Genomic DNA, 144,179 nt, shown 5'->3' on the forward strand with positions numbered 1-144,179 from the left:
TATCAGTGGTGACATCAAGAAGATTTAAGTTCCCGGGCAGCCCCGGTGGCCCAGCGGTTTAGTGCCACCTTCCTCCCGGGGCGTGATCCTGGGGACCCCGGATCGAGTCCCACGTCGGGCTCCCTGCATGGAGCCTGCTTCTCTTTCTGCCTGTGCCTCTGTCCCCCTCTCTCTCTGTGTGTCTCTATGAATAAATAAATAAAATCTTAAAAAAAAAAAAAAAGCTTTAAGTTCCCTAATCAGTTTTCTACAAAGACTGACTATAAGAACTCTCAGTGGCAACCCACTCTGGACACCTCTCACTCTAGAGAGCCTTCTTTCTGTTCTCACCCTCACTTAATAAACTATCACTTCATCCTTGTGTGTCCCTGAGATTCATTCTTGACTCCATGAGACAAGAACCCTGCAACCCTATAACAACATCAAAAGAATCCTTATGAAGTTGTTGACAGGCATGCTCTAGGACTTACACATTAATTCATTCAGGTCTGTTGCCCTATTATGTTCTTTTCTCTTACCATGCTCTGTTTTCTCATGAAACTTAGCACTTGCTACTTGATTTAAAAAAAAAAAAAATAACATTTTTAGTGGCACCTGGGTGGCTCAGTGGTTGAGTGTCTACCTCTGGCTCAGGTTGTGAGTGATCCCAGGGTCCTGGAATCAATAAAGTCCCGCATCAGGCTCCGGGCAGGGAGCCTGTTTCTTCCTCTGCCAATGTCTCTGCCTCTCTCTGTGTCTCTCATGAATAAATAAATAATTTTTTTTAAAAAATAACATTTTTATGGAGATATAATTCATGTATTATACAAATCATCTATTTAAAGGGTATAATACATTGGTTTTTAGTATGTTCAGAGTTGTGCAACCATTACCACAATTCAATTTTAGAACATTTTAATCACCCCAAAAAGAACTCCTGTACCCATTAGCAATTACTCCCCATTCCCCCATCTCCCTAGATTGGCAATGACCATCCGTTTTCTGTCTTTATGAATCTTTGTATTCTAGACATTTCAGAAAAATGGAATCACACAGCATGTGGTCATTTATGACTTTCTTATTTCCTGTGATGTTTTCAAGGTTAATTCAAGTACCTAAGCATCTATCAGTAATTCTTTTGTTGCCAAATAATATTTCATTGTATAAATACACTCATCATTGCATGGGCATTTTGCTACCCGAATTAGTGTTTATTTTCTGTTTCCCTCACTAAAGAACATTTTTATTGTTTACCACTTTATGCTTAGAATCTTGCCTGTGATAATCTGATATGTAATAAGAGATCAATAACTTTGTTGAATGATTTAATCATTCATTCAGCTAGCCAACATTTGTTAAGCGCCCCCCTACACACATTTCACACTGGGATCTGTCTTCAAGAATCTCATAATCTGGGGCACCTGGGGGGCTCAGTGGTTGAGCATCTGCCTTTGGTTTAGGTAGTGATCCTGATGTCCTGGAATCCGGTCCCCCATCGGGTTCCCCAGGGGGAGTCTGCTTCTCCCCTTCCTATGTCTCTGCCTCTATTTCTCATGAATAAATAAATAAAATTTTTTTTTTTTTTTTAAAGAATCTCACGGGGATCCCTGGGTGGCTCAGCGATTTAGTGCCTGCCTTTGGCTCAGGGCGCGATCCTGGAGTCCTGGAGTCCAGGGATCGAGTCCCGTGTAGGGCTCCCGGCAAGAAGCCTGCTTCTCCCTCTGCCTGTGTTTCTACCTCTCTCTCTCTCTCTATCATGAATAAATAAATAAAATCTTCAAAAAAATAAAAAAAGAATCTCATAATCTCATGAAGTGCCATCTGTGCAAATAATGCAAAGAGAATGGATTTTTAAACAGGGTAAGGACAAAGCACACCCATACACAAAAGGCTCAGGTTTGCTTGAGAGACTCAGTGAGACCTTCCTAGAGAAGACTTCATCTGAGATGAACAAAAACAGGAGGGTCCCAGAGGGGGTGATCAAGCAGGAGGGCATTTAAGCAAAAGTTCAGGTGCCTGACCTGATCATCTGGTCTGGAAAAGTAACAGCGCTGGAGCTCTTGTGAAACGGGGAGGCATCCCACAGAGGATGAGCCGGGCTAGCAAGCAATGTTCAAATCAGAATTCTATATGCTCAAGGCAAAGGATTAAGGTTTTTTTTTTTTTTTTTTTTTTTTTTTTTCAGATCTAGAAGAAACTGGCAAAAAACGGTGGCATGTGACGGTGGGCTGTGGCACTGAAACAAAGGGTGGGAGAAACAGATTGGCAAACGCAAAAGCCAGACACACGTCCTCTACGTTTAAACTTTTCTGCTTTTGATGATGGGAATCCACTGTCTGATTTTGAACAGGACGTGCGGGAAGGTTCCTCCGGGGGAGTGGGAAGTGAGGCGGGCTGGCGGCCAGCGGGGGAGGGAGTGGCGACGGTGATGGGTTCCCTCCTTCTCCTTGGCATCGCCAGGCTCGCCGTCGGGAACTAGGGCGGAGCACGTGGAAACGCGCTGGAAACACCGGCACCCCCTGGAGCGCGGCGCCGGGGGAGACTCGACCCTGCGGGGCGCGCTGGGGAAACCCCGCCGCGGGGCTCTTCCTGCTGATGCAATCTGCCAGCCGGCCCGCGACCTCCGCCGCCGCCGCCGCCGCCCAGGCTGCAGGCCCGCCCGCCCGCCACGTGGAGCAGCAGCCGCGGGCGCCCCCCGCCGCCGCCGCCGCCGCCGCCGCCTCCGCCGCGCGCTCCGGGCTCCGGGCTCCGGGCCCCGCACCGCCGCCGGGGACGCACCGCGCTGCCCGCCGCGCGCCCCCCGCCACCATGAAGGTAACAAAGACGCGCCTGCGATGCCGCGGAGACACGGGGGCAGCGCTGTGTGTTATCGAGACCTTCCATTCCTTCCTTTTTTTTTTTTTTTTTTAAGATTTTATGTATTTATTCACGAGAAAGAGAGACACGGAGGGAGAAGCCAGGCTCCTTGCTGGGACTCGATCCGGGGTCCCCGGGATCCCGCCCTGGGCCGAAGGGAGGCGCTAAACCGCTGAGCCACGCGGGCTGCCCCTGCAATCATCATCATCTTCTTCTTTTTTTTTAAGATTTATTTATTTATTTATTCACGATAGACAGAGAGAGAGAGAGAGAGAGAGAGGCAGAGACACAGGCAGAGGGAGGAGCAGGCTCCATGCGGGGACCCCGACGGGGGACTCGACCCCGGGACTCCGGGATCACGCCCTGGGCCGAAGGCAGGCGCTAAACCGCTGAGCCACTTGGGCTGCCCAGTGACATTCTTTTTTTATTTAAGATTATATTTATTTATTCATAAGAGACACAGAGAGAGAGGCAGAGACGCAGGCACAGGGAGAAGCAGGCTCCACGCAGGGAGCCCGACGCGGGTCTCGATCCCGGGTCCCCAGGATCCCGCCCGGGGCCGAAGGCGGCGCTAAACCGCCGGGGCCAGCCGGGCTGCCCTCCTTTGCAAACTTGCTCACAGGATGTGCCCTCCTCGGGCTTTTTCACAGCTGCGTTTGTAAACGGGAGATGAAAGGCTGCTCGCAGCCCCCCTCCCTCCCCCCTACCTGTTTTGAAGTTTGGAAAGGAAGAGGAAGGTTTTTTTTTTTTTTTTTTTTTTTCCAATTGCTACGATGCACGGGAGGTGGGGGGACCAGGTCTTGGGAGGGGGGGGGCGGCGTTCCTGGCTGTAAACAGGGCTTTCCTGGCGGGTGTGCGAAACGAGGGAGGGATGTCGGTAATGCAGAACCGGGATGACGGTGGGAGAGGGAGGGGAGACTGCCTCTGCGCTCCTAAAAGCAGAAGGCTGGTCTTTGGCTTGTGGAAATGCAAAGCTTCTATGAGTTACAAATCATATTAGCCTAAGGGCATTCTCTTATTAAACTGTGGGAGCCGCCTTAATGGTTTTCATTCTTATGCTAATCGATGATAATTAGCCTAGCTGCCTATTACTTCTGATGATTTAGGTGTAGGGAAAAAACCGTCTTCCTGCTCTTAACTCATTGGAAGACTTCAATTACGTTAAAAACTGAAGAGCAGCTTTTTTTTTTTTTTTAAAGGAAAGTAAAGGATGTGCAGGTAGGCCTGCCACCTAAATATCTTGGGAGGAAGAGCTATGCAAACTGAACTTTTAGGAGACATAAACCCACGTTTCAGCATTCTGAAGGAGGAAGATTGAAGTAAGGTTCCAACTTCACTTACCCGCAACCCATCCCAATCCACGATTTCAGTTACCAGAAATAATATGTAAACGGTGCCAAACAAAAATTTCTACTAAGATTAGTCAGGAATTGAGTGGAAACCCTCTTTTGTGTTAAAACGAGATCACGCTGCTGCAGTGAAAAATTTAGCACCCCCTATTTCCATAGTCAGATATTCTATTTCTGCCCTGCTCATTGCTAATTTCAAGGGAAATATACACTTCCATCGAGTATAGGGTTAGTGAGTAAAAAGAGAATTATGAGATTAAACACTTTTGCCTTTCCAGCTTTTCCCTATCCTATGTGGAGTTGTTGATTATGCATTTTTGTTAATTCATGGATGCTTTAACGTAAGTCCAAAAACCCCAATCCCTTTGGCAAAGTACTTTTATAACCCGGTGATCTAGAAGATATCTTCAGGTAGTCTCATATCTCTTTTCTGATATTTTGCTGAGATTAGGAAAGAAAAGGTTGATTTCTAGGCATGAACTAAGAAGTACACGGAGTTCCTTTAAGTTTGTTGTTTTTATTTCAAAAAGATCTGTACCTTCCTTTCACCTAGGTATTGCTGCTCTGATTATTATTATTTTTTGAATGTTCTTTGCACATGGCATCATGAGAGGCTCTGTCCTTGGCATGTTTTCCAGGCATGGCTCTTTTCCCCAGGACCTTATATTTTTAGATGGACACATACAGCATAGGCAACCGAATAAGAAAACTAGCATATACAATGAATAGAATGTGTATAAGAATAGTAAGTACATATTATGATTTGCTAAATTAAGGTGGAGATTTAAAAGAGCTGCATATCTAAAGGGGTAGAGACAGGAGAAGTCATTGTCAGTGATGTGAAGGAAGTGAGAGGGTTTGACTGACAGCAGGGGTGGAAAGGGCCATTTGTCTGTGTGCAGGGGGTAGGACCTGGGGCCTAGCAGGGAGAGAGGTTTATTTTTCAGACACAGAATGGGGCCCCTCAGGCAAGGCTCAGGGATGCATAGCTAGTGCAGCAGGCCTAACAAAAGGATATGGGTAGAAACTGGTGGTGAGAAAAAAAGGAAAAGGGAGGAAAAAAAGACACGAATTTAATTTGGGCTCATATTTCATTTAATTAGTTTCCATAATAAATCATTTCATTTGATTTTAGAACTACAGAGAGACGGGCGCCTGGGTGGCTCAGTTGGTTAAGCTCTGCCTTTGGCTCAAGTCATGATCCCAGGATTCTGGGATCCAGCCCTGCATCAGGCTCTGCTCAGTGGGGAATCTTGCTTCCCCCTCTCCCCACCTCTTACTACTCTCTCTTGCTGTCTCTCTCTTGAATAAATAAATAAAAATCTTAAAAAGAAAAAAAAAAACTACAGAGAGAAAGGAAGGAAAATTTTCCATTTGTATGCAAGAATTTCTCTTGCCCAATCAGCTCATTGAACCCTGAGAAGGTCTAATGATTTGAAACGGTTTAAAATCTTATAAAAGAAAGTTGAAAACAGTCATTTGATTATTATAGAGATTTACACTAAGAATGAAAAAGAAGCTGTGATTTCCTTGAGTAGCTGCGTATTTCTCCATTGTTTTCATAATTTTGTTTTTTCAGAGATTGTCCTGTGTCTGACACCTCTCAACAATAACCAGTCCAAATAATTATTATGCCAAAGAGCCATAATTTTGGCATGGCATATTCAACTTCCCTCAGGGTCCTTATTTCAAATGTCAAGATATAAACCAGCAAAGTGAACAGCCTAGTAGTACTGTTATTAACATGAGAGGTCTGGGCTTATGAGTAAACTATTTCTGTCCGTCAATGAAAACTTATTTCTAAACTGGCTGTCTTGAGTGTTTGGGTTGGTTATATCTTTTGGGATTTTGTGTTGTCTGCTTCTTTGAAGGACCTCCTCTCAGTGGGTGGAGGAAGATGGAAATTAAGAGCTTTCTCCTGTTCCCTTTAGGCTTGGCAACCACAATTCCTATAAATAACAGATCCCCTTATGCCTAAGGGGATTTGGTTACCATCTAATGGAGAGAATCTAGGACCTTGCATGATACTTTATCCCAGGCTGGGATGGGTATGGTACTGTCATTCTTTCTGAGTACAAGGGGAAACTGGTCTGCTCACTTTACAGTTGTAAATGTGGGCAGTCTTTGTGTTGCAACTTCATTCCCTCAACAGCTGTACAACTGCTCCAAACATTTAACATAACATATGGTAGACATTCCTACTGATTGGTTTCCTGAACTTCTGTAGCCCATTTGTAATACATGTCAGTGCCCATTCTAACACCTCTGTCATTAGATTCTGCATAAATCAACTGAGATATAAATGTGAGGTGCAACTCAGGTTTTGAAAATATTTCAAAAGTAAGCATTTGAGGGGGGTGGGGAGGAATCCCCGGGAGGCTCAGGGGTTTAGCACCTGCCTTTGGCCCCGGGGCGCGATCCTGGAGTCTTGGGATCGAGTCCCGCATTGGGCTCCTGGCATGGAGCCTGCTTCTCCCTCTGCCTGTGTCTCTGCTTCTCTCTCGCTTTCTCTGTGTCTATCATGAATAAAAAAAAAAAAAAAAAAAAAAAAAAAAATCTTAAAAAGAAAGTAAACATTCGAGATGCTCTGATTTACAAATATTACTTTGCAAATATTTGTGGACATTTTAATCATAAGATCTGGTCTGATTCACAATGGCAGTGGTGAATGCAAAGTCAAAAGCAGAGTGCTAATTGCACCAATGCTTCTAATTAGTCCTCTCAAATCCACAAGCTAAATAATATTACGTCTATAAATTGAGGGTTTTTATTTTAAAAAGAAGTTAGAAATTACATCACCATTTTAATGCAGCACAGCCCATCACATAAACATTTTCCCTTGTCATATTGGCTGTGCCTTTTTTGTGAGAAAAGTTACTTTGCAAAAACATTTCTCTTGTGTTCAGTGATTAATGGGTGAGAGTAAAAGATATTCATGTTTCAAAAATAAGATAAAAAGTCAAGAGAGGGAAAAGGGAAGACAAGTTAAAAAAAATAGAGGAAATTATATTGCTACAAGCAATAATCCAGAGAAGTTGTACTGAAAAACACATGATTCTTTGTAATTGAAAAACTGTCGAATACTTAAAAAATCCAGCTGGTTCCCTTCATACTTGTCATATAGTTCATCTAAAAAGAACCAATTTATTCATTATTTTGATATGTAGATCTGAATATTTGATCAATTGTATTTATAGTCTATCCTAGTCTGAGAAATGTTTTTACTATTTTAATTATAGGTGGTCAGTGGCCTTAGGAAATGCTAAGAAGCCTAGGATGTAATTAGAACGTTCAAATTCTATCTGACTCCTTTTAAGTCTAGACAGAAGGAGCACCTGTTGGGATGTTCAAGGCCAAACATGCCACAGATATCTCTTACATGACCTACAAAGATCTCAACACAGTTTGGGCATGAGGCCAAGGATGGATTTGCACCGGGTGATCACTCAGCAGTTGTTAGCATTCCACCAATACATTAAAGGGTGATTTTGTCTAGTATATTTTATTTTAGCTGATTCAGGTTCAAAGATACATTGTTTTGATCTTAGTGCTAGATGGTAGCTCAGGAATCTGAAATTACAATAAATGTTCATTTGAATTTTGAAGATAAAAAGTAGAGTTAAAATGGAGCTATAAAGTTTATGGTGGAAACAATGCATTCCTTAGGGATTCCACAGTTTTCTTTTTCTTTTTCTCTTTTTTTAAAGATTTTATTTATTTACTTGAGAGAGAGAGTGAAGTGCAAGCAGGGAGAGCGGCAGAGGGAGAGGGAGTAGCAGGCTCTCCACTGGTCAGGGAGGCTGACATGGGTCTGGATCCTGGACCCTGGAATCGTGACCTGAGCTGAAGGCAGACGCTTAACCGACCGAGCCACCGAGGCGCCCTGATTGTATGGTTTTCAATGTTGTGAATGTTTCATATACTTGCAGGGTTAGTGCTGGTGTTTATAGAAGAAATACATTGAAGTTTGAAGAAGGACTTCTTTGCTTACCTAAGATAATGATGCTTTACATTTCTAAACGCCATATAAATTACATATTGAATTGTAACCTCAAAACATTTGTATGAAGAAAGCATTACAGCTATTATTAACCCCATTTTACAGATAAGGAAAATAAAGATCAGAATACTAGAATCGTTTAAGATCACAAATAACAGAGCATAATAGAAACTAGATATTTTGAGTCCTAGTCCAACATGGTATCCCCTTTACCAGGGTTCTGGAATCACTTGTGTCCAATATCACGTTGTAAATCTTATGAAAAGTATAAACAAGGGCACCTGGGTGGTTCAGTGGTTGAGCATCTGCCTTTGGCTCAAGTCATGGTGCCGGGGTCGTGGGATTGAGTCCCGTATCGGGATCTCGCAGGGAGCCTGCTTCTCCCTCTGCCTATGTCTCTGCCTCTGTGTGTGTCTCTCATGAATAAATAAATAAAATCTTTTAAAAAATTAAGTATAAACAATCTCCAGCAAAATGTTCAAACATACATAGGTATAACATTTTGCATCTCAGTTATTTGTTATTAAAACCTGGACAGGGATCCCTGGGTGGCGCAGCGGTTTGGCGCCTGCCTTTGGCCCAGGGCGCGATCCTGGAGACCCGGGATCGAATCCCACATCGGGCTCCCGGTGCATGGAGCCTGCTTCTCCCTCTGCCTGTGTCTCTGCCTCTCTCTCTCTTTCTCTCTGTGACTATCATAAATAAATAAATAAATAAAAATTAAAAAAAAATAAAACCTGGACAGTAGAGTTCGTATAGCATGGGAGACTAATGGAAGATACAGAAATGATCTACTTATTTAGAGCAGTAGAGAGCTATTGGCTCTTACCTCTGTAATCAACTGAAGTATAAAAATATATAAAGGATCCACCCTGTCCTTTGAATATTGAAAAACCCCAAATAATTGCCTGGCTTTAGCTCAAACAGAAAGGCAGTTTCCTTGTTTTTTTTTTTTTGTTTGTTTGTTTTTTTGTTTTGTTTTTTGTTTTTTTTTTTAGCAGCATGTGAATTATCAGGTTTTTTCTTTATGTTTTATCTCATAAAGATTTAATGTATACAGTGTAGGAGAGGAATAAAAACTTATCCCCCATATCCTCTTATGTTCTGTACCTGGAGTCATGCAAATTAGACTGATACAAGATAGATTAATGAGAGAAGAACCAGTTTATTAGCTCATGCAGTATACATGCACATGAGAAATATGGTGAGGAGTCACTCAAAGGGTGACCAGGACTTGTGCTGATCAGATTTAGTAACTGAACAAAGAATGATAACCTGGTAGAAAAGTAACAAGGATAAGGGCACAGGTTTTAGGCTTCCAAGTGAATCAGACCGTGCGCAGAGAACGGAAGCGCCAGGAAGGTTTCTTTCCACATCTCTTGTCTCCATTCTTGTTAGCTCAAAGTAATCCTTATGCCAAAGTGGCATAGTTTGGGGTGGCATATTTTGATCCTATACTATTCACAGAATAGAACTGGATTTATAGAATCTTCACCCTGATAATCTTTGATCTCAGTCTAGTTTTGAAGTGTGTGCATGGTTATTTGGGGTTAATACATAATTTTTTTAAAAGATTTTATTTATTTATGAGAGAGAGAGAGAGAGAGGCAGAGACACAGGCAGAGGGAGAAGCAGGCTCCATGCAGGGAGCCCGACATGGGACTCGATCCTGGGTCTCCAGGATCACACCCCGGGCCGAAAGTGGCGCTAAACCGCTGGGCCACCTGGGCTGCCCGATACACAATTTTTTAGTGGAATTTAATAGTTTTGGATGCCTCATTTTCCCATTTCTTAGATTTAATTCTCTACGGGTAGTGCCTGTCAAAGAGGCAGGCCTACAAGGCCATGTTCCTACCAGGTGACCCTACCTTAGCCACAGCTGATTGTAGCAAAGGTGGATATTTGATCCAATGTCAACCATCTTTTACTTCTTTCTTATTCTCTTGTCCCCCATATTCGATGAGATATCATATCCTGTGGATTCTATTTTCTCCATATCTATATGTTTTCTCTTTCCCATTGCTAATGGACTGATTTATGCTCTCATTGCTTCTTGCTTGAATTATTTCAGGTTTCTCAGCTGGTCTCAAGCTCAATTTCCTAAGGTACTATTTTAATAATGTCATTCCCTCCCTCAAAATATGTCTATGCCTTCCCTATTGTCTACTGAATGTAGCTTTAGTGCATGAGGTCTTTTTCTAATCTTCTCCCATAACCTTTCCGTCTGTGCATTCCTCTAGTCATAAGCTGTACCTTGGAACGAGCTCTTACATTTCCACATATTTGTTCCTAACCTCCTTTGCCCCATTTATACCTCTCCCCTTATGGTTCACTCCCTAAGCATGTTTTGGGAACAGTGACTATTTTCACAGTGAAATGAATTTAGGTACAAGGTGGAAAGGTACAAATAGAGTTATATTTTGAAGTTAGGATATAAGATACTGATTATGTCCTGCAATCTCTCTGCACTCACCTTTCCTTTCCTCTGGCCTGAACCATGTACCATCATTGGTGCTTTAGAGATATTAGCTAAGTTAAATCATCTACTATTTCTAGGCTTCATAGGTCAGATTGGTTTAATACCTCTTCCTTTTCAAACAGCAGCTACATCTTTCCATATCTGGATTTATTTAGGGTCAATGCTTTGGCTGACCTCCAAAAGATAAAGGTTTATAAAAACATAGAAAACAGTAAGTATTTTCATGTTTTAATGCCTATTGCCAAAGTCATTTTATATAGAGCTATTTACCGATAGATTTTTTACAGAATGTAAAAAAGACTATAAGCATAAACAGATAATAAATATTTCTGAAAAAATGCATAGCATTATGAACTGAAAACCACAAAGTTCCTAACAAACCCAGCAGTGCCACTCTGCTAAATCACTACTGTTTTCATATTTAGGCAGTTTATAATGGGAAACTCCGGTCATATCTCAAGGAACTGACTTAGAATATAGAACAAAGTCATGTGTCTGGGAATGTTAACCAATTCCAATACTGTTTAACATGTTTTTTTTCTGTTGTTGCGAACAATGCAGTTTTTAAGCAATCTAATTAATGCATAAACTGACAGACAAATCCAACAAAAGAGGCACTTAGAGGCAGTGTTCATTGAATACTGGAATTTTGAAAGAAAAAATCTATTAGGTCATTTTCGGCATTTACTTCTGCTAAAGAAGGATTGTTCTTTCGAGTTTATTTTTCTAGCATTCAATTCTGTTTCACTTTAATACCTCAACAACCAAGACTTTTCAAATCTTCTGTGGAAGGTCTGCCACTTAGTATATTTGCTGTTTAAAGTTTCCTGATAATCAACTTATTTCTTTTTCCTTTCAGTTATATACATCAACCATTTATGCTTGGCTATGCTGACTCATTAGTCACAAGTCTTTATGCTTTCTAAAAAAATATCATATAACATTATGAGCATTTTCATTACTTGGTCTTAAAGTACAATGTTATTTTTTTAAAAAAATATTTATTTATGTATTTGAGAGAGAGAGTGAGAGAGTACGTGAATGCCTCTGCATACACCAAGGTAGAAGGGGTGGGTTGAGCCCAGCATAGGGCTCCATTCACAAGACCCTGAGATCATGACCTGAGCAGAATAGGACACTCAACTGACTAAGCAGCCCAGGTGCCCCATAATGTACAATTTGTTATTAACTAAACTGACATTTTGTTTTCCAGTAACATTTGAGCAAATTTTCTATCAGTAATGTCAGTAATTCCATGAATATGTAGCTAAAGGACGTCAATGACATCCTTTCATGCATACCTTTCCTGCATGCCTCTTAACATTAACGTCATTCCTGCTGTCAACCAGGCACCTTATTTCCTCTTGACCAATGTTCTGAGAACATTATTTACAGTAGCCCATCAGTCTACCACTTACTGTAAAGGACAGTACTTCGAAGCTGGGAATGAGGGGTCTTTTGCAACCATATGAACTTAATTACACGAGATAGGAGTGTTTTTTTAGGGTGATATTATCAGTTATTATGACTAACCCATTTATTTTTAATATCAGTTTAAAATATTATTTCTAATATTTAGTATTTGAAATAATACAGCTCAGAGATCAATAATTCTCTTTTAAAGATTTTATTTATTTATTCATGAGAGAGACACACACACACAGAGAAGTAGAGACACAGGCGGAGAGACAAGCAGGCTCCATGCAAGGAGCCCAACATGGGACTTGATCCTGGGACTCCAGGATCATGCCCTGGGCCAAAGGCAGGCACTAAACTGCTGAGCCACCCAGGGATCCCTGAGATCAATCATTCTTTGTTTATAAGATCACACTATCGGTATCTTAAATTCAAGTTAAATTTATTACACACCATAACTGATATATAATGTTACATTTATTTCTTATTCACTTATTTAGTTGACAACAAATATGAACAATGACAACAAAATAAAAAAAAAGACTAATATCCTTTTCAACCCTAAGTCAGTTTAATTTAGCTTAAGTTGTCTAAGCTAATTATAGAAATTAAATATTTAATTTAGCTTAAATTACTTATTTAAATTATTTAAGCTAAATTAAATAGTATAATTAAGTTGTTTAGGATTGAAATATTTGGTTATATGTTAATATATTTATATGATATGTTTTAGGACTTACGTGATTCACTAGCCTAACTGAGAGTCTTAAGTAATTTTGGTATAACAAGGAAAATAAGAACTCCATCCTTTCTATTAAGGAAAAAATTTTCAGCAAATACAGAGGAAAAATATGTTCTTACTTTTAAAATAATTTAATGACCCATCCTTTGGAGTAAGTATAATCAAAAATATTTTACTAAAGGAGAGATCATTAAATTAAAAGTAAGATCAGGAGTGCTGGGTGGCTCAGTCAATAGGTGTCTGACTCTTGATTTCAGCTCGGGCCATGATCTCAGTGTTGTGGGATTGAACCCTGCAAAACGCTTCATGCTTAGTGCAGTCTGCCCAAGATTTTCTCCCTCTCCCTCCCCACCTGCCCTCCCCACTGCATACATGCTTCCTCCTTCCCTCTCTCTCTCTCAGGAAAAAAAAAAAAAAAAGAAAGGAAAAGAAAAGTAAGATCATATTTTTTCTCTATATTTGCTGGAAAAGTTATTCTATTTACATTCAATTAGTTAACATATAGTGTATTATTAGTTTCAGAGGTAGAGTTCAGTAATTCAGCAGTTGTATATAACACCCAGCACTCATTACATCATGTGCCCACATGAGATAGATTTAATAGTTTGACATCATTGTTGTTAATACTTAGTTTAATTGGAAGTGCCTTGTATTTACTTATAAATGTGTGAAATGATGTATAAACAAGAGTATTTATTGCAGCACTGTTTGTAACAACAAAAGATTAGAACTCACCCACATATTCATCAGGTGTGAAAAAGAAGGAGGTAAAAAAACAGTGGAGAGAATAATCAGTAGGCTCTCTAAATATACTAGGAAAATCTCCATCAGACTTTTTGCTATACATTTTTATGTATTGTTTGATTTTTGACACATAAATTTATTATATTCAAATTTTAAAGAAAAAAAAGAAATGGAACTGCCTTATAGTGAGTGAACTTAGCTTGACTCTAAAGCCATTGTCTAGAAAATCTGAAATTTTGGGAAATTCAGAAATACCAGAAATACTGGGTAATTCAGCACAATTTGTATAAGACCAAGGATATATATCATGACAAAATTTCTAAACTATTGTATTTAATTTTAACTAACTGAAAATGATCTATTGAGAAGGCAGGTTAAACATAATGTGTAAACCAAACTGCAGTAACTATTATATTAAGAGTATACAAACCCTTCTTCAAATCTAAAATTTATATATTATAATAGTGACTAGCAAACAATGATTGATTGGAGTTTCATTTGATTAGCTCTTACTAAGACCATCAGGCTTTGTACTAGGCAAATGGAAATAATTCAAGCATTATTTTTACTCTTGAGAAGTAACTATTCAGGGAGAGAAATGTATAAAGAGCAAATGCAATAAAGTATAATAGTTGCCACAGTAGGAGTCTGCACAAGTTACTATGGTGCATAACAAAGATTAGAGAAATCAGGAAAGGCTTTATAGTGGAGATGAAGTTTGAGCAGAATCATGGAAGAAGGCCAGATGAATATAGGTAAGAGCATTGTAGGTACCAGTTTTATCCAACCTCAGACTTTTGAACATAGATTCAACCGCCCATGGCCTTACCGTAGAAGACCATGAGGAAGCATATGCCTGGCCTCCCTTCCAGACCACTGGTAAACATAGACAGCCCTGAATATCCAACATCCTCTAGGGAATGAATTGTTGGAACTCACAACATTGGCAACCTCGCAACCAGTTAAATGCATCTGGTTACACCTTTTTCACAGTGCCTTCATTCACCTTCTCTCTCCATGCTCTGTGGTTTCTGTCTTGACTCAACACGCACTGGAACTTCCCACCCAAATTTGTCCACAATACCTTTTGCAACTCAATATTAGCACATTTCTCGTCACCCTCCCTAAATATGTCCTGCTCCTCCTGGCCTTAGATGAGGTCACTTCCTTACCTTTCTCTACTGGATATTGCTCATTTTCTCCACCTTCCTTTCTCAGAATTAGAGGTATGTTGATCTCCTTTTCTGTGCCCAATGCTGTTTCCATATCAGGCTCCTTCTGTAAAACCCCTCTCTGCTACTAATACCATCACTCTGTGATACCCCATCTCTTCGTAACTATCATTGAAAGACAGCCTGGTCACTTTGCCTCCATTATCCATTGAAGATTTTAGCACCTGGTTCCTGCTTCTCTCTTCCAACCAAGTCTTATTTTCCTATATTATTTCAAGGTGCATGGATGGCTCATTTTCCTTTCTGGTATCTCAGTCCCTTTAATTTTTCATCTCCCTTAACTGCCTACATTTCCCAGATGCTACCCCACACCTATGGCCATACCCTGGACTTTTGAGTCACACTAAATTATAAGTCCTGTAGGTTATTTTTTGGTTCAAGATATATCTGACATTTGTACAATTATCTCCATCTTAGCTGCTGTGTGCCCAGTTCAAGTGACTGTCTTCTCTTCACTGAGTATAAATGTTTCTTGCTCATCTCCATCTCCCACTCTTAATCTGTTCTCCATGGAACAAAGTAATGACATCATTCATCTGCTTAAAAGAATTCCTGAACCCCTAACTGTTATGCTTTGGATAAAACCCAAAGTCTCTTCTATGCTCTAGAAGTCCCAGACAGATCTAGCTCCTTCCTCTTTGCAGCCTTACCTTGTTACTACTGTGTCCACCTCCCTTCATCCCGCAAACTTTTTCTTCAGAGCCTTTGCACTTGCTGATCCCTCTACTCAGACAGTCTTCTTAATCCTCATCTACCTAGCATCTTATCACCCTACCAGCCTCAGATTGAATGTTGCTACCTCAAAGAGACCCTCACTAACCCCCTTGTGATTCCCAGTCTTTCAGAGCACTAACTGCAATCTACAGTTATTCACTGGTGTGATTATCATTGTGGTTTTGGGATTTATGTTGGACTCTCCCACTAGATCATACATTTCTTTTTTTTTTTTAAGGTTTTTTTTTTAAAGATTTTATTATTTATTCATGAGATACATACAGAGAGAGAGAGGCAGGGGGAGAAGCAGCCTCCATGCAGAGAGCCCGATGTGGGACATGATCCTGGATCTCCAGGATCATGTTCTGGGCTGAAGACGGCGCTAAACCACTGAGCCACCCATGCTGCCCAGATCATACATTTCTTGAGGGCAGGGAGCATATTGCTTTTTACTACAATGCAACTGTCTGTCTTCCAGTGCCTGGCCCATTATACGTGGTTGGTGAGTGTGATAGGCTGCATACTGGCCCCTCAAAGATGTTCATGTCCTAATCCCCAGAAACTTCTTATTATGAAAGAGATTTTGCAGTTATGATTAAGTTATGGATCTTGAGCTGGGGAGATTATCCTTGATCATCTGGGTGGGCCCAGTGTGATCACAAGGGTCTCTATAAGAGGAAGCGGGATGGTCATGGTCAGGAGATGTGATGATAAAAGCAGAGGAGAGCAGCCGGGGTGACTCAGTGGTTTAGCGCCGCCTTCAGTCCAGGCTGTGGTCCTGGCCACCCAAGATCAAGTCCCACGTTGGGCTCCCTGCATGGAGCCTGCTTCTCCCTCTGCCTGTCTCTGCGTCTCTCTCTCTCTCTCTCTCTGTGGCTCTCATGAATAAATAAATAAAATCTTAAAAAAAAAAAAAGCAGAGGAGTGTGTGTGTATATGTAAGAGAGACAGAGAGAGAGTGAGATTTGCATATTCTTCACTGTTTGCTTTGAAGATGGAGGAGGAAGGAATGTAAGTGGCTTCTGTGGCTTCCAGAAGCTGGAAAAGCCCAGGAAATAAGTTCTAACCCTACAGCTTTCAGAAGGAATGCAGCCCTGCTAACACCTTGACTTAGCACTTGTGACCTCTGAAACCATAATAAATTTCTGTTCTTTGAAGCCACAGAATTTGCAGTAATTTGTTATAGCAGCAATAGGACATGAATACAGATTTTGGTACTTGGAAATGGGGTGCTGCTGTAACAAGTACCTAAAAATGTAGAAGAGGTTTTGAATTGAGCATTGGGCAGAGAACTGGAGAACTCTGAGGAGCAGGATAGAAAAAGCCTTGCTTGCTTTGAAATGGACTGCTGGTAAAAATGTGGAAATTAAAGGTGCTGCTGGTGAGGACTTAGAAGGAGGTGAGGGATGTAGTAGAGAAAAGGTATAGGCCTGAGAGAATATCTAAAAAGTCACAGACTGTTGGTAGAAACATGGATGTTAAAAGCACTGCTGATAAGAGCTCAGAAAACATGGAAGAACATGTTCTTGGAAACCAGAGGAAAGGGGATCCTCATTATACAGTGGAGAAAAGCTTAGTGGAACTGTGTATTACAGTTACGTGGAAAGCAGAACTTGTACGTGATAGACATTGGATATGTAGTTGAGATTTTGCAAGCAAAATACTGGCTTTCAAGCAAAATATTTACCTCCTTCTTTCCGTTTCCCTCATACTGATGACCTCAATAGTATAATGCAGTTATTGAACAGATATATGAAGAGTGCGCATTTATGTAAACATCAGGCATGGCTGAAGATCTTGAAGCCATGAAGATGAAGAGCTGGCAAAGTCATGGCCCTCATGGCCCTTGAAGAGAAAGGTCGTGTAGAGTGGTAGGTACAAGCACAGACTGGGGCCACACTGCAGGTGTGTGAGTCCTGGCTCTGCTCTTGAGTGACCTCTAGCAAGTTATTTGTACCTCAGTTTCCCCATTTAAAAAATGGTGGTAGTAATAGTTCCTACCTCATAGAGATGCTGTGAGGATTACATAAGATAGCGGGTATAAAGCACTTATAACAGTGCATGATCCAAAGTAAGTTCTACATAAATAGTAACTAATATCATGATTTACTCTCATATAGTACCACATATTTCAATTAGTGGTGTAATAGGAAGAAAATGAAATGAAATGATATTTAAGTGACAGAGTTGAAGCTTGGACTAATTCATACTGGCTGGTCAGGGAAATCGTCACAGAGAAGATGAGCTCTGAGCCAAGACCTGAGGACTACATACACGTATAAAAAAACTATAGGATGATCTGGAGGTAGAGTGTCCCATGTATAGGAGGTAACAACTAAGACTTACTGGGGTCTTAGACTTCTATTAGTTTGATATTAGACCTCTATGACCAATACTCTAATTTAAAAATTTTTTGGGTCAGGGGATGATTTCATCAATGTTATATTCCAATCTTTATTTCTAAAATTTTAGCCTTCATGTTTCAAAAAGCTTTTAAGATTCTCTAATTATTCCTTTTTAAATTTTTAAAAAAGATTTATTAATTTTAGGGACTCAGTTGGTTAAGCGTTTGCTTTCAGCTCAGGTCATGATCCCAAGCTCATGGGATCCAGCCCCACATCGGACTCCCTGCTCAGCCAGGAGTCTGCTTCTCCCTCTCCCTCTGCCTTTCCCTCCAGCTTGTGCTTTCTCTCTCTCAATCTCTCTGAATAAAAATCTTTAAAAAGAAAAGATTTACTTATTTTAGAGAGAGAGAGAGTGTGTGTGTGTGCACACACAGGGAAGAGGGGCAGAGGGAGAGTCTTAAGCAGACTCTGAGCTGACTGTGAAGTCTGATGTGGGGCTTGATCTCATGACTCTGAAATCATGACCTGAGCTGAAACCAAGACTCAGATTCTTTTTTTTTTTTTTTAAGACTCAGATTCTTAACTGACTGTGCCACCCTGCCCTTTTAACTATTCCTTTTTAGTTTTAAAAAAATATTTTATTTATTTATTCATGAGAGACACAGAGAGAGGCAGAGGCACAGGCAGAGAGAGGAGCAGGCTCCATGCAGGGAGTCCAATGTGGGACTTGATCCTGGGACTCCAGGATCATGCCCTGGGCTGAAGGCAGGCACTCAACCACTGAGCCACCAGGCGACCCTTAATTATTCCTTTTAAAAACTAACATCATATTCTTGTTTAATGGTTGAAGTATCTTTCTTATATTTCTGAGAAAATTAATTAAGATATTTTCTTCTGTTCTCTACATTGCCCGTCCCCCACCCCCACTTTTGTTTTTGTTTTTGTTTTGTTTTGTTTTTGGTGGAGGTTGGTGGGGAGGTTGCCTTTCATGTTAGTAGAATATCCTCAAAAACCTGGTGACTTGTAGCCATCTATATTTAAGAATGAGGCATTAAAAGTCCTATAGGAAGCTCTGTGGCACACTTGGTATCTTCTCTGGCACCAACAACATGGACGTGATTAGGCCATTTCACTGGAGCACTCCCAAATAATCTTAAATCTAGGTATTTTCTCAGGGTGTTATGTAGTATTTGCAAGACGAATCATCCAATCTCTTAGGACTTCCTGCCAGTGTTCTACAGGCCCACCAGGGGTAGGAGACTAGAGGTTTCATTGTTTTCATCATGAAGTGGGTTTTTCACTTAATCCCCTGATAACAGTGTTTAGATTCCCTCAGATCTGGCTCTTCTGTGCTCATGTCTCCAGTGAATATACTTACCATTTCTTGCTGGAATCTGGAAGGGGTAGTTACCCTGTGGTGCTGGGTGTAGAGACCAAGAGCTAGGTGTGTGTGAACCTCCTGTGAGTCGCACAGGATGTCAAAGGAGACAGTGACCTCCACTGAGGCTTCAGTGTTGAGCACAGAGCAACAAATACCTCCACATTCCAAACTGACATGTTTGATATACCCAAAGAATTTTCTGAACAATAGCAAAACCAATTCAGCAACCCTTAACTCCTTACTTACCTCTAATTTATATTTAAGAGAAGGCTGCAGATTGAGCAGGCAAGGGAGAAGAAGATTATTTGGGAAAAAAAATGTTGGCCAAACAAGTGTGCTTGCCATTTCCCCTTCTTGACTCCAGAGGAAGGAAGGAGTGACTTTTCCATCTCTCTAACACAATAATCACCACACACTTTGTGAGGAAATTTGTGGGTTCCTTTGCCTTAAGGCTCTGAAGTGGAGCCTGGAGACTCTTGAGAGAACTGGGCTTGTGTTCCCTGGCCTATTGGTGTGGGGGAAAATACTAGGATCTGACTGTCCCCTAGGACAGTAGAAGCTGGTTGATGCTGCCTATGATGGGTGAGACAAGAGTTTGTCAGCCCCATGAGGGTTGTGCACTTTGAGGAAATGAGCAATATTGGAATCACCTAGGCAGGACCCTATCCAAGAAGGCTGCTTGTGGGGGCAAGGGGAGCCCAGCTATCAGAGGCTGTGCAGGGCATAATGCCAGAGCTGGAGCTGAAGTGGCATCATGAGAGGTGAGGCAGAGAGTGTGTCATTGCAGTAGGGAACTAACTACTTGATGATGGGGGATGATGGAAGAAGGGTGTGTGAAGAATTTATAAATGTTCCATGATGCTAAAAAAAAAAAAAAAAAAAAGGCAGCATTTGAGCCTTTGCCTCCAGGGGGTGGGGGAGGGGAGGGGAATGCCAGATTATAATGATCCTGGGTAAATAAGGCCTTTCCCATTTCCTCTCATTCATGGTCCAAACATGATCCTGGGGGCACCCAGTATTGGCAGTTGGGGAGTGGGGAGGAAGTAGAACCGGGAAGGTGTGGGGGGGAAAACAGACAGCCCCATTCCAGCTGGACCTATCCATCCCAAGCTTGCTGGGGGGTGGGGTGGGGCCACTGAGAGAGAAACAACTTTCAGTTTGTAATATGACATGACTGTTTTCTTTCATATCCAGTTGGTCTTTGAAAACTTGAAAACAAGTCTGTGATGCTAATACAATATCTAAAAGTGACTGGAAACACAATTGGGTCAGTCTGATCCTCTCATTGGGGAGGTAGATTCAAAAGTAGTTTGAAGGGCAGGGGTGAGAGAAAAATAAGACTCTTCTGATTGGGATAACTCTCCAGTTATTAATGCTGTTCAATAAACGGTTGTACAGATTCTCATCAATCCTCCCTGCTTCCTCCACACCTTTTAAAATCCCTGGTGCCTTCTTCTGAGTATTTCCAAGATTCTGTGAGAGAAATTGGCTTTTCATTCATTTCTCCTTCTTTGGGTAGTGTGGTTCCAGTTCCTATGGAGTTAGTTGTTTGTCCACAATCAACTTTTTGCCTTCCAGAATGTCAGTCATTGCCGTGGCCTTGTCTCTATTCTCTTTTCCCTGTGGATTCAGCTTTTAAAAAATATTGCTGTTTCAGTGAGTTTCTGGAAAGATGTGGAGAAGGCTCATGTGTTTAGATTACCATGTTTAGCTGGAATCCCTGGCAAATATTTTAAGGAGAAATAATAACATTTTCCATGTTTCTAAGTACTGCTACTTAGCTTGTCTGTAGAGATCATCTTGAACTCTTCTTTTTTCCCCACAGCTGGATTTTTGGTTATTTTGTCATTATCAAAAAGATGAAGTTTAACTCAACTGAATGACTGTTGTTTCAGATAAAAATTTTGGGGATCCCTGGGTGGCTCAGCAGTTTGGCACTTGCCTTTGGCCCAGGGCGTGATCCTGGAGTCCCGGGATCAAGTCCCACATCAGGCTCCTGGCATGGAGTCTGCTTCTCCCTCTGCCTGTCTCTCTCTCTCTCTCTCTCTCTGTGTGTGTCTCTCATGGAAGGACTGGCTACACGACCAGCCCCCAATAAAGCCCTTAGGCAGCTCAGTCTCAAATGTGCTTCCCCGGTAGGCAACACCTCCGGTGTGTTAGCTCCACTTGTTGCTGGAGGAATGAAGTGCATCCTGTGTGACTCTGCTAGGAGAGCACTCTTGGACACTTGTGCTTGGCTTTCTCTGAACTTTGTCCCCTGTGCCTTTTCCCTTTGCTGATTTTGCTTCTGTTCTTTCTTACCCTATAATATTTCATCACAGTAAACACTGAGTTGTGTGAGTCAGCAAATCATCAAACCTCCTCCAATTTTCTCATTTATAAAGTAGGGTTTATAGTAATAATATCTACCTTACAGTGTTATGAGAATAAAATGTGTGTGGAACTAAAGGCTTGATGGAGAATGCATCTGATCGTGGGTGGCTGTTATTATGGAGTATGTTAACTGTTCATATAAAGAACATCTTGTGTTTGTTGGTGTATGCACCTACCTGTCTTTTTGCAGGTAACACCTGACATATCTATTCCAATAGATTAGCTCTTAAATCATTGATGACTCATTTGATGTGAACAACAGGTTCACAAGCCAGTTTACAAGGACTCCTGGTTCTTTCACTGCAATGTGCATATGTATGTGTTTACTACCTAACAAGTATTAAATACTTTGGGACTTGTTTCATGGTCCGAATGTGTCCCCACCTAAAAATCACATGCTGAATCCTCACCCACAGAGGGGATGGTATTGGGAAGTGATTAATCCTTCATGACTGGGATTAATGCCTTATCAGAGAATCTGTAGACAGATCCCTTGCCCTTTCCATCATGTGAGGACACTGAGAAGTCTGTAATGCAAAAAAGGGCCCTCACCAGCCATGTTGGCACTGTGATCCTGGATTTCCAAACTCTAGAACTGTAAGAAAGAAATTTCTGTTGTTTATAAGCTTCTGCTCTACATATTCTGTTATAGCAGCCTAGATGGACTAAGACGGTTTTCCTTTTTTCCCTTCTCTTCATGCTTTCCCTGGATACGTACTTGGCAATCTGTAAACACATACCACGTTAATGGCAGAAGGTTACAGAAGTGAGGAAGGGGCATGGAGTGGATTTAGAGAGGAACCTCGCAGTGTCTCGGGTTGTGACTAATAGGAGCTATTAAAACAAAATGTACCAAAGATCCAGCATAAATCCATTCCCTCTACAACTATATTTCTTACAAAGTTTGTCCGTTGGCTGTCTTGAGGTGGAAGGAATGTTGCTGAATGTCTCATTAAATAATAGAAAGATCCCTAAGGTATGTGATATCTCTTAGGATCAAGAAAGCAAAGCACTGAGGATTCTTCCCAGCTGGTATGTAACATGCCTCAACACTACAAGCCCTAGACTGCATGAAAGCTGACTTTGACGAAAAGTACAAATCATACTCACCAAAGGCGAAATCCCAGGCAATATTGGTTTTGGGCTCTGTGGCTCCAAATTTAGAACAGTCTCCTATTGAAAGAGTCCTCCATCCTTGAGAACTGTCCATTCATGCTTACATATATAAAACATGACAGGGAAAGGGGGAGAGGGAGAGGGAGGGGAGACTGCAGGCTTTAGAGTGAAAATTGGCCTTCCCTCCCTTGTCTGCCATCTGCCAACTGGGCAGTATGCAAAATTCCCCCATTCACTGTCTGCTCCTTTTTTCTGTGTCAGGCCCCAGAGGGCTGGAATATGCTCTCCAAAGGGCATCCTTCTTCCAGTTCCTCCAGCTACAACCGATTCTGTACATTCTCAGGAGGATGATATCACCTGTAACTTCTTGAATAAGGTCCAAAGTTTCCCCATTGCCCATAGAATAAACTATTGGCATATATGTTCTTTTATTTTATTTTATTTTATTTTATTTTATTTTATTTTATTTTATTTTATTTTAATTTTATTTATTTATTTTTGGCATATATGTTCTTTAATAATCCTCACAGTACCTCCCCAATTATTTCTTATTAATATCCTTTATTTCGCCCAACTTCCTGGGACTAAGCCATATTTACTTTTTTTTTTTTTTTTAAGATTTTATTTATTTATTCATGAGAGATACAGGGAGAAAGAGGCAGAGACACAGGCAGAGGGAGAAGCAGTCTCCATTCAGGGAGCCTGACATGGGACTTGATCTTGGGTCTCCAGGATCATGTTCTGAGTCAAAGGCAGACGCTCAAATATTGAGCCACCGAGGTGCCCTCCATACTTACTTTGTACTGCTCTCTGCTTTAAAGAGTTGTATGGTGATGCTGAATTGCAATTTAGACCCGCCCTACAATATTTTATATGGTCAGAAAAAAAATTTATGACCAATAGGTCACTATTCTGATGATTTGAAGTAGCTGGAATCACCACAGCAAAAAACACCATGTAAACACAAGACACATGTATGCTAACACTTTTAAAACTGTCTTTTTTAAATGGCAGATGATACACTGGCAGAAGGAAGTGCAGTTCTTTACTGTTGAGACTATTTTTATATAATAGGTGATTACATTATTTTAAAGTCATAATATATGCTTTTATTTTGTAAGCTAATCACATTCAAATACCCAAAGTGAATTGCTACTTAAAAGCCATCTATGGGGCAGCCCGGATGGCTCAGCAGTTCAGTGCCTGCCTTCGGCCCAGGGCCTGATCCTGGAGACCTGGGATTGATTCCCATGTCAGGCTCCCTGTGGAGCCTGCTTCTCCTTCTGCCTCTCTCTCTCTCTCTCTCTCTCTGTGTCTCTCATGAATAAATAAAATCTTCTTTTTAAAAAAGCCATCAATGGCAAAACTTTTGCATATTAGAAACCCTATGATATATCTATTTTGTAAATTGAGACTGTTGTCTATTGGGCTTACTTATAGTGGGAAAAACTGTTTGCCATCGTCATTAGTGAGAGCTTCCATATCAATTTTTTTCAACTTTTATTTTAATATTTTAATTTATTTTTTAATTTAAATTCAATTTGCCAACACCGTATCAAGTTAATCAGACTTTTTGAGGAAGCAAGTTTTAACTCACTTGAGGACTATACCAAATCCAAACAGTAAAAGAGCCCCTTTAGAAAATTGCTTCAGTAATCTGAAGAGAGGCTAAAAAAACAGTGAACCTCCTAATACAATGGTAGAAGTTCTAGCCACATGGAATGGTCAACTTGCTAAGAGGATTTATGGAGCATCTAAGGTCAAACCACCACTTCTCAGCCAGGCAGCAGGGTTCTAAGGAAGCCATGCCACAGGGTTTGGTTTATAGAGAAGTGAAGTATCTATGGATCCTTTCTTCTAAAGCTATAAATAATTTCAGTTTCACAGACACTCCATTTTCTCTAAATACCTTCAGATTCATACTGATGAATCTTCACTGTAATAATTATAACTAGCATAAACTGAGAATTCACTGGGTGCTGGCATGGGCTTTATGTGAATTTCTCATTTAGTCCTCAATGAAACCTCTATTATTAGTAGCATTTCACAAATGGAAAAATTGAGGTACAGAGAGGTGTAGAGAGAGCTTGCAAAACTATAAAATCTGGCAATGTCACTCCAGATCCATATGCTTCACTGCTGTATTAGAGGGTCTCTATAAGCTTGATAGGCTTATGTTAAAGAAACAGGGTTGCCTGGGTGGCTCAGTGGTTGAGCATCTACCTTCAGCCCAGGGTGTGATCCTGGAATCTCAGGATCGAGTCCCACATCGGGCTCCCTGCATGGAGCCTGCCTCTCATGAATAAATAAATAAAATCTTTAAAAAAAAAAAAGTACAAAGAAACAACTGTGCCATATTCTAGTCAATGGTTTGCAAAATGCTCTCATTTACATATTTCATTTTTACCTCTATAGGGAAGGTAGCTGAGGTTCAGAGATATTAATGTGAGATTTAGAGACATTAGGTGATTTGCCCAAAGTCATGTATCTACTAGATAATGGAGCTGTAATGAACTCAGAACTCATGGCTTGAAAAGATTCAGAAAAAAGTTCCAATGGGACTACTCAGAAATTAGAGGAGATAGGCAAAATGTCTTATTAATAGGTAAAAGCAGTTTCAGTAAGTTGAGTTCAATAAATCTATGACACAGAGCCTGAACAAATGACCTTACTGAAAACCTATTTTTTTATTCTTTTATGGCTAACACAATAGAGTTTATATAGGCTTCAGTCTTCTCTTTTTTTCTCTCCTGGTGGATGTGGGTATGGCTGTGTGTGTGTGCACGAGAGAGAGAGATGGAGAGAGAGAAACATATCAGCTTGTCTAACATTTTTTTTTCAAAAATTTTTTGATTGCTACAATAAGTTTAGCTAACATCTGTCATATCAATTTTTACTTTAAACAAAAATATGGTGGATATATACGTTCAAACACTGTAATCAGAAAATATTTTTTGAGGCTTGCACATTTGCCTGGTTGTGTACTATGTACTGGAAATCCAAAAGAAAATGAAGTCACTGCCCAGACTGGGGGATACTGGTGTACAAACAAGCAGGTCAGTAATCCAGTGTCATCACTGCTCTAGCAAATGGAAGGCTCAACTAGCATCTCCAGCCTGCAGAACCTGTACCCCTGGGGATGCAGGATGACTTTCCAAAGCAGTACACTGGGCCATGTGAGTGTTGGGAAGCCAATCAATTTCCAGGTTCCTAACCTTCCTTTAAGTCTTTCTCAAGCCCTGCCTGCCAGAAAATGTCCGAGGAGGAAACATCTTGCCAGTTCTCTTTGCCACCTCCTGTTACACAATGGGCCTTCTCTCAGTATACAAAGGAAAAGCTTTTCTTTCATTCACTCCAAATTGTCCAGCAAGCCACCAGAGCATAAAGAAATGGATGGTTCAGATTATTGTGTCAGCAAAACCTTCTCTAAGTAAGTCACCATAAACCCACTGCCAGGCTTCATGTCTGTCTCACTACTGGGCTGGAGTATGGCATTAGAAACCAGAAATTTTGGTTTGTGTTGCCATAGTCTACATTCAGATTATGTTAAAGATGGAGGCAATAGGAGCAATGACATTTTGTTTTTTTTGTTTTTGTTTTTGTTTTTTTCAGGAACTGGTATTTATTATCAAAGTCATATTCGATGAGCAATGACATTTTGTTGAAAGGTCTTGTCTCTTCTATTCCCTGATTCTAGTCTGAATCATCAGGGCTGGAGAGGAACACTGAAGGGGACAGGACCTTATCTCTTCCAGGTGACCAACACATGGCATACTTCTGTGCCTTATCTTTCTATATTAGAATTAGAGTATTTGAGGTTTATAAAAAGCAGACCAGGAATGACAAATCTATGAGGTGTACCCTTGCATTGTCACCAGGAGGAAAAAGCTTAATAGACTCTCTTTCCATCTGTTTCTATTACATACTTAGAATGTTCTCAAAGAGGAGGTGTTAAGTGCCCTGTTTACTTCTGATGGAGAATGGCATATCTAAGAGCAAAAGGGGTGTATCTAAGAGAAGTTCGTATTTTATATTTTCTTGAACATGTATTACACTCACAGGAAAAGCATTTTTTTAAAGATTTATTTATTTGATAGAGAGAGAGAGAGCACAAGCAGGGGGAACAGCAGGCAGAGCAAGAGAGAGAGGCAGACTTCCTGCTGAACAGGCTCAGATATGGATCTCAGTCCCAGGACCCTGGGAGCATGACCTGAGTGCAAGACAGATACTTAACCGACTGAGCTACCAGGCCAGGAAAAGTATTTTCACTAACTTTTTCCAAAAAATTACTATGTTCCAAAATACCAAATTTCCCTTTGTCCTTATCTTTTGCTGAGTTTCAATCATCAACTACTTCTCATTTTTTTCCCCCTATTTACCACATAATTAAAACTAGTTTATCTTAGTGGTAGCATATTGTGGATTCCACTGTAAATAACACACTTAGCAAACATGAATAAAACTTAATACATCTGGGTTGTGGCCTACTGCCTTTTCTTTCTGCTGTTAATTTCCCCCAAATAGATTAATCTGGCCTCTTACCAGCACAGCAGCTAACTTCAGCTACCAGCAGGTACTGGTGTAAGACAAAATGTTCTCTAAAGCAATCCAGGATATAATACTCTAGATTTAAAAAAAACAAGCCTCATTTAATTAGGATTAATTTCTCCCTCTCAGAGTTGATATGTGATTCTATTTTGGTAAAAAGCAAAATTTTAAGCTTACTTATTTCCAGACATGAAATGCAATTTCTAGTCTAGAGTCTATCTGGAATCTTCAGGTATCTGTTCCTCTGTCCATCTTTTTAGGGTGCTGCAGGAAGACCTAGAGATTTGCCATGCTGAGGGTTTCTTCTGTGTACAGAAGAGAATGGGAAGTGCAAATGAGGGTGAGGGGAAAGTGAGGAGGGAGAGATCAAGAATCCTGATGGGTAGCTCTAGCAGGTGCAGAAGTCCCCCCTCCCCCCCACACATACTGAGTTCAGGAGTCTGCACTTTGAGCTCAGGGGTTTCAAAGTGGAGGATGTGCCCTAGGATGTACAACACTGGGGAGTCAGAAATTTTTGATTATATGTGTGTTTTCTTTAATAGGTAGGAAAAATTACTTGTATTGAACACACGTGGGTTGACATGGGTACCCTCTGCTCTGTGTATCAGATGATCATACTGTCATAAACTTTCCTTGGGGAGGGGAAGGGGATCTTCGCGGCTCTAAGGGGCCACTTGTGTGGCCTTCTGCATTTGCCCCTTTCAGCAGGTTGTGATTGTGGCAGTTTATGTGAGCTCGATTAAGGAGATTTACAGATTATGCCAGCCAGTATTAATTGATAATCCTTGAAAAAGGGACAACTGGCCTTCAAAGACTTCTGCAAACCAAACAAACACAAATAAGAAATCAAAAGCATAAAATCAGAATAAAGAATATATTGGTAATATAAAAACAAGGATCTAACAAAAATAAGACAGCTGACTTTTTTTACACAAGTTCTCCATTATTCATGTTCCTAGATAAAAATGTTAATAATGGTTTAATCAGAGCTGACAAGCAACGGACCACAAAATTTTGGTTATCATCAAGGAGACTGTTTAAAAGCGATTTATATCTACTGTCATTAATGATTACTTGGGTCTTGAGTATATTGGGCTTTTAGCCAAGGATGGTATAAGAAAACAACCATAATTTGGAAGATATTTTAAAATATTAATAATTCCATGATTATGTCATTTTTTTACTATTTGTGTGTGTGACTTATTACTTATTAGGTTATTTTCATAAATAACTAAACAAACATATTAGGCTTGTATGCCGCTTTGCTTAACATTGCTGTATAACCAACCAACTCAAAACTTTGTGGCTTAAAATAGCAATGTACTATTATCTCTCATGGTCTGTAGGTTGTCGGGCTCAGCAGGATGAATTTTAACTTGGGGTTTCTTATGTGGTGTCAGTCAGTCTTCTGGAAGCTCTACAGGGCTGGATGTTCAAAATAGACACTCACATGGCTGGCAGTTGATGCTGGATGTTGGCTAGGAGCTCATCTGGGTTGTTGACTAGTGAGTCTGCACTATGGCCTCTCTATGGGGTTTGAGCTTTTTACATGGTGTCTGGGTTCTAAATGGGGGAGACCCAAATGCCTTCCAAGAGGAAAGAAGCAAAAGCTGCCAGGCTAAAGTATGCCTGGAACAGCGTTACTTCTACATTTGTGCCATATTATATTGATCAAAACAGCCACAGGGCCCAGATTCAAAATGGTGGGGAAAATAAGCCACCTCGTGATGGGGTTGTCAGAAGAGCATATATAATGGAAGATAATACTGTGGCCATCTTTGAAAAATACAGTGTGCCAGAAATGCTAAATTTTTTCCTTTTGGGATGTACAATCATAAAGTTTGGAGCTGTTGAAATAACTCAGAATTGTAGGTAGGGTCATATACCTTGTGGTCAAACTGACTTGACCTGGAGCTGTTTGATCTTGTGAAATTTAGCTGACCTCTCTGAAAATTGAGATAATAGAATCTATAGGGTGGAATGGGGATAGGGATGCTTTTAGTATTAGATAAGAAAATGTGTACCCAAAACTCCCAGAATACCATAACTGGCTGGATCAGTAGCAGATATTATTATGGTTTTGAGTTGGGGAGTGACTGGTTTAGAAAAAGGTTTTCAGAGCAAGCACTCTGATGACAGCATGGAGGATGTATCAGATAGAGGAGAAGGTGGAAGATTAAGAATGGGGCCAAGGGGATCACCAGTGAGATGGTCATCACGTAATGACCATTAAGGAAGGAGAGAAACAGGTGGAGAAATGTGTAGGCAGAAGTCTCAGTGTGAATTGGTGACTTACTGAACGGGGTAAGAAAGGGAAGGGAAATATCTAGAGCTATGTTTTTATGCTTTTGTGATTGATCTTTTGTAGGCAGTAAATTTTTTTAAAAAATCTGGTCTCAAAAATCATGGAGTCCTAGGAGCACTGTGTCAGTCACTTTTTTTTTTTTTGTAAATCAATTCACTTTATTGGTAAAAAATTATTGTTCAAAGTAGAAAACATAACATTAAACATGTCATGATCATTAAATTTAAAATAAAGGTAGTTAACTGTTATGGGTTGACTTGAGTCCCCCAAAAAGATATGTTGAATTGTAAACTCCAGTACCTGTGAATGTGATCTTATTTGAAAATAGGGTCTTTGCAGGTGTAATCAAGTTAGAATGAGGTGAAACTGCATTGTGGGGGTGGGGGTGGGGGCTTAATCCAGTATGACTTGTGTCCTTATGTGAAGAGGGAAATAGAGATAGACATACATACATACATACATTTATTTATGAGAGAGAGAGAGGGGGAGAGAGGGGGAGAGAAACATAAGCACACTCCATACTCTGTACAGAGCCTGATGCAGAGCTCGATCTCATGACCCTGAGATCACAACCTAAGCTAAAGCCAAGAGTCGGGTCAGTGCTCAACTGACTGAGCACTGAGCATAGAGACTGTCTTGGGGCTCGATCTCGCAGCCCATGAGATTATAACCTGAGCCGAAATCAGGAGTCTGATGCTTAACGAGCCTAGCCACCCAGGCACCACGCTGCCTCCTTGGTGTCTGTAGTTTTAAGCCAGCTGTTGTTATAGCAGTCCTAGAAAACAAATACAGTAACTATACATATACTACAATGAATTATTCATTTTACTTGGTTAAAGGGGCTTGGCATTAAAGTAAGCCCAACTAATTTTTTTTAAAGATTTTATTTATCTATTCATGAGAGATACAGAGAGAGGCAGACACAGGCAGAGGGAGAAGCAGGCTCCACGCAGGAAGCTGACATGGGACTCGATCCCAGGTCTCCAGGATCAGGCCCTGGGCTGAAGGCAGCACTAAACCGCTGAGCCACCCGGGCTGCCCAAGCCCAACTAGTTCTTTTGTCAAGATTTTTTTCTGGTTTACCTTTCCAGAGACATGAGATGGGGCTTTCTCAGGGCAGATAAAAGCTGTGCCTCATCTATGTGTGCCTTCCCAGTGGCAAGCAGAAACACGTAAATAATAGGTATGCACTTTGATGAGCCAAACTGAGCCTTTTAAAATTTTTTTATTAAAACAACAAAAACAAAACAAAACAAAAACAACAACAACAACAAAAAACACTTGGGGCACCTGGGTGGCTCAGTCAGTTGAGCGCTGACCTGACTCTTGGCTTTAGCTTAGGTTGTGATCTTAGGGTCATGAGATTGAGCCCTGCATCAGGCTCTGTGTGAAGTGTGCTTGAATTTCTCTCTATCCCATGCCATGGTCACTGTCACTCTCTCTCAAATAAATAAATAAATAAATAAATAAATAAATAAATCTATCTTCGGAAAAAAAAAACTACTTGAAAGACTAGATATTTTTAAGATTTTCCTCCATATAATATTGTCCTGATGATTAATATACCTAATCTCAGGGCTACCCATAAGTGAAAAAAAAAAAGATTTTTTAAATTAAAAAATAGAAATATAACAATAGCTAATATTTATTGAGCAATACCAAGATGCGAAGTCCTGCTGAGTCCTTTATACATATCTTCATGCTGAATCTCATCACTGCCTTATTACTACTCTGATTTTAAATGTGAGACTCAAAACAGGTTGATAATTTGCCAAAGGTCATATAGCTGATAAGTGATAGAATCAGGGTAACAACCCTCCACTATGACCAAATAGATGACAATGCTCAAGTGTGCACTGAGACCAGAGCCACATGTGGCTATTAAAACAAATGAAAATTAATTAAAATTAAGCAAAATTAAAAATTCAGTTCCTTAGGCACACTAACCACGTTTCAATGCTCAGTAGCCACATGTGGCTTGGTGCAGGCAGAGAACATTTTTAATATTGCAGGAAGTTTTATTAGAAAGCACTGGTCCAATCCCTTAACAGAATACATTGAAAGCCCACGTTATGGCCAGTTAAGGGGAAAAAGGCATAGCAGAAGGAAGAGAACAGAGGGAAAAAAAAAAAGGGAGATTTAGGGTGAGGGAGTGCCTTTAAGTGAAGAAGCCTACATCTAGGGGTAGAGTGGCCTCTGAGGACATTTTTAGTCTGCTGTATTGTAAATTTTGGCAGCGGAAATTCCAAAACATATTAAATACATGTATTTTAAAAATTAGGGAGCTACAATTTAACAGATAAATCTCAACTGTGTGCCTGGCATTGAGTGAGGGGGCTGTTGCTAGGTGGACATATAGGCATAACTTATGAAAATTAGAGCAACATTAATCAAATAATTAGAATAAAGTATGACAGGTATTTTGAAGTGGGAAAAAATTCTGTGGAGAGAAATAGCAGACGGGCCCATGGTAGCCTTGATAGGGTTCGAGGTGCCTCACTGAAGACAAAGTGCCACATAACCGAGAAAGGAAGGATAAGACAACCATCCAGCGGCATGGGGGTGTCTGAGCTGGTTGGCCAGCCTTGAGAAGGCCTGAAGCCAAGAAGAAGGACTGAACTAGTTAAATATGTGGCTGGAGAAAGGGAGAGTAGCAAAAGGTGAGCCAGGGAGTTGGGGCAGAAATCAGAATTTGGGATGAGTGGGAGAGCTTTCTAAAATATTGTCATAAAGGTGATGTAAAGCTTTGAGGATTTTCTAGCCAAGAAAGGGATATGTGCAGATTTGCATTTTGAGATGATTTCTCTGGTTGCCATGCTAAGGATGGTTTAAGGGGAAGTAAGGCTGAAGATGGAGAGGCTGCTTAGAAGCTGTCGGTACTAGGATGGCAGTAATATGTCTGGAGAAATGGCAACTGTCTGGATATTTGGAGCTAGAATGTACGGACATTGATCACTTAGTTGTCTCTGAAGGACAATCTTTAGGTTTCTGGTTAGGGCAACTGCATAGAGTAGAGGTCTGCAACCTGTAGCTGACCAGCCAAATCTGCTCTGTCCTGTTTTTGTAAATACAGAGTTGTTTTTTTTTTTTATAAAGATTTTATTTATTTATTCATGAGAGACATAGAGAGGCAGAAACATAGGCAGAGGGAGAAGCAGGCACCCTATGGGGAGCTTGATGTAGGACTCCACCCTAGGACCCTGGGATCATGACCTGAGCCACCTAGGTGCCCCTATGAATATAGTTTTATGGGATCCCAGTCATGCCCATTTTTTTATGTACTGTCCATGGCTGCTTTTGAAATTCATTGATGGATCTGAGCAATTGCCTCAAAGACCACACCGCCTTCAAAGCCTAAAATATTTGCTATCTGGCCCTTCGAGAAAATGTTTGCCAACTGGGATAAATGATCATTACTTTTATTTATTGAAATATTAACACTTCCCAGGCAACGTTCTAAATAATTTACATATGGTACAATACTCCATCCCAATTGGCAAACATGAAGTGTTGCTGTGGTCCCATTTTACAGAAGCACAGGATGTGACATTCACACTCATAGCTTTGGTTACCACCTCCATGCCAGGGACTCATCAAATGTTGACTTCTAAGCCAGACCTTCTTTGGAGCTTCAGACAGGCATATCTCTAACATCTAGTCGGATAGATGGCCCAAAATTCAATATTCCCCAAATCAGACTCCTGTGTGTGCCCTCAAACCGGATCATCTTTCAGTTTTCTATTTCTTAGCAAATATCACCAACCAGAAGAGCAAGCCAGGATAGAAGGAGCCCTTGTTAGCACTTGTCTCTCCTTGTCCCTTCTCTTGTCCATTCTATCTAAAGATTGCTGAAATCTGGCTGCTTCTCTTCATCTGGATCATCTACCACCTGCCAAGTCCACCTTATTAATAAGGTCATCATTTGTGTAGGTTCTGTAAAAGTTTTCTCATAAATCCATTTCTCTTCACCCAGGCCCTCCTGCAATTTTCAAACTGCAGCCAGAGTGCACTTTCAATCCTATCAACCTCTACCCTCATTCCCCACCTAACCTACCCTTTCAAAGGCTTTTCTTATTCTTAGGATTCTCATCAATTTTATTGTTTTTATGTTGTTTCATTGTTTTTGAATTATTCTTCAGAACTGATGGGAACGTATGATAATTCTTGTCAGTACACATGAAATAAATTCTGAAGGTCAGGGTTCAATTAATTTAGTTCCCCAGCTGTGGAAGAAGCCAGTTTTATGTCCATTGCAAATTCATGTCAGGGAAATTGTCCTTAACTCCCTTTATAAGGCACTAACTAGGTAGTTGGCTCTCTGCCTACCGTCCCAAGTCTCACCTGGACCACGCACCCTCTGCTTGTCTCCACTCCAGTCCTCCCTCTCTCCTGCCTCTCTCCTGTCTCCGGGAAGCACCATGTTCCTTCCCTTCTCAGAGATGTCCTTCCCTGGAATTCATTTTCATCTCAGATGTTTTTCATCCCTTGTAGTAAATATTTTTTATCCTCCAGGTCTCTAGTTAAGGATCCCTTGATGGAAAGCCTTTCCAGACCTTTCTGAATGGGATACATTCCATTATTAGAGGCTAGTAAAACACAGGCAGCACTGATTACTTTCGCAATTTTACATTTCTAGGATTAATTGATGCTTTTTAACACAAGTGACATTTTTCTATGTGGCTAAAGGCAATGCATGATAATGGGATGGAAGTATGCTCACACTGCATCCTCGGCACGTTAGCCCAGTGCCGTCCCCAAAGTTACACACACAATAAATTTTTTAGACAGATTTTTGGCTGTAAGTACTCACTGCTCAGGAGAGAGGTGGATTGAAAAAATATATATTTGGGAGCCATCACCATATAGGTTCAGCCATGAGAATGCACAGGAAGCAAAATCATTGGGTTGAGCAAAATGAAGGCTATTAGTGACCTTGTTCAGGTGGAATAATTGGACAAAAGTCAAATTGTAGCCACCTGAAGTGGGAAGAACTAGAAGCAGTTAATACAGATGGCACTTGCACAAAGTTTGGCTCTGAAGAGATGAAAGGTATGGGTGGCACTGTGGGAATTCTTTAATAACCTCATTTTTGTATTATATATACATTCTTGACTGAAAAGCGAGGATTTACAAGTGACACTTAAAATAGCAATAAAATTTAGGGCACCTGGGTGGCTCAGTCAGTTAAGGATCCAACTCCTGGTTTTGGCTCAGGTGGTGATCTGGGGGGTTGTGAGATACAGCCCCGCATCTGATGTTGCGCTCAGCTGGGAGTGTGCTTCTCTCTAAAATAAATAAAATCTTTAAAAATGGAACAGCAAGAAAGTTGGAGCTGTGTAATGTCTACCTTTAAAACAATAACAGGCTTTTAATACATGTCTGGTGTAGTCAGTTAAAGCATTTGAGTGCAAATAAATTGTTAATAACTCAACTAAGGATTTCTTATTTTTAGGCCTGGGGACAAGATTGGAAAATGGCAGCCCTAGAGTTTACTTAGTCTGTACTTTTTTTTTTTTCTTTTTTAAATTTGATTTTAAATTTCTTCAAAGGGTCTCTGGTTTCTAGGTTTCCTGTGACCTGCCTGGGCCATATGGTCTTCAGAGCTTCCCACTCCACCCAAGCATAAGAGGCTTTGAAGGGAAGAGAGGAAAGGAGAAATGAATGTTGTTCTCTGAGTTGATAAGATTAGAGCTATATTGTCTTTAAGGCTGCATGAAATCAATTCTAAAACCAGACCAGATTTAACTGCTCTTACCCAGAAAAAACCACCCTCCCCCTTTCCAAGAACAAATCAGCCCGTCACCACTTCCTATTAATTTAAAAGCCCAGAAGAGCTCATAACTTAGGCTGACGTTACCCTGGGAGAACACAGCAGAAGAGGCAGTAGCTTCGTTTTCCCTTTCAAAGGTCTTTTTATCAGCTCCCTAAATAATTGCTTTCATGGGCTTCCATCAGAAAACTAAGTTCGATTGGGAGCTCTTTATAGTCTATTTTGCCAGAAAACACTTAATGGGTGGGTTGGGTATAAGTAGCATCGAGGTGTTTGGGCGGAAAGAGATCTTAAGAGATGTGAGCCTGGTAGCCCTGCAACACTCTGCCACAAAGCCGCCCTGAGTAAGTAGCACAAAGAAATCTAACACCCGGCGCAGCGGTTTAGCGCCGCCTTCAGCCCAGGGCCTGATCCTGGAGCCCGGGATCGAGCCCCACGTCGGGCTCCCTGCATGGAGCCCGCTTCTCCCTCTGCCTGTGTGTCTCTTATGAATAAATGAATAAAATCTTAAATCTAAAACCCAGGTTCACGTTCTTCCTCAGCAGTCTGCACGTGGTGGTGGGGGCGATGGGAGCCAGTGCACAGCTAACCATCCTGGGCTGCAAACGCGGTTTTGTCCACAGGCAGCTCTGCCCTAGCGTAAATCCATTTCCCCAAGATTGCCTTCGCCTCGGCCCAGCCCAGTGGCGTTTCCAGGCCATTCACCCAGCGGTTGTTTGGCAAATAAGGATGCTCCCGAAGTGCCTGCATCTGGAAAGGCGCTCGCGTGGGGCGCGCGCTCTCGTGCCCCAGCCCGGGACCGGGTGGCAGGGACGAGGGCTTGGGTTCCCGCCACTCACGAGCCAGAAGGACCCGGCGGCGGGAGGCTCCTCCTCCAGGAATGCTGGAGGGGCTGAGCGGCTCCCTGCGCTCGGCCCTGGCGCGGGGCCCCCGGCGGTGGCAGTGCGCACCGTGCAGCGCGCGCGCCGGGGCCTGGCCGCGCCACCTGCCCTCGCCGACCCCCGCGCGCCGCGTGCAGCCGCCGCCGCCGCCGCCGCCGCCGCCGCTCCCCGCAGCCCCGCGCCCCCGGACCCTGCCCATGGCCAGCCCGACGCGCGCCGCCGCGGCCCTCGCTCGCCAGGTACCCGGCCCCGGGCGCTTGCGGAAGGGGGTGGCGGGTTGCACCCGGGGCCTCCTGCACCGCGTCGCCGCGCATCGCCGAGCCGCCTCCGCCCAGGCGGCTCCTTTCTCCCCAGCCCTGACCCAAATCTGCGCCTCCGGCCGGCGAACTCCGCTTTGGGGAGGCCCTTGCCGGGCAGGCCGCCGGCGGGAACGCGAGGGTCGCCATGGAAGCCGCTTTGGGGGAGGAGGGGGACGCGGAATTTCTGGGCTGCGAGACCTGACAGCCGCAGCCTGCGTGCCTTCGCCATCCCCAAATATTTTGACCGCGACCTTCTGCCTCCTTGGATTCCGCGCCCCCCCCCCACACCTCCTTTTTCCCTCCCACACGTAGCTATTTAGCAGATTAGGTTTCTTTTCTTTCTTTTTTTTTTTTTTTTTTTTAAGGTCTGCAGCTTTTTCCAATTCGCCCCACTTCCCTTGTGTCCTTAAATATCTTGTAAATTACTCCCTAATTCCCTGAGGTTTGGTCCTTAACCTGCGAGGTTCGGTGTGGGTGCGCCTGCATTGCAGGACCCTGCCCTTGGGGGAAGAAAAAAAGGTTCATTCTCGTCCTCATCCCTTCTCCAGTCTTCCTATTGTGCGCCGCTGATTGACAAGACCACGAGGCTGAGCGCGCCCAGGAGATTTTTCTATAAATGACTTAACACCCCAGTCTAGACTATTTACTCGGATGGAAGGGGGACGATCACCGTCTTGCTCCTTGCTGGTGAACCCCGGCTCTGTAGGGCGACCCTGGAATCTAACCAGGCTGCCCTAAGCCAGCGGTGGAGGATGAAAACAGCTGCGTCCTCCGGAAGGGTGGAAAGTGAAGGACGGCGCTCCCCGGACGCCCTCCTTTGGGGCTGGCGCTTGGTTGGTTGATCCTCCTTTTCCTGTTTGCTTGGGTACCTGAGCGGAGGACGCAGTGTGATGGTGAGTGATGACTGATTACCCCAGGCCTCAGTTCCCCACCTGGTTTTACTCAATGAGCTTAATTCTTTTTAAGGACTGCAATAACGGATGCTCCCCGGAATGTACTGGAGAAGCCGGATCCAAAGAGATGGTGGGGACTTTCAAGGTAAGTGATTTGCCAGAGGTTAAGTGAAGCAACAGTCAACTGAATGAATCTGTTTCTTGTTGGCATTTGGGCAATTTTCACTGCGTCGGTTATACAGTAATTTAGATATGCTGACATGCTTTTTTTTTTCTGACATGCATTTTTAAATTCCACTCTTGTGGGGGTCGTTTGGGGAGCAGTAATATCTTCATATCTAAAATTACCTGGCAGTTAATTGCTTATTTCATGAATTATAACTTTTCTTGGAAAACAATTAATTTGTAAATATTCACCTGGAGGTTTATCTGATTGTATAAATAAGTATAACCATTCACTAGTGGAAAAAGTTATACTTGTAATGTTTCTCCTTAAAGCAACACCTAACATTTTACAGTAGTGTTGTGTTTCCTTATTTTCTCTCTGAATAATGTTAGATAATCTCATATGTTTGTATGTTACATAATCTCATAACTTACCAGGCTACTAATGAAGAGCAAATGAGAATCTGGTAAAAAGCACTTTGAAAATCATACAAGTACAAATATAAGGTGTATTATTATTTTCTCTATGAAGCATCATCTCCACTCCACCCCATGGTCTCCCCCCTCCCCCCAACCGTGGAGGGTTTTGCTTCTCTTTATGTCTCCCTCTCCTCTCCTGCCTATTTCAGTCACTGTCAATTGTCATCCATAGCACAGAGTGTCCTAATGATCTCACATCCTGGCAGGGTTCAGAGAGGGAGTGCAAACTTGACTCATCAATTTCCCACACTCTTACTGTGCTAGGCATTGGAAATTGAGGATAAATTCAAGATACAGTCTCCGATCTCAGGTTAAAATAAAAAAAAAAAAAGAAATAGATTAGAATATAGTAATTTCCTTCCTAGAATAAGTTTGTGAGTTTTATTTGTCCATAATATTCCTGGTCCTTTAAAGATAATATCCCCTATAGCCTTATAGCTGATCTAATCTACTCTGCTAGCCTGTGAAGACTAAGTTCTAATACATTCTGTGGACTTAGGTATTGAGAGATAGATTCTAGAAAGAATGAAATACAATGGACTATTTGATAATCTCTCAGGGTTATTTTATATAGTAGGTATATTCCTCAAAGGGTATATAGACAAATCCAATTTTTTCCCAAAAGATCTTTATATTTTTATACATAGAAAACTTATAAAGTTAAAATTAATTTGTAATGTAGGGTTGCCTGGGCATCTCCTTTGGTTGAGTGGCTGATGACTCTTGGTTTTAGCTCAGGTCATGATCTCAGGATCATGGGATCGAGCCTTGCATTGGGCTAGAGCTCAGTGAGGAGTCTGCTGGAGTTTCTCCTTCTGCCCCTTGTGTGCTCTCTCCCCTCTCTCAAATAAATAAATCTTTATTTATATCATGAATTATTTTAATCTGTTGAATTTAGATTCTTGTGTATTAGATTTTAGTTAAAGGGGAAGTGTACTGACATTGTATGCTTATATTTACATATTGAAACATGAGTTGTCATGATGGTTGTATTCACCCTGTATATGTAATGAGGCAAATGAAAAATGAAATTGATAGTTTTGGGGGGATATGGTGGATTTTATGGGACTATATTTGCTTTTGGCAAAGTTATTATTTTTTTTATTTACTCCTTTTGTATTTTTAAGCTGCTCTTTTGGGTTTCTCATGGGTATTTTTCATATTGCATCCCCTCCATTTTAATGCAGTTATCTTAAATGAGGATGCAGTTTCTCCACAAAACCCAGAAATGAGATGACTTACTACTTGGGAATCCTATAGAATCTTTCTGTGGACTCCAGAGCTGCCTTTGTTTCAAAGAGATCAGTTGTCTGTTTCTTCCACTTTCTTCTGCTTTATAGATCTCCACAGAATGTGACACTCCAAATCTCTAATTCTCCTCTTCCTACCTTTCTATTTTATTTAAGATAGATTAATTTATTTGAGAGACAAGCTAGGCAAAGGGCAGAGGGAGAGAATCCACAAATAGGTGTCTGTCCCTCCCACTCCCTCCGTTGAACACAGAGTCCCTCACAGGGCTCTATCCCAGGACCTTGAGATCACAAACTGAGCTGAAACCAAGAATCGTCAGCTGCTCAACTGAGCCACCCAGGCACCACTTTATTAAGATTCTAAATGAGTGTCTCTAAAGATAATGAACTTAGAACCTAACTTTCCAAATAGAATAAGAAAAATACTTATTATAGAACAAAGTTCTGTGTTTTCTGATAGCCTTGTAATGCCGAGATAGCTTTTAAATGTTTAAGTGTTGTGTCCAATGCAGAGAAGTACAGATACTATATTGAAGGGTGAGCAAGAGACAGGGCCTGAATGCTGGCTAATAGGGCCCTCAGGTGCAGCCAGGTTGCATTAGCGGGCTCTGGGCTTCCCCATTTCAGAGCAGATGGTTACCCAAGCATGGATTTTGAGTTAGGAAGTTTTTTTGTTTTTTTGTTTTTTTTTTAATTTTTCCTTTTATTATTTTTTTATAAACTTTTATTTATTTATGATAGTCACACACAGATAGAGAGAGAGAGAGAGGCAGAGACACAGGCAGAGGGAGAAGCAGGCTCCATGCACCGGGAGCCCGACGTGGGATTCGATCCCGGGTCTCCAGGATCGCGCCCTGGGCCAAAGGCAGGTGCCAAACCGCTGCGCCACCCAGGGATCCCGGAAGTTGTTTTTTTAAAGATTTTATTTATTTATTCATGAGAGAGAGAGAGAGAGGCAGAGACACATAGGCAGAGGGAGAAGCAGGCTCCATGCAGGGAGCCTGATGTGGGACTCGATCCCGGGTCTCCAGGATCACACCCTGGGCTGAAGGTAGCGCTAAACCACAGAGCCACTCCGGCTGCCCGAAGTTGTTATTTTTAATATGCATTGTTTTTGTCAATGTTTCTTGTCATTTCGCAATCCAGTCATATGGCCTTCCAAATTCTTCCATGAACATATGGCCTGAAACATCCTGACTTTGAAGTCATCAGAGAACATGAAGTATCGGAAAGAGACAGATTAATTATGCAGGAGAAAGTATCATTTTACAAATATTATTATTTTTATCCATCTTTGGGAAGGAAATGTGGAAAAAGGTTTCTAAACACTGATAAAAATTGTTTGCAAAATTTCTTTTATGCCAAAGATTTTTTTTTCCCCTTAGAACTAGATTTCACATCTACTTAAAGTCAGTCACAAACCTGTAGCTAATGTTGCTTTTAAAGAATTTTTATTCAGTGTACCAATTGTTTTAATATTCTTTGTTTCTCTTGGAGCTCAGGTCAAAGCTGTTTTAGTTTCTAGAATTACAGAATTTTTTTTTTTTGAGAGAGGAAATTAGACTTCTTGATGAAATTCTGAAGGCACTCAGTTGTGTATTACTTTGAAAATCTGCATGTAAGGCAATCCTTAATTACAAATTAAAAAGAGGGTTGCTATTCATATCATTAATAAATCATATCTTACAAAGGGATGTAGTAGCTTACTAAAATAGAACTAATACCTGGTAATTTAATCATTTGTATTCAATTTCTAGAAACTTAACTAGTAGTACCAAGTTATAATTACAAGAGCATCAAGTCCAGCATAAAAACACCATATTCTGTGTCTTTGCCATTAACTAACTTGATTTCATTGGGTCAGTGGATCACTGTAGGTGGTCCTAGAGATATTTTAAGGAGAAAGTTTAGAAAAGTAAAAATTACATACTGGTCCATGATCATTCTTAAAGTTGGTTCTTTAAAGATTTGTAATAACAAAAGGGTCTTTTATGAAACACAGCAAGTACAAATGATTTTTATAAGAAGTATATAGCAGTCTCTTATTTTGACATATCCAAACCCATGAGGTCAATCCATGTTTAACGAAATTTAGAAAAGAATTACTAGCACATACTTGATATGTATAATAGTTACTGTGCTAAGTGGGAGTCCAACATAACCCAAAGAAATGACTCATTTTTCCAACCGTTCAAATTCATTATAAGATTTTCTAGAGCCAAACCAAACACTTCGGTGGTTAGGATGTCTATGTGGAGGGGCTGTATGAGCAACTGCTAGGCCGTTTGAAAAGCTGAGGATACCACCAGACTGCTGGGCCAGATGGGGTGTTACAGTTTCTACACTTCTTGCTGGAGGAAGAAAGGAAGTTTGGATAAACTGGCTGCACCACATGTCCAGTGTTATAGGTGGAGGAAATGATGGGCGGAAAAAGAGGTGAGGATGGGTAGGCATCTGTGGCCAAGTTTTAGTCCTTCCATGTTAAACAGAGGCATGCAGACAAGAATGCTTAAAGGCTGGTCAGAGTTTAGGTACCAGGTCAGCGTGGACCCCAAATACAGCCCCACCCATGTCCTTGTTATCAGGTTCTGTCCCGCCAGCCTCCCTTGCAGCTGGACAGATCACTGTGACACATTTCTGACCCAATAAGCCATACAGAAATTCCTGGGAAAATTTTGCTTTTCTGATTAGAAGGAATAGATTTGTCTGCTGTTATCCTTTTCCTCCCGTATCTTTGGACCTTGATGAAATCATTAAAGCCAAAAGCTATAGCTATAATGAGCCTTCTTTTGACCCTAAGGAGAAGGCTGAGAAAAATCACAGGACCTTGAGATTATAGGGGTATGGCCAGGCCTGGCTCCTCTAGATATATGTGAGAAAGTCAACTCCTATTTGAGTTTGACTTACTTGCAGCTGAATACATTAAGTGATAAAAGGCTAATGCAGCTCATTAGTGAGAGAAAGACTTGAAAAGACAAGTTAGTGCCATACTTGGGATACTTGATTTTGCATCTGAAGTATTTGGACTTATGTATAGCCATTTAGCTTCTCATGGACTTTGAAGATTATGATCCAGGAGGGACGCCTGGGTGGCTCAGCTTTTGCACCTCCTGCAGCCCTGGACGTGATCCGGGGTCCCAGGATCAACTCCCACATCAGGCTCCCTGTATGGAGCCTGCTTCTCCCTCTGCCTGTGTCTCTGCTTCTCTGTGTCTCTCATGAATAAATAAAATCTTAAAAAAAAGATCCAGAAGCATGTGATTATGTTCAGAGTGTATAAGTAACAGATATAGGATATTTGCTATTGAACGGGTAGTAGAAATTGAGAAATCAGAATTCTTGAAAGATTATTGAAAGTACGCATGTCTTGATTATGATAGGGAAGCAGGGCTTGGAGAATGCTGTTGAGAATGATAAATTATCTTTTTTTAGAAAATATTTCTTTGAGAGAAAAATACAGCAGGAGAAAGCACGAGCCAGTGGGGGAAGGGAGGTATGCAGGGGAGAGGGAGAAGCAGGTTCCCCACAGGACTTGATCCCAGGACCCTGGGATAACAACCTGAGCTGAATTAACCCACTGAGCCACCCAGGCACCCCAGGAATGATAAATTATCTTGAAAGTAATGAAGATGTAAAGAAAATATAGGAAAAAACACAATGAGTTTGTTAACGGAGGTCATGTCTGGGAAGTGGGTGGCCAGGGTGCTAGTTAGGAATGTTATTTATTTACTTATTTTTTGAAAGTTGGGAATTTTCTACTTTTCATTTTTCTTCCCTTTACAGTAGAATTTTAAGATAATAAACACACATTCCTCTTATTAGATGAGTTAAGAAATAGAGAAGTAGAACATTATATATCAGAAATAGGGACCTGGCAACCTGGGTGGCTCAATGGTTTAGCACCGCCTTCAGCCCAGGGCCTGATCCTGGAGACCTGGGATCGAGTCCCACATCGGGCTCCCTGCATGGAGCCTGCTTCTCCCTCTGCCTGTGTATCTGTCTCAGTCTCTCTGTCTCTGTCTCTCATGAATAAATAAATCTTAAAAAAAAGGGACCAAGTTTTGAAGGAAATATATGCTCCATTTTAGATACATTAAGTTTGCAGTAACCAAGGTCTTGTGATTATGAAAAACTGTATGGCTTTTTAGAGAATTCACAAATGAGACTTGAATTTCTTAAGTGGTTCTCAGCCCTTTCAGTACTTTGGAGTCTCCTGGAGAGCCTTCTCTGAAAATTGATGTGAAGTCCCACTCCTGAATTTCTTTCTTTTTTTTCCTGAGTTTTTGTGCATTGTGGTTATGGCTTGGGAAGTGGTTATTTCCTAAAAAACCCCAACCTAACAACAACAACAAAAAAAAACACCAAAACTTCCCAGGTGAACCAATTCAGCAGCCAATGTTAAGAACCATTGCTCTTCAGGAGATCTTTAAGGGAGATAGCATGGTATGGTTCCGAGCCTGAGTGCATAGTTAGAATCACTTGGGTACGTTTGAACAACCAACCAACCTCTCCCCTGCCCTATCCTTCTGAGATTCTGGTTCAGTTCTGGAATGGAATGTGATTTAGTGTTTTTAAAACGCCTTATAGTTGAATCCAATGCATAGCCAGGTCTGAAGACCCCTGATGAGAGGAGGAAATGTAAAGGCTCAAGGAAAAAGCTCAGTGTTACCCAGGTTCTTATATTTTACCACCATCAAACTATCATTTTCTCCCTTTCTGCTTTGCTCCTTAATACTTGTTAAAAATTAGGAAATTACAGCATGGTAGCCATGTATCTAGTATTATCCCAGATGGCTACTTCTAATTGCCCAGAGTAAAGAGGTCAACTGAGTTATTTTAATTGCTAAGAACTTCCATGGTAAGGATTCCTGGAGAAATAAGGAAGATGAGGTATAGTCTTCCTTTTTTTTCTTCAAAGATTCACTTATTTATGAAACAAGAGTGGGTCCAAGAGTGGGGAGGGGCAGAGGGAGAGGGAGAGAGAGCATCCTCAAGCAAGACTCCCCTTGGAACCCAATGTGGGGCTTGATCCCAGGACCCCGAGATCAGGACCTGAGCCAAAATCCAGAGTCAGACATTCAACCGACTGAATCACCCAGGTGCAGATGGTAAACTCTTAATTGCACTGAGCCAGAACCCCTGGAGAATTGGAATGTTGATATACATTGGAATGTATACCATGAAGTACCTAGTTCTCCTGGCCCATCCCTTTCCCCTATTCCAGAAGCCACAGTGCCTCTGTGACCTTTTTTGCCACTTAATTTCCCCCATATTTCCTAAATTCCTGCCACACTGAACCTTTCCTGTTCCTTGAACATGCCAAGTCTCTTCACAGGACCTGTGCTCTTGCTTCTTCTGCTTCAAATACTTTGCCTCTAGATAGCTCCATGGCCTACCTTCTTTCTTCATTCAAGTCTTGGCTCAAAGGACACCTCATCAGGAAGGTCATTCCCAACCCTTCCACTAAAAATAAGCTTTTTCCCCTCCATCCTTTTAAGCAGCTTATATTTTCCTCATAGCACTAAGCATTTCCTGACCTCTATTTATCGACTTATTTCTTTATATTGTTTTCCCTGTCCCGAGAGAACAGGACTTTACTTGTTTTATTCCCTGAGAGTCCTTTGGGCCTATAGCAGTAAGCACATAGTAGCTCAACAGGTACGAGGTTGAATGATAATACTTGCTCACAGTGGCTACTGCCTGTCCATGGCTGACGGTGAGCTTGCCTGAGAAGGATGGGGGCTGAGCCATAGGCATCTTGGTGTCTCTTGTGCTCGCTAAGTGCAGTGCCTGAGCCATTGTGTTGGTGCAATTAGTGTTTATTCAGTGAACAAAAAGGCAAAATACTGAGAATAATAAAGCAGATGAAGGAGAAAGAGGAGCAGGGGAAGGAAAAATAAAGAATCACCCTACAGTTATTTAATATGAGGCTATGGTCTCGTTTTTTGTTCTTGTTAGTTTTTAAAGATTTTATGTATTTTGAGGCAGAACATGCACACAAGCAGGGGCAGAGGTGGAGGGAGAAGCAGACTCTCTACGAGCGGGGAGCCTGATGCAGGAGTGCATCCCAGGACCCTGAGATCATGACCTGAGACAAAGGCAGACGCTTAACCAATTGAGCCACCCAGGCACCCCCATAATCTCGTTTTAAAATATGTAGATTGTTACTGATATAAAGTATATATTCCATTGCCTATTTGTTTCATGGCAGGTGCAGTTATTGATTGGAGAGTTTCAAAATCCTGAACGGTATAAGGATCACGGGTAGTTGATTTCTTGTTGATTAGCTCATAGGAGAATTGGTTAGCTACAGATAGAAATACCTGGGAAGGTGATCTTTATTTTACCTTTGAAGAACCAAGTATTGGTTCTGTCACTGGGGGGAAAGGCTAAGGTCTGTTGCCCTTGCAGTATTGAAGATGTACCCTGAATTCAGGTAGAGAAAAACATCTGCTCACGCTCTCACTTCTCCATTTTTACGTACTCTTATCTTTATTTTGGGTCTTACTGTCCTTCCCTGTTATTGAGAAACTTTTATTAGTAGTCTTAATAGGTGAAGATTTGCATTATTTGTGTTACAGGTTTTTTTGTTTTGTTTTGTTTTAGCCCAGGACTAAGAAAAGCTGCTAAAAAAAGCGACTTAAAGCAAAATCACAAGTGCTTTATTGTGCACCAACACTGCGAAACCATTCATGTAATGAAAAATTTATGTTGCAATTTTACTCACTTTAAATGCGAGCCATCTTCTGTGGATGAATCTGTCAGGGATGGGGACGTACATCTGAGATCAGCCAAATATTTTTGGTATTTTAGATAACTTGTACTGTATTGCATGTGTGAGGCACTGTGCTAGGGTCAGAGACTTAAGTGGAATATCTACTCAGAGTTCTTGTCTAAATAGTCTAGAGGGGCTGGCAAACTTTTTAATGGGTCAGATAATAGTTTAGGTGTGAGGGCCATAAGGTTTCTGTTGTTATCAGTGGACTATGCCGTCATTAATGGATAAAGAACAGTGTGACTGTGATCCAATTAAACTTTTATTTTGTAAAAACACGCCAGAAGCCTGCAGGTGAAATTTGGCCAACATCGTATCCTCTAACCTGGTCTAGAGGATAAAGGGAGAGAAATGGATTCAAAGAACAAAGTAACTGAGCTGGAGTGTATCCCTTTAAATTCATTTTCTTGCAGTTAGTAAAGGGTTTTAAGTTAATTTACTTACTTGGGTTACGTACTGGTAGAAGAAAGTCCTCCCCCCCCCCCCCCCCCCCCGCCAATTTGGCATTTTATTGGCATATTCCAAAGTAGCATTACTAAACCTGAAAATTACAGTAATATGTTGTCTTTAGTGCCTTAGGCTTCCCTGTAATGTGAGCTTTCTAGGTGTTTTAGAATACATTCAGCATGAATATTATTCTAAAAATAAAACTGATTATTATTCATAATATATCAAATGACTAAGGCATGTGTAGGGTGGTGAATTAATCAGAAGCAATTGTTTTCTTCTTTTTTTGAGAGCATGTGTGCGCAACGATGAGGTGGGGCAGAGGGAGACTCTTAAGCAAGCTCCATGCCCAGTGTGGAGTGAAGCGTGGAGCCCAGCATGGAGCTGACACAAGGCTTGATCTCATGACCTTGAGATCATGACGCAGGCCCAAATCAAGAGTCAGATGCTTAACCAACTGAGACATCCAGTTGCCCCTGCATCATTTCAAATATAAGGATAAGAACTGATGATCTAAAGGGAACTTCTGTCCTTGATTTGGGGGGCGGGGGATGGGATGAGTACTTTTGTATATGGAGTGGAGTTTTTCCTTACAAGTCAAGGTTAATAAGTCAAACCTGTCCCTGGTTAATACTGTCTTTTAACCGATCAAAGAGCATCCCTTGTGGTTTTGTCAGCAGTCTACAGCTGTTGTGAAGTTGGTGATGGTACTGTGATTCGGGTGTATATGTGTTTGGCCATTTGTAATGGGCAAGCTGGCTATGTGGAGAGTTGGTATAATGTTGCTGTGTGAAGTTGTTTCCTATTATTCTTATTTATCTTTCTTTCAATAAGAGGTCCTTTGTTCACTGTTTCCTCAACACAGAATAGAGGATTTATGTCTTGGTGTTCATTCTCTACTTCTCTGTTTTCAAAGAGGAAAATATTTGTTTCATTCTGCTCCTTCTGTAATGCACCCAGGGGGTTTTGAAGGCTTATGCCAAGAATTCTTTGAGGGAGTTGGAGTACAACCATCGCCAAGAAATTCAGTTCTTTTTTTTTTTTTTTAAAGATTTTATTTATTTATTCATGAGAGACACAGAGAGAGAGAGGCAGAGACATAGGCAGAGAGAGAAGCAGGCTCCATGCAGGGAGCCTGATGTGGGACTTGATCCCAGGACTCCAGGACACACCCTGGGCAGAAGGCAGGCACTAAACAACTGAGCCATCCAGGGATCCCCAAGAGATTCAGTTCTTAATGACTTTTAGTTTAACATATCATTTAAGTGTTGTCTTTGTTCTAGAAGACATCCTTTACCTCTTGCCTGAGTGCTCAAAATGAGTCCTGTGGTGAGAGTGAAGAAGGCATGCTCTTTTTTCCCTCATTTTACTCCATCTGCTATTTTGTCCTTCTTTCTAAATATCACTGAATTTGGTTCTGATATTTATTAGGCAATGTACAGTCAACAAGCCAAATTTTGAATGCCGACATGATCGTTTGGCTCACAGATGTTAAATTTCTGAGTTAGTGCCACCATTTAAAAATCAAATGATTTCACTTTTTTGTGGCTGGTGACCTAATTTTGTATTTTCACCCTCTATCATCCAGCCGGTAGATGTTCAGTAACTTTCCTTTAATGGTGCTGATTTCTCTTCCCCAGGCTAAAGATCTAATAATCACACCAGCCACCATCTTAAAGGAAAAACCAGACCCCAATGCTCTGGTTTTTGGAACTGTTTTCACGGATCACATGCTGACAGTGGAGTGGTCCTCAGAGTTTGGATGGGATAAACCACGTATCAAGCCTCTTCAAAACCTGTCATTGCACCCTGGCTCATCAGCTCTCCACTATGCTGTGGAAGTAAGTACATGAGAATCAATGATGGTGATGTACTAGATCTTCACTGTGAGTATGAAGTAGCTCTTCCCACTAAAATAGCTTTGGAGTAGCATGGGCTTTATCACATTTACTTGAGGAAATCATAAATGTCTTTAAAACTTTCTCCACAGACCGTTGGATTGAAGGTAAGTCTTGCAAACTAATCTTTCAGATAATCTTGAACTTTCCATAATGTCAATAAAATAATCATTTACAGTAAATGTGAGGACAGTACGTAAGAACATTAGCAATCAAAAATTCAGTACTGTTAATATTTTACTAAGTCACTTCTCAGATCTTCTAATGACTGAGAACGTGCCTTTGAGTACAGTATTACAGTTAAATGTTAATGCTTACTTCATATTTTTATGACCAGCATTAACTTGTAGGTATACGTGTTGAGATGTGTAATTAAATGTCATCCTTCAGGCATGAATGGAATAATCATAAGCATAAAATACTAAATATGTAGAGAATGCTTTCTCTAGTCCTTGTCAGGATACACAGTTAGATCCTCTGTATACTCCTCATTCCCTTGACCCGCATTCTATTTTACTCATTTTTAATGTGTTGGACATTTTTCCCAGGATATTGGAAATTGGAAATGAGCAGTGGCCTACCTATTAAGCAAGTAAAAATAAAAATAGTAGATATTCATAACAATAACAATAAAATTACCTGTGTTTATTAAATTCTGGCAATGTACCCTGCACCTTATATGGGTCATCTCATTTAATTATTTTAAGTGAGAAAACCTCTTTAAGTAGTCAGGTTCTATAGTCAGACTTTCTGGCTCAGATTCAGTCTCTGTTACTCCATAAGGTGCTCCCTGACTTGGGAAGCTTATTTAAAATCACTTTATGCTTCCAATTTCTTTACCTATAAAATTGAGGTAGTGGTAATACTTACCTCATAGTGCTATTATAAGGATAAGGTATTTGTGTAAGCATATATGGCCATGCCGGGTGCATAATGAGAACCCAGTTGTTAGCTATGACTGTTAACCCTTAAAGCAGCCTTATCATCTTAAAAGCAGGTTCAGAAGAGTGAAGTTTCTCGGCCAAGATTACACAGTATTAAGGGAGGTCCTCCCATCCCTGTGACATCACTCTTAAACATATACACTAAAATTATGAGGAGTCCTGTCCAATTAATTTGTTTAAAATTATAAATTTGAAGAATTTGGAAATCTATTCAGTGCCCACGTGTATTCACTGGATGTTGAGTCTTTAGTTTCCATTCCCAGTTCTATCTACTTGGATGAGTTCTTTGATTATTTGCTTCAAGCCTCAGTAGTAGCCATCCTTGCCTGTGTCATAGGGTACACTAAAAAACAAATGAAATAAAGGAAGCACTTAAAAATTTGAGAGGGCAGCCCAGGTGGCTCAGCAGTTTAGCGCCGCTGCCTTCAGCCCAGGGCCTGATCCTGGAGTCTCGGGATCGAGTCCCACATTGGGCTTCCTGCATGGAGCCTGCTTCTCTCTCTGCCTGTGTCTCTGCCTTTCTCTCTGTGTGTGTGTCTCTCATGAATAAATAAATAAAATCTTTAAAAAAAAATTGAGAAAGGAAATATGGTAAATTTTAGGGCAGTGGTCTCAAGCTTAGCACATGTCCTATCCTCAGAGCTTCTGATTTCCACTGAATTTCCAGGCCATGTTAATGCTGCTGTTCCAGGGACCACACTTTGAGAACTGGTAGCTTATGGCAAGTACATGAGAAAGGATTAATGTGATTTTTGAAGCTAAAAATGATTTTTTAAAAGATTTTATTTATTCGTTAGAGACACAGAGAGGCAGAGACATAGGCAGAGGGAGAAGCAGGCTCATCGGGCGGGGAGCCTGATGCACGACTCAATCCCAGGACTCCAGGATGACAACCTGAGCCAAAGGCAGAAACTCAACCACTGAGCTACCTGGGTGTTCCAAAGCTAAAAATGATTTTGATGACCTTGGTTTTTGAAAAACTTGTTGGAAATCTATTTAGATGAGTTGAGAATGCTAATTTGCCTAGTTTTGTCAATTTAGATTTTTGTGCCCAGGATAGTTTTAAAAAATTTTAAATTACTATTAGCCTTTGTTAAATAAAAATTGAAAGCTTTTCTATATTAGTCTCCACTTACAATATAGATACAAAAAGTGTTTCGCATGAAGAAGTGGCTTTGTATGACATTAGTTGTCAATTGCAATATAACAGATTATAGCTTAAAACAACCACCATCATTTTTTTTTTTTTTTTTTTTTTTTATCTTTCATGATTCTGAGGGTTGACTCGGATGGCATAAGTGGTTCATGCTTGGGGTCTCTCTGGCAGTTTCTGTCAGATAGTGACTGGGGTTGGAGTTAGCTCAAAGACTTCCTGACTCTTGTCTGGTGCTTGGGTGGGGAGACTCAAAAGGGTGGGTGCTGAAAAGCCAAGGCTCTGCCAGAGGCTGTCTTTCTCCATGTGGTCTCTCAAGTATGATGGCTTCAGCGTAGTCAGACTTGGTAATTGGTGCCTCGGCTTCTAAGCTTTGTATCTCAAGAGACTGAACCCTGTTGGAAGCTCTGCTTCTTTTAACATCCTAACCCCCAAATCACATAGCATGACTCCTATCATAACTATTATCATGGCCATCACAAAGCCCCACTCAAGTTCAAAGAAAGGAGATACCCCTTCTTGACAAGGAATGTCAAGGTTATAGATGAGCATGAAGGACTGAAAATATTGTGTGACTATTGTTGGAAATATAGTCTTGTGATATGTATCAGTGATAAATGGGAAGATAGAGGAATGCATTTAATTTGCTTTTTTATCAGATGGGCTCTTAGGTTTAGCAGGCAAAATATTAGGATATTGATGTAGGAATTTAGGAAGTGTGATTGCCTTATGCAGAGAAAATGAATCTTGGAATTTTCTGAGGCATATTCTTTCACTTTTCTATTTACTTACTTGTTCAAGGGATGTTGAGTGCCTGCTTGGTTCCCTGGAACTGTGCAGTGTGCTCAGGATTGGATGACAAGCAAACTAGCCATGAGCTCATCCTCAATTTTTTTTTTTAATTTTATTTATTTATATGACAGAGCACAAGCAGGGGGAGCTGCAGAGGCAGAGGGAGAAGCAGGCTCTCTGCTGAGTTGGGGGCCTGATGTGGGACTTGATTCCAGGACCCTGGGATCACAACCTGAGCCAAAGGCAGATGTTTAACTGATTGAGGCCCCCAGGTGCCCCTCAGTAATTTTTAAAAAATCTTTTAACGCCCCACTAATAGGCAGATACTTTATTACAAAAATTTTCTTCCCAAATGTATTCAAAACGCTCATTCAGGCTTTTTCAAACCTATGACGGTTTCTCTTATACTGACCCATTTATGGATGCTACTTTATTGGATGCCAACCTGAGTTTAAGTTCAGTAACAGTTGTAACTGTATTTTTTAAATCTCAAAGTGAGTATATGAGCAATCTTTTTTTAAAAATATTTATTTATTCATGAGAGACACAGAGAGGCAGAGACACAGGCAGAGGGAGAACCAGGCTCCATGCAGGGAGCCTGACATGGGACTTAATCCCGGGACTCCAGGATCACACCCTGGGCTGAAGGCGGCGCTAAACCGCTGAGCTACCCGGACTGCCCCATGAGCAGTCTTCTTAAAATCTGTTCTCCTCCACTCATCAGCTCTACTGATTTTAGAGTGCTTTATTTCGAAATCTGCAACTACATGTTGTTTTTATTAATTATGAAAATATTTTTTAATAGTTGTGAAGATTTCAAATAGTGAAAAATGAACCATGAGTAGGGAACTTGGATATAATATGAAACTTGATAATAGTTAATTTTCCAGTTGAAATACTCAAATAAAACATAATTTGATAAAAATGGATAACATATATACTATTATTTAATGAATACTTACAAATGAGTGCTCATAGAGCTACCATCTAGATATAGAAATAGTACACTTGAACATCCCAGAAGGTTTCGTGTGTTCCTTCCACATCCTAAATCCTGTATCTACTGGCAACCATTGCCTTTACTTTTGTGATAATCTTTCTTTGATTTTCTTTTTCAATTTTTTAAAAAAGATTTTATTTATTTGACAGCAGAAGCAGGGGGAATGGCAGAGGGAGAAGCAGGCTCCCTGCTGAGCAGGAAGCCTGATGCAGGGCTCGATCCCAGGACCCTGGGATCATGACCCAAGCTGAAGACAGATGCTTAACTGACTGAGCCACCCAGGCACCCCATGCTTTTCTTTTTAGGTTATAAATATCTCTAACACTATAGCTTTGCCTCTTTTTGAAACTTTTTGTAAATGGAACTGTATCGTGTGTGTGCACCTATTGTTTGAGCTCAATATTGTGTAAGATCTATTCATCCAGAACGAGCACAAACATCTGTAGGGCCTGGGACAAAAGTGCAAACAGAGACGCCGTGGTCTACCCACTGTCTCTCTTCCTGCCCTGGCTCCATCCTGTACCACAAGGAGCCTCACACACATGTGGATGCCCACACCATCTGTAAACAGATGACCCTTGGCCATCTGCTGGTCAGGCACACCAGTGATACTACCTGTTTTTAGTGGGATGAACCTAAGGAGAGTCATTCAGGCTCTGAAAATGGGATCAGGGCCATTTGGGCAGGAATTCTATGGAAGTGGATACTTGGAGCCTGGTCTAAAAAAGGAACCTAGGTCCAGATGACTACTTGCCCCAAGGAAAGTTCACAGCTGGAGGAAGGCAGAGGTGAGAGGCCTTCTAAAGTGTGGAGCTCAGGGAAGAGGCCCCAGTTGCCTAGTTCTAAGAGTGGTAGGGACCGCATTGATGTATTCCTTATACGCCGTTATGTGAATATATTCAGTTTATTGTTGATGGACATTTGGGCAGTTTTTTTCTGTGAACATTCTTGTACATAGTATGCTGGTGAACTTGTTTATAAGTTTCTTTAAGCAGTTCTCAAAGTTTGGTTCACGTGCCCCTAGGCCTCCTTTCAAGAGGTTGGCAAGGCTAAAACGCTTCACGTTAATATCAAGACCTTGTTTTTCTTTTTCACTATGTGTTGACGTTTGCAGTAAGGCTCTGACACCAGCTTCTTCTGCTAGTTAGCTATCATATTCTTTAGTGCCAAGTGTTATAGTATAAGGAGTGTCAGCTTTACTTAAGAATGTTCTTGGTGAAATGGCAATAATTATTAATTTTATTAAATTTTGACTCGAGTAAATGTCATTTTAATCTGTGTAATGAGATAGCAACTTTGCCTAAAGCACTTCAATACTCTTAAGTACTACTACAGTTGTCTCAGGGAAAAGTAATTGTGTGTTGTGGACTGAATCGGCTGCTTTTTTTCACCTAGAACCATTTTACTAGAAAGAACGAACTATAGTTATTCAGACTTGGACATTTTCAGCTGTTTTTCTTGAAAGCAAATGAAGTGAGCCTGCCACTTCAAGCAACACAATGGACTATATTTGTTGCCACTGATAAAATTCTAGCTTTCAAGTAAAAATTAGAATTTTGGAAAATTTGTATCTGCCACCACAAGCTTGAGCCTTTGCACTATTAAAGAGTTTTTTTTAATGATGTTAGTGGTAATATTAACAGAGTTGTTTAAAAAAAAGTATTAACCTTTGGAAGATCTGCATAACTTGAACCAGTGTCTTCCGAATAATCATTGCGTGGCATTACAAATTTATGCATGAGTTAAGACCCATTCAAAATGCAAGACAGGGATGCCTGGGTGGCTCAGAGGTTGAGCCTCTGTCTTCGGCTTCAGTCATGATCCCAGTGTCCTGAGATCAAGTCCTGCATTGGGCTCCCTGTGAGAAGCTTGCTTCTCTCTCTGTGTCTCTGCCTCTCTGTGTTTCTCATGAATACATAAAATTAAAAAAAAAAATGCAAGACAGACTGTGATGGCTTCTGCTGTGTCAATTTGGCTGTCTGATCTGCAGTCCCCAGAATTGAATTTTTAGTCTCCTTCTAGTTAGAACACCTACAAGACACTCTTGTGACTGATGGAGGACAGAGGGAGGCATGACCATTTTACTGAATACACATAACCTTCTTCTAGGTATTCAATCAAATGCCGATCTTGGTGCTGTGTAGAATTTTGTAGATATGATTGAAGTCTCTCTAATCAGCTGACTTAAATTTAAAAGGATAATTTTTCTGGGTGAGCCTGACCTTAGGATTTCTGTGAGGTAAGAGATTCCACACATAGTTAGACTTAGCTTTCTTTCACTTTGTGTCTCCCTTTCTGACTGCCCCTTGTGAATGAGGTGCAGCTCATGCCTGCGGGTCCCAGCCTGCTTGTCATCTTCTCTCCCTGTTGGCCTGTCTTCCAGATTTCAGACTTGCTCAGCCAGTTCCTTATAATAAATCACATTGGCCAATTTCTTATAATCTGGTAATAATATAATATATGTATCTCCTGTTCTGCTTCTCCAGTTGAACTCTGATACACTATTGGATTTTACTAAATTAACACTATGAAACTTCATTGATAGTGTTTCAAATTCCACATTGCATCTAACCTTCAGGTGACCACTTGTCAATTTTTGAAGTGGTAGCAGAGAAGAAACCACAGTTACCCGAAAAGGCTATCAGCAATACTTCTCCCTCTCTCAACTGCATATCTCCGTGAGATTGGAGTTTTCTTTTTGGACTTCAAAACAATATACCGCAAGAGATTGAATGCGAAAGCAGATACAAGAATCCAGTGTCTTTCATTAAGCCACACGTTAAAGATTTGCAGTAGTAAAAACTGCTGCACTTAACAATAATCCTTTTGGAAAATACAGATATTTTTCATTAAAATATGTTAACACATCATGGTTCATTATTGTTAAATAAATTTAAATGGCTCCCTTCTAATTTCTAATATGGTAATTATTGATTGAATAACTGCACATATAAAAGCTTTTTGGGGCCTTCATAATTTTTAAAAATTTAAAAACCTCCCGATACCAAAAGATTTGAGAAATAGTGTATAAGGATATACCAAGGAATAGTGCTGCTTGTCATCATACGTATCTTCAATTTTACAAGGTAAAGGAAACTATTTTCCATAGTGGTTTTACCAATTTTTATACCCAGCAGCCATGAATAAATATTTTTATGGTTCCAAAACTTTGTCAATTCCTAATATAGTCATTATTTTAAGATTTTAGCTACTTTTGTATAATGGCATCTGATTATTGTGATATTAATTTCCACTTACTCTGAGAGGTTGAACACCTTTTCATATATTTATTGGGCAATTGGATATCTTATTTAAATCTTTTTTATTTCTAGAAGTGCTTTATATATTTTGAGTATTTTAAGTATCTTCTTTTACTCTGTTCTTTTACTCTGTAATTTTTTGATGACAAGAAATGCATTTAAATTTTAAGTTGAATTTATCAGTCTTTGCTTTTTATTTGGTAGTTTTGCATCTTAAACACGATCTTTGAACAAAGATTCTTTTCATACCCTGAGATTATAAAGGTGTCTTTCTTTTTTTTTTTTAAGTTATTTATTTATTTTTTATTTTTATTTTTTTTAATTTTTATTTATTTATGATAGTCACAGAGAGAGAGAGAGAGAGAGAGAGAGAGAGAGAGAGAGGCAGAGACATAGGCAGAGGGAGAAGCAGGCTCCATGCACCGGGAGCCCGACGTGGGATTCGATCCCGGGTCTCCAGGATGGCGCCCTGGGCCAAAGGCAGGCGCTAAACCGCTGCGCCACCCAGGGATCCCTAAAGGTGTCTTTCTATATTTATTGATTTTTGTCTTTCACAGTGAGGTCTTTACTCCTAGAAGGTGATTTTTATATGAAGTAGAAATCCAGTTTGATTTTTTTTTTTTTTTTTCTCCCAGTGGATACCCTGTTGTTCCAGCACCATTTAAAAGGACTGTTCTTTGGTGGGGGCTGGGTGTTGTAGACGGTTAAGTGACTGACTCTTGGTTTCAGCTCAGGTGGGTGATCTCAGGGTCATGAGATTGGGGCCTGCATCAGGCTCTGAGCTCAGTGCAGAGTCTGTTTGGGATTTTTTTTTTCTCCCTCTCCCTTTACCCCTGCTCCCACACAAGCATGTGTGTGTGTGTGTGTGTGTGTGTGTGCGCGCGCGCGCGTGCGTGCAGGTGCACATAGGCACTGTTTCTCTCTCAAATTTTTCTTTCTTTTTTTTTTTTTTTTTTTAAAGGACTGTTCTTTTTCCTCTCATATGCCATGCCACTTCTATTACATATATATGGATCTGCTTCTGGATCTCCATTTCCCATTGCATGGTCTATCTGGATCTCTGTTCTGTTGTTTTACTTGTCTATTTGCACAAATGCCACACTGTCTTAATTTCCAAATCATTAAGTCTTGATGTCTGTCTGGAACAAGTCCTATTTTATCTTTCTTAAAGATTTTATTTATTCATGAGAGACACAGAGAGAGGCAGAGACACAGGCAGAGGGAGAAGCAGGCTCCATGCAGGGTGACCGATGTGGGACTTGATCCTGGGACTCTGGGATTATGCCATGAGCCAAAGGCTTAACCATTGAGCTACCCAGGCATCCATTATTTTGCCTTTCAACAGTGCTTTGCATGTTCTCAGCCATTTGCTTTTCCTTATAACTCTTAAACTCGGTTTATCATGCCAATTAACTTCTGTAATTTAGTTTATTAAAGGAAAATAGAATCCCTGATGTGATTTCCATTTGGATTACATTGAATATATACATCAATTTGGGAGAATAAACACCTTTATGATATTGAGTCTTTGGATCCATGGGTATGTGATTGCTTTCTGCATTTAGTTAGGTCTCTAATGACTTGATAAAGTTTATATTGTCCTTATGGGTCTTCTTTTAGGCCCTCACTGCCCCCAAATGTTCCTCTCTCAATTCTATCATAAATAGTGTCTTTACTTTCTATTGCTGTTACATCGGAATACAATTTTGCATTTGGTTACCTTGCCTAAACAAATAATTTCAAAACAGTATGTTGATTTTTCTGGGTTTTCTACATATTTAGTCTTATCTATGTTTCATCATCTATGACAGTTTTATTTTTTCTTTTCAACCTAATGCTTTTTATCTGATGATTTGATATATTTGCCTTATTATACTTGTATAGTATTGAATTACAGTAGTCATAGGCAATTTATTATATCCCCACTCTGAAAAGGAAAGCTTAAATTTCATCATTAAACGTAATGTTTGCTGTGAGTTCATTGTAGATATTTATCACTTACCAAAGTTTCCTTCTTATCTGGGAAACTTAAAAATCTCAAATGAATGTTTAGCTTCATCAGTTGCACTTATTATATATCTAATGAGATGATCATATAGTTTTTTTAAATTATCTAAGCTGTTAACATTAATGAATCTCATTAATTGATTTTTCTAATGTTAACCTCTGCTCCTGAGATAAATTCAACTTTGTCAGGCTCTGTTACCTTTTGTATAATTTTGCATCTGTGTTACTTAATGAGATAATCATATAATTTTTACATATATTTGAACCTACATGAGGTGCATACAATTTTAAAATTAAAGTGAAGTAAATGGAACCCAATGAATTACTTTCTTTAATCTCCAGTAATGCTTCTTGAATTAAAATTTAGTTTTGTATTAATAATATAGCCTCACAGCTTTACATTAGAAAGAATTTGTGTGACATTTTGCTTTCTATGTCTTTTTGTTTCAGGTGTGTTTCACATGTTCTCTACTGGGTCCAATCTGACAACCTTCTCTTTTAACTGAGGCTTTACTCTGGATACATTTAATAAGTTAGATATTTGCACTTAAATCTAATGTAGTGCCTTGAAATTGTGCTACATGATTGATTTCTTTTCTCATGTGAGCTGAGTTTTAAGGCTATAAGCTTCTAAAGGCCTATTATTCAGTTCAAAAATTTTCTAATTTCTATTATTTTTCTTGACTCATACTCTATTTAATGATGAATTTCCTCTTTTCCAAAATGTTGACACTTTGTAGTTCTGTTACTGATACTGATTTCTTATTTATGGTTAGAAAATATGTGAAAAGAGCACACATTCTGCAGGTGTTATGTGCAGGGTTCTGTATGTCCACTAGGTTAGTTTGTTGTTCCTGTTGTTTAAATCTTCCATATCTTTACTGAGTTTCAGCCTGTTTGTTCTGGGAGATATATAGAGAGCCAGTGTTAAAATTTCCCACTAAAATTGATTTTTCTCTTTTCTCTGTGTATATCAGTATGTGGCTACTTCAGAATCTTTTAACCTTCATGCCTAGTGGTTTGTGTCATGGGGGTAGGGGGCATTTTGAGAAAAGTGGCATGCCTCTAACATAGGAAGGTCTTGAGCTGCTTAGTTTCTGTGATTTGGGGGCTAAACCAGCCCTGGTCACATCTAGATTATCTACTATCCAGAGTTTGAATGAGCCAGATTAAATGAAAGAATGCATGGGTATTTAGGGCAGGGTGCCGTGGATTCTTCGCTTCCATTTTCACTATCTGGGCAGTTAGCCCATATTGTGTGATTGGAGAGGTTTTCTTCCCACCTCCATTGAGGTGTCATTTGGCAATATGGCTCCTGCTAAGTCAAGGATAACTTTAAATTCCTATCAGATTTTGGTACTAAAAGAACTTCTTTTTAGCCAGCTATAAGACCCAGGCTGTCAACTGTTGGCTTTTCTAGATTTAGCGATCTTCGGTTTATGCAACAGCTTGACATGATGAAGATAATGGGTGCCCATAAAAAGTCAATCTTTAAACACAGAGATTGTTTTCATTTAGTTATCCCCTGAGATTTATTTCTCTTTTTATCTTTAGTTATTTGAAGGATTGAAGGCATTTCGAGGAGTAGATAATAAAATTCGCCTGTTTCGTCCAGACCTCAACATGGATAGAATGCACCGATCTGCTCTGAGAGCCACTTTGCCGGTATGTAAGTTTAGGAGTTTCTTTTGTGTTTCTCTTGATGTAATGGGGGTCACTGAATTTACCTCAAAACAGATCATTGCTGAATACAGTTGAACAATGCAGGATTTAGGAGCGCTGACCTCCAGGGAATTGAAAATCTGTTTGTAACAACTTCTGATTCCCTAAAAACTAAGCTAAGAGCCTACTGTTTTCTGCAAGCCTTACCAAAACACAAACAGTTGATTAACACATATTTTGTATTATAGAGACTTGGTTCTTAGAGTAAGCTAGAGTAAAGGAAGTGTTAATAAGAGAATCACAAAGAGAAAATACAGTTATACTACTGCACTATATTAAAAAAAAAAATCCACATGCAAATGGACCCATGTGGTCAAGGGTCAACTGTAGTGAGATCAATACTCAGTACAAACCATATGAACATTTAAGTTACTTCTTACCTACTTTGTAATCAGTGAGGTAAAAATACAAGGAAATAACCAATACCACTTGGCAATTCCACAGTCTTTCTTCATGAATGTCTAGGTGTGTGTGGGGGGGAGGGGAGGATTAATGTGTATATAGGACATAATAGGATAAGGAAGAAAACTATACCTCAAACTAAAATAAGTAAAATCTGAAGACCCTATGAAATTTATAATATGTGAAGTGGAAAATATGGTGTGCCATGCAGATATTTTGGGAGTATTTTGCCTAATTGCTCTGGACACTAGCAAGTTTGCAGTAATTTAATTATTTTGATACTTTGCCCCCAGCTTATTTAATAAAAAGACATCAAAATGGTTTTTCATGCCATTGGTTACTGTCCATAACATTGTTAAAGAGCAGAATTCATTATACGGTGGGTTAGATTTAGATCCTAAGGCTCACGTCTAGGTAGGAGGTGTCTTAGATTATTTCCCTTCCCTGAGACATGACCAGTCTGCCTTTGTGAACCAAAGGAGTCTTTTTCTTCTTTTACAAATCCTGTGTGCCTAACTTTCAGGAACGTAGCCCAAGCTGTGCTTTGAAGAAGCCCAAGTAACTACTCCTTTTTAGCCAGGTTTTTCCTTTTCCTCCCTATTTTTGTAACCCATGTTTCACCCACTTCCTTCCAAGGCCATAATAAAGTACCAGAAGGAAAACGAAGGTAAGTTCTTTGGACTAGTTTCACTCTTGTGCCATTACAGACAAATTACCAGGAAGTACTTTAAAGTGGGGACAGAAGGAAAGGGAAGTAACATCTTTTGGACATAAGCTCTGCCATAAACTGTGTGATGTGGTTTTACATTCCTTCCCTGTTTAGTCATAACTAACTAATGTAAGCCTCAAGAAGGTATGTCTAAAAAAAAAAAAAGTATGTGTTAAACATCTTAGTAGCACCTTTGTACCTAGAAGAAAACTCAAGCCCTGAGAATTTAAATTACTTCTTCCACAGAGTAAAGGAAGAAGTAAGAGAGTAAAGGAGTAAAGCAAGAAATTGGGTGCAAGTCTTCTTAATTCCTAGTCAAGTTCTATTTCCACTAAATCTTCAATGACTTAGGGTGATGATGTGTCCTATATGATTGGCGATCTCAATTTCTATATGTGCTGTGATTGCTGTTGTAAGTTCTCATTTAAGTAGCCAATTCTTGATGTCATGAGTTGTACTCGGATGTGTGTTTCTGACTCGTTTCAACTTTGGATAACCCTTGACATACATTTCTGAAAGTACATTTCTTTGCCCTGTTAAGTGAGTAGAAGCGACTTATTTTACAAACTGTCACTTATCTAGTATATGAAAACCTTTTTCTCCTTCAAAATAAACTGCTCTTTGCCTTTGCCCATTTTCCTGTTGGATCATCTGTGTCTTTCTCACTATCTTAACATATTCCAGTTAACGATCCTTGGTTAATTATGTGTTGGAAGTAACTTCACCCAATTTGTTGCTTCTTAGTGCAGAGTCTGCTTAAGGACCCTCTCTCCCTCTCACACTTCCCCTTCCCAATGGTCTCGCACAAGTTCCCCCTCTCTCAAGTAAATAAATCTTAAAAAAACAAAAACAAAACAAAAAAAAACCAACTCTTTTCTACTTTAAGGTGACCAAAGTTTTTAAAAAATTTTTACTTTATAAAAGTCTTAATGTTTTATCACGTTTAAATGTGTAATCCAGCTATAGTTGATATTTGCTGTGGTAAAGGGAAAGGATCAAATATTTTCTTTCTTCTATGGAGATAATCCATCATCCCACCATAATTTTAGAGAAAAAAAAATCACAGAAAAAAATTTGTTTTTTATTATTACTGCTTTTTTAACAGTCTAAAGCTTTCATGAGGATCATTTCTTATTGCTACAGTGAAGGAAAAACACTATTCATTATGATTTCCGTTCTTTCAGGTATTTGACAAAGAAGAGCTTTTAGAGTGTATTAAACAGCTTGTGAAATTGGATCAAGAATGGGTCCCATATTCAACATCTGCTAGTCTGTATATTCGTCCTACGTTCATCGGAACTGAGGTACAAATTGACTCCCTGTTTCAGGCTGGGCAAGTTATCATCATTTATTCATATGTGAAACTTCTAGTACATAGTTTGAAATAGCCCCCAGTAACACCATAAGTGACTCTTTTCTCCTGATTATCAAGACCAGGTGTCAGCAAACATTTTCTTTAAAGGGCCAGCTGGTAAATATTTCAGACTTTGTGGGCTGTATGTTTGTTTGTTTGTTTGTTGTTGTTTTTATGGGCTGTATGGTTTCTGTCACAATTACTCATTTCCACCATTGTGGTACAGAAGCACCACAGTTACCAATGTCAATAAGTCAAAAAATGAGCAAGGCAGCTTAATTAAGATTAACCAGTATTTCCTCATATTTTCCTGAGTTTCCTCAGAGACATTCCTCAATGTGATGTCTCTTTTCTTGACAGCAGTTCTCCGAGGCAGAAGTGGTGATGGTTTTGAAATTTGGAGGAGGGAGAGCTTCTGCTTTTTATTTTCAGTTTTCTGAAGTCTTGGGATTACTAAGGAGTGGCAGTGGAAGGCCCTATTCCTCCATAGGAAGTGTTGAAAATGAAGTTCACAGTGGGAGTTAGGGAAGGATCTTGAGAGCTAGAGTCCTAGCTTTAAACAACATGGCCATAAGATCTGCTGGTAGGTCACAGCATACTGATGAGTGCCCTTGAGAAAGGACATGCATGGAGAAGCTAAGGCTATTTGTGTGGGTTGAGTATGTTCTATAAAGACCCTATCACTTGTCTCCTTCCTCTTTTTAGGCAGCTGTGGTCTTATATGGAGGGATAATTGAGGTGGGGAGGCTGCGTGTGGGTGACAAGTGGAGGGACTGTGGCATATGGAGATCTTTAGGAATAGGGAGAATGAGATGGCAGTCTTTACTATAATCTCATCATTCTGCTCTCTACTAGGTAATTGTATGCCTACCAGGTTCTCTACTCTGCCATCTGAATGCAAGAAATAGGGAAATATGTAAGGCCATAGAATAAATACCTAAATGGTCCTTTGGAATCCTTTTGATGCCTTTTGAAAGACTATTAAGAATCTAGATAATGAATTTTGTGAATTGAGGTCTCCCTAACAAACTTGAAAGAACTGGGACAATTAAAAAAGTTATCTACTCCTTATGTCTCTGACATTTTAATATTAATGAACTTTTATTTTTAAATTTTATATATATTTTTCAGTTTTTATATTAATTTTAGGATAGGAAGAAACAATTTTTAAAGGTTGTTGAAACATTGTTAGTAATCTGGGAGCCCTGTCTTGCATTTATTCTGAAGTACTTTCTCACTCTAAGATCTGATTCTTCTATTCTGAGTTTGTTGAGAGTTTTTGTCATGAATAAATATTGAATTTTGCTGATGCTTTTTCTGAATGTCTTGACATGATTATGTGGTTTTGTCCTTTAGCCTGTGATTATATTTATTCATTTTTTAGTATTAAAACAACCTTGCATTCCTGGACTAAATCCTGTTTGGTTACAGTGAATAACTCCTATTAAATCTTGTATTCAGCAAGTATTTTGTTAAGAATTTATGTCAGTGCTCCTAAAAGGTATTGGTCTGTGGTTTCCTAGTGTATTTAGTTCTGTGATTTAGTAAGTTGTTAGGGTTCCAGAATTCTATTATCTAGAGTCAGATAAGCTTTTAAACCTGATTTTATAGTCCAGCCTGCTGTCACAATAATCCTCCTTATTGGTGGTCTTCAACTTTTTGCATTTGAATCACCCAGGTATGTATGTATATATGTATTTTTAGAGAGGGGTAAGGGTCAGCGGGAGAGGGAGAAAGAGAATCTTAAGCAGACACCACGCCCAGCATAAAGCCTGACATGGAGCTCAGTCTCACAATGCTGAGATCATGATCTGAGCCGAAATCACGAGCCGGATGTTTAACTGACTGAGCCACCCAGGTGCCCTCATCCAGGAATTTTTAAAATACATATTGACTCCAATCCCCAGAGATTCTCATTGAGTAGGTCAGAATGGTGATTCTGATGCCTGCCCAAATTCAAGAATCTCAGAGACAAAAGCTGTGTCAAGTAGTTCTCTCCCACTATATCAACTTACCTATTTGATTATGCTTTGGACCTCAGAATCAAGAATTTTTTAAATCTGCTTTGTAAGTAGTAAGTTAAGAATCAAAGGAAATAACTGATATCATTTGGTGAGTCAGCATTATTTATGTTTGGTTGGTATATTTATATCAAGTAGAATTTTTCTAAGTAAAGGTACAGGCAGAAAAAACAATTACTTATAATTTGGAAATGAGCCTAATACAAATAATGCTCTTTAAAGCATATGGATTTAAACATTCGTACACCACTCAGATGTTATACAATCTAGTCTGGTAATTTTTATGCACTGTCTTTTCATGGTGGCTGCATTTGGTAAGTGAGGTACTGGCTGGAGGATTAGTCCCGGTGGCTCCCAGTTCACTGGAATTCTTTCATCAGAGATGACTAACTTTTGCTGGCTTTTTCTTTCCTTTTTTTTTTTTTTTTTTTTTTTTAATATTTTATTTGGGGTGCCTGAGTGGCTCAGTTGGTCAACTGTCTGCCTTTGGCTCAGGTCATGATCTCAGTGTCCTGGGATCGAGGCCCACATGGGGCTCCTTGCTCAACAGGGTGTCTGCTTCTCCCTCTGCTCCTCCCCACCCCATCCTTACCCCACCCCCTGCTTGTGCATGCACGCTCTGTCTCTCAAATTTTTTTAAAAGATTTTTTATTTATTTCAGAGAGAGCACAAATGGGGAGGGGGCGGGTAGGGGAACAGAAGGAGAGGAGAAGCAGGCTCCCCACTGAGCAGGGAGTCCGACGGGGTGGGGGGGATCCTCTCAGACCCTGAGATCATGACCTGAACTGAAGGCAGGTGCTTAACAGACTGAGCACCCAGGTACCCTTTTCCCAGCATTTTTAGGTTACTTGAGTTTCTTGATGGCTCTGTATTGTCACTGGCTTCACAGAATAAAAGCTCACCTCTGTATCAGTTACCTGATATTTTGGTCTTATCTGCTGCTGGCTAACATCCACATTTTTCTCTCATGTTCTTTTCATGGTTAGATTAACTGATTAAGTGGATCTTTGATCCAAGAAGTATTTTTGATTTCTCTGAATGAGCACATATATGTTGGGGTAATTTACTAAGTGATATTACCCCCTCCTTGAGCTCATGTTCTCAATCTCTATTCCTGGGTGTGGTATTCCCCTGTGTGTATAGAATATTCAGTATTCTACAACAAGTGTATTTGTACTGAGCTCCAGCTCAGATCCAAATAATCTAAATTTATGGAGCCAGGATCAGAGACTCTGCATTAAAACAAACTCTCCAGGGATTTCTTAACTACTTTCAAGAGTATCACCATCTCAAGCCTTGTGAGAGAATTAACTATACGTCTAGCAGTTTTTACTGCTTTATTTGTTCCAGGGATTGCAAACTGGTACCAGGTAGAGATATCTCTTTCTCTGAAAGCTCAGCTTCATCCCAGGGGTAGGGTTTTGTTTTCACTTTCAGGGGCCATGATATAATAGTCTAATAATTATTCCTTCTCATGCCCAGTACAATTTGGTAGCTGCCATGTAACAGAGTGGTTCTAATGCCAACTTTTGAGTTTCATTGTATTTGCAAAGTGTTCTTTTTCTTTTTTTTTTTTAAGATTTATTTATTTGACAGAGAGAGAATAAACAGGGGAAGCAGCAGAGAGCAAGGGAGAAGTAGGCTCTCCACTGAGCAGGGAGCCAGACATGGGGCTCAATCACAGGACCCTGGGATCACAATCTGAGCTGAAGGCAGACACTTAACTCACTGAGCTACCCAGGTGCACTGAGTTCTGTTTCTTGACATGTTTTATAATTAACTGACCTTACATTTTTACAGATTTACATAGGTATACCTCTGTATGAATATTTTTGTGCAATTCTTCATGTCTTTCAGGCTTCTTTGATAATGATTGGATCCATTACTAAAATCCTTTTAGATTTAGGATTATAATAAACACAATAGTATTTTATTGGAACACTTATAATTAGCCTATTAATATGTAACCAGTGGGTAGAGATTGCCAATAAAAAATACCAGGCTGCCAGTGGGTAGAAATTTAAAAAACAATTTTTTTCTATAAGGTCATATTATTAAAATACTAAACAGCACATAAACCTCTTGTAATAAATTTTAAATTAGAGGATAAAATCATTCACATTACCAAAGGATTTCTCTTTAAAAAGGAATTTAACATCCCTTTAATATCTTCTGAAATATTTATAGGTAGGTAGAAACAAAGAGAAACTGAAAGCTAGAGTGCTTCAGGCTACTGCTGGTTGTGTCAACTGGAGATTAAGATAAAATCTGAAAGCCTAATATTTAAATAAAGAACATTTACATGAACAGTCTCTAAATTTTCACTTTATCAGACAAGAAGCTAAAATTATATGGCTGTCAGGCTCAATACTGGGTACCGAACAACCTTATATCTTTGGAAGCTGGGTTTTGCTGATTTTAACATGTTTTATGCAACTTCATTCTATTTAGTAACTCCAAGCAAGTACAATTATATAGACATACAAACAGACACAGGCTTTATTTCCTCAGTGATTCTAGTAAGTGTTACAGGTGCTTTGACCATAGTCTATAGCAAAATAAGCACAACCACAGAGACTCTGAAATCCTCTTGTGTGATCATGGCTCTCGGCCTTTCACTCTTCCAGTTTTGCTCAGGGTCTTCTCATCCCACTGGAGATAATTAAAACACTGAATAATAGCAGGACTGAGAATCAGTGTCACAGAGAAAGGTTGCATCTGATGGTCTCCAAGTCAGCCCACCCTGCCCCTTTGATACGTCCCTGGCTGACTGCTACAGATCTGCAAGCTACCAGCAGATTTGACTTTTTCTGTATTCCTAGACAAACTAACCTTGGCTTATGTGGAAGGTGATAAATCTGTCCTATTCAGTTAACTCAGGCTTCTACATTCAGACCGCCCCAAATAAACTTCTGGAGTTGAGCTCAACTAGAGAAGCAGTCTGCTTTTGGTTAATTCCAACCTCAGATGCACAGAATACAATCTTAACAGTGCAGAACATTTTCAATCACTTCACATAAACAGTTTCCCCATTCACAACTTCTGGAAATCTTTCAGGATGACGTTTTCATTAGAGCTCGCATTTATAAAACTCCTGCTGCCAAATGGTCCACTCCTTGGTTTCTGGTTCACTGCAGAGGGAGCTTAAGGACATAAATTTCATAGACATGTCTTTCTTTTCCTTTTATCACCTTGTAAAATCTTTATATTACACATATAATGTAACGTATAATAATAACAGTTCCCATGAAAAGAATTCCCTTTATTCACTGTCTTTATTTATGCTCATACATCTTATATCTTCTTTTCTCTCCACAATTAGCCTCTATAAATGAAAGAATCTGAACAGATTTGAAAACTAGGTATAGCAGCAATTTGTGATCATATAACTTGTTTTGTCCACACTTTATTTACTTATTAAAAAGATTTTATTTATTTGACAGAGAAAGAGTGAGCACAAGCAGGGGGAGCGGCTGGCAGAGGGAGAGAGAAGCAGGCTCCCTGGCAAGCAGGGACCCAGACACAAAGCTCAATCCTAGAACCCCAGGATCATGACCTGAGCCAGAGGCAGACGTTTAACCAACTGAGCCATCTAGGTGCCCCTTGCTCACACTTTTAATGTATTCTTTTGCAATCCTATTTGAGATAGATATAGATCTATATAGATACAGATTCCTTCATTCATTTGGCTGCTTATAAACAACATTAAACTCTCATTTGTATAACCCTGTTAACATGTTTCAGTTGTTTTCAGCCCCATCTAAGTATCTTCAGACCTTGAGTTTGTTTTTAGAGATCCAGCTTATTTGCATTGATGGTAGCCTGTGATAATCAGCTTGTTATTATCAGCTACCATCCACTGCTGCCAATGGGCAGCCTCTCGAGGCTGTTCTTGTCCGTTTCATCCTTATCATACGGGATGATTGTTGTTGTCTTCAGTTTTACTCTTGGAGTTGTGGTGCAGCTGGTTACTACCTCTCAGTTCACAGCACTTCCCATCATGGACGCTGATGTTCTGCTCTATGTTTCCTTATTCCCTTCCATCTTCATTCCCTACTCTATTCTCATCTCCTCCTCCCCTCCCTGGAAATCATCTCATGTATTAAATGAATATTCTTTCAGTTTGTGTTTTTAAGTGTATCTCTTATTATATGCCTGGCATTTTAATTTCTACAGATGGTTTTGTTCTATAATTCTTACATATCCTAATGTGTCCCCAAGGCACATTGTTTTTCATTTCTGTGTAGGTTACTATATGTATATCCAGTCCATAACATCTGACTGCTGGAAAGTTCTCCAAGCTGGACACCTGCCACACTCGCCCCAGTTCCCTTCCTGGGATTCCATTTCCCTGCTACCTTATATAATACTGCAGGGAGCATTGACAATATACAACTCAGAGAATTCTTGAAAGAGTTAGTGTTTCCCAGCAGGATGTGCTTGGCCTGTCTTACTTTCACAATCCAGGAAAGTTCTGCTTTTCAGGGAAGTCCTGGTTCTTTTTGATGAAATATAGTCGCTTGTCTGATGCTGTTGCCAGCCCTTAGCATTATGAAGCTCTCCTAAATATCAGGCATGGTGTGTGTGAGTAGGAGCTGCTAATACCATTTTTGAAATGAGGAAACAGCCCCAAAGAAATGCAATAAGAACCCCTGTACTCTTAGCCTGTGGGGCGGAGTCTAGGGACACAGTGCTGTGCAAAAGCCCCATTTCTGCTCTCAGGGAACTCAGTATCTGGTGCAGTAGTCCCTTTTCATAAAAGAAACCCACAAAATGAATGTGTACTGACAATCCTGACAGAGGGAGGTCCATGCTGCAGAGATGTGGAGTGTGGCTCAGTAACAGCGGTCAGTGTGGAAAGGTAGTAGACCAGACTCCTAAGATCTTTCCCATCTTGTCTAATATTGGTCCACCTTTGTGTCGATTTCCTTTCCTTCTCTAACAGCTTTCCTGCTATCCATTGTATTTGATCCAACCACTCCAGATATTATAATATATATTTTGTATTACATAAACACTATCATTCAATACATACACATGTTATAGAACACACACCAACATCTTATGTTCAGTTATAATACTTCCAAGTTTAGGAATATCAGTTTTCACATGCAAACTTGTCAGTCTATTTCTGGGATTTTATTTTTATTACAAATTTTTTAAAATTCAGGTATAACTGTCAGGTATAGAACATAATAATCTAATACTTGCATATATTGCAAATTGACCACCACAATAAGTCTAGTTACATATGTAGTTACAAAAATTTTTTTTTATGACAACTTAAAAGATTTACTCTTCTTAGCAACTTTCAAATGTACAATATGGTATTACTATCTATAGTCAACATGCTGTATGTTACCTCCCCAGGACTTATTTTGTACCTAGATGTTTGTACATTTTGATCCCCTTCACCTATTTCTCCCATCCCTTACCACCTGCCTCTGGCAACCACCAATCTGTTCTCTGTATAAATGTATAAATGAGCTTGTTTTGTGTGTGTTTTCATTTTTGTTTTAGATTCTAAATAGAAGTGAGATCATTCAGTGTTTGTCTTTCTCAGTCTGAATTATTTCACTTAGCATAATACCCTCAAGGTCTATCCATGTTGCAAGGCTGGATTCCTTCTTTTTTCATGACCAAGTAGTATGCCATTGTATGTGTATACTACATTTTCTTTATTCATTCATCCATCAGTGGACATTTAGGTTGTTTCTGTGTCTTGGCTATTGTAAATAATGTGCATTAAGCATAGGGTTGCAGATATCTTTTTGAGTTCGTGTTTTTGTTTTCTTTGGATAAGTACCCAGAAGTGGAATTGCTGGATCATATGGTAGTTGTATTTTTAATTTGTCCGAGAGTCTCCATACTTGTTTTCCATAGTGGCTGCACTAATTTACATTCCTACTAACAGTGCACAAGAGTAGTTTTCTGGGATTTTAGAGGAGCGATTTAGGGGAGGGAAAACTATCTGGTAACAAGCTCAAATATTACCAAAGGTATTTGAGTTGGAAAGCTTCCTCTCCACTCTCATTCTCATCCAGAGTTCCACAATTGGCCTCCTTCCAAACAATTTCTGTTGCCAGCTTTTCTTACATCCTTCCAGAGGTATATATTCATACTTTTACGTGCGTACTTGTGTTTGTACATTAAATATTATCCTTCTTTTACGAAACTGGCAATAGTTCTTTGCTCAGGTTCCCAGACTCAAAGATTTTTACACACACATTCACATATACACACAGAATTTAAAGAAAATAATAAATACAAAAGTCTGTGCAACCAACACCCAGTTAACATTAGAATATGACTAATACAGTTGGGATTAGAAAATGACTAATGCCATTAAAATATTTTTGAAATATTACCCTTTCTGAAATATTTCTTTCTTGATTCCTCTTCTCTCCCCAGAATCAACTGGGAGTAGTATTCCATAGTTCATTCTTTATTCTCTCTTCCTTTTATCTCCTACCCCCAAATATGGGATGATTTTATTATGGATGGACAATCGATATATTTGAGTTTTGGCTATTATAAATCTGTGCACATGTCTTCTGATGGACATATGTACTTCTCTTTGGTACTTAGGAGTTAAATTGAATAGAAGGATATATGTGTGTTTTGCTTTAGATACTGCAAAACAGATTCTAAAATGCTTATACTAGTTTATTCTTCCATCAGCAATGTATGAAAATTCTATTTGCTTCATATCCTTGCTAACACTGGTAATATCTTGTTAATTTTACCCATTCGAATATATGTAGTCTTATTGTTTTAATTTTTATTTCCCTGAGGACAAATTATGTTGAGCACCTTTTCATATGTTTGTTGCCTATTAAAAATCCTTTTTGGGTAGCCTGGGTGGCTCAGAGGTTTGAGCATCTGCCTTTGGCTCAGGGTGTGATCCCGGATTCCTGGGATCGAGTTCCGCATTGGGCTCCTTTGCATGGAGCCTGCTTCTCCTCCCTCTGCCTGTGTCTCTGCCTCTCTTTCTGTGTTTCTCATAAATAAATAAAATCTTAAAAAAAAAAAAAAAAAAGAAAAGAAAATCCTTTTAGGAAGTATTTTTGCAAGTCTTTTGCCATTAAAAAATGATTTGTCTTTTTAATTTTTTTCTTTTTATATTCTAGATATAAATCTTTTGTCAGAGATACATTTCACAAAGTAACTTTCCATTCTGTGACACATCCTTTGTCAGATAAACGTATTGCAAATAGTGTTCCAGTCTGTGGCTTGCTTTTGTGTCTAGTCTTTTTCAGTCTTACTGGTATCTTTTAGAGAATGGCAGTATTGGGGCACCTGGGTGGCTCAGTCACTTGAACATCCAGCTATTGGTTTCTGCTCAGGTCATGATCTCAGGGTCATGGGATCAAGTACCACAGCGGGTTCCATGCTCAGTACAGAGTCTGTTTGAAGTTCTGTCTCTGCCTTTACCCCCTCCCCTCTTTCCAAAATAATAAATCTTTAACAAAAAAGAAGTATTTATTTTTAATGTAACTGAATTTATTTTTTTCTATATATTTTGTGGGTTTTATGTGTTTTAAAGAAATTCTTCCTTACTCTGAGGTTATACTTCTGTTTTGGAGTTTTGCTTTGTCATTTAAGTGAAATTCATTTGGGAATGCCTGGGTGGCTCAGTGGTTGAGCGTCTACCTTTGGCTCAGATCATGAACCCAGAATCTGGGGATTGAGTCCCGTGTTGGGCTCCCCCTGAGGGGCCTGCTTCTCCCTCTGCCTATGTCTCTGCTTCTCTCTCTGTGTGTCTTTCATGAATAAATAAATAAAATCTTAAAAAAAAATAAATCCATTTGGAAGCAAACTTTGTATGAAGGATTCAGTTTTCCTTTTCTCCATATGGATACCACATTATTACTATTTATTGAGTGGACTAGCCTTTCTTCCCTGATTTATAGTGCCAGCTGTTGATATGTTAAGTTTCCATAGATGAAGCCTGTTTTTGGCTCCCCAAATGTACCTTTTCTCTCTTTCTCTCTACATTTGTGTTTGTCTTCTTTTTTTTTTTTTTTTACACAAATGGCAGCCATACTGTGAACAATTTTTTTGTATTACTAATTTGCATTCGAATTTGTCTTAAAGATCCTTCCACATCAGTGCATACAGATCTACCTCGATTGTACCCATTTTCTTAGCTGTAAGGTACTCATTCATACATATTTACCACTTAGTTGAATATAGGGTACCAGAAATTATAAGTAACAAATTGTTTTATGCACCAAAATGGAAAAGCATCGCCAAACTATGATGTATTACTTTCCTAACAATCCTGATTGATGAATTACTCATACTAGCTTTTTTTTTTTTTTAATGGGTGTTTTCAGAGGACATCTGCAATTCTTCCTGCCATCATTTATACTGCTCAGCTTGTGATAGGCATTTTTAGCTTTGCATGTATCTTAATAAAAGTGAACACAGCTTTATATTCATATGGATTTCTTCTGCCAGAGGTCTCATGAGAAGACTGGTTGATGCTTTGCAGGAAAATATTCAGTTGCATTTGTTCAAGGTTACTACAAACATTATTTGACTAATACCAAATACATGTCCTGCTCCTGTTTTTGCAGCTTTCTATGCAGTAATTTTTCTTTTCAGTGCCAAATCTTACTGTAACTTTTTAAAGAGATTTTAAATGGCAAACTCAACATGTATGGCATCACCAATGGCCATAAGCCATTGGAAGTACTATCAGTATGAACAGCTAATTCCGAGTCTGGTGATGCCAGCTCTGCCGTGAGGACTACTTAGCCAATAGTAATTGTAAAAATGCTAAGTCTGGATTTCAGACATGTTAAATGTGAGAAAAAACAGACATCTTAGAATTAATGAAATAAGGTTGCAGAATTTATGCAACCATTATGTTTATATAACAAACATAAGAATAATTAGTAAATTGAATAAAATGAGACAGTTACATTTGGGAATCTTGAAAATGCAGACTTTCTTCAAGGAATTCATGTTGTAGACGTATTCCCCCTAGTTCACATGAAGATGTATATTCAAAGATACTTATTGCAACTCACAAAATTTTCTGACAGTTTGGATCTGAATATGAAAGGAGAAAGGTCAAGTTTTCCTTTCCAGGGCCAGAGCACCTGGATAAGTGACCATTTGTTGGATGGGGAAGAGTGAGGGAAAAGGTTTTTCTTGCATATTTGTTGGAGCAGTAATGGGTAGAAGCTAGAGTTCAGTTTTGGGCATGGTAACTTAAGCTTGAGTTATCAGCTTAAGTTGATAAATTCTAGATTAAATTCTAGATCTACAAGTCTGGAATTCAGAGGAGGGTTTGGAATTTAACACATTCTAGTGTTTAACATATAATACCTTTAGAGTCAAAGGTCTGAGCGAAGTTATGAAGTGAAGAATTCTAGGTACTGATGAAAAGAAGGTGAGGACTAAGCCCTGGGGCAGGCCAGCATTTAGAAAGAAGGGAGATCAAAAGGAATCAGCTAAGAAGTCTGAGAAGTAGCAACCTATAAGGTAGAAAGAAAAATAAAGAGGGCTTGGTGTATCAGATGCCAAATAAAGGATGTGGAAGCAGTGATCAGTTGTGGCATATCCTGCCCACAGGACCAGAGAGGTGAGGCCCAAGAACTGACCATTAGATTTGGCAACGTGAAGGTTCTTGGTAAAATGTTGTTCTGGAGTGGGACATGTGGTAAAGGGAATGTGTTTGTTTTAGATGGGAGATACTATGGCATATTTCTAAGCTGGTGAAATGATCCAGAGGAAAGGGAAAATTAATAAAATATTTAAAAGATTTCCCAAGCTCTACTTCTGACATGGTTCTACTTCTGAGGGTGACTATATAGGCAGGCAGTAATGTGTGACTAGATGAAGTTGACAGAAGTAGAGTGCATCTGTTTCAAACAGTTAGTTCTTAGGGCTTCCTTGAGTGGAACCTCCTCTCCCTTGCATCAGTCCACTCAGGATCTCAACTTGGTCAGCTGGGTTGGGACCTGCCTATTTGAGGAGCATCTTCATTGCAGTTGTCAGCTCCCTCTGTTGGTCTAAGTTGTCTCTCTATTCCAGGCCCATTTTGTGCTTGGCCCAGTCAATTGAACAAAACTAGATGGAATCACAAAGTCAAATCTGAGTCCTGAGGCTAGGTCAGTGAGGAGATCTTGGTTTTGAGACCATTCTTGATATAAGGAAAATGCTACAGGAGCATTTTCCTATCCTTTAGAGAACGGGTCAGCAAACTTTTCCTGTGAAGCCAGGCAGCTACTCATCTCTGCTTTGTAGCACAAAAACCTCAATAGGCAACACATAAATGCATGAATGCACGTATTCCAATAAGACTTAAAAAAAAAAAAAAAACAGGAAGCAGGCTAAAGTTTGCTGACCCTTGATCTAGTCATTTCAGAAAGGGAAATGAAGCATGCTTTTTCTAAGAGTGACTCATTCTGGCTCTTCTGGGTACTTCCCTATCAAGTTTTTTTAACCACTTGTTTAATAATCCATGCTAAAATTTCTATTTAGGGTTGATTTCAGATATACCAAGCTGTATTTCCCAGGGTATTGATATAATAATCTTGTCTTTTTCCCAAGCTCTCTCATTTCCCACAATTTCAACATTGAGTGTTGAATGTAAGTTCCATGGTCCCATCTATAGTCCTCCTAATGTCACCTTCGTGTTTTGCATGTTGTTTCATACTAAATTTATTTACCACTGTTACTATTATAAGTGAGTATTTATAAAAACAATAATAATTGCTATTTGTTGAATGCTTGAAAAAGAGGTGTACTGGGTGCTTTCCACAGTTTAACTTAATTCTTGCATCGATGCTGTAAGCAGTTACTATCACTGCATTTATATAACCTTAGACAAGACAGGTAGGTGTTCTTTTCTCCTTATCTTTAGTTTTCTTTTAACTATGTGTTTTCTAAATTTTATGGTCATTCTTATTAAAAGCTAAAAAAGAGTACTAGCCTTTCTTTTGTCAAGTGTTAAATATATACTGTCTTTCTCTTTGAAAGGCCTGCGATCCCCTACCCATTTTACAGCCTCAGAAAATTCTGGACATTAGCTTCTCTCATGATATTCTTTGAATGTCTCCATATGATTTCTGTTAGCTTAGAGGTCAGCACTGAAGAAAATAAGGCAGGGGACAAAGGAACATTTTCTCTGTAGTGTCAGTGTGATATAGGATTAGCATCATTTTTTTTTTTTAAATCAAAGTAGCTCAAATATGGCAAATAAGTCATCTAGGTTGTTTTCACAGCTCCTTTCTATAAACAACTTCTTACTAAGATGAAGAGTCATTCAACAAATATATAGCAAACCTGGTATAACCAACACACAATGTTCTGTGTAGGGGACAAAGATGGCCTTGCACTTCATGGAGTGTAGAGATTAGCAAGAGGTAAAGAATTAAATATTTGTTAAGAAAGCGTGATAGACATCTTATCTAAATGCACAGAAGTGCAGGATGCTGTAATAGCCTATAACACAAGCACCGAACTTTGTGAAGAGGGCTCATTTTCTGGAATGACATTTAAATCGAGATTGAAGTATATTACTTAGAAGGGGGGGGGGGGGTCTTAGCTCTGGCTGCCATAACAGAATACCACAGATTGAATGTCCTAAACACTAGCATTTATTTTCTCACAATGCTGGAGGCTGGAAGCCCAAGATCATAGTGCCAGCAGGATTAGTTTCTGGCAAGGTTTCCCTGTAGATGTCCACCTTGCTGTGTCCTCAAAGAGCCTTCTCTGTGTGTGGAGAGACTGAATTGGAGAGCAAGTTCAGAGCTCTTGCTCGGATGTCTCTTCCTCTTATAAGGACACCAGTCCTGTTGGATTAGGGCCTCACCCTTTTGACCTCATTTGACCTTAATGACCTCCTTAAAAACTTTAGCTACAAATGTAGTCACATGAGGGGTTGAGGCTTCAGCATGTAAATGCTGTGGGTAGACACATTTCAGTCCATAACAGGGGACAAGGATAGTGTTTCAGGCAGGGGGAGTAGTTCAGGAAAAGATGAAGAGGCAGGAAAATGATGAGGTTTGAGCTTGGGGTACGTAGAGTGTGAAGGCTGTGCTTAAGGCTGTGGTAGAAGGAAGTGATGCCCCAGCTTGAACTCTTTCCAGAGTAAGAAATGTTGGGTACTTCTCTTACTGTTTGAAACTTTGATATTAAAAAAGGCCTGGATTAAGAGAAGATCTAGAGCTCAATAACTGAAACTTTGGACAAATCATTTGTTTGGAGCTTCAGTTTCTTCAACGTAAAAATAGGAATGATAACCCTTAGCTTCCTGGCTTGTTGGATTTGGTAATATAACAACTGTGAAAGGTCTTCAAAGTCAAAAACTATAATTATTGAGGGTTTTTAAATATTTCACCAAACCAACTAGTTTTTCCTACAAAAATTGCATGAATTTATTATTCCTGCCTTTTGTGGCTCACACACTCAAGGCCTTGCATGGACCCCTGGCCCTCTCCATATATGGTGTCTCTCAGTACAGTATTCTTTGTTTTCTCCTCTCCTCTTTTTGAAATAATAAAAAAGTCATGTCACTCTTTCTGAAAAACGTTCCTGTCATTCCCAATTATCTTATTTCTTCTGTCCCATATTTGTCTTGCTTAATTAAACAGAATTTTTCTCAGGCCTCCACACCACCACTGTGCTTCTCTGCTTCCCATGCCACAACAAGGACTAATAGTACCTTTCTCAGCTCCTGGAACACTTTGTGTGATCTTTCATATAATCTCTAAAATTCTGCCTTTTTATACATTAATTTTCTGACTGACTCAGAAGTGATTTTCACTGGACCACATCACTTTATTTTCCATCGCACCCAACTGTCTTGTTATTTTGTGCAAAATATACATGTACTTAATACCTTTATATATGTATTTGTGAGGTACAATATAAGTAAGATTAGTATCTTTTTGTACACATCAGAATTTCAAGTTAAGTCAATGTGCTCTCTTAAGTTGTATACTTTGCATCTGTGAGATTTTATATTCCTTGTTTTCCATGGTTGTTTTTTTAAAACCCTCTTCAATTCCTTTTATATTGAAATAACCCAGGAAACTAGAAAAAGGAATAAAAAAATGTTCATAAGGAAATGAGACTTGTTGAAACTGATTTACACAACTTATCAGATGTTCATATTTTCTCTTTATGTAGAACAGAAGCCTATGTCATCATAGCAGTATGTTTCCTGCCATGTAATTAATATTGTAGAAGAAATTACTCTTTTTTTTTAAATTTTTATTTATTTATGATAGAGAGAGAGAGAGAGGCAGAGACACAGGCAGAGGGAGAAGCAGGCTCCATGCACCGGGAGCCCGACGTGGGATTCGATCCCGGGTCTCCAGGATCACGCCCTGGGCCAAAGGCAGGCGCTAAACCGCTGCGCCACCCAGGGATCCCAGAAATTACTCTTAATTGTAGCAGTAGCACAGAATTTAAATTGCTTTCCAGGATAGAAAGGAGAATTAAGACAAAACAGATAATGGTTCCTGAGGCTAGAAACAGACCCAATGCCCAAGCTCCCTTCCTGATGCAGTTGCCTTTTATATATTTTCACTCTTGAAGCAATGTGACAATTTGCAGAAAAGTCACAGCATTCTTTTCATGAGAAGATGATCGATATAAGTAATCATTTAAAGATGAAGGTGACCAAGCTATGATCCACAATAGTCCTTGAACTACTTGAAAAACACAGACAAACTGTGAGTTAGCTTTGCTTAAATTTCGGAAAATAAAGTGTTAGTACACATAAACATGTTTTTTCTTTGCATTGAAAAATTCTCGTCTATTATTTACCTGCTTGCTAAGAATAAAAGTGTTACATAAGAGTTTGCTCCCCCCCCCCCCCCCGCGCCCCCCGGCCCCCCCCCCCCCAGAGATATAATGCAAAGATTATTCAGTTTTCCATCTGCGCTCTCTATACCACCACCTAGTGGAATAAATGCCAGTTTACCTGTCAATTAAAGTTGGGGAAGGAAATGAGTAAGAGGAAATTTATCCCACAACAAAATTTCCATGATGACGAGTTCTTGCTTTTAGTATAATGCAGGTTGTGAAAAATACATGAGTTCAGAGTGCATAAAAATCCAGACATTTGTGTGGTATCTAATTAGATACTTATGAGTTTGTCCACAAATAAGCAATTTTACTCAGAAACTTAGAAGCTAGATAAATTACTGAGGCTTTGTCCTGCAGATTGTATTTCTAAGTTATCTTGGGAAGCTTCTCTTTATTACTCCCTATAAGAGTCCATAAACATTTTCTTTTTAAGTGTTATGCTTCAAAGCTCCTCTGATATGAAAGTATCGTTGTATTTACTTAACTGATAGGCACATAAAAGTGTGGAGATAAGTTGGTCAATTTTTATCAAAGCTGGGAAGAAAGACAGGAATGTATTTTTCTAATGTTCTCTTTCCCAAACAATAAAATCAAAAATAGGCAAATGAAGCTTTAAGACTTTTCATTCTTTACTGGTAGGGAAGTCCTGTCCAACCCTAACTAAGAACAAATCTAAACAAGTAAAAAACCAAAACCCGTCGTTGCTTGCTGACTCTGGCTATCCAAGCCTTTCTTGGTCTCATGGCCCCATGGAATGCAAATGGAATCATCTTCCCATTTTCTGAGAGTTGCAGCCTTTCAGATGGTATCAATGTGCACATATACAAACACATTTTTTATGCCCATGAATATTTTACCTACCTGATTTTTGATGATCTGAGGATAAGTAGTGAGTGAGGGACCTTGGGCCAATGGGTAGTAGAGGGGAGATATAATGAAATTGAGGGGGAAAAAAATGTTCCTAGACTCACTTTTAGCCAGTTCATCAAACAAAGCCACAAAATCAACTGGAGTTGAGTCTCTTCTTATTCTTTTTTTTTTTTTTTTTTTTTAAAGATTTTATTTATTTATCCATGAGAGACACACAGAGAGGGGTAGAGACACAGGCAGAGCGAGAAGCAGGCTCCATGCAGGGAGCCAGATGTGGGACTCCATTCCTGGGACCCAGGATCATGCCCTGAGCTGAAGTCAGAGGCTTAACCGCTAAGCCACGCAGGCGTTCCTCTTCTTATTCTTACCATGACTGACTCTTACCTCCATCTACTCAGAAAGGACTCTAGTGAAGACTGGACATAAGCATTTTATATCCTGAGACTCTCATTGTAATAGTCCTATTTTCTTATTCCTGATGGTCTTGAATCGCATAGAATAGCCCAGTGACCTTTTTTGCCTTTACAATATATAGCCCTCAAAACTTTCAGACTTTTAAGTTTTCCCCCTCAGTAAGCAACTGACTAATTACTTGTAACTCTTTCTGTGCAGGAGACAAAAACAAGTTTTGCGTTGTTGGCTTATGATTTCCCAGTGTTTGTGGGAAAGACCATTTTCTTTCTTTTTTTTTTTTTTTAAGATTTTCTTTATTTATTCATGAGCGACACAAAAAGAGACAGAAACCTAGGCAGAGGGAGAAGCAGGTTTCTTGTGCGGAGCCTGATGTGGGACTCCATCCCAGAATCACACCCTGATGCAAAGGCAAATGCTCAAACACTGAGCCACCCAAGTACCCTGGAAAGACCGTTTTCTATCTTTGTCATCATGATATAAGTTCCTGAGTCCTTTACGCTCTGGCTTTTTGGGGGATATTTATCTCATCTGGTATCTTTGCCTCTAGTGAAGCCACACTCTTGTTGTCTGCTCTGTGTGACAGCCAGGTGTGGTAATGGCACACTCACCTCTACCCACCACCTGCTGGAGGCCCCGGGCATGTCTTAGAGTGGTTAGTAATCTGTGAACACAGAAGGGGAAGTTGGAAAAGCAAATATTACATTTCCTCTCCAAAGACTAAAATCATGTCTGCGTTCTTTCCCTTCTCAATTCCCAATCAATGCAACATTGCAAAGTGTTATATAGCTAGTTGTCAAAAATATATTTCTCCTCTCAAAGCCCTACTAACAACAAATTTTGACAAATTTGCCTTTCCCCTAAAATCATAACTAAGAAGGCAAAGCAAAATGAAACCTCAGCACTCCATTCTTTGTGTTTTCTTAAAAGACCATCTGGCTTTGTGTAACTTAGCTTTAGAAGTAACAGCTCCTGTGCTTTAGACGGCCCCTCTGGGAGACAGTTACAGATCTATTCTAGAATTTGGTGTCTACATTTAAATTAACAGTTGTGTGTACTTTTCTCTATCGCAGCCTTCTCTTGGAGTCAAGAAGCCTACCAAAGCCCTGCTCTTTGTAATCCTGAGCCCAGTGGGGCCTTATTTTTCAAGTGGAACCTTTAAGCCAGTGTCCCTGTGGGCCAATCCGAAGTATGTGAGAGCCTGGAAAGGTGGGACTGGAGACTGCAAGATGGGAGGGTAAGTGAGTCTGTGTTTCTGTCTAAAGAAAAGAGTCCTTCACAGCCACTGAGTTATTGCCATCTCAAATCAGTCTGAGTATGTATGATAATATTCAAGTTGAAGTGCCTTTTTTTTTTTGTTTTGTGTTTACTTTTCAGTGTTAAATTGTGCTAGTTCCGGGGCACCTAGGTGGCTCAGTAGGTTAAGCGTCTGCCTTTGGCTCAGGTCATGATCCCGGGGTCCTGAGATCACACCCCATGTTGGGCTGCTGCTCAGCCGAGAGTCTGCTTCTCCTGCTCCTCCTCCCTGCTGTGCACATGTGCACGCTCTCTCTTTCTCTCTCTCTCTTCTCTTAATAAATAAAATTTTTTTAAAAATTGTGCTAGTTCAAGGGATAACCCATGGCCCTTTATAAGGGAGAACCATCAAATGCTCTACAGAGGCAAGAACTAAAATAACTAAAGCAAGAATAACAGTGCTTTGAATGCACTGCCCCTGGAGGCTGGTGCTCTGGCTGCAGGCAGGCAGGTGCCCGTAAAGAGCATCTGGTGCTGGGATGGAGGCTCTCAGTTGGCTCCGAGGAGTCCTGTCTGGGGAAGGTGCCCGCTTCACTCAAGTGCTGTCTTCATTGCCACAGATTGTAGCCATACCTGCTGCCAGCTGGCTGAGGGACAACCCTGCTTTGGCTCTGTCAGGCCGGTTTCATTGGCCATATGTAGCTGGCTGGAAATAAAAGAGCATTTGAAAAGTGTTAGACAATTTCAGGGGTGGACTTGGCCGTGATATGAGAATGCCCCTATGGGTGAACAAGAATAGCCGGATTAACCGGTGTGAGCTCTTCCTTTGTATACGTTAAGTGCTGATGTGTATCACATACTCAGGCAGCAGCAGTCCTGGGAGGTGATATGATGGCAACTTTTGGGCTTGGGGAAAACTTGTAGATTCAGGGAGCTCTGGAAGTGTCCAGCGATGTGCTGTGAGAGAGATGTTGACAACTGGCTTTGAACCCTCTGTATCCTTCTGTATTTTCTTTTTCTTTAAAAAAAAAAAAAAAGTTAGGAAATTTATGTCCTGTACTCCCTATACATTTAGCAGCTGCAGTCTCTCAATGGCTAGAGAAATCCTAATGAAATCCATTATACCAAGAAATCCCTTTTTTTTTTTTTCCCCTTTTGGTGTATACCATTCCTTCCTGACTACATTTGATGCTAGTCAGGTTGAAACAACTACTTTTGTTTATTCTCTTGGTATCTTTTTCACTTGTTCAGACTTCTTCACAGAGCATATGCACCCCTGCCCACCATGTGTATCACTTTGTTAGAACTTCCCCTAGAGTTCATGTTACACTAAGTCAGTCTTGATGAAGAGGTAATAATAAGCTAGTTTTTCCTCTTTAAATCTTGCTTTCTAGCTCCCCCTACCTGCCCAGGGTAAAGATAACATGGGGACATTGAAAAATTGCAAGGAAATCTTTTTAGTATTGGGGATAGATTGTTACTAGAAAGATGACATAATGCAGTATCACAGAATACATGATCACTGAAGGCCAATTAAATTTTTTTTAAATTTACTTATGATAGTCACAGAGAGAGAGAGTGAGAAAGAGAGGCTGAGACACAGGCAGAGGGAGAAGCAGGCTCCATATACCGGGAGTCCGACGTGGGATTCGATCCCGGGTCTCCAGGATCGCGCCCTGGGCCAAAGGCAGGCGCCAAACCGCTGCGCCACCCAGGGATCCCTGAAGGCCAATTAAAAACTGATATTTTCTATACAATATGAAGAGTGAACCCTAAAGTTACTATGGACTTCCATTAGTATTAGTGTATCAGTGTTGGCTCATCAGTCAACAACAGTTCACATCAGAACAAGTGTACTTATTCAATACAGGAAGTTAGTAAGGGAAACTGAAGTGGGTGAGAGGGCATATGGGAACTCTTTTTGCTCACTTCTTCTGTAAACCTAAAATTGCTTTAAAAAATAAAGTCTAGGGACGCCTGGTAGCTCAGCGGTTGGCCATCTGACTTTGGCTCAGGGCATGATCCCGGGTCTGGGGATCAAGTCCCACACATCGGGCTCCCTGTGAGGAGCTGGCTTCTTCCTCTATGTCTCTGCCTCTCTGTCTCTCATGAATAAATAAATTAAATCTTAAAGTCTATTATAAAAAAATTAATACTTTGACTCATTAGGCTGAAGTGGACCATGATCAATGGAAGTTGGCTTGAAATCTCTTAGAGAAGAGAATATTGGATCTTACAAATAAAAGCATAAATGGCAAGTTGGAAGGCAGTAACCCAAAGGGTGGACTTTTAATCCATCTATCTGTTGTTTCCAAGAGGTTCTAAAACTGTCTATCCCTGTACTTTCAACCTGAATAAGTGCAAGGGAAACACAGGATTCTGCATTTAATATCAACCTATTTAGTTGGCAAAGACGTTTGGCAGCCCGCTTAAATTTCATTATTGCTTCTTCTCTAAACCAATTAATAGTCACCTTCTAAGTTTTTTAGGACCTCTGTAATCAACTGGCATTTATTAAATAGCTATTGATTCTCCTAAGCTCAAGAACTTTCTGCTTTCTCAGTAAATCTGAGGAAGAGATTTTCTTTATTCTAAGATGATTTCACTTTTTTGAAGCCATCAGAGATAATATTCTTTTATATCTGTATGTGAGAAAAGTAACAGAAAGGCACACAGCTGAAGGGAGAGTTCTAGCACAGTGGTTCTCACCTGTGGTCACAAATTGAATTAAGCTTTACCAACTACTACTCTCTGGGTCTCACAGCTAGAGACTTTTTTTTGGTCTGCTGTATAGCCAGAGTGTCAGAATTTTTTAAGTTAATTAATTGATTAATTTTATTTAATTCAAGTTGGTTAACATATAGTGCAATATTGGTTTCAGGGGTAGAATTTAATGATTGATCAGTTGCATACAGACACTCAGTGCTTATTACATCACATGCGCTCCTTAATGCCCATCACTCGGTTACCCCATCCTCCCTCATCTCCCCTCCAGCAATCCTGTTTGTTCTCTATAGGTAAGTCTCTTATGGTTTGCCTCCCTTTCTGTTTTTATCTGATTTTATTTTTCCTTTCCTTCCCCAATGTTCATTTGTTTTGTTTCTTAAACTCTACATATGAGTGAAATCCTATGATATTTGTCTTTCTCTGATTGACTTATTTCACTTAGTGTAATACTATCTAGTACCAACCATCCCACTTACATGAGCCACTCAATCCCTTTTCTGTTTTAAGATAGTTTGAGTTGGTTGTCATTGTAAGATTCATTATTTTCATTATAAGAAATGAAATTGTAAGATTTCATTATTTTCATTATTTTTGATGGCTGAGTAATATTCCTGTGTGTGTGTGTGTGTGTGTGTGTGTGTGTGTGTGTGTGTACGTACACATGTATATACACCATATCTTCTTTATCCATTCATCAGTCGATGGACATCTGGGCTCTCTCCATATTTTGGCTATTTTGGACATTGCTGCTATAAACATTGGAGTGCATGTGCCCCTTGGCCCTATTTTTGTATCCTTTGGGTAAATACCTTGGACACTCAGCTAACCGAGTCACCTAGGTGTCCCATTTTGAATGTCTTTTTATGGATCTTAGAATACCTTGATGTGAATAGACATTATGACCCAGGTTGCTATAGCCATAGTATAATGCCTATTTCCCATAGTTTTTCTAGAATGTTTTAGTTATTAGTATTCTTTTGAGTCGCAAGTCAGAAAACCAATTCAAGGGGTGCCTGGATGGTTTAGTCTGTGGAACATGCAACTCTGGTTCTTGGGTTTGTGGGGTCAAGCCCCACATTGGGTATAGCAATTACCTAAAAATTATAAATATATATATATTTTTAAGATTTATTTATTTATTCATGAGAGACACAGGCTAAGAGAGAGGCAGAGACATAGACAGAGGGAGAAGGAGGCTCCTTGCAGGGAGCCCAATACGGGACTTGATCCCGGATCCCGGATCCTGGGATCACGACCTGAGCCCAAGGCAGGTGCCCAACCACTGAGCCACCCAGGCGTCCCTATAAAAATATATTTATTTATTATTATTATTTTTTAAAGGTTTATTCATTCATGATAGACATAGAGAGAGGCAGAGATACAGGCAGAGGGAGAAGCAGGCTCCATGCCGGGAGCCCGATGCTGGACTCTATCCTGGGACTCCAGGATCACGCCCTGGGCCAAAGGCAGGCGCCAAACCGCTGAGCCACCCAGGGACCCCCTATAAAAATATATTTAAAAAAAGAAACAAACTCAAACTATCTTAAAACAGAAAAGGGATTGAGTGGCTCATGTAAGTGGGATAGTAGCAGTGGACTGCTAGGTAGGGGCTCAAATCACCATTGCCAAGTTTCTTTGGCCCTTGTGCATGTCCTGCTCACCCACCATCCTTCTCTTCAACCTGTTTCTCTGTCTCTTGCTCTTTCCTTTCTGCTTCCCTCCTCCTCCTCTCTCTCGTCAGAGTTTCTGCCTGTGCATTAGCCTACAGCTCTCCTACTTCAGATGTTTTTTCCTCTTAAGGGTAGTGATCATGAACACAATAGACTCCAGGTTTATGTCCTAGCAAACAGGCTGCCACTACCCTCAGAGGGTAAAACAACATCTTTCTTCAGGTTCCCTACATTAAAATGAATGAGTGAACAACTCAAGGAGGGGCTTATATGAGCGGCTTAGGTTACATGCTCACCCTTCAATTCAGTTGTGCAGGGCAAGGTATCATGACTGTCAACCCAAGCAGAATGTCTCAGCTCCAAAGGAAAGGTAAAGAGAATATAGTGGGAAGCAAAGCTGTGCAGATGAAAATGGCAGACAGCCACTGTGAATGTGGCTCTTGAGCTTAACTTATACTTTTAATTAGACAGTTTGGTCTGGACCAAATGTAAAAAAGATACTTTAAAAGGCCTAACGTGGGTATTTTGTGGAAGGTGACATTAATGCTTTGTAGTAGCTGTTGTATGTTTAGTTGTTTCTGCATGTTTGTTTGGGGCTAACATAATTCAAGGGTGGGGTTAGGGTTTCTTTCCAAGCCCTCATTTGTCATATGGTAGTGTTTGGACTTGTTTGCTAATGTCCCATGCAAGATGCTCAAACACTGAGCCACCCAGGTGTCTCAAAGACCTGAGGATTTTGGTACAAGAAGATGCGGGGGGAATCCCTGGGTGGCGCAGCGGTTTGGCGCCTGCCTTTGGCCCAGGGCGTGATCCTGGAGACCCGGGATCGAGTCCCACGTCGGGCTCCCGGTGCATGGAGCCTGCTTCTCCCTCTGCCTATGTTTCTGCCTCTCTCTCTTTCTGTGTGACTATCATAAATAAATAAAAATTGAAAAAAAAAAAAAACCAAATGCTTTCTGTATTAAAGTCTACTTAATGTTAAACTTTAAAAAAAAGAAGAAGATAGGGGGACTAGTATATTCATAATCAGTGTTTCCTCTTTCTTAAAAGGAATTATGGCTCATCACTTTTTGCCCAATGTGAAGCAATGGATAGCGGCTGTCAGCAGGTTCTGTGGCTCTATGGAGAGGATAATCAGATAACTGAAGTTGGAACTATGAATCTTTTTCTTTACTGGATCAATGAAGATGGAGGTAATTCACTCAAATTTCAACTCTTTGCAATTTGTCAGTCATTTTCAATAGGGCTGGAAAGAAAAGAACTGGGACCATAGAATAAGGAGTAAGTAGCACTAGCCCAGAGGCTAAGAACTACTATGCTTTTGTTTAAGTAGAAATGAGTTTAAATTCACAGAATTTATAAAGATTTTGTTTTGGGGTTTGGGCTCTAGATGTGCTTATAATTGAGATACCAACTTAAGGAATTTAAATCTCCATGATTTGAAGATTTGCTGCCTTATCCCCTCTGCTATCTTCTAACCTGTTTTACTATCTGAAATCCCTTGCGTTTTTCAGTGGTCATTCACCGTGTGCTATATGTGGAAAATGCTGTAGTGATAAGCGTAGTCTACTGATACTACTGATATGAAATTTAGTGTATCCTCTTGCTAAAAGTCTTTTCACAACTATTGCCCTTTGTACATATTTTGATAATACATTAGAAATCTTCAGATTTACTTGGGAGCTCAATTTGATTAAAACACAGTATTTTTAAGGGAAGGTTTGTCCATTTTGGGATTATACATAGATCGTGATTCATTCAAGGCTATTAATATGTGTCTTCTATAAAAATTAGTATTTCTTCATTACCTTAAGTATCCTGAATACTCATTATCTTTCTTTTCTAATTAGATAACAGAGACCATAGGGATTTAGCAAAGTGTTGACAATGGCTGTGGTATTGGATGAAATGACCAATAATGGGGAAAAATAGAGCAACCCGGATGGCTCAGCGGTTTAGCGCTGACTTCAGCCCAGGGCGTGATCCTGGAGACCCAGGATCGAGTCCCACATCGGGCTCCCTGCATGGAGCCTGCTTCTCCCTCTGCCTGTGTCTCTGCCTCTCTCTCTGTGTCTCTCATGAATAAATAAATAAAATCTTAAAAAAAAAAAAAAAAAAGCAATGGGAAAAATAGAGGTATATGCATTTATTTCCATTAGACTTTTAATAGTCATAAAAATTTAAAGACATCTTTTTTAGGCTTGTTTATGTTCTTAGGCTATTAATTATACAGTACTGAGTATAGAGACTAGAAATATAAGTTTCCAAATACTTATGTAGTCTGAGTATTCATTTCAATTAAAATTTTAAATGAAATTTTTATTTTAAAGTCGCTACAGTAACTTCTATTGCTCTTTTATTTTTTGGCTACTAATAGAGGAAAATGGTGATTCAGATGTGGCTGACTTCAGAGCTGTGAGCATTAGTTGTAGATTAATAAAATGAGCCTTATATTCCAGTCAGAGGTAGAATAAACAGAAGGTGTGGTGAGTACACCTTGTCCTAGGGTTGACCATTGGTAATCCTTGGTATTTGAAAAGCCAGATGCAGAGCATGCTGATTCTTCCATTCCTGTTGTTTGTACTTGGCGCTGTTTAAAAACAAAATTTATATTGGAATATTTGTGATTTCTAAATTTGAGTCATTGCATATGACATATATCAAAAGCTAAGTTTGAAAGTTGACAGCCAGGGTTGCACTCTGTATTTAGGAGATAATAGATTAATTCAACTTATTCTTTTCACCTGCCCACTTCCACCTCTCTCACCCACAAAAAAAATCCACACAATTCTAAACAAAAACAATTACATCATACAGAAGTGGTACCATCATTATTTATGGATAGGAGATGTCAGGATTTAAGTACAGTCTGAATCAGAGCTACACAATTTAAACAGCAACACTAGAACCTTGTCCTGGTGAAAAATTATTGCTTATCCAAACAATCATCATGAACCTTTTCTGCCATGACTTTTAAAGGTCAGAATAGAAATGAGTGAATTTGGTTTTTGACTCTTATAAAATATACCAGACCTTAAGAGTTCTATTCAGATTATGGTTGCCTGAGAGCTTTAGTTTTCATGCTCTTTCAACTTGAGGGTGTTCACCGAACAGAACAAATAAAATTTGAAGAAAGCGGGAAAAGAAGTGGGATAAATGTTTGGACAGTACTATAAGAGAAGAGAATGTCAGGAATAACCTTTGGGCTAAAAACAAAGAAGGCATTGAAGGGAGCTCCACAGTGACTTTGATTTATACCATGTGGCTTTTGGAAAATACAAAGAATAATGAGTTGAAAATCAACAAAATATTGATTTTTCACAAACTTTACCCCTTGGAGGTATGAGTAGAGTTCTTTCAGTAAAAACCTGCCATCTTTTTTTTTTTTTAATTTTTTAAAAAAATTTATTTATGATAGTCACACAGAGAGAGAGAGAGAGAGAGGCAAAGACACAGGCAGAGGGAGAAGCAGGCTCCATGCACCGGGAGCCCGACGTGGGATTCGATCCCGGGTCTCCAGGATCGCGCCCTGGGCCAAAGGCAGGCGCCAAACCGCTGCGCCACCCAGGGATCCCTCTGCCATCTTTCTATGAGCACACTCACTACCACTTTTGGACAAGATGGCTGCTCCACAAAGGTATATAAAGTAGATAATCTGTGTTTGCAGCACATGCACAGTAACTATCTGTGGCACTTGGCCTGTAACTCATGAGGTTTTGATTCTAGTCACAGTGACCCTGGGAGTAAGATCACACAGCACTGCTTCTCTGCTTGCTGTGTTGATGAGTGATTTACCGTACATGTTTGCCATTCACTGTTGGAACAATTTTACCTTGCACTGGATTCTGGAGCTGCCCTGAGAATAAGACCCAGTTATGAGGTTGAGCTTATTATTTTTTTTTAAGATTTTATTTATTTATTCATAAGAGACATAGGTTGAGAGGCAGAGACACAGACAGAGAAGTAGGCTCCTCTCAGCGAGCATGATGCGGGACTCGATCCCGGGACCAGGATCACGGCCTGAGTCAAAGGCAGATGCTCAGTCACTGAGCCATCCAGGTGTTCCTGTGGTTGAGTTTAGAGTGAGTTTGGGAGGATGATTGTGGCAATGAATATTGGTGTTACTCAGGCTGCTCAGGCCCCATGATCCTTTTTCAGACATCAGGCATTTACAGACTTTGTTTGGAGCACTCTTCCCTCAGATGTGTGTGTGGCTTGCTCCCTGCTTGTGAGTCTTTGCCCACAAATCCCCTTCCCAGTAAGGCTTTCTTCAAGCATCTTAATAAATCACAAACTCCCTCCCCTATCACTCCTAGCATTTCCCTTTGCCTTTCCTGTTTTTTTTCTTTTATTTTCTCCATAGTCTAACATGCTATTTAACATAATAATGGTTTACCTCTACCTGTTAGAAAGTAAACAGGAGTTATATCAGTTTTGTTTAGTGCTATATTCATAATGCGTAGATAATCCAACTGCACATGGTATAGGCACTCAATATATATTGGTGGAAAAAATAATAATTGTGCTGATGGTATTTGGGCACTTCCACAAACCCACATTCCTGGTTTTTGTTAGAAATTGACTTTGGGATGTCACAGATGACTTCTGCTGTTATTGCTTTGAAATTCTTCATCTCCTACAAATGATTTCTTTGTCAAAAACAAGTTGTATTTGTAGGCTCTGTTTTCATCATGTTGGGCAATCTGGAGCTAGTTCTGGCTCTTGTAAGCATGTTTGTGGTTGCAGAGGAAAATGAATATTTCTCACCCAAATGTTGTCATGTCATCATCTCTGTCTGGCAACCAGAGAAACAGATGTTCTGTGCCTTGACCTTAGGCTAGTGGTTACAGTTTTGGGTGTTAAGTATATTTCACAAAACTGCACTTGCACATGCGAGGCCTCTATTTTTATTTAACTTCATGTAGTCTTAGAGCTCAGCAAGCTTTAAGAAAGGTCCAGTTTGGAGGCACTGGAAGTATGTTTGTCTATATGTGTGGGGTCTGTGCACATATACAACACATAGATCCTACATTTATGTATCCAGCTAGCTAGCTATTGCAAAACACAGGTTTATTTTGAGATCAACACTTCTAAACATGACAAAAAGTAGCCCTAAGAACATTGCCAAGAACAAATTTTCTTCCTTCCAGAAAGTGGTTTTGAGCAGATGATTTTTTAGAAACAAACTTCAAAAAAATCATACTGCTGTCTCCTAGCAAAGAGGATTATTCATTTATTTTATTTTTTTTTTATTCAGAAACACTTATTACATACCACACTAGGCCAGGCAAAGTGCCAAGTTTGGGGACACAGGACTGAATATAGAGTTTTGGTCTTTTGGATAGCTTGGGTGTTGGGGATGTCTAATGTAACCACGGGTGGAGTAGGTGAGCCTGGACCACAGTATACTAAAAGAAAGGACAGTGGCCCTAGTGTTGGGACACAAGTTCTGATCCTGACCGTCCTCCAGTGTTACCAGTCTTGCAAGTCATTTAAGTTTATGGAGCCTCTCTTTTTGTATAAAATATAAGGATTGCATGAGGTGATTTCTGAAGTCCTTTTTAGCTGCTTAAAATCGCTTAGGGGAGCTTAAAGATACCAATGTGATTTCTACAGTTCTTGCTACCTGGTGATCCTTTCAAGCATACATTGTTTATTGTTCTGCAAACACATGATAAGCAACACATCTGTTACAAGGTTCAACATCTTTATAAAGTGATGATTTAAGTTTTAAATTTCTCACTAGATTTAGACTCCTGGGTGCCAGATGTGGGGAAGAGAAGGGGTTGTTGAATACCAGAAACTTTTTCTGTGAGAAGAGCTTGTGTGGTTGTCAGATCATGTTGACTTTTGTAGACAGATCATCATACCAGCTCTCGTGTTCATTAGGAAAGCACGTAATCATTCTCATAGTAGACTAGTGTCACAGCCTTGCTCTCTATAAATCACCCACGGAGTTTTATTTTGATCTTTGGATTTCTTTTTTTCTTCTTTCTTTTTTTTTTGGTAGCCACATATATATGCTTTAGCCTATCCTGAACCCATTAACATTTGACTCTCAGAGGGTGAAGTTGGTATCTCCATATTTGATGTGGATACTCCTCCAGGTTTGAAAATCATTATAGATAGATAGACCTGTAAAGGGCAGTGTGGAAGCAGTGACCAACCTGAACAGGCATACGTGCTTCTTGAGGCTGGGTTCCTCCACAGTATTCTTAGATGGTTTGGTATTGACCAGTGTTCCCGAGTAAGATCTATCTACATGATTCTAATTACTAACCAGTGTTAATCCACTGAGGTAAATTTTGACTTCAGAATGTTCCTCTTACTGTTTGTTAGTAGAAAATCATTTCAGTTGTTACTAGGTCAGGGTAAATCAAAAATAATTAGATGAGTGCCTTTCTTTTTTCTTTCTTCTTTCTTTCTTTCTTTCTTTCTTTCTTTCTTTCTTTCTTTCTTTCTTTCTTTCTTTCTTTCTACTTTTTTAAAATAAAGATCTACTTGAAATGTGAATTGATTTGGGAAGTCAGATAATGCAGAATGGTAGCATCATCTTCAATGTTTTTTACTAGCAAAGTTGAGAGAAACAGTTCTTAAAAATGGCTGTTGATGTGTAAGGCATGGTGAATGTAGATAAAGATTGAAAATACTCCAATTTCTAATTGACAGAAGAAGAGCTGGCAACTCCTCCGCTAGATGGCATCATTCTTCCAGGAGTCACGAGGCAGAGCATTCTGGACCTGGCACACAAGTGGGTGGGTGCCCCTGACATGAACAACTTTATAAGCATGAAACAAAAAGTAATCGAAATAAGCCCAGCTTAGTGTTGAAATAATCTTCTGTGGTTCCATCCAGTGTTTTCTAATCTTTAAATCTTCACACAAGTGGAAATAACTCTTCCAGAAGGACTGTCTTGGCAAGACTGTTAAGTAAGTATTGTTTGTAGGAAGGGCAGAGAGAAAAGACTTTGGCAGGTTACCCTAGTGAAGAAGTATTCAGTACTAATCTTAAGCTCTATCCCAGGTGTCTCCTATGAACTCACCTGGGTTATACGTCGTGTGCTTCCATTTAGCCAGTCCTGAACTTTTCCAGTCTACGAGTGTTGTTTCCAGTTGGCAGTGATTTGTAGTTCTTCCCTTCCTCTATTTATTCCAGTGTAACCACGCTAGTCAGAGAAATTAAAGAATTTTACTGGCATATAAATGTTTACTAACATAACATTATTAGTTTGGCTGCCTTTTTTTCCCCTCCTTCCTGCCCCCTGTCCTCCCCGATTCACATACATGCTTATTTCAAAGTCAAAACACTCAAGCAAATGTAGCTGTTTTCAGTAGAGTTTCTGATCCATGTGACACGGGCAAGCATGTGAAACCATTTGGTATTGAAATGACATTTATAACATACTCAAGATGAATGTTGGATGAGTTGGTTATCTGGCAAAGATTCTTGGATGGAACTTTTGACCTATGTGTTAAAATGGTCTCCAAGGGACATGAAAAGACTTTGAGCACACTGTGGTCAAACAGTATTAATAGGACAAATGTTTAGAAATGCACATATTATCTAGGAGAGTACTAGCATAGTTTCTCTGGAAAAGGCTTTGGAAATAAAGGAAATGTGCTATAAATAATTCTACAAAACCCTGAAGTAGACAAGACCCAACTGCCACATGCTGGCTGGCACATTGGGCATGACATTTACAAACTGTTGGTATAATTTCAAACAGCTTGCCCTGTCCTAAATATGTTTGCAGTTGGAAAGATGTATTTTCGAAGCTCAGTAATTTTTGTTTTATTAAAGAAAAAAATCAACTAAGTACAGAAGGTTTGATGACAAGTTGCAAGTGGAAATGGTTTCCCACACTAATGATTTGCTAGCTTGAAAAATAGGTTATTATGGAGGAAGTTTTTCCTTGACTCCTTAGCTGTAATTTATTTTAAAAGCTATTTTAAAACAGTGAGACATAAATGCCAAGAGGCATGTGGGGGGTTACCATTACTTGCCAGACAGGGGAAATTGTCCAAAGATAAGTAAGGGTGAGCAGAGTAAAAACAATTCTGTTTATTTACAAGAGATTTTTTTTTTTTCTTTACCAGAACACAGAGCTCATCTTGTTTTCAGTTAACTTGGCTGATTTTCTGGAATTTATTTATTTATTTATTTACCTTTGAACAACATAATTGCAATTGCAGACTGAGATAAATTGAAACTTGCAAAAAGCCATATTTCTATTGCAGGCATATTTTCCTACGCTTCCAAATCATACTTACAGCATGATGCCTTCTTTTTCTAATGTTTTAAATCTTGCCAAGGACTGTGATTTTCATTTTTATCTATTGTGGATCTGTAAGTTAAAAACAATACTCTTATTTAAAAAAACAACAAAGAATGGATAGATTTTTTTTAATAAGATGAGACAAACTTTGAACTTTAACCACTAACATAAAAGAATGAGAATAAAACAGATTGAAGAATGAGTATTAAACAGATCGTTTAAGCAGATAGCTTAAAAACATCATATTCTTTTTTTTTTCATTTCCTGTCTTTGAGCATGCTCAAATGGTTCAGAAGTCAATGAGGTTATACTAATAATTCTGTGATGAAATTTGTCCAAATGAGATACTAAAGAGAAGGAAGAGGATTTCTGCTATCAAGTCAGCCGAATCAGTGAATTTAGTAAGAAAAGAAATACACAATGCAATTCCTCAAAGTCCAAATATACTTTCTATGTTTTAAAATAATGAAATATTTCAGATAGTGAAATTCAGTCGGTGGTTTCACTCCATGAAAGACCAGTTGAGAGAGGAGGAAATTTGGAACTAGTCAGATGAGACCTGAGTTTGAGTTCAGTGTCTGCCATTTAAGTAGCTGTGTGGATTTAGGGATGTTACTTAGCCTCCCTTTGAACCTTAATTTCCTCCATCTGTAAAATGGGCATGATAATACCCACCTTAAAAGTGAGAGAACTTGGCATGCCATGGTGCTGAATAAATGATAGCTAATTTAGAATTATTATTATATATTTTATGATAGAGTTCAAGACACTGTTAATATAGGGCACGCATTAAGTAGCACTGGGGTGCCTTATCTTATGAGACTTCAGGCATGGCAACAGATAAAAGGCCAAAAAAGCTGGCAGTGTATGAAAAGGTAGCATGTATTTTATAGTGATAGTCTTATATTCTCTCATCTCACTTAGAGATGCCATGACCTTGAGTAGGTAGCTTAACACCAGAGTGTTTACCCATATGGTGGTGGTGGTCTCTTTAGCTTTCCCTTAGAGGATGATTCTCACATTATTTGAGTTCAGTCAGAATGTAAAGTAGGAAGCTAAGTACCTCAGGGTTTTTTTTTTATGCCCTTTCCTTGAAAATATTCATATTTTTATTTTTTATATTGCCAACAGGGTGAATTTAAGGTGTCCGAGAGGTATCTCACTATGGACGACTTGACAACAGCCCTGGAGGGGAACCGGGTGAGGGAGATGTTTGGCTCCGGTACAGCCTGTGTTGTTTGCCCAGTTTCTGATATACTGTACAAGGGTGAGGTAAGACTCTTTGTTTCTTCACCGTCTGTCATTTCCAAGCATTTGCCTATAATTTAATTCTTTAAATGTGTAAATGAAATGCTAGTTGGACCCAAGATGCAAGGGATTTTTTTTTTTAATAACTTGACCGTTTGTCGCAACGAACCTGTATTACCAAATTACTTACCCTGAATAAATGATTCAGTGATTTTTTGTAAGCTTCAGTCTTGGAGGGAGTCAGCTTTGTCCTTGGACAAGTATCACCTCTGCCTTATCTCAGTTTAGGGATTGGAAATGTGCTACTACGCTTCCACTCTCATTTCTTTCTACTAGCTTACTAAGAAGGTCCTACAGGTGGTTAGATTTCCATTTCCGGTTTCCAAAAGTACTCCCAAACTATTGGAGCAGCATTGGTAAACAGCAATGGGAAATTCATTTGAATAATCAACTCCTACATTTATTGTTATTATTGTTGCTGCTGTTATTACTATTTAGACCATTTTATGAAAAGTTTTCATTTGGCAAAGTTAACACTTACTAAATTCCTCCAAAAGGAATTTAGTCATTTGGTTGAAGATATTATCTCCTCCAGTAAATTAGTCTGATTATATATATGTGCTGTATTTCCATTCTGGAGGGGGGGGGGTTGGGAGTTTTTACTTTGTTCCCCCTTTATGACAGAGCTCTGATATTTAACATCATCGTCTAACTTTATAGCCTAGAGGCACATGGGTATTATTCTTACAATGTGAATTGACTTAAATTAATCCTATCAAATACAAATTTGGTTTTAAAATTTAACATAATTATTTATCTTCAGTGATTTTCCTTTTATGATTTTAATGGTGACTGCTTCATTGCTTGAGATTTTCAAACTTGTAAGCAATGGCTTTTGACATGATTCCATCTAAAGATGGATTGTTTTAAGGGAGAAGGATTATTCCATTATGTATCAATACGTGTCCTGATTTTAAAGCTACTGTTTTACATTTTATTAGGGTAGTATCTTGGTAAATGCATTATTGGTCCCCTTTTTTAATAAACTAAGTTGTCATTAAGTCAGATTTCTTTCTTAAGTCCAATTATTTCACCTCTAGACACAGGAAGTTGATAAAGTTCAATGCATTTTTCTAATAGTTTTGTTTCATAGGGCATTCAGAGCTAAAAGGTACATCTAGTTATCCTGTTATCCTTTTATTTAAGATTTCATTTATTCATGAGAGACCAGAGAGAGGCAGAGATATAGGCAGAGGGAGAAGCAGGCTCACCAAGGTGAGCCTGATACAGGACTCGATCCCAGGACCCCAGGATCACGACCTGAGCCAAAGGCATATGCTCAACCACTAAGCCACCCAGGTGCCCCTTATCCTGTTATCCTGAAGAATATAAGAAGAAAAGTGATAGCATGGGCTGTATTTACTGAAATCAGACTGTCAAAAACCTGCAAGCCAGTGAGGCAGGAATGGGCATGACTCAAATGTAAATAATGGGCATGAAATCTCGTAGCCCCCGATGTAACCATGCTATCCAGCCTTGTGGAGGCCGTGGCCCCTAGAGGTTTGACTTTGAGCAGGCATAGGTTTAGTAGCCCCTTTTGTGAAGGCATAGACTTGCTTTAATTTATGTTCCTGTAATGACTTGCTTTAATTTATGGCAAAATGTTTCTGAGTTCCCATTCCCTGCCAGAAGGGTTAGGTAAGGAGGCCAATCATTCCCCCTATAGATTCTCAGAATCTGGAAGAGTTAGGATTCTTTACATTTGCCACTATTTTAGGCACCCCTAACTTCTCTTTGATTCCTCAACTCAGCCTGAAGACTGGCATATATGCCAGTTGGGCCCTAAAATAAGTTGGCAGGCAAGAAACAACCTATCGTTGGCTCGTTCATTTTTATTTGAATTCAGAATAGAAAAGAGTCTTTGGCATAAGGAGCCAGCATACATGATCAGGTTATCATAGTGCCACTCCTTATCTCAGTGGAATTGCCTTGACAGAGTAGAATTGCTGAGTGTCTTACTGTTGCTGTATACATGGATATCCTCAAATTATGTTGCATGTGGTTTTCTTTCGTAGACTATACACATTCCAACTATGGAGAATGGTCCTAAGCTTGCAGGTCGGATCTTGGACAAATTGACTGATATTCAGGTAAGGGCTTCTTTCTTTTAAAATGTCATCTTATTTCACTTAGGGCTCAAAGCCAAATCATATTTCAGTGGAGAGAAGAAAAGTAAGTAGTAAACTCTGCCATTTGGGTTTAACAAATTAAATTTGTAGAATAAAGCACAGAAGAAAACTTACCTGTGGTTCCAACACTGAAACATAACCATTGTTAATTGTTGATGTCTCAACTTTCATTATTTTGTGTATATATACTTCTGGATTGTTTTTCTAATGAAATAGGGTCATACATGATTTTGTTACCTGCTTTTTTTTTTTTTTAACCTAGTAAATCATTTGCTTTTTCATATCATTGCTAGTCATTGAACATACCAAAGGGAAGCTGAGTTTCATACTGAAATGTGAAATAAAGTTTGATAGTTTGGGTGATAGCTGACGGTGCCAGGTCATTAAGCAAAAAAAAGTTGGTCAGCAAAGCAGCAGGCCCCTCCAGAGTGACTGAAGTCCAAGGATGATGGTAAAAATGGAATTTCTGGAAGATTTGCTCAGCAACATTTATGCAAAATTAATAATATTAAAAGGTAAGAATGATTGTGGTTTTTGAATCAATCAATCTTCAGTAAAGGCTTTCTGTGAAGGAATCTTCCATTAACAAAATAAAGGAGTTTCTTAATATTAGAAGACATAATTTACTGTTTTCTACTTCTGTACACTGAAACAATTTGGAAGAAATTAAATAAAAATTTAATTTGATTAAATGAAAAATATTTGGATGTTTTAATTTTTTATAGCTGAATAAATCTGATGAAAGTAATAAATTATTAGTGTTTTGCTCAAATAAAAAAACATACATAGAATAAAAATATATTACTGGCTAGATAATGAAAGCCTTTCTCCAAAACAGAGGTTGAAAGATTTTTAAGAGGGGAGATAGTTGGCGTTATGGTGATAAGAAAAAAAAATCACTTTGGAAAATTTTCCTGAACAAGTTGTACAGAAGAGACTGTTTTCATTCTATTGAAGTTAATACAGGAAACAAGAGATTTCAGAGTTAACCTCTCAGAGATTATATGAAATAGGAAAATTTACACTTAATTTGATTTGGTTGTAAAGGATTAAAGAAAAGAGAAAGAAGTCAACTAGGCTTCAGGGGACATCAAGCTGTATTAAATTTGAATTGGAAGAAAGATCTAAGAAGAGGTATTTGATAGACATAATCATGAAGCTTTTTGCTAAGGCAGGCAAAAGCAGAAATAAATGTGTGTCATCCCCATTGAGATAGTGACAAAATATTTACAAAACCCTGAAATATAAGTAAAAGAGAAGCCCAAAGATATTTTTTTGGGGCAAAATGACAAGCCATTACAGAGATTGTCAGAGCATTTTGAAAGTAAGATTAGGACTGAAGTGAACGTTTTTGATTAATTCATTCAATAAATATATGTATTAAGCACAGATAGTATGCAGGAGGCTGTTCCAGGTGCTGGTGATGTAATTGTGACAAAAGGAAAAAAAAATTAGAGAAGTCAAAGCCATAGAAAGACAAATATTCAACTTCAATGTGAGACCACATGAATATGTTTAAAAATAAAAGATATATATGAAGCAAAGAATGAGAAGAAACATTTTCTTCTTACTTGTGTATATTCCCTATAGGGCCTGCCTATGGCTAACAAGGAACTAATAATTACTCTTTTTACCCTAAGTAGTAGAGTAATAATGGTAGTAACACTGAAAATTAATGATATGTTCAGAGCTCCCCAGGAACAAAGAAACAAGGGGATAGAGTCACATGATACATGAAGTAATACAATGATTCTGAATTAAACCACAAGCCAAAAGGATCAACTGGCCTCCAAATTGTTAACTAGCAAAGGACCATCCGTTCAGAATCTAAGACCACATCCTTCGTTTTCAATTATTTTACGCATGGATCCTAAAGTTTCAAAATTAGTCCCTTACAAGATGGCAAAGTGGTGCTGTCGATGAAGCTACGAGTGTCTGTTTCTTTCCATGAAAAGTAAGTGATGATTGAGGGAAAAAAAGCATAGAATTACATCATGTTTTACATTTGACGTCTTTGACGTTATATGGAAACATGGATATTTCCTACAAAGTTCTCTGGTAAATTGAAGAAGAGAGTGACAACAACCAAAAAACCCTCAAGATTCTTGCCACAGTGACCTAGGGGGGAAATTCCTTCTTAACCACAGATTTGCTTTTCATTTAGCTTGTATATTTCCTTATATGAGTAAGAACCTCTGAGGTTAAGTATTCACTCCATTTGGCTAATTTTCCATATAATTCCATGGGTTTTAGATTGCCCTACAAATACCTCTTAGGAAGGGGGCATTTCAAATGAAGTTTCTTTTTTCTTTTCTTTTTTTTAAACAACAAATAAAAACACTTTTGTGTTACTTAACCAAACTTAAACTTGGAGAACATTAGCCATATTGCCAATGTTTCTTTTCTCTCCCATTCCTCTTTGCTAATCTGATTACTCACCATCGTATTCACCTATGTGCCTGCCATTTAGGGTCTTCTCCTTTCTCCATTATGCTCTGCTCTCTGCTGCTTCTTTCTGCCTTTCTGTACCTTCCACAGTTTGCCCACTTGAGAAGTTACTGGTTGCCCTCCAAGGCACATCTCCTTGAGGAACCTTAAAAATCTCTTTTAAACAATGTCCCTTTCCCCCAGTACAAACACATATTCATCCATTCAAATGCTAGTTCTTCCTCCAGCTTGCACAGCACCTGGAATGATCACATGTGGCCTTTATGTTTAACAAGTCACACACTTGTCTTTGTTCCAGGGTTATTTGAATGTAAGATTGTTTTATTCCTTTCTGGTAACCCCAATATTCAGTGCAAGGAGGGCCTGGGATGTTTCATGGGATGTCAGTCATGTTTCTTGCATAAATGAATTAAAAGATTGAATAGTGAATGATATACCCGCCAAATACTGGAAAATAGAAACGTGTTGCACATGTTATATTAACACGTAGGAGAGGTGGGAGGGGGAGATCTTGAGTAACATAAAATTACTTTTCAGGAAAACTTTCAGAGGACCTGGTTTTATTCTAAAGGGAAATACACATGCCAAGACTACAGTCAGGATCAGATAAAAGCTAGAATCTAGGTCTTAAATATCAGGACAGTATGTTTGTGGAACTAGCAGTGCTGCTATTGAGGTTGTAGAAAGTGGGAAGTAATGATTGTAAAACTTGAGAGGTGGAAGTCTTAAGTAGTTTAGGAAAAGGAAAGTCCAGTGAGATAGGAGTGAGATCTATATTGACTGCAGGCCACCAGATGGAATTTCTTTTAAAAATCTGTTCTCCCCACTAGTGGCTACAGCTTTGTGAGAATAAATGACCATTAATGGTTATTGCATTTTTCTTGTTTTCAGTGGAACAGCTTGATGGTTTTTAGTTACATAAGTTAAAGAGCCCCACCACTTTTCCCCGCTGATGCCCTGAATTATCCTTCTCTTTGTGCGCACACTAAGTGAACACTTCCAGATTGCCTTGATGACTCAGTCTCTTGACCAGCTTCCCAGCCCCTCCTTCTCCATGTTACAGGATTATAGAGCTTTGCAGGCCATTGAATAGGATTTAGAACAAGAATAGCAAATTGTTACCTGGTGGGCAGCCCTGATTATGTTTTTGTTGGCATCACAGAGAGTAAGTGCATGACACATCGATTGTCCTTTTATGTTGCTAAGAACTTTCTGCTGGATGTAAAAGGCATTTTAGCAAAGGCCATGTAAGGTTTTTGCCATTTGTATGATGAATGTGAAGTAACGAAACTTGTCATTAGTCATGTTTTGGTGTAGTGTTCTTCCTGGAACTCATGAAAAATGAAATTTCTGCACATCACACTGTTAGTCTTCCACATGGCCAAGAGTACCACCCCATAGGTTCAATCTGATTTGCTGTGTTGCTTCAACTTCATCTTTGATTCCAATGAACAAAGTCAAGTCAATGTGATTTAGAGTAGACCTGCCAAACGCCAAAGGTGTGAGCCTGCTGCTATGTTTGGTCATCACCCTGATAATGGGATAATGATAGCCTCGCCCATGCAGACATTCTTTCCCCGCCTTCTCTGGACACCTACTCCCGAGGAAAGAAGATAATTTCTATCTCTTCTAAAATTGGTCATCTCCACTTTTGAATTATTCTGCCTTGAAAAATTAAATCGAATTATCTATCATCCAAATGAAAAGTTTGATTGCTAACTGTCTAGGTCTAGATATTATGGATTACCTATATTATCACATCTCTTAGATGCATCTCAGAAAGCTATATTTTACATAAAAGCATAAATTACAGAATGAGAGGAATAAATCTTAATATATAATATGTGGGTTCTTAGATTGATATGGCCTGTGACTTGTCATTATAACCAAAATTGATATTTGACCATTTATAAAACTAAAACAGCTAATTGAAAGCAAATTTACTTTAACTGATGAGATTCAAGATGAAATTATGGTGGTCATGAATCACAATAATGTAGATCTGCTAAAATATCAATATGATGACACACAGTTATTAATGGCATAAGTGTCAAATGTATTAATGGGAATCCAAGTAAGAGAAATAAAACACATATTTTGATCTTAGCTTAAGTCATGTTGGCATCATACGTAAATCAAGTAGCATTTGGGGGTCACGAATCAACAGTTAATAGTGGGAAGCCACCCTCTTCAGGCAACTCTTTCTGATATGGATTCAGCAAGTCACTTACAGTCACTGTGCTTCCCTTCATTCTTCTTTTTCTGTAAACCAGAAGGTTGTAAATAGACCTGTTCTTGGCTTCCAGTATTTTTTACCAATTTGATTCTGTTCTCTGAGGTCTTTAAAGGTCTTTTCAGAGGAATGCAGAACATGGATGGTGTAACATAGGAGAAATACCATCAAACAGGCAGGAGCCCTGGGCTTGTGATTAAGAGTTATCTAGAGCCTTAATGTCCTCATATGTAAAATGAGAAGGTTGGCTTAAAAACATCATTGCTTTTCATGCTTGATTTTTAAAAAAGGTTTTATTTTTATTTATTTGAGAGAGAGCAAGAGAGGGGAGCATGAGCAGGGGAGGAGCACAGGGAGAAGGACAAGCAGACTCCCCCACTGAGCATGGAGCCTGACACAGGGTATGATTCTACGACCCTGAACTCATGACCTAAGCCGAAATCAAGAGTTGGATGCTCAGTCAACTGGATTCTGAGCCACCTGGGCACCCTCACACTTGATTTTTAAGCAGCAGAATTTTCTACAAAAGAAATCTTTCCTTGGAGTCCCAATACACAAAACCAATCAAAGTGGAATTGTTCTGAAGTAAAAATGCAGAGCCTCATCCCCTGCATTTCATTTATTTATTTTGAATGCTTTAAGTTATCTCTACAACCAACATGGGGCTTAAACTTACAACCCTGAGATCAAGAGTCATATGCTCTACTGACTGAGCCAGATGCCCCAGATCTTCTACATTTTAGATGATCATTAAAGTCCTTTCCAGGGATCCCTGGGTGGCGCAGCGGTTTAGCGCCTGCCTTTGGCCTAGGGCGCGATCCTGGAGACCCGGGATCAAATCCCATATCAGGCTCCCGGTGCATGGAGCCTGCTTCTCCCTCTGCCTGTGTCTCTGCCTCTCTCTCTCTCTCTGTGACTATCATGAATAAATAAATTAATTTTTAAAAAAAAGTTCTTTCCAATTCAGAAATTCTGATGTTTTGTGTGAATTTCAACTTGAAGTTATATTAGGACTAAAAAGCCAGTCCATGTGAAAAGGGAACATCATCTGAGTGATTTAGGCAAGCACACGGTGACAGACTTAATGGCATGCTACTCTGAGTGGTAGGGAAGATGTGTTCCAAGCCTATCTCCACACACATGACTATGTGAACATGTGGAGGGAAGTTCAGATGGTAGTCGGGAACATGTAATTTGGTGTGAGAGAGATCTTTGGCTAGAGTCTGAGCTCTACCATTTACTAATTGTCTGAGTAAGTGTTTTAATCTCCCTAATACAGTTTTCTCATCCATAAAATGAGATTGATCATGGCACCTACTATCTGAGGTTACTGCAAAGATAAGTCATAAGTCTGTAAAGCTCTTGGCACCATGGCATTAGCATGTAGTACTTTGATAAAGAGTGAGAGCTCACTTGAGCACACAGATGTGTGTTGAATGAATGAATGAATGAATGAACAAATGAATCAAAACTAGCTTTTTACTTCTGACATCTGGAATATCTTTATTTCATTTAATTCAGTTTTAAGTACGAAAATTCAGATATGTGAAAGCGAATTACTTGCTGATGCAAATAATCAAATTCTGATTATGATGTAGTTCCATAACTTTTGAAGGAATAAGAAAAATTGTGATGCTAACATAACACAATGCTAATTTAGAGAACAGAGTTGCTGTTCAGAGCCTCGTGGCTTGTCAATTTAATTTTTTTCCATAAACCCAACACTCTCAAGAAGGGGGCTTTTAGAGCAGTGACTCTCAAACTTAGTGTCAGAATCACCTGGAAATGCCTCCTGAAGCATGGTTGCCAGGACCTATCCCCAGAGTTTTCTGATTCAGTGAAGTCTGAGCTAGGGCTTGAGAATTTGCATTTCAAACAAGTTGCCTGGTAATGCTGATGCTCCTGGTCCAGGGGATAAACTTTATAAGCATCAACTTCTGTAGAGTACAGATGACAATAATTAAATATAACTTACTTTATTTGGAAAGCAGAAGCTAAATACAGAACAGTAATAAAAAGACATTACTTAGAGACTATACCAGCTATAAATTTGAACACACAAAAAAAAAAAAAAATTTGAACACAGTTATAAAATGTGTGATTCTTTCCAGGTATTTGATTGTTTCTCTCTAAATTTTTAATGTGAATATGCTTTTAATGTTCAAAACAGGAACATATCTTTTGTATAATATTAGTTGTGTTACCAAGTTTCTAAGCGATTTCTGCACTGTTAGCTTTTACACTTAAACATGTTTTCTTGCTTTTGTTGTAGTATGGAAGAGAAGAGAGCGACTGGACAATCATAGTGTCCTGAATGGAAAATACGGGATATCATCTGTGCGATTGAGACACTTGCAGCTGAATTACGATAGATTTATTTAGCTCTCTATTTTTAGTTGTGTGTGATGTAGTTTGTATTATCAGTGTTTCCAGGGTGATTTTTTTCCTCCTGCCAGAGAAAATGAATTGCAATCAAGTGGTATTTTGTAAACCTAGTAGTAGAAGCTTACTTTACCTTCTCTTGGAAAGATGATCATGTAAGCCATACAGCATAGAATATTCCTCAATAATCATAGTGCCTCCCTCAATACTTTACTCAGATACAAAAATGTTTGTTCCTTAGCATAAGTTATGTTCTGCTCCTCAACCAAATGAGTTTCTTTGTGTTTGAAAACTGATCTCAGTAAATTTAGTAGGTGACATTTCCTGTTATGTATCTTCATCTTCAGAAAATGGTTGGGTTTTGTTTTGGATTTTTATGATCAAGACTTTGAAAAGCTGATTTTCCTCTCATCACATTTGTTTTGCAACCCACACCCTAACTCCCACCCCCTACCCCTGCCGTGTCCATCTTAAGGTAAATCTCTCTCTTCTTCCTGATGTCACAGTCTGTGATGGGCTCTCCTTGTACATCAGCAAGACCTGTGCATGTTTCTACCATTGTCCTTTCTGCATTGTATTGTAATTGGCTATTTGTCAGTCTCCAATACAAGACTGAGGATCTCGTGCCTTAGAGATCTTTGTATCCCCCTACCTTGCATATAATAGATACTTATTAAATAATGAATTGAACGTTTAGCTTCTATAGAAGTGTACCACCTTTGTTTCTATATTATGAAACTTCTTAATTAGAATTTGTGGTTGATTCTGACATTGTGTACATTTACCTCATATTGTCTTTATTTTCCAGGGACTGTTAAGTCATTAGAGATACTCAAAGTCATAGCTTGTTGGAGGGATTATTTTGTATTTGAAGACTGTCTTGGAATTGAAATAACAGCTCTAGAGAGGTCATGATATCATACCAACCAAATGGAAATGACATTTGTTTAAATACAAAATAAATCCTCCTATCTAGCTTTTTGGTAGAAAGCAAAGAGGTATTCTTCGTATGTGAGGTGTTCATTTCTGTTGACTGGAGATTGTATGATCACATTGTTAGGGTACAGGGAGAGCAATTCTAGATGTTATTTTCCTCATTTAGGAGCTGTGAGTTAAAATTGAATCCTGGTTTATCTAGGGTAAAGTCAGATCTTGCTAGAAAACATTTACCCTTGGAAGGTCAACTCTCAGACATTATATTTTGGTTTCCCTCAGTTCTAATAACTTTCATCTTGCTGATCATATTTCATTCTCTTTTCAGAACAAGGAGAAGAAAAAAAACACTCTAAAAGTTTGATGTGTTAGAAAAATTTCCTTAAGGCATTTAGCAACACATAGCAAATGGGGCTTTGATTCTTTTCCCAGACTTTTGGCCATAGGGTCCTTTTAGATAGGAATGGTAAGATGGAAATTAGGGAAGTACAAGATGAAAAGGAATTGTAAAAATATCTTTTAGGGGGCTTTTAATTGGTGATCTGAAGTCTTGGAAGAGTATTCTTTTCAGGCCTCAGGTGCTTTAACTGTCCTCTACATATGTTCACCTAGTAGTATTCTAAGGATATGCATTTGCCCTGGCTAAATCCTGTGACCTCATTTTTAATATAGTGGCCTAGAAAAGACTTAAAGGTAATTCTAACTTGTCAAGTAGCACTTAATAACTAGACTCACATTTCTATGAGAAACGGAAATCATTTGTTTGCCATAAATACATTTTATACTTTGCATCTCTAAATTTAGTATGGCAACACATGTCCGTTGTAAAAGTTGGAGAACAATATGTCTTGACATTATGTCTCTATGATTTCTTTCATCAAACCTTAAGAGCATTTTAAGCCCTTTCTACCAGATGGAGTGAAAACTAAGGATATACATTTTAAAAAACTGGAGGTCTCCTAAAACAGAGAACACAATCTGCCATTCTCTTTTAAGTAATAAGACAGAAAATTGACCTTGACACTAACTTGTTAAATAGATTTAAAAGGAACATCTGCACATCTTTTTTCCTTGTGCACTATTTGTTTAATTGCAGTGGATTAATACAGCAAGAGTGACACATTATAACTAGGCAATTATCCATTCTTCAAGACTTAGTTATCCTAACACTAATTGATCATTTATGGCGCAAGATAGTCTAGCATTAGGAACATGTGAGGCTAATCTGCTCAAAAAGATCAACAAATTAATATTGTTGCTGATATTTGCATAATTGGCTGCAATTATTTAATGTTTAATTGGGTTGATCAAATGAGATTCAACAATTCACATGTGCATGAATATAAACAGAACTGGTGGCACTTAGAATGATAATGATTAACTTATTTTGCATGTTCCCTTCCTCCCACTTTTTTCAGTTTTTACATTTCAGACCAAGTTTGTCAGCTTTTCTCTAAACACATGGGTAGAAACCAGGATTTTAAAATGAAGTGTTCAGATATAAACAAAACTTGGGCGTTTCCTAAAGATATTTGCTATTAGAAGTTGTCTTTGTTACAGTCATTTATTAAGGATTTGCATCATGATACTCCCAAAGAAGCCTCAAGTGCAGGAGTGTGCACCCTGCTGTCTAGGACTTGGCGTCTGGCAGGATGAATGCACTAATACTTGTTTTCACCTTTGCTTTCAAAAGTACAAAAGAAAAGGGAAAGAGAAATAAAACTTGTAAGGGAATCACATTTTTTTCTACTTAATACCCTCTATTCTTTTCTCAAAATATTTAAATAAATAAATAAAAAGGTCACAGATGGTAGCAGCAAGAAAGCCCAGCATAGCACCACCTATGTGACATGCAGTATCCACGCTCCTGAAGTTAAGGGAAGCCTACGTTAGACACCACAGGTTAAAACTCTTCATTGTATTGGTTTTATTGCTCAATGTAATTGTACCTAAACAAGGGATCTTGCTTTCCTCCCGTCAGCACTCTTGAACACTGGAGTCAATGAGCCTATCTTGATCAAAAGAGTTGTAGGAGGCTTTTCATTAGGGAGGTAGCATCAGCTCCACTTTAGGGAGTTTGTGTTACAGCATCAGCTGCCAGAATAAAATTCCCACTCAGGGCTCAGTCACTGGATTCTTTCTCCTTAAAAGGTTCCTTTTTAAAAGTATATTTTCAGTTTACTGGTATGATTGGAAAAATGTATTTTAAGCAGAAAATGACAACACTTGTTCACTTTATATATTCTAAAATATTTAGGGCAATCAGTATTCATGAGATGGACCAAAGCAAAGGGCTTAGAGGTTAGAGAGACATTGTAAGGATCCCCTATTTCATGTTCTGATGCTAAATGTGATCCAAGAATTTTGTCATGTGGATTTCTTCTTATGTGAATATGCAGAAACTTATAAATAGTAATGCTCACAAATAATTTTAGTGGACACTTCATAACACCTGTCACTTTGCCTTACCAAAACAATTAGGGTTTGCTCACATCTTTTCCAGATATCTCCCCCAAAAGGGGACAGAGTAGCAGCTTTTCAGTAAGCAGTAGCTATGACAAAGATCATAGAGATTATAGTTCATTTGGTCAATTAATTTGACGAATATTGAGTACCCACAAATTTATATCTAATGTAACTAGCAGTAGGGATTAGGAAGTTAGTTTTAGAAAAGACATACTCATGGAGTTTTTACTCTACTAAAATTTTTGGGTAAAACTATTCAATGCAGTTAGCTAGTAAGGAGATGACAGGCTGAACACATCTCTTATCAAGAAATCACAATGAGCATTTTCATCTCATTTTTTAAAGGAAATTTGTTCCCTCTTTCATTCCTTCCTTCTAGGGCAAAACTACTCCGTGAGGGTATTATTTAGAGGTATTCAGCCGCTATGTGGTGTGAATTCCCTCTATTCTTTTCTCAAAATATTACCATAAAAAAAAAAAAAAGGTCACAGATGGTAGCAGCAAGAAAGCCCAGCATAGCACCACCTACGTGACATGCAGTGTCTGAGCTCCTGAAGTTAAGGGAAGCCTACATTAGACACCACAGGTTAAAATTCTTCATCTTATCAGTTTTATTGCTCGAGGTAATTGTACCTAAACAAGGGATCTTGCTTTCCTCACATCAGCACTCTTGGTTTATCACTTATTGCCAACCTACCTAGTATATTTATTAACTGCATTCTTTGGAGCAGTGTTAACTTGTCATGGTTCATCTAATGAAAGATCCACATTAGATTATAGCATCTTTGCTGATCTTAATCTCAAAGTCAGATATTATTGAAATAAAATGTTCCTAGGATGCATTTTTTTCTGGAAAATATCTATCATGAATTAAAGCGTTGGGAGTGTTTGCTTGAAAATGATGGATCCACCTACTCAAACTTACAGGTGGAAGACTAATAAATCAATGATTTTTCATGGTTTGAGGTTTTGCAAGGTTATTTAAAGTACTGCAAAGATATTAAGGAGGGCACATGATGTAATGACCACTGGGTACTATATAAGACTGGTGAATCACCGACCTCCACCTCTGAAACTAATACATTATGTGTTAATTAACTGAATTTAAATTTAAAAGTATTGCAAAGAGAGTCATATTCACCATTGCCAAAACATACTTTAAAAAATTCAAAGGTAGGACAAGGTGATTTTTCTCTTCAGCATACACAGTGTATGAAAAGACTTCTCATATATTAATTTGGGGGACTTAATTTTTAAAAAGTTAACAAGATATAATAGCATTTGTGGATAAATAATTCCCTGGGATCAGATATAAGTAAACATATTTGCTTTAGTGAATGATAAAAGCATGAAATTCAGTATTAGAAAAATGAAGCTGTCTTTAAAATCTGCTGGACACAATTACTGAAGTCAAGTAGACTTCTGTCTGGAGCTGTATTTTTCATGCCACTGTAGACCCTGTTAATAAGGCCTGAATCTTGGGTTGTAAGATGTTCAACTTACTCCACTGCTGGGATGATAAGAGCTGACAATAGGCTGTGGTATGAGAATGAATAGAAATGTAGTTTCATTGACAGATTTCTCTGCACATCCACTTCACAGTGGCTGGGTTCCTTGTTACCCATTATTCTTATGGGGGGAAGAAACTTTTAATTAGAGACGTCAGAAAAAAACAAGGTAGGGGAAGGAATAGAACAAATCAGACTTGGTTCTGTGTTGCCCAGAGAAGCCTTTTCCTTATTTTGTCAGGTAGTGGCATCTTCAGCTTCCACACAGGTGCCAAATACAAACAGTGCCAATTAGGAAGGGGCTAAGTGCAGTGGCCAGTTAATCAGATATTAAGACTATGCGTTGATCTTGAGATAATAATCTGATGGTCTTGTTACGTGGAAACCACTACAAATCTAGGTAAGACTTCTGTAATTGCATAGTCTGTAAGATCTATTGTGTCATCAACCATTCAAGATTTGTGAAGCTTCTTAAGGCTGAAAAAATAAGTGACAAAGGAGTAGATTGTGACTTTTGCCCTGCCCCCACCCCCACCGCAACTCGCCTTAGAAATACAATTGACCACCGTCTCCTTTTCTTTGGTGAAGGTCAACTGACTTGGAAATTCATTGAATATGGACAGTTAGTTTTTAACTAAAATCATGCTGCAGTTTCCCCAAGTTGATTTCACAGTGGTTATTAAAGTCTTTCTCAGGGCTAACAAAGGAATGCAAATAATCTGCCTCAATTTTTACTTCATTGATAACTTTTTGAAGACTGCAGGAATTCTCTCCAGTGGATGGCTGTAAGTGGATTTTGAGGTCTTAAAAATAAGCTAGCTAATCTGTACATATCTATAAATTCTGCAGATGTTTCCCTGGTGACTTCTGAGAATGAATGAGGATTCTGTAGTGGACTTGAGAAGCTAATAAACAGAGCCTAACCCACTGTGATGAAGAATTTGCACTTACTTGGTAATGGTGGCTGAGAGAAAATAAGTAGTTTTTAAATCAGAGTTGAGGAAGTAGTTTTTAAATCAGAGTTTATAGATAAAAACAGGAGAATATCAGCTTAACTATGGAGTTTTTAGAATGTGTTCTCTTTCACCTAAATCTAATTTCAATGAAAAAGCCCAGCCCACATTGATTGTCTCAATTTTTTCTAGTTGTGTAGTAATTCTTGAAATTCTCTTTAAGAAAAATCAGATCGAGAGAAAGAAAGACTTTGTAAATAAGGCTTGGCTTTCAGGAAAAATTATTTAAAGGTTATGTTAAAGGATTTAAGCTTATTGAAAGTGTAATGGAAATGTGGAGAATAATGTGGGTAAAGGAAACTACCTCACTCTTTGAAGGTTTTGTAGAAGCACAATTAAACATCCTAAAATGGCTTTGTCACATATGAACCATCTGGTGTGAAAGAACTCTATAATTGTAGCATCTAAAGGACCTGGAATAATTGTATTTTGCTGGCAGTGGACACATTCTTTATTGTTTGCAGATTCCTCATCAAATCTTTAATTATGCACTTGTTTCTGTCATCAATAAAACAACTTAAATGAATCCTGTTTGTGTAGTCTCTTGAAATCGGCATTTGTTGGATGCATGAAATAGAATCCTTCATTACCACTTTTGTGATGTTCCAAGGCTTTTGGTCATAGGATGTAAATGTAGTGTATTTTTAAACCAAAATGACATTGAGAGTGGGAAAAGAATTGAACACACCAGAAAGACCTGGAACCATACACCTGTGTAGAATCTAAATCTGTTTTAAGACATTGGGATAGAAATAAGTGGGCTTTTAAGAATTGTCCTTTCCTCTGAGTATGGATCTGTCTTTAGTAAAACTTAGCTTTGTCTATTTTTTTTTTAAGATTGTATTTATTTACTAGAGAGAAGGACTTGTGGGGAGGGGCAAAGGGAGAAGGAAAAGTAGACTTACTGCATGATCTCAAGGACTCTGAGATCATGAACTGAGCCAAAGGCAGACACTTAACTGACTGAGCCACCTAGATACCTCAAATTCAGTTTTGTTTTAAATTTTGCACAGAATAAGGGGAATAGATTGCTTCTTCCTAGTGACTGTCATAGTGGATCTATATCACAGATACTGCACACCCATATGTAGCTAACTAGCTTTAGAATTAAAAACACAGTATAAAGTGAAAGGCATTCCATCGAAACTCACATCAATGATGTGTCCTTTTAGTCAAACCAGACCTTGTATAAACTGCCCTCATGTGCACATATCTGAGAAGATGAGCCGAATGCATTCTGAGGATCACATATACTCATTTTCTTGTGATTTGTCCCAATGATTGCCAAGTACAGCAAAACCTAAGGTTTTTCAAGTTACTATAAACTGACTTAAAAGTGTCAAAGTGCTCAGTGACCCTCTTCTCCCAACCCTGTCAACCTGTGAAAATATTAGCCTTTATCAAGATCTTTATTGAGGAGTTATGTGCAGAGTTTGGAAGGTCCAGGTGAAGGTTATTAGTCAAGTTCTCTTACAACATCAATGATCAAATCCCATAAGAGTGACAAAGATAGACCTGTCATTCCTGAGGGTGATGACATACATTCACTGGAGCTTATATGATTTATCAGTTGAGACAGCAGTCTCCTTCAGGGGAGAAAGTGTCTCTTCCACATCAGTTTACTAGCAAGCAAAAAAAAAAAAGGGCTGGAAGGAATGAGGAATTTTCAATCTTTATAATTATTTTTTTGCTAAGCTGATTGAATTTGATCGTAAGCATATTTTTAAAACCAAGAATCTGATTCCACAACATGGCATATCATAGTTGCCTTCCACTATGATAACTTATCTTTATATGAAATGTTCTTTTGTAGCTTGACTTTATTTATAATGATGATGACTTGCAGGATCACATTCTTGTAACCAAAAAACCCACAACCAAGATGTAGATGCTTCTTATGTGCACGGAGAACAATCACTGGGCTTATTCTCTAGTAATGTCTGTATGCAGCAGGGACAATGTTGACTGAAATCCATGGTCATTCTCTCCAAAGTCACTTAGTCTCCATAGTCACTGTTAATAGGATTTTTGAAAAATCTATGAGAGTAACTAATGAAAAAAACTTTAGGGTTCCAAAATTCAAGCAGAAAATATCTTAAGTGCAGTGTAGCTATTTTTAAGCTCTATTGATTAAATTGAAAAGAGGCAATTAAACTGCATTTGTTTTATTTTTTATTTTTAAAGATTTATTTATTTGAGAGAGAAAGAGAGCAAGAGAGAACTTGAGTGGGGGCAGGGGAAAGGGAGAGAATCTCAAGTAGACTCCCCACTGAGCACAGAGCCTGACACAGGGTTCAATCCCAGCACCCTGGGATCATCTGAGCTGAAGCCCAGAGTTGGATGCTCAAGGGACAGAGCCACCCAGATTCCCCTAAACTGCATTTGTTTTGAAGATAGCTACAATAATCTAGCAAACATTTCTCAATATTCATGATAGTGATAAATAGGTGGTAGATACTTTTAATCTTTGGTTTCTTTCAAGCCAAGGCTGGATGTAACAAAACCTCTTAATATGCACGTTGCCAAATAATTAAGACAGTGGTTAAGGGGCATCAATTGATCCTGTGATTTTAAACCAGTTACTTAAATTCATGAAAAGTGTGGAAATCATAGCAGTATCTGCCTCATGGATTATAAGGATTAATGAATTAGTATTGTAAAGAGTTTTAATAATTCATGTGTAAAGTGTGAGCTAATGGAATTTCATTAAAAAATAAATGAATGAACCCAAAGACAGAGAGGAGCTAATAGATACTTCACAAAAATGTACAAAGAAGCTGCAGTGCTCAGTTGCTCCTTCCATGCCTGGTAGATGTGGTGAAAGTTCCTAGATCTGGACCAGTGGCACAGGACAAGAGGCATAATCTAAGTTCCCCAGGCTGCTTAGGGGAAGAAATGTGTGATCCAGTCAATCCTGGAGGTAAAATACAGTGCTAGACTAAGCAATGATTGATTAAAACCATTGAGAAGTATTTAGGTGGCTTGAGTTTTTAGAAATATAAGGTTAGTTCCATGTTCTACATGAATATGACCATGATGGTTAATTGTATGTGTCAACTTGACTAGGCGATCATCCCTGGTTATTTGGCCAAACACCAGCCCAGATGTTGCTGTGCAGAAGCTATTTTTTAGATGTGATTAACATTTAAATTGGTAAAATTTGAGTAAAGTAGATTGTTCTCCACAGTGTGGGTGGGCCTCATCCAGTTGAAGGTCTTACAAGCAAACACACAGGTTTCCCAAAGAAAAAGGAATCCAGTCTTAAGACTGCAACATAGAAACCATGCCTGAGTCACCAGGCTGACTGGCCTGCCATGCTGATTTCAGACTCAAGACTCAAACTTTGACTGCTTACCTGAGTTTTCTGCCTGTCAGCTTGTCCTACAGATTTTGGACTTGCTAGACCTTACAATTTCTTAAAAAAAATTTATATATATATATATATATATATATATATATATATATATATACACACACACACACACACATATTATACATATATATTATATAAGTTATACATATATATTATATAGGTTCTATATATATTGGTTCTGATTCTCTACAGAATCCTGAGTAATGCAAAAACAAGTGAGATTCTTAACATTCCAAAGATAGAGTTTCCTCTTTTTTTTTTCTTTCATTCATTTATTTGAGGGAGGAAGAGCAAAAGAGAGCATGAGTGGGGCAGAGGGGTAGAGAGACAGTAGACTTGGGCTTGATCCCAGGACCCCGAGATCATGACCTAAGCCAAAGCCTGATGCTTAACTGACTGAGCCACCCAGGCACCCCTAGAAGTTTCCTCTTTTAAGAGAGCAAATCATGTATTGTATTACTCCCTTTGACTCTGGTTTTTAAGGCATGCCTAGCATTCAGAAAATTAATTGTGTAAGGCATCAACAGTAGCCCGCTCTAATTGCAAATAGTACTTAGGAGAAAGTAAGAATTTTAGGACAAGAAATGTTGCACAACCCCAACCAACTAAATGAAGGCAGATACCAGAAGTGAAGTTTCAGATACCAGTGAGGGAAGTATTTGAGTGCCGGGCCACCAATACTGCATAAAGTATTGTTAGTGTTTCTGGCCTCAACCTATGCCCTGAAAATGCAGTGTGGCCAGTAGATGGAAAGAACTCCCTCTCTGGTATAACTGAGGGATGGGATTATTCTGACAGGTAAATAGCCTAATGATGATAAAAATTAGCTTCATAGATTTACTAGATGTATGGCTACAGCGATCATCACAAGAGTCATCTGGACCCTGCTGACTTCACACAGCTGGCAACCAGGTTCAACCTCCTACTCACTGATACTTTCACTACCACACTTAAGAATCATCTTTTATAGTCACTCAGACTTTTATTTACCTATCTTCCCAATATATTAAAGTTCTATTTTGCAAGACAGTTTCTGTAAATTCCTGAATAAAGAGAATAAATCGATCTGCTTCTCCAATGAGATTTGACAAGGCAATTTAAAAGGCAGTAGGAAGCCAAATGAGGTTAAGTAATGGGGACAGAGATCATCCTGAATACGTCCCCACCAGTTTGGCTGTTCTCACAGAGGAGAAGACGATTTCATATTTTGTATGAGAAGGAACAATATTTTTCTTGGGCTTGCTTGTGTCATAATCATGAGGTTAATGTTTGTATATTTATTTTTATTTATTTATTTATTTTGAAAATATTTTTATTTATTTATTCATGAAAGACACACACAGAGAGAGAGGCAGAGACCCAGGCGGAGGGAGAAGCAGGCTCCATGCAGGGAGCCCAACATGGGACTCGATCCCAGGTCTCCAGGATCAGGCCCTGGGCTGAAGGCAGCATTAAACCGCTGAGCCACCCGGGCTGCCCTGTTTGTATTTTTTAAAGATTTTATTTATTTATTCATAAAAGACACACAGAGAGAGAGGCAGAGACATAGGCAGAGGGAGAAGCAGTCTCCCTGTGTAAAGCCTGATGCGGGACTCAATCCCTGGACCCCTGGATCATGCCCTAAGCCAAAGGCAGATGTTCAACCACTGAGCCACCCAGGTGTCCCAATGTTTGCATTTTTTGCAAAGAGTATCCCCAACCCCTAAGTCTAATGCAAACTTTCTTTAATGGCAATAATCCTCCTCCTCCTAATACTATTTGACAATTATTTTTGCTAATCACTGAAATGGTTAGTCTTTAGTCAAGTGTGTGAAGGCCACAGATAGTTCTGCACTTAAGCCTCCCCTTTCATCTAGGTGGCTATGAGAACTTGTAATTATTTATGCCAATGTTTGCCTCTCCCACTTGACTAGTAACTCTTCAAAGGATTACAACTCACTCAATTCTACATTCCCAGATCTTTAATCATATATAAGTAGTATGTACGAAGCACCTTGCCTAGTGCCTAGCATCCAGTAGGCAGCTTCACACCTTCCTTTCTCAAAGTACCACTTAGCTCCAAATATCGAAGACTTCTTGGCTGAAGGCTAACTCTCACACAATTCCTGAGTTCATTAGGAATAGGTCTAATAGTGCATTAACAGCTGGGGTTCAGAGGCATGAAATTAGCTTTGCTATTCTAGTTCCAGCGTCTGGTGCCTCTTGGAGGAGTCCCCTGATGCCATCCAACTTTCTTCCTAACTCTCAACCTGCACGTCCATTAATCCTGATTAACTGGATAGTTCTCTGTGGTGGTCACCCTGCTCACAGTCTCAGCCTTTTTTGACTGGGCCAGACACCTTCTCAAGCCTCGACTTTTGTCTCTTCCCATCCTATAGCTGATGAATCCAGTTTAGATAGAGATTGACACTTTTGGAACAAAATCATTGCTGCCTGGCTCAATACTGGTTATTGGTGGACCCCATCAACCAGATTCTTTGTTATTAAAAATGGCCTTGATTAGACCTGAGCTTGCCATACCCCCTTGGGCATGGTGATTTGGGCTGTTCCCTACTTCCTCCACAGAGTAGAGGCTTGCCTGGCACTGCTTTGTCTGCCAGCTTGCTCTTGAGGTCTCAACTTGCAAAAGCTCCCTTCTTGCCCTGAAGAGACATAACCATTTAGCATTGAAAATCATCCTAGCTTCCTGTAGCCTGGGCTTAATTTAATCTAATTTAATATAATTTTTTCAGACAGTGTCTTGTAAAATCTAAAATAGCAGCTGCCAGATGAGTTTAGAAGTTATCTAAAGCCTTGCTACCCAAAGTGTCATTACTAGACCAGCAGCATCGGCATTTCCTAGGCTCTTGTTAGCAATGCAGGATCTCAGGTCCCTGAACAACTGAAGCAGAATCTGTGTTTTAACAAAATTGTTCATCTGCACGTTCAAAGTTGAAAGCCCCGATCTAAACACTTCCCAATGAACAGAGCCACATCAAACGGAGCTACTACCAAGAAATCATTGCGGGTTTAGAAACAAGATTCATTTAAAAGGCAGAATCAATTTTATAAAGAAAGACATTCATTCTGACAAAGTGATTTTACATCACCGTGCTCAAGGTAGCCCTGAGTTTGCTCAAAACCCAGCATATGCAGGTCTGATTATGAAACGTGCCTCCTAAATTGCTAATTCCTTCTAACTTTTCTCCTGGCACTTCCTTTCTGTCTCAGCCTCAAGTGAGTAAATTATCATGGTGGTCTCTGTGAAAATTACCACACAGGAAACAACAGGAGACTCTTAATTACTGAATTCCTGCACACTATTTATTCTTTATATTTAGAGCCATTGGAGAGCCTCTGGGCATATATACACAATTAAAAAGATAAACAAGATTCCCAGCCAAGTTGCAGCTGTTCTTAAGTTTCTTGGAATATTAAACTAGATAAGTGCTTCCTTTTATATTAAAGTAAGTTCTCTGCCAATGATGGTTGGATTGATAACCCGAGAGACTCAAGTGTTCTTGCAAGGTACTACAGGTACAGCACTTGGCCCAAGTGATCCCAAGTGAGTTATCCTTCCCCAGTTCTGGGTGGAGATTTCCTAGAATCTGAAATTACGATGTTGAGAATCAAGTCAGTTAGGTTTAGCTCTCACCAAAAACGTGGTTTCTTGTTATATTTGCAGACCAGAAGCAATTCTTAGATTGGGCTGGACCGCCTCTAAATAGCAAAGATATGAAGAATGTATTCCTTTTTAACTATCACCAGAACAGGAAAAGCAGCTGGCCCTTTTTGGAGATCATTCTAATGTCTAAAGTGCTAAGATTTTTTTTCTCTAAAGTCTAAATCCTTTTTGATGCCAAAGACATTTCTGTGTTCTATCTACAGACAGACATTTACAAACTGAAGAAAAACTAACTTTCCCCATATAGCATATGATATAATATTCAGCTATCAATTCTTGCTTCTCTAGGTGAAGGAATTTTCTTTTTTGCATCTCATTTTTTTCTCTTGAACTTTTGTGCCTATTCTTTTAAGCCTCTGAAAACTCTCTGTTTCTTTCACCCTTAGACTCCGCACCTGGACAATGAGTGTTAGTAACAATATGGTCAATGGAGAGGACATGGTCCTTTTAAGTGATGTTCCTTTTGTACTTCCTGATATGATGCTCATCTTACTACATTGCTTTCCTCCTTCGAGGTAACCAATTGCAGTTGTTTCTTAAGTGTCTTTTTATTTTTGACCATAGTGGTTATCCTAATCATTGCCCATTATCATTCTTGTTTAAGATACTTCCTCCAGTTTTCCAATCAATATCATTTTGAGGTGTACTTCTAACTCATAGATGTTCTTTTGTCACAAAAAGGAAATTTGGCACCACCAGTGACTTAACAAAAAGGAAACTAAAGAAAGTTGTGTAATGCTGAGCACAGATTATGTTTGGGAGTTCTGGATTTGAGATTCTTAGTCCCATGTCCTCCACCAGCTCCACTGACTACATGATTTCAAACAGATCAACTCTTCTTCTTTTTAAAAACTATTTTATTTATTTGCAAGGTAGAGTGATAGAGCATAAGCAGGGAGAGTGGCAGAGGAAGGGGGAGAAGCAGGCTCCCCACTGCTGAGCAGGGACCCCAACATTGGGCTCATCCCAAGACCCTGGGATTATGATCCAAGCTGAAGTCAGACATTCAACCGACTGAGCCACCTGGGCAGCCCGGATGGTTCAGGGGTTTAGCACCACCTTCAGCCCAGGGTGTGATCCTGGAGACCCGGGATAGAGTCCCCACATTGGGCTCCCTGCGTGAAGCCTGCTTCTCCCTCTGCCTGTATCCTTGCCTCTCTCTGTGTGTCTATCGTGAATAAATAAATAAAATCTTTAAAAAATAAAAATAAAATAAAAAAGAAGGGCTTCTACTAGTGGATCCTAAAGTTCCTTCTTGCTCTAAGCCTCCTCAATTCTGAGAAATCTGTCATTAAAGGACTCAGTCTTCTCCATCCCTTCCCTCCTCCTTAATTTCCCTGTTTTAAGAGCTTACTTGTTTAAAAATGACTGTTAAGAAAGACGCTGAAGGTAATCATCTACTTAAAAAAACAATTAACAAATAGACCAATTCCAAAACATTATAGACATGAAGTCTTTATCAATTCATGCACCCACTTCAGAACTTCAATAAATAAAATATTACCATGAAAGTTTAATTTTCTGGATATCCTCTCATCTATAGCAATTATCTCTCTATCCCTAGGAGGTCCCCTCTCTTCAAGATCACCACATAGTGTTTAATGTAAGTTTAAGTCATAGTGTTATTCCTACAAGAAATATTATATTCAAGCCTAATCTCTATTAATAAAATAAATAGGTTGTATATACCCGTAGCAGAATTTTTGGCAGATGGAAAACATGCGGGGAGCAAGGTGTCCTTCCCACTAGTAAGAGCTAGCTCTGAGAATCATAATATATTTTTTTCTCCGTATAGCAACAAACGGATTTCCCTTGTTGTTGGTACTTTATTCACATATGTAGGGCTCTACCAACAGGACTAATTCCAGGAAAAGTATTATTTCTAACAAAGTGATGGAGTTTGGTTTGGTTTGGATTTCAAAAAATTTCATTCTCCATCTCTTTCACAAAAAAACCTGGGGTTTATAAAAAGGACAAATATGCCATTATTTCAAAAGTTGATTACAAAGGAGAAAATGAGTTTAAAGGCAAATATGAAAATATATTAGCTCTTGGGTTGTGACCTGATTCTGTGCAAAATCAACAGATCCTAACTAATTTGCAGCTGGAAACATACCAGTGCTTGACAGGAAGACAAAGACTTTTTTAGTTCCTAAAACAAAAGTTCTTATAAATGACAACCAGGTATGCTTATATGAGATACAGTTTTAATCACCTTCCTTGAGTTACAGAGATTGTAACAATAAGTGGAGAACCACAAAGCTAACTCATTAGCTACATTGCTACTTCATATGATGCTAGAGCTTATCATAGACCTTCAGGGTCATTCACATGTAGCTGAAACACTCAATGCTAAATTCTCAAGCTACATTGTATTATTAAACTCCTATGTGTCAGTCACGGGGAATAAGCAGTATGGTAATAATTAGAACTATTCACAAATATTCTGGTTTTCCTCCTTCTGGGCTCCTGTTAAGTTTGCAATTTCCTACCCCACTAAAGTTAGACTTGGTCAGTGATTTGCTTCAGCCAATAAAATCTGAGTGGAAGTGACATGCGTCACTTCCAAGTGGAAGCATTTAATTGGTGGTGCTCAACTGCAAACTTTCTTTTTCTTGCTTCGGTGATTATGGGATCAAGGGTTAGCATGCAGCCTCTGTCATCCTGGGTCTCTGGGAGAACAAAGCAAGCAAGACCCCTGCTGACCCACGCTGGACATGTTGCATGAATGAGAAATCAGCCTAGATGGAGTCATTGAGATTTGTGGGTTGTATATTATCATAGTTTCAGATAGTCTCTCTTGGTTATTATAGAACAAAGAAATCCCTTAAAATATATTTATTTGATTATTCTGTTAAATCAGGTTTTATTTCTTGAGACTAGGTACACCCACTTCCTCCCTTGACGAGTGCAAAAAAGGTTGGTTACAGGGTCTATGAAGGGATATTGCCACCTGTTTAGCCATAAATATGATTTACCCATTTCCTGTGAAAATAATCCATGCATGAGCTCTGCATGGAAATGGCTCTAGCCACACATGACACTTTGGGAAGATCTCATGACTAGTTCCAGAGGAACTAGTTGACTAGTTAAAGAAGGATAGCAGATCATTACATTCCAAATCTAGGGGCTCAAGTGACAAAGCAAGATAGAAGGAAATTGGCCATGTTTGCCTCTGAGACGCCTGGCACCTGCCATTGATGTGGACCGCTTCCTTCTCTTCATCCTTATGGGCACTCTTTGGTGATAAAAGAAAGGAGGGGAAAAGGTACTCACATGAAGCATTTTTAATTATCTGTTAATTGGATGAAATGGCAATTAAAGTGCCTAAAGGCCATATGCATATTCATAGATTGTCTTCAAAGGGTACAATTACCAAAGACGATGAAACAGATTATGAGTTAATATTGGATTGTGATTTGGGGCGGAGGAGGGCCGGGCATGTTCAGATATCTTCCTCCAAATAGCTGCTAAAGATTGTCTCTCCAGTTGTAGATGATAATGTGTGGTGGTACAATTTGCCTAAGAGCATAACACGTTTGTCAAAAGAACAAGTTCCAGAGTGGGCAGTCATTGGCAATTTTCCTGATTGCTCGATGTGTACAATACTCTTGAGGTGCAGGATAAATTTCTTACTTAGTATAAAAGTTTAGGTAATATTTTCCATGGTACTCATGTCTAATATCATTTCCACCAGAAATAAGTATTTCTGCTTGTGGTAAAGATTAAATCTAATATTCCCTTTGTGAATTTCCACAGGAACATAAAAACAATATTTTTGAAAGCAGTAGCAAAATTTTCTTTCAGAGCTCCCAAAAAGAGTATGGAAAAGAGATCTGGGGATATCTTGGTAAGTCCTCCCTCTGCCCTGAGGAATATTCTGACATTTAAGATTTAATGTTCAAGTGACAATGCAGGAAGCATAAATTCAAATTCCACAGGGCGCAGGAATGGATGGGAATTGCAGACACTATATTCTATCTGCCCTTGTTCTGCTCAGCTGCCGAGGTTGGTGCAGGAGACGATGTGGAAGGGAAAAAAAGCCACATGCATCCCCAGGGTACCCTCTAAGTGCCTGAGTTTTTGTCACTATTTTCCTGCCACTTCAGATAATGTAAGGCAGCTGGTGAAATATAAATGCCCAGTGACCACAGTTTGGAGATTTCCAACAATAAAGTATTTTTACTTACTTTGTTGAGTCCATCTGAAAGAGCCATGAACTTTATAAAACCTGTATTTTAAATTAATAGACTTTCTTTTTTAAAACTCTGTTGAGTTTACAGAAAAATTAAGCAAAGGTCCAAAGATTTCCCAGGTACTTTTTCCTCCCCATCCTTCTATTATTAGCATAGTGCAATAGTGTGGTACATTTGTTACAACTGATGAATCAACGTTAACACATCATTATGAGCTAAAGTCTATACTTGGTGTTCACTTTCTATGTTGCATGGTTTTATGGGTTTGAGGAGTGCTTAATGTCATGTATCCACCATGCAGTATTATACAGGATACTTTCACAGTCCTAAAAATCCCCCGTGAGAGACAGTGACCGTGTGGCTATTTTAGAAGTGTGTTCCCAGCCTTGTTCCCCTTGGAACACAGTCTAGTTCCATAAGGGTGTATGTTGTGTGCTCTGAAATAATGAAGTGCTCTGAAATAATGAGTCATGAAGCAAGACAGTCAAGTAAATTGGCCCTGCTCTACCACTGCTGAGTCTTTCAGCCATTCTCATCTGTAAATGGGGATAAGAACTGTACTTAATGGTGCGATGCCTGGGTGGCTCAGTGGTTGAGCATCTGCCTTTGCCTCGGGTCGTGATTCTGGGGTCCTGGGTTCAAGTCCTGCATCATGCTCACCATAGGGACCCTGCTTCTCCCTCTGCCTATGTCTCTAACTCTCTCTGTGTCTCTAAATAAATAAATAAATAAATAAATAAATAAATAAATAAAATTTTAAAAAAGAGAACTATGCTTAATGAGTATTGAATGAGATTATACATGCAAGGAACTTTGGACAGTGCCAGGCAGATAGCAGGCCCTCCATACATTTTTTTAGCTGCAATTACTATTTACGATCGAGGAAACTGGGTAAAGTATATCCCCTATCTCTCCATGTTATATTATTTCTTACATGTAGTATGTGACTCTAGATCATCTCAATAATAATACTAATAATTTCAGTTTAGAATAATTAAAGCAAGGAGAGGGGGTGGTGTTGGAGTTGTTGCTTGAGATTTATAAGGGCATTAGAGATAAAGCAACAGCAGTGTGGGATGATTGATCACACTCTGGCTGGGAACCAAAACCAGCTGTCAAGACCTTTGGGAAAAGTTGGGAGAAATTTGAATATGGAATGGAAATTAAATGCTCTTAGGGAACTTTCTTCTTTATTTTTGTTAGGAGTGGTCCAGGTATTCTGGTTATAGAAGGGGGAAAAAAGTGAATGTCCTTAAGCTGCAGTCTGTGACAAACTGATTATTAGGAAACCTCCTAACACAAGTCTTCACTTTGGAGTTTTAACCACTGCCACACTCGCGGTGTCTGTTCGAATTTTCTAGGAGAGACACTCAATAAGCCACAGCAGGCCATTATTTCACCCAGGACCTAAGCCTATAGATACAGCAAACAAAAAGTCTTTCTCTAAGAGGGTCACCAGCTCTCCAGGACATATTCTCAACAAGGGATTATTAATCATACATCATGTGCAGGCTTTCTCCCAAAATGAACTACCCAGATATGAAACAGAACAACAGGCTCTACTGAGCATTCGGCTTCCTTGAATTTAAATGTCACCCATGTATTGCCAACAAGAGAAATGAATGAGTAATTATTGCTCAGCACAGCAATGGCTTGTGTATTTTAGACAGCTTCCTTTCGACTTGACTTTAGCAGAGGCGTTTAATGTCCCTGTTTATAAAACACTTTGTTCACATCCACAGCTGTATCTTGAGAGTCCTTATTGTCTACTTTCTAGTTCTTGCAATTCATGCGAGCGGTACCAAGTACAAAGTTTGGGGAATGCCTTTTCACCTACTGAAGACACACTGCTTAGAAGTTTCAGATAACGAACTGCTCTATGGCAGCTTCAGAGAACTGTAAAAACATACGCATTTTTTTTTTTTCTTTTTTGCTAAAGAGCTTTTGTCAATCAGGCTCCTCTCTCCTTGATCATTTTTGACAGAAAGTTACCAGCATGAACATGCTTGTGGTATTTTTGAACTGTTACATTAAACCAAAGTTTTAAAGGTCTTTTAAAGTCAAATATAAGAATAAGCTCCTGTGAGGTTTTTTATTGAATATAAATATAGATATTTCAATTCCCATTTTAAAAATTATACTATATGTTTTTAAATGTATGCTTTACAGATCAGATATTTATGATAGGTACCATCCCCACTGCCACCCCAGTAGCAGCTCTGAAAACTCATGGAGTCATGGAGTAAATAGAAGAGATAAATCACAGACAAGTAACCTAAGCCACTGAATTTAGTTTTTCTCTTGGTTAGTATTGTTTCTTTCATCAGCCTTAGCTATATATTATGGGTTATTACGCCTTTGTTCTCAATGATAATATTATCTGATGCATTAGTTGTTTTTTTTCTTTTTCTTTTCTTCTTTCTTTCTCCCTTTCTTTCTACATCCTGAGAATAGGAGGTATTTTTTTAGGTGATAGTTTAGCCATCACAATTTTTCTTCTTGCAAAAAAAGTGGGGAGAGTGGGGAATTATAAACAAGTACTCTCTAAATCCTCTTCAGATTCTATGTTCTATGAATCAGCTCAGTGTTAGTCCAGAAGAATACCCAGAAAACTATAGCATCTAATATCTCTTCAAAAAGTATAATTTCAGTCTTCCAAACTACCTTTCTCAACTTGAAATGTCCCAGTTGGTTTAGCTTTCCCCTTATTTAAATTTTTCCTGGCACAAAGTTAAAGCCATTTTGATAAATTTTAGCTTGCTTTACCTTGAAACCCATTGGAGCTTGAAGGCAAATATTTTCAGATAAATAAAATTATCCTTTTTCCTATGAGTAAGTGGACATGAAACATTACTTTGAGAGAGGGAAAAGGTACAACTTACAACTATATTAAGTCAAAAAAGATTTTAATAAATTGCTAAATGAGAGCAGCAGCACTAGTTATGCTAAGAAAAATATGGCTCTTTAAGGTAAATCTATCTTTGGAAGATGAAAGTAAGGAAAATAGCTCTATAGCTTTCTCTTAGATCCTTTCATTGAGGGCATTTGAGTGCTTTCCCTACATACATGCGCGCGTGCACACACACACACCTACACACACACCCCCAACCCCCCCCCACACACTGTATTGTGTATTGTTACTTAGAAACTAAATACCTTGATTAAAGTGTATGAAGAGACAGATAGATACATAGATAGATAGATGATAGATATAAACTACTAGAGTGTCATTTATAGTTTTAAAATTATGGACCATGTCAGTTATACCTCCATATAAAAAATAAAGAAATATTTTAAAAATATATAAACTACGTTGTTTTTCTGTTTTATATTGACTCTATGGCTTTAGTTGAAGTGCTTGCTCTCATTTATTCTTTGTTATAGGTGTGTGACAGTTGGTCATATGTGTTATTAGTGGTTCCCCCCCTTCTCCGTTAAGTGTCAATTAACACTGCCCCCCTTCCCGCCTCAAGTGTCACTAGATTTGTTTAGCTTGATTTTGGATGTAAGCTCCTAAAAACTTGTTTTTTCAGCATGGTCCTAAAAAGTATCACATTTAGTACTGCTGTACCTTATCTCACAGCTCAATATTTCGGGCTTTTTAGAAGTAAAAGGGTAATTTTGTTCTCTTCAAAGAACGAAATCTGTCCTCCTACAAAATTGCTCCTTTAGTAGAGAAATCTGCATTCTTCAATGTGAAGAAGATGATGAACAATTTCATGGAGTATAGTTTCTGTACCTTCCTCCAATAAGAGTCTAAATGAATATTTTATTTTGAGGCCTTCCCAGGGAACCTCTGTTATTTTCACTTTAACTTGTCCTTATTTTGGCTTTTCTAAAATAATCTAATTTTCATTGCTTGAGTAGCTTGAGCATACATTTCCTGATAAAATGCACTTTCCAACTCCTACCCATTTCACTTAACATTTAAAACTTGTCTTATATCCAGCTATTAGAGCAGTCCTCATTGATTTTGGCTGCCAGAATCACTCAGGGTTATTCTTTACATCAGACTTTGCGTAGGGTTTTTTTTGTTGTTGTTGACATAGACACAAATTACTTCTTTACGTTCAAAAAGCCATGTAGGTCTTTTCTTCGTCTCTTAAATTAGCTTTGAGGTCTGACTTGTTTCTACTCAATTCATAGGAATATTGCTCCTGCTGTATATTTTCATGCCTCCTAATCAGTGACTTCTCTCAACATCCTTTTCCTATCTTTAAAGCCCTAGTCCTTGACAGTAAGTCCCTGAGAATTCTTACAGTCTAGTAAACAGAAAATGATGTCTTTTCCCCAAGAAACTAATAATTTTATACAAGGAAGAAGGCTAGGGAAAGTCAAACATTACCTGAACTTGTTAAGAATGGGTAGAATTAATTTGGGAATGCTTCTTTGATTATGTGGACTTGCTATTGTAGTTCAGGAGTATAGTTGGACAAATAACTTCCAGAGCTTTCTCACTTCCTTGTAATATTAGAATATTTCTTTAGCCAATTTCTTATATTTATCAATTTTGACTTACAGCCCTACTATGGCCCTGGAGTTGAAATCTATTTGATTGTTCCTGTGGATTGCATATGTGGACCTTTAGTTTAATGGATGTGAATATTTTTTCCTCCTTTGGGAAAAGCAGAGAAGTTCAGAAGATATAGTTTTATCAATGTGATTTTATAAGTTCATGTTAGTTGAGATCAACTCTCTTCTTTCTAGGTTTGAATGAGAGGTGATTAAGACAGAAAGGAACTGAACATCTGAGCAACAGATGTTCCACATGAAATTCTCAGCGGTAAACCAGGGAACACAGAAGGTGTCACATGCAACACACACAAGTGGTGAGAATGAACAAATGGATGCCAGGGTAGGCAGAGGAGGAACGAAGTAATAGGTAACAAAGAGGCAGGGCCAAGTGTGTGAAAAGAATGCTTCCATAAAGTGGTTGATCAATTGTGAAGAGGAGGTACTGTTTATTTTTACTTAATTTAGGCTATGTTTAGGTGTTAACCTAATTACTGTTTACTTCCAGGCAAAATGAAAGAGTATGTCCTTGCACAGAATGTTTGCCTAATGCCCATAAGTCACAAGTTTTGTGGGTAAATATTTCAAAAACAAAGTATTTTCTCTAATAGGTTTTCATTAAGATACTGTTTGAGGTATTTAGGGATTCTCTTGTAAAAATGAAAATGTTCTCTCCTTGGCATTCCTCTCTCCTTGCATCTCCTAAGTCCCATACTGTTTTCTTGACTTGCTTTTGAGTACCTTTTGCATGCTAGGTAGGAAACAAGTCCAGGGCTTATCAATGTACTATCTCTGTCTTCATGGCCTTAATTCTGCCTTAATTTTTTTTTATTGGTAATTGGTTTATGCCGGTCTTTTAGAAATATTTCAACTAAACACCAAGAGCATTGATTAATTTTTGGATGCAGAAAAATGGAACCTATTTGACTATTGTCAAGGAAAGATTAAGGATTCCTCTTTGGTTACCAAGAAGTGTTAATTGTGATCATTGAAATGTAATAGCCATTGTCCTACTACATAGAAATAAATGAGAATTCATTTAAACTTGAAATATAAATAATTTTTTATTTGGATTTAGTAGTTGATTATTTTAAAACTAAATTTGGTGACAAATATACAAACTTGCATAATATTGCTCTGCTTATAGAAAAAGAAAAAGAAAAGACCAAATTCTAAAAGAATGTGATCATACCTCTCAAGTGAGTTGATAACACTTAAGCTTTGGGATGGAAACAAGGACAACTTGACCAAAGAAAATGCAATCACCAATTGCCGTTGAAGCAACCAATGATTAAACGCAAAAAACAAACAAACAAACAAAAAACATTATTCCTTGCATTTGACTGAAGAATGAGCTGCAATGGTTCTCACTTTAAGAAATTAAACATCTAAAAAATAACATGCAGTGTTTCTCGCAAAGAAGAATTACATCCTCTGAATTCTCCTCTTTAGCTAATTTTCAAGATAGGTGTGTTTTCCTTTACTATTTCCTTATCAGCATTTAAATCATCTTAAAGTTACCATTAAATCTTTTCTTTATTAATTAATTTTTTTTTTAAGAGAGAGAGCATGTGCTTGTGGGCACCAAGGAGCAGTGATGGGCAGGAAGAGAGGGAGACTCTCAAGCAGGCTCCATGCCCAGAGCCCAACATGGGACTCAATCTCAGGACTCTGAGATCATGACCTGAAACAAAATCAAGAGTTGGATGCTTAACATATTGAACCACCCAGGTGCCCCACTATTAAATCTTTTACATTAGCTGTAGTGATTTGAAACACTTCATATGACATTAAAATTATTTTTGATAGTTTTAGTATCCAGGCTTTGTGTGTACATGTCTCTAGAAGCGCTTCTATTTTTTTTAACTATTCAGTGAAAAATTTTAGAGAAAAACAGATTTGGAAATTTTTATATGGAAATTTTGTGTGTTTAGGTCTAAGTATATTTGAAACTCTTCCTAATGCTGACATGGTTTGGCTTATAATTTTGTATGGTTTTATTTTTGTCTATACTTTACAATATACACAGGGAATTTGTCATTTCTCAAGAGGATTGAATTGCCAACTAGCTTAATTACCAATTTAACATGGCTTTGTGAGTTCTGGATATATTTCTAAAATGTACACAATACTCTATGTATCAGTCCTCTTCCAAAGAGGATGGGATGTCAGTTTAATTTGATTTTATTTAGAATATGGACCCAGAGACAGATAAGGATTTGGACTTACTTTAAAAAATCATGGCATAATGTCTCTATCCTTTCCAAACATGACTGTTTTGTTGGGTATTTGTATAATGATGAGTCAGTGTGGGTAGGGCATAGAGGAGTGAGTTAAGTTGGTACCAATATCACATGGTCAAGAACCATTGACTCATATCTCAAGTGGCCCGAGGCAATGTTGCTCTGACATTTTCTCAAAATGGACTTCTCTTTGCCTGAGAAGAGTAAAATAATATAGTGTAAGCTGAGTGAGGAAATTATTATGTGCTCATGAGCCCTGAGAGAAATCAGGTCATCTCACTACAGAAATCAGGTAGTAAGCCGAAATGAAACTTAATATGGTATTTCTTGCTTTTTGGTTATTTTTTTCTCCAGACTTTTGTGGCTTTCATATTTGTAGTAGGCAATGTGTAAATATTTGGCTGTGGCAAATTCTGGACTCTTAATAGCCTGGTAAGAACCAGCAGGAAGAGAGAACACAGTGGGTGACTGAGCAGAGTCAGAGGACATTGAAATGTGGGGAAAAGACATGGGTACCTGGATTGTCTGTTTGCAACTCAGCCTCACCACTGTCTGCTTTTACTTTCTTCTCTTGCAGGGGAGAACTCTGAAAATTCAATTCTCAGAACCCCTTTCCAATATGTTTCTAGGTTAGATTCTGCTAAGTGACAGATACGTACATGAGGTTTGGAAGGTGAAGAAAGGGAGAACCATTAATCTCCTGTGGCAGCTGAGATCAACTTTGATGGCTTCTGGGGTCCCCCGGGAGTTACCCACTGTGGTGCTACAGGTAAATTAAGATCATCAGTGAAAGATTTCCTGTGATCCCTGTACTTCCTTGTGTACTGATTAAAAGACTTAGCCAAGGTCAAACAGCTAAGTGAATGAGCATGAGTTCATGCTCAGGAATGGAACCTGGGGCCCTTGTTTTTAGCCAGTCTCTGTAGTGACCACTGCACTGGGGAGATGGGATGCTACTCTACTCTCTTCGAGTGCACTTGTGTTTTATTTTCATTTTACCAAATCCTCACGCCAAGTTTTGGTCATCCGTTAACTGTAAACATTTAACCTTTTTTGGTTGCCTCCATTTATCACATCAACCTATAACACGATCTACTTTATTAAACACCTGAATAGATACATTATTGGTAGAATTTATCCAATAGTGTGAGCTTATGGAGCTTGTACTGAATAACTTTATTAGCACTTCCCAAACCTCGTCATGCATCACAATCCCTGGAAGGGCATTTCAATAATAAATATTCCCACATCCTGTCTCAAATCTACTGATTGAGAGTTTCTGGGATTGGGACCTGGACATCTGCATTTTCAACAAGCATTTGTAGGTGATAATCATGCATTCAGGTAGATATGATCTCCAAACTGTAGTCTGAAGAAATTCAGGTTTCAAAAGAGAAGCAAGTTATTAGATGAAGTTCTACATGCTTACTTCAACACAGCAACTCATTTTTAGCTTGTTTATACATTGAAGTTCCACGGATTTTATTTGCCGGAAGAGTTCCCCTGCTTTTTTTTCTTTTTTCTTTCAAATAGCTCTTCTCAATTGCATATATTTTCCTGTCTAATTTCTCAGCAGTCACATGAAGTTCCAAATGCTTTTCTTTTGCAGCTCACCAGGATACTTTTTTCCATTTTGCATTCCATCTCTTCCTGATTCTCATAGACAAGTAGAATTGAGCTGTAAATACTCTCAATTAAACATACGCTCCTTTACTTTTCCCTCAGCACTGAAATCATTGCATGCATATAATTACAAAATGGAAACACTGAAAAAAAACTCCCTCATTTTTCTTTGAACAGATTTCCATGTATCTATGTGACCTTGTTTGTTTGTCATTTATATTAATTTATTCTGAAAGCAAAAGGAGTATTTAATTTGCTTGACATAATATTCATGATCTGAGCCAGGTGTACTTAAAAGCTGCGATCAGTATGTTAAAGTAATGGTTTCTGTCATTTAATGAAACGATTGGGTTTTATCCTCCCTTGCTTAATGATTATGGACCAAACCCCGAAGATTCTATGTTGTTACTCTAAGGAATTAAGGAAGAGAGGAGACTGAAGAATACCAAATACAAATGCTTGATGATGGCTACTGGTGTATTTCAAAGCACACACCACTAACATCATGTTCACATACAATGCACAGGATCTTTCAGAATTTTTGCCTAATGAAAATTCTACTAACTTGAAATAAAATATATACTCTTTTGAAACTATAATATGGGGATCCCTGGGTGGCGCAGCGGTTTAGCGCCTGCCTTTAGCCCAGGGTGCGATCCTGGAGACCCGGGATCGAATCCCACGTCAGGCTTCCGGTGCATGGAGCCTGGTTCTCCCTCTGCCTATGTCTCTGCCTCTCTCTCTCTCTGTGGGACTATCATAAATAAATAAAAATTAAAAAAAGAAAAAAGAAACTATAATATGTATTTGTATCACTTTCATCTCTATACATCTCTGAGAAGACTGGAGACACTCTGAAGTGTTTTAACTTCTCAAATGTTGCACCTACGGTCACCCTCCCTTCCTCTATGCACCAAACCTATAGCTTTTATCTACTATCTGTGAAGTATCATGCAAAGCACTTGATATGCATTGTCTCAAACTATCCTTAATACGATGACAGGATTTAGCTATTATTTATTTTCCTATCATACAGATAAGGAAGCTAAGGCCTAAATATGTTAAGAAACTTTCTCAAGGCCACACTGCTAGGAAACAAAGGAAGTTGGATGTCAATATCAGCTTCTAATTCTAGAAGCCACATGTCTACCAGGATGCTCTTTTGCCCAGCCCTTTCCTCTAGGGAAAGGTATGTCAAATGTCAGCTCTGCAATCCGTAGCTGAATCTCTTTTATCCTCTGTCTTTTCCATTTTTCCTTCTTTCCAAGTTCAGGAGGGGGCACGCTCTGGTGGCATAAGCACTGCCTCTATCACTTTGGCAGATGTATGAATTTGGCAGATACATTAGTTATTTTAACTCTATGAGCATCAGGTCTTCTGAAAAAAATAAAAAAAACGGGCATACTAACTCTACAGGGTCATAGTGAGGATTAATGAAATAGTATGTATGGATGTGCTATGCCCAGGGCCCCATCAATGGATGTGCAATGATTACGAGCTTGTCTTCTTGCCTACCTTCCTCTTTTTATCTTTGTATTAGTTCTGCAAGACAAACAGATACAAAAACTCTAAGCTGCTTTTTATTCTATGTTCACTGAATCTCCAAAATTGGAGATTTGTCCAAGTTAGAAAGGAGTGATTCTTTGACTGAATGTTGTGGCTAGAATTTGAGCCATCTGGACAACTGGCTTAACCAAGATTTCACTCATCTCAACTCTCCAATTTTATGATTCCATGGCAAATAACTGAGCACAATATATCTTTTTTTTTAAATTGAAGTATAGTTGACACAAAATGTTGCATTAGTCTCAGGTACAGGGCATATTGATTATATGCTCGATTATATGACATATCAACAATAATTCTATAGCTCATGCCTCACTCACCACAAGTGTAGCTACCATCCATCACCATACAACACTATCACAATACCATTGACTATATTCCCTATGTTGTACCTTTCATCCTCCTGACTTACTTACTCCATAACTGGAAGCCTGTGCCTTCCGCTCCCTTTCACCCATTTTGCCCACTGCCCCCCTCTCCCCCCCCACCATCCTCCTCCCCTCTGACATCCATCAGTTGGTTCTGGGTCTGTTTCTGCTTTTTGTTTGTTCGTTTGCCTTATCTTTTTGCATTCCACAGATGTGTGAAATCATCTGGTATTTACCTTTGACTATTTCACGTACTGTAGTACACGCTCGGCCCATCCATGTTGTCACAAATGGCATTTTATATTTCACTTTTCATTTTTAAAACTTAACTTTTTTGGGGGGGGGAGTTAAAACTTTAACAATATAACTATATTTTTATATTGGGAGCGGGGAGTGGAAAAGAAACATCTTCTGTGCTGGGCCCTATTCAGCTGCAGCTTCTTGTTCCATAGGGTCAAGAGAGACTGAGGAAATACAAGTCGTTTGGAAAAACCCAGGGGTGGCTGCTTTGTAGGCTATGATGGGTAGAGGGATGAAGTGAAGCACGAAGGTCATCCACACCCTTCCTCTTGCCTCAGACCACGGCCTGGGACCTGGGGCGGGAAAGCGCCGTTTTTGCGGCGGCTTCTGGGGATTGCGGGATGCTCTCCCACCAGGCGCAGAGCAGGAGAGGCGGGAAGAGCTGCCTCCGAGATGGCCCGCAGCCCCCCGTGGTCGGCCCGCTCGCCCGCCCCAGCTCGGACGCGCTCTGAGGGCAACGTCCAGGTAGGAGACTTCAAATAGGATTTGATTCTTTTTTTTTTTTCTTTTAAAGATTTGTTTATGAGAGCGAGAGGAGGAGCAAGCGCATGCACGCGGGGGTGGGGTGGGGTGGGGGTGGGGGGCTGGGTTGCAGAGGGCGAGGGAGCCCTGAGCCTCCTGCAGGGCTGGAGCCCAGCACCCTGAGATCATGACCTGGGCGGGGAGTCCAGAGTTTTCACTTCACCAACTGTGCCACCCAGGCGTCCCTCCTCTGCTATTTTTATCATCATTTACAGCTTTGGCTTACTTCCCTAGATTCTTTGTATGTCACCAAGATACAGGACAAGAGAGCATGGAGGATCACTCAGGAAAGGTTTAAGGACTAGAACTTGAGGGACTCCTGGGTGGCTCAGCGGTTAAGGGTCTGCCTTCAGCTCAGGGCATGATCCCGGGGTCCTGGGATCGAGTCCCGTATCGGGCTCCCTGCATGGAGCCTGCTTCTCCCTCTGCCTGTGTCTCTGCTTCTCTCTGTGTGTCTCTTGTGAATAAAGCCAAAAAAAAAAAAAAAAAAAAAAAAAGGACTAGAACTTGAAGCTGTTTGTCTCACTTCTACCCACATTTCGTCACCCAGAATGGAGTCCCATAGTCCATAGTCATCTCTACCACTAAAAGAGGTTGGGCAAGGTAATCCAGCTGTGTGTCCAGGGGGCAGGGGAAACAGATTTTGCTGAATATCCAATGGTTTTTGCCATTGATGATTTCTCACTTTTTGCTGTCATAAACAACTGTGAGATGAACACTTTATTTCAATCTTCATTTACATTCTTTTTTAAAAAAGATTTTATTTATTTATTCATGAGAGACAGAGAGAGAGAGAGAGACAGAGACACAGAGGGAGAAGCAGCTCCTCACAGGGAGCCAAATGTGGGACTCCATTCAGGGATCCAGGATCATGCCCTGAACAGAAGGCAGACTGTCAACCACTGAGCCACCCGGGCATCCCCTTCATTCACATTCTTAAACTTTTCCTTAGACTACATTATTTAGAGTGGAAATTTGGGGTTGATGATATGTTTAAGACATATTTTAGCATTATAAAGTCAACCGCCCTTCTGAAAAGCTGGATCAATTTGATAGACATTAGAATTACTTAGGGAGCTTAGGGAGCTTTTTAAAAAATCCCAATGCCCAGGTTGCACTGCAGTGCAATCAGATAAAAATTTCTGGGGGTGTGAGCTGGCCACGAGTGTTTTCAAAAATCTCCAAATGATTCCAGTGTGTGGCAAAGTTTGGGAACCACTGCCTTAGAGACATCAGAGAAGAACATTGATGTTGCCTATATTGCTGAAAGAATGCCAGTCCAGGACTACATACAACAGGGCCATCACATGTCAGAGAAATAGACTTTTAGCTTTCATAAGCCTGTTTTGGGGAGTGTCAGTTATATCCACTAAATCTATATATTAACTAATAAAAGTAGGCCATTGTCATTAAAACTGACTATATTTAACAGAAAAAAATGATAATTTTTTCCCCAATAGTGTTATATGACTGTGATCATTTATCCATATTCTTGTCAACAAGTATGCTGTTTAGAATCTTAGTAAATTAGACACAAGTATTAGTTTCTTCCACTGTAAAATGATATCTGTCCTACAGGGTTGATGTCGTGATCAAGTTAGATGGTAGTGAACATTGTTTATAAGCTATCATTTCTGTATACATTCTCATGATTTTGCAGATAATGATCTGATAGACCTTGAAGTTACGTTAGTTTTCAAGTCCTTTTTAAAAAACTCAACGCCTATTTGAGAAATTATAAAAAAGAGACTGCTCTATCCCAAAGTGAGGAGCATCAAACATCCCAGAGTGAATGTGGCCAGAAACAATTTTCTAGGTATTTCCTACCTGCCAGAGATCTTAAACTGGTCAGTAGTAGTAGTTATTAATCAGTGAGGACTGTGAACGGTATTGTCAGCCAAAAACTGTCTTCTATTTCCAACTGCCACCAATGTCTCTGGTCAGAAAGGGAATAGATTTAAGATGGAGCATTTCTGCTGAGCATTCCTCTAGCACCTGATCTTTGTTTTTTCCAGATTAGTCATGAATATCAGCAGCATCCTGAGTATCCACCAGCTCGTGTGTCTCTATTACTCCTATAAATACAGTGAAGCTGGATGCTCTGTGCTCATCATCAAAGTTGCCTATCACTAACCTATAAATAGTATTACTATATGAAGGAAATAATAATCGCAAATGGCATTGCAATATTGTAAGGTAGATGGGAAAGTCATCTAGACATTCTAAAGGAGATTAAAAGCAGAACTCTTTAATAGAACAGAAATCAGTCATTGGAAATTAGTGATATTTATTGAATGTGTTAATATTCGTAGATGTGTGTATGCCTCTGTGTACACACATGCACTGGTGACCAGATCAAAGGGTGGGATGGAGTGAAGGGCAAAGCTTGGGTGTTGGAAGCATAGGGAAAAGAAGGAATGACCCTTCCCCTATGGAATATTAAACTTAGTTGGAATGTTCTTAAAAGATGATCATTTTAAGAATGTCTACCTAATAGGCATTAGTAAGAGAAAATGAGCAATTATAGGCTAAACTAAAATGATAACAATGACAAATGTTGCAAACATTAGAATGCAGCCTTCCTCCTCTCTGCCCCCAACATAGGTAGTAATATATCACTGCTAACATACTGACTCCACTGATAGTCAAAAGACATTTTTGACATTTGTAAAAGGTTTTAAGTTAATGCTCTATCAAAGCATTTATTTTGGTAAGCAAAAAAAAAGGGGGGGTTCCCCAACAATCTAGGTCCTAATACTTGGAACCTGGGCATATGTTATTTTGCATAAAAAGTGGAGATTTGCAGGTGCCATTAATGTTAAAGACCCGTGAGGTATGGAGATTATTGCAGATAGATTGGGTTGGGTGTCTCCAATTTAATCACATGAAGAGTCCTTTAGAGAACATTTCCCAGCTGAGGTCGGAATCAGAGGACGATGTGATTATGAAAGAATGGTCAGAAAGAATGGAAGAATGCAGGAAGGCTGGCTTTGATGATGAAGGAAGGGGGCTATGAGCCAAGGAATGTTGGTGGCTCTAAAAGCTCTATCGCCTGCAAGCTAGAAAAGGCCAGGTAATGGGGAGATTCTCCCTTAGGAAGAAAAAATGTTATTCTGCCCCATGAGACCTGATGTAGACTCCTAACCTACAAAATTCAAAGACTAAATTTGTGTTGTTTTGAACCAATACATTTATGATAATTTGTTACAGCAGTAATAGTAAACTAAAGCAAACCCTCTCTTTAAGAGCCCATCCTCAAGAATGATTTCCCCTTTATTTATCATACAGTTGTTTTGTTCTTGAGCAATAGATGGTGCTAAGTATCCATGTTTCTAGTATTGTCAGCCAGCTCTTCCAATTTAAAATAATTAGGACCGTATCATAACAGTTGAAACAGTTACTTCTGAAAGTCTACAAATCACGTTGTTTCACATTCGGAAAACCTTCAACAAAGTAGTGATGAACACCAGGATGTTGGAGACTTGGTTGCTATAATTCAAAAGTAACCACTTATTAAAAACCAAAAGAACAATGAAACATATATTCTCTTTGCTATATCCAATTACTTATATCCTCTTAAAAATATTAAAACCTGAACTCCACCTTCCCACCCTCCTCCAAAAACAACAAACACCCTGAGGCCACAGAGTATATGAAAGTGAATTGGAGGTTACAAATTAGACAGACAAGAGGTCTGCAATAGGAGTTGCGCAGCTGTTTGTTTTTTCACATGTGGTGTGGTGCAACAGGTAAGGAAAGACGACAGTGAGAGATGGCATTCACATTTTTTCTTGCAAATTATTCCACTAAAATGTTTTATTAGTGCTTACTCTGATCAAACGCAACATTATTGATATTTAGCTTCTAGTGGACAAGATTATATCAGTTTGACTATTTTTAATAGTCTAAAGTATGTGTATATGTAGATTTTTGATATTTGATTATTACAATTTTTAAAATTGTGATCAGTGCTATGATAATATTTTGGACCATAGTTCTGTACTGAATTCTCTTCAGTCTTATTGGATGTAGTGGATGGTTAACATTGGATTTGATGACGAGTGTTGTATAATCTATCTTTTCAGCACTCAAGGAAACCCATTATAGGAGAGAAAGAGGGCACATTCTGAGGTGTTTAGGGAACCATGTGTTTGGAAAGATTTAGGAGCACTCAATGATCTCAGTATCAATACAATCACTACTTTCATCCCTTTCCTTTTCTCAGCAGTAAATTAAATATACTCATTTTCTGAAGATAAGCAAACACATCCCTCATGGATGAATATCTTTCAATTGAGAGTGAAAGCAGGAAATACATACCCTCTCAGAAAAACCACAAACTCCTGGGAACTGAATGTTGGATGCTCTGAAATTCTGAGACCATAGACCAGAAACATAGATAATGACAGAAATGTCAAGGGGACAACATATAATGTCAAGGAGACATCTCATTTCTGTTTAGGTAAATAACTTCTTAATCTTCTCTAAGCACAGTTCAAGACTTTATCTATTTGAAAGCCTCCTCCATCACTCAAGAGCCAGTCCCAGGAAGGCTTCTCTCCTATTTTACGTAAAACGAGGAGCCAAGGGAAAGACAGTACATTTGCACAGTGACTACCCCAAGCCACTGTTTATTCTGAGTACAATTGTTTTCTGCTTAGGCTCTTGAATTAGCAAAATTAAAGAAATGTTTAAAGGGACTAAATAAGGTAATTGGAAAGAAACACAAGTCTTCAAGGGAAATGCAAATAAAAATATTCCTTAAAACTTTAAGTTAATTTAAAAAATCTAAGTAAAGAAGAAAAAGAGAAGAAAAAAAATGAGGGAAGAAGCCAGAGTTGTGAATTCCAGTTGGGGAACCAGGGAATTGGCAATAGTTTTAACTTTCATCAGTGTCATAAAACATAAGAGCATTTTGTTGTAAATCTGATGTCCTGGGCAAAAGATTCTCACTACCTAATATTAGGAATTTCTAGAAATTATTCACATTTATATATATATGCTTCTTAGGAATGAGATGAGTAATTGAGTGTGGCAAAGAGTAGGAGTGGCCTGGGGGCTGGGGTGAGGGTGGGGGTTCAGAGATAAAAAGGTGGATGGTGAGGCTGGGGGCTAAGAGAGGTTTTGAGAAATCAGTTTCATTAAAGACTGACTTAAATGACCACCAGAGGGACTCCAAAGTTCACTCATTGACACTGTACTTCAGGCAAGAACTGCTGTAGAAGATTTGGATTTATGAATACATCATGTTAAATAGTTAAAATATAGCACTAGGTATCAGCCATTAATTCAGTGGAAGAAACTCAAATGCTTAAAGTTGAGAGTTTTCAAAGACCATCAGGAAGGATAAAAAAGACCCTAGTAATTGATATGAAAGATATGTTAAATAGCTAAATTTAGTCCACATTCCCTGCTAACAATTTAAGACATTGGTAGGCAGGCACTGTTTTATTTCACTACATTTCTAGTGTCTCTGTTCTGCCAGAAGGTGTTGCTATAATATAGCTGGGCTTGGAGGACAAAGTAATATGGAATGAAATGTGGTCAGACTGGATAAAAATGTAAACCATATAAGTATATAGAATTTGGGCACAAAGATATCCATTATATGGGGGAAAAGAGGGCTTTACTGTAGTATGTGTCCCTGCTATAAATAGTTCAGCAAAATGTAAACATGAAATATTTCCCTAGTGATATTTGTAACCGTATAAACAGTAGCCCTACTTTTCTTTTCATTAACTTTCATTTCTTAATAAAGGGACTTCTGTAGGGTGAAATTTGGGCAAAAATAGCAATGATCTGTAACTTTTTTATAACAAAGTATAGCATACATGGAATAAAAACAGGAATTTAAAACCAGCAGATTTTTTTTTTTTTTTTTTTTTTTTTTACAAACACAGCTTTGCTTTAATGTATAAAGTCCCATATGTTACAGAAACAAGCACAGTGGGTGCATGAAGGAAGACAAATTAACAAAGGATTGAAGAAACTGGAATACAGTCCTCTTTTTTTTTTTTTTTTTAAAGTTAGGATTTCTTCCAATATTGGTAAACAAAACTCAAACTGAAATTCCTTCTAAAAATCTCACACAGTCAAAACTGAGTTTTAAAACTGATTATTAAAATGAATGTCTTTTAACTGAGTTAAAATGTATTTTTACTCAGACTTAATCCAGAATGTATTAATTTTACTCTCAAAATTCAGACCAGCACAACTAATTTCTCTTTATGAAGACGTTTATGCCATGCAAGGCAAAATAAATCAAGCATTTTAAATATGGGACTGCAGTTAACCCCAACTTAACTCAGCAAAGGTGAACACACCAAAAATAAACTAAGACACACAGATAATCCAGCCTCTTTTAAAAGACTAGGTATCAATTTTCTGCCTCTCTGATTTTTTAAAAAAGATTTTATTTATTTATTCATGAGAGACAGAGAGAGGCAGAGACATAGGCAGAGGGAGAAGCAGGCTCCCTGTGGAGAGCCTGATGTGGGACTCAATCCCAGGACCCAGGATCATACCCTGAGCTGAAGGCAGACTGCTCAACCACTGAGCCACCCAGGTGTCCCTCTTTTTTTTTTTTTTTTAACCAAATTGGTAAAAATGGATCAATGGAATTGTTATGAATACCCTTTCTGCCTTGTTTTGCCCAGCTTATACTCCACTTGTATTGAAATTTGGTCCATGTATGATTCAGTTCAGAAAGTTTCCTTGAATTCTAGAGCCAGACAAGTATACTTCATTTGTATTACAGAGTACCCTGTACCTAATTCCACTATTGCACTTACTGTGTTAAAAGCAAGGTCAGGCCTTATTATTGGTCTAATGCTTACTTAGCACTGGGCCTGCAGGTTGGATAAATGGACTGAAATGTATTAAGACTAGATAATCCAAAAATAGTTCTTTGGCAGTCAGTTTTGGGTTTCCTTCAATCCCCAATTATAGTAGCCTCTCCAGAGCTTTGTGGGAAATTGAGAACCCCGTTCCTTAAAGAAGCAGGATAGGCCTGGTTTAGGAGATCTGCATCCCGATGTGTTTGAATATCATACTGTGAATCAAGTGGCTGCCGAAGAGTTCAGCAGGATTGTGTCTAGAGTTTGGGATTGCCTTACTGATTTCTTTCTTTAAGGGATAATGGAAAGAGAGAAAATATCAGGACCAATAACCAAATTCCAAGTTCAGAGAGTTCTGTGGAAGAACTTTGGAAGTGCAAAATATGTTCTGAGACTAAATTTATTATATTATTAGGTATGTAAGTGACAGGAGATTTAGGAAGGTTCACATTATGAACACAACTCAAAAATGTTAAGAAAAACATGCATTAAATTGCCATAACAGTTTTTGGTAGAGTTAAATGAAGTGATTATGAGACTTCAGTATATCTTTTTCAAAATCAGAGATGTCATTTATTATTTTAAATGCTTTACTTTTTCCATCTTTTTATTTGTCTAAGGTACATTAGTTTTTCCCTCTGTTATGACTATATTTGAGCACCTTTTTTTTAAAACTGAGATATAATTGACACATACCATTATATTAGTTTCAAGTGTACAAATAATGGTTCAGTATATGCATATATTACAAAATATTCAATACAATAAATTGAGCTCCCTGCTTTTATCATTACCTCTGATGCATATTGGAAAGACCCTTGATTAATACAGAGAAAGTTTTAGTCCAAATACTAAGTCATAAAGTATTTTAAAAGGTAATATTTGTTTCTTTTTCATAAGTAACCATTTTCTATTTTATATGAATCAGTTAAAATTATTGAATTATTATATGTTCTTATGGCAGCCTTCATTGATCTAAAAAGAAACTTGATTGTAGATTTGATTCTATTTGAGAGGAAATAAACTGCTTATTACAAGGTTATTTCCTGACTATTTCTAGGCACTTAAGTAGTGGTGAACCAATAATCTGAACAATAAGCAAACAATATTTCCCTCCATGTTGAGATTGGATCCTTAAACTGAGGCATTGGCCAATGGAGCAGCTTTTTTTTTTTTTTTTTTATACATAAAAGATATTACTATCTGGCTAAGTCTATGTAGTACATAGTGAGATGGAGTTTTATTCTATCTTTATTTATTTAAGTGAGACCTATATTTGGTAATTAAGATTTTGATATGATCTGGTGGAGAGCTATGTATTAGTTGGATTAAGTAAAAAAAAAAAAAGATTAAGGCAAATTGGCACCTAACTTTATATTATGTAGTCATGGATTATTCTTTCATCAATTACATGTTGAATGCCTATTATGTGCCAGGCACTGTTCCAGGCCTTTGTGATACATCTGTGAATCAAAGAAACCTGACTTCTAGCAGAGGAGTCAGGAGGTAGAAGCCCATGTGGTAAGAGCTGGGTGAGCTAGGGAAAGGAAAATAAGAAGTAAGATCAAAAAAATTTGTGGGGGCCTGATTTAGTGGGCCTCACAGGCCATTGTAAGTACTTCAATTTGATTTTGAGTAGTATGAGAGCCACTGGAGAGTTTGAGCAGAGTGGTGCTATTATCTGGCTGTGTATTAAGCATGGACTGTAAACAGCAGAAGGCCTGTTAGGAGGCTGTTAGTAATCCGGGTGAGAGGTCATGATGGCTTGGACCAGTGTGATAGCTGTGGAGGTGGTTAGAAGTGTTTGGATTCTGGGGGCACCTGGGTGGGTCAGTTGGTTAAGCGTCCAAGTCTTGATTTCAGCTCGGGTCATAATCTCAGGGTGGTAAGACTAAGCCCCATGTTGGGCTCTGCAATGAGTGTGGAGCCTGCTTAAAATTCTCTCTCTCCCTTTCCCTCTGCTACTCCCCGCCCCCCACCCCCCACTCCTACATGCTCTCTCTCTCTCTCTCTCTCTCTTAAAAAAAAAAAAAGAAAGTGTTTTGATTCTGGATATATTTTGAAGGTAGCGCTAATAGGATTTCCTACCAAGTTGAATGGTCTGATAGAGAGTTAGGGTAATGCTAATGTTTTCATCTTGATCAGCTGGAATGTAAGGAATATATTGAATAGGGAAAAAGTTGACAATAAGTATAAACAACTCTTTTGAGTAGTGTTAATAAAGAGAGGAGCAAATAAATGACATGCTAATCACTGGTGATATGGAGTCAGGAGAACATTATTTTAGATGGATGAAATAATAGCATGTTGATAGGCTCATGGGGATGGTACCTTAGGAAGGGAAATTTTAATGGTACAGGAGAGAGGGGAGAATTTCTGCAGTAATGTCCTTTAGTCAGCTAGAGGGACTGGGATCCATGGCTTTAATAGGGAAGGTGCAGTGCGTCTGTGGTGACTGGCAAGAAGGTAGCCTGTGGCGGGACTGGAACTCAAATAAAGGTTGGTCAGACTCAGAGCTCAGGCTTTATCCACTATGTTATAAGAAAGGAAGAAAAAAGTTGAGCTAATCATGGCATAAACCACCTACTCAGATGATTTATGTACCTTTCATAATCAGAGAAACACAGTCATGATATGGTGGAAAGCATAGGTGTCGTAAGACCACATCTGACCTCCTTTGGGTCTGTGATTTATCATTTGGAAGGTGAGGATAATATTACCTGGAGTACCCTTATGCCAGGGTTATTGTGAGGATCAAATGAAACTAGATACCGGGAAGTGCTCCAAACTATAAAGATCTGTACAAAACATGCTCTAATATTTAAGAGTATTAACTGTCCCACATCCTTTGCATTTACTGTTCCCTCTGCCTGGAATACCCTTTCCCTAATTTTTTTGCATATCTCCTTTCATTTTATCCTTCTTCTCTCAGATATGCCTTCTTTGACCATACTTAGATCTTCTCCCAGATCCCATGTTGACTCAGTCATTCTGTATCCCATTGTTATATTTTAGTATCTTCTAGCACTTATACATATTTTAAATGATCTTATATAATTATTTGTTTATATGTATCAATGTATATTGATTGTCTGTCTCTCCCTGCTGAAATATCGACTCCATATTGGAGGGCAGTCTTGTTCGCCACTTTTCCCCCAGAGCCCAGGATGGTACCTTGCACATAGTGACTCCTCAAGACATATCTATTTGAATGAATGGTTGAATGGTGTTATTCCAATTAGAGATAACTTTCCAAAATAAAAATCCCAATTTAAAGAAAACACTGAAAATTTGTTACTGTTTTAAATTTTGTTATTTAGCTATACAGCAACAATGAATGACTTCAATTTCGTGTAAGCTTCCAAAATAGTTTCCTGACAATTCTATACTGTGATTTCCCTCCAGGAGAAGAATCTTATTTGATGTGCTTAACAACTGTATTAATTCCTCACTGTGACAAACATGAGAGAGTTGTAGAAAATTGTATGTTTTAAGAAACATCCAATAAATACTTAGCAAAGAAAGGAAGAAAGGAGAGCTGTCTCTTATTTTAATAGTGTTTGAATCTCCTTTCTTAGAACATGTTAATGCCTTTTAGTTGTTTTACATGATTATATAAAGAAATGCTAAGATGCAAGAGAATGTCTAAGAAGGGAAATGTACTCAGGGTCTGAGTCCAAGACACAGTAGGTTGTCTTTCTTCCTTTCCTTTCCCTTTCCCTTTCCCTTTCCCTTTCCCTTTCCCTTTCCCTTTCCCTTTCCCTTTCCCTTTCCCTTCCCTTTCCCTTTCCCCTTCCCCTTCCCCTTCCCTTTCCCTTTCCCTTTCCTTTCTTCTTTCCTTTCCTTTCCTTCTTCCCTCCCTCCCTTCCTTCCTTCCTTTTTCTTTTTCTTTTTTTAAAAGATTTTATTTATTTATTTGAGGGAGAGAGAGCACGTGAGAGACAGCATGAGCAGAGGGGAGGAACAGCAGAGGAAGAAGCAGACTTCCCACTGAGCAGGGAGTCCAATGTGGGGCTTGATCCTAGGATCTTAGATCAGGACCTCAGCCAAAGGCAGGTGCTTAACTGATTGAGCCACCCAGGTGCCCATGGGCTGTCCCCTTTCTGAAAGGGCTTTCAGAGAGTCTTTAGACTTCTTACTTCTTACCAAGAGTTCATGTGATTGTGTATGACTTTTACAGTCTGTGTGAATTGTACTTTCTAGAATGGAAGAATTCTATGTTGTGGTCATTAGGCTTTTCTTTCTGAGATCCAGTTATTTACCAGTCAGACTAGTATACTTCACATAGAAAAATGTGGCTGCAGAAAAATGAACATGCAACTCTTGCTAATGGGTAGACAGATAGGCAAGGTAGAAATTGACTCAGCATATTTAATAATAGATGACTATCCAATGATAAATTTGAATTATGGAAGGACTGTGGGCTAGCTTTTATTCCCCAACATTTCTTTACTTTTTATGTTAATTGATGTTGTGTGACTTGTGGTTATTTTTTGCAGCAGAAAAAAAAATTCTCTTATGCCAAATACTATAGTTATCTTGCATGCCTTTATTTCTTCTTCTCTTCCACCCTTCTTCTTTCCTTTCCTTCCTTTCTTTTTTCCCTTCTAGTCTTTCTCAAATGCTCTTTCTGCATAATGAGGCACTTCAGGGAGCCTATAGTCCATCCTTCCTAGAGCTTGCCAAAAAGAGAGAATAAATCTAAAGTAATAGAAAGCTCACTTTGCCTACATTTCTATTAGAAAGAGATTCCCATCATCTGTTTGCTTTTCTGTGTGAGCATTCAGAGTCCTGTGTGCAGCTGCAGAGCTAAGCACTGAGTTATGCTGCAGAGTAGACTCTGTCCATGATGATGGCCCATCAAGCAGCCATGTGAGCAAAAATCGATCATTTTTCTTTTCTTTCCTACCTAGGGCATCAGTCTAAAAAGGTAGAAATTCTCATTGAATTATCTTAATTTACCAAGAAGTTATTTGCAGGGAAGTCCATGTAGACTTGAAGCAATGAAAATCAAGTTCATTTTCTCTAGGAACCATAAAATACTGCCTCATCGTCCATCACCCATATTTCTAGCCTTTTGTACACCCTATATGAACCCTATTCTCTGGGGTTATAACTGCCTGTCTTCCTCACAAGACTATGAGTTCTTAGGGTATCTTAGTTGCTTTTGAATTCCAAGGGCATACATCGTGTGGATTACATAATAGGTGGTGAGCAATGAATGAATCAGTGAATCAATGAATGAGTTACATTAGAATATACTTGTTACTGAGTTGTGCTAAATTCTATTTTTTTTTAAACCTCACAGTCTATCACTATGCCATAAGATTGCATACCTTGCTGCTCCATCAGTGGCTTGACCTGGAAAACTCTGTACTGCCCTTTAGCAGAGGGTGGTATATGAAGGGGACAAGCTACAGACTAATTCACATCAAGAAGACTTCCAAGAAACTTAGGTGTATAACCACCAACACTCAGTGAAAAATTCTAGAAACTTACAAGTACATTTACATAGAATTTTACTATTTTCAAACTGCTCTTACAAAGGAAAGGATTTACATTCAGGTATATATCCATATGAGTGACATAGTCTTGTGTAAACATTGAACTCCCAATGACTTCTATTTCATTTTAAAGAAGAAAAAGTAAAGTCAAAATAATATATGTAATTCTTCCTGGACCAATCAGTTGTGGTTGATGCCAAGGACGCATGGTTTCTGGTCATGGAGTCAA

General features: G+C 39.0%; 1 protein-coding gene across 4 annotated transcripts; it reads left to right on the forward strand.

The window, feature by feature from the left end:
- The first annotated feature begins 2,375 nt into the window (after window positions 1–2,375).
- On the forward strand, window positions 2,376–109,769 carry BCAT1 (branched chain amino acid transaminase 1). 4 transcript variants are annotated; one of them, XM_025455388.3, is made up of 11 exons: window positions 2,376–2,793; window positions 37,496–37,567; window positions 48,180–48,380; window positions 59,148–59,258; window positions 61,611–61,730; window positions 79,989–80,152; window positions 85,599–85,741; window positions 91,218–91,303; window positions 93,955–94,095; window positions 96,147–96,221; window positions 103,214–109,769. In XM_025455388.3, the coding sequence occupies exons 1-11, from the start codon at window positions 2,575–2,577 to the stop codon at window positions 103,253–103,255; spliced, it is 1,374 nt and encodes a 457-aa protein (XP_025311173.2). In that variant the 5' UTR covers window positions 2,376–2,574; the 3' UTR covers window positions 103,256–109,769. The 4 variants fall into 4 exon arrangements, with proteins under 4 accessions (XP_025311173.2, XP_048958722.1, XP_025311172.1 ...); XM_025455387.3 differs by lacking the exon at window positions 2,376–2,793 and adding an exon at window positions 36,377–36,469; XM_025455389.3 differs by lacking the exon at window positions 2,376–2,793 and adding an exon at window positions 37,226–37,422.
- The last annotated feature ends 34,410 nt before the right edge of the window (window positions 109,770–144,179 follow it).

The sequence above is a fragment of the Canis lupus genome, chromosome 27, assembly GCF_003254725.2.
Source record: "Canis lupus dingo isolate Sandy chromosome 27, ASM325472v2, whole genome shotgun sequence".
Lineage (NCBI taxonomy): Eukaryota > Metazoa > Chordata > Mammalia > Carnivora > Canidae > Canis > Canis lupus.

Bases quoted from the DNA above. Each gene is read 5' to 3' on its own strand.
- BCAT1 (XM_025455388.3), top strand. From the start codon at position 2,575: ATGCAATCTGCCAGCCGGCCCGCGACCTCCGCCGCCGCCGCCGCCGCC. The intron at 37,568-48,179 runs GTAAGTGATTTG...TCTCTTCCCCAG, and splicing joins AGATGGTGGGGACTTTCAAG to GCTAAAGATCTAATAATCAC. The intron at 61,731-79,988 runs GTACAAATTGAC...TCTCTATCGCAG, and splicing joins CTACGTTCATCGGAACTGAG to CCTTCTCTTGGAGTCAAGAA.